Raw genomic sequence first — 124,276 nt, forward strand, 5'->3', positions numbered from 1 at the left:
ATACAGAGGAAATATTCCTTCTTGAAACTTGATCCCTTTACAGGAACACACATATATATCTCACACAAAATAACAGGTGTATGAACCAGTGTTTGTTTGCCCAATAGATAGCCAGCTGCATGGTATAGGTGTGTCTGATGACGGATTGTACAGGGCAAGAAGCGCATGGCGCTAGTGCAGATTGAGGCCCCGGCAAACCACAATCTGCTTTTGCGCCATGCGTTTGGTCACCCTGTCCAAAACGCATCGTCCGCACCCCTTACCCTGCAGCAGGTATAGGGCAACCAAAAACAGAGAATATATTCACTTTTAATAAGTGTCAAATTGGGGTGTCTCCTCAACCTCGGACAACATGGCGTGATAAAGAACATCTGAAGGGGAGGATGTTGAGGGGTAGGATGCTTCAGGTGTACTGTAAGTGGGAGGGGGGTGTGGGTTGGAATGGGGTTGGCCCCATTCTTCCAGTGTCCTGGTGGTGGGGGAAATAAAGGCGATGCCATATACCCATATTGGATGCAGAGGTGAGTACCGGCTCCTTGATCACCCTCAAAGTATTTTATAGTTGCTTCCTTTTCCCCTGCATAATGATATCATAGATAAGCCTTTCGGCATGGAGTGCCTGATCTTCATCCATGACACAAAGATTGCTCGCCACATGTGATCCCAGGCTATCATATTGATCAGGTGGTTTGGCTAGGGCTTGCTTTACCTGCTGCAATAGTGGATCAGGGGTTGGCAGGTTACGACATGCCATTCTTCATACATGGCGCGGTGGCTCCACCACTTCTGGCTTGCTTTCAGCAGTCTAGGTTAAGTGCGGGCTTTCACTTGGGTCAAACTCGGGCGTAGCAGACTGTAGGAAGAGAGATAGAAAAATTTCAAGTTAATGTGTTTAAAATAATTTAATTTTTTTGTTTGTTTTTTAGTTTCCAACATCGATGGAGGACTGGAAGACCAATGGTGATGATTTTGAAAGCCGTTGGAATTTCCCAAATTGTAGAGAAGCCATTGATGGGAAACACATTCGCATTACCCTGCCTCCCATTACAAGAGCTTTCACAGTATGGTGATGATGGCGGTGGTAAATGCCAACTATCAATTTATTTAGGTTGATGAGGGGAAAAATGGCCATGCTTCCGATGGTGGTTCCTTCAAGCAAACAGAATTTTATGACAGACTCACCACCAACCATCTAAAATTGCCTACAACAGCAGTTACGAAGCACGGCCTGAACTATGTGTTTGTGGCAGACAAGGCATTTGCTCTACATGAGCATTAAATGAAGCCGTATGGACAAAGGGGACTGACCAAAGAGAAAGGCATTTTCAATTATCTCCTATCCAGGCCCAGCGCATAATTGAAAATGCTTTTGGAATTATGTGTAGTCGGTTCCGTATATTCCATACGGCTATAAAACTTTGTTTGGACAAAATTGATTCTGTGGTCATGGCCTGTTGTGTTCTACACAAGTTTTTGCGGGCCAAAAACTCAAACCAACTCGGACCAATGGGTTTGACCATGGACAGCCAGGAACAACCACACGAGGGTGTCCAAATGGCCTCTGTCGAAACACCCACAGTAAGGGAGACACTACCAAGTGCACGGGCAAAACAGGTCAGGGAGCAATACCTGGCCTACTTTAATGGAGTGGGGGCAGTATCATGGCAAGAGGACAGTATACATTAAAATACCTTTATAAAGACAATTATAAACTTAATAGATCCTGAGAGGATGCTGGCTTACACTTTGGGTTCTCAGAAGACTCCTCCTCGGGGACCGTGTCCACTAAAACACTTCTAGATGGACGCTGGGGCTCCACTTCATGGTGGAACTCCAGAAGATTATAATACCATAAGGTACTACTGTAGATGTCATCTGCCCCCAGTCCAGATGCCCGTGACTCACTTTCCTTCTTCCTCTCCTTCACGTAAATGGTTCGCAAATTCTGGATCCGTTGTTTGACCCACTTGGGGGTTGCCTCATCATGGTACCTGAGGCTAAAGGTCACCATGTCGTCGATCACAGCAGCCTTTTTCTGCTTTTTGCTGTAATCCTTGGTTTTGATATGCCAAAGGCACTCATGGGACCTATACATTTATTATCGCATCGGTGATAATTTATCGCCGATTTTTCATGTAAAAATGGAGAAATCTTTTCTCCGTTTTATAAAATGGGGGAAAATGTGCAAAATCCCTATTTTTGTGTAAAAATGTGGGGATTTCTTACAGAACCCTTTGGACAGCCCCGCTAATGATACTTTAGCAAAAAAAAATTAGTAAATTGCGTACTTTGGCGAAAAACTACGGCTGAAATTTAGGTAACATTTTTTTTTTTTTTTAATTTGAAAAATGCTTTTAATGTATCAGGGCTGGTATTTTGGAGGGACATAAAGATGCTCCAAGTGTTTTAAACATTGCATGTGGCAGGCGCAGGTGTTTTTTTTACTGGTTTTAAAAAACCACCTGCGCCAGCCACGTGTGTTGTTTAAAACACTAGGCGCATCCTTATGGCCCTCCGGCAATACCAGCCCGAAAATCATTAATCAGCTTTTTCACGGAAAAAAACATAATTTTTGACCGAAATTTAAGCGGCTGTTTTTTGCAATTTACGAATTTGTTTTCACTAAAGTATCATTAAGGGGCTGTCCAAAGGGTTCTGTAAGAAAATCCCACATTTTTACCCAAAAATAGGGATTTTGCTAATTTTATTCACCTGCCCTAGGCTAGAGAAAAGTTTTCTCCAGTTTTTAGGCGAAAAACTGCCATTTTTCGTAGTCGTTGGCAAAATCGGCCGCAAATTGGCTGATCGCGGCCGATATATCGGATGGCCGATTCGCAAACTACGGCGAAAACAGCCGATTTTGCCTCTAATTGATTACGGCCCTAAGGCAGTAAAGTTTATCTACTATACTGCATTGGTGCAGATAGTGCTATATTTCTGCTGAGAAGAGTTTATCATTCATTTGAAACCCTCTCTTATACTGTAGTTTAGCTACTGTTTTGTTAATCCAACATTACATTACACAGTGTTGCAAGGAGTATTTGTTTCATCATAATAAAGGAATAAGGAACTGGTGTCATCTACTTTTCTTACACAAATGTTACATTAACAGACAGCAAGGGAAAGCAAAGGAGAACACAGGAGAAAAAGGACAGCAGATCATTAACAGGTAGCAAGTGCTGAAGTATTGATACTGAGCACTACATGTTGCACATTGCTCTGCAACTGTCTATCTATCTATCTATCTCTTTATCTAAGGGGTCTATTTACTAAACAGTGTTAGGAGATGGAGTGAAAAGTGACAAGAAAGTGATAAGGTGCCAGCCAATCAGCTCCCAACTGTCATTTTTCAAACACAGCCTGTGAGATGACAGTTGGGAGCTGATTGGCTGGCACCTTATCACTTTTCACTCTGTCTCCTAACACTGCTTAGAAAATAGACTCCAGAGTGAAAAGTGATAAGGTGCCAGCCAAACAGCTTCTAACTGCCATCTCACAGGCTGTGTTTGAAAAATGACAGTTGGGAGCTGATTGGCTGGCACCTTATCACATTTCACTCTGTCTCCTAACTCTACTTAGTAAATAGACCCCTAGGTCTCATATATATGTATTTATTAATCTATCTATCAATCAATATATGTCATATATATTTCATATATAGATCTATCTATATGTCATCTATGTCACAGAAATCTATATATCTCTACATCAATGTATCTATTTACATAAAATCAATCAAATTACCTTTCAATCTATGTCACATATATACTTACTATCTATGTCATTTCTATTTCATATATAGATCTATCTATCATCTATTGTATCTAATTTATAGATCTAGCTCATGTATACAGTAGATCTGTCATATCTATCACATATCTTTCTATCTATATCATATCAATCTATATATCAATCTATAAATTGTCCTGTATCGAGCTATCTGTGCACCTACATAACTATCTGTGTATATACATGAGAATCTATTTATAACCTAACTACCTATCAAGCTATCTTTGCCACAAATATATTTTATTATTATTATTAACCTTTATTTATATGGCGCCACAGGTGTTCCGCAGTGCCTTACAAAGTACATAAACAAATAAGTGAACAAGAAACGAGTAACTTACAGTACAATACAGAGCAGGACGGGACCTATCTATCTTTCTATCTATATACTGTAGTTATCTATATGAGTTCAATCTATCTGTCATGGGCCGCTCTGCTGCAGCACGGTGGGTTCGGGACTTACCTGTCTGAGTGCTCTGGCGGGGTTCATCTGGTGGGGGTGCAGGCTTCTGCCGGTTAGGGCAGGGTGCGGGCAGGTCCTTGAGAGGCACTGCTGGGTCTCTGGCATCTTGGTGCTGCTGTGGCTGGGAGTCTGCACAAACATTGCTGAGTGCTGGGCGTCACCATCTTGGATCTGGTCACATATTAGGAAAGAGTCAATCCAGTCCGCATGTGTCACAATGGGCTCTGACAGCCAATCCTGCACAAGCCTCAGGTACTTAAGGGCTTCCTGGGAGTCCTTAGGTTGCCAGTGCAACGCCTTAAACTGGCCACACACTAGACCAACTTTCATCCAACTAGTTGATTGGTTGGAATGAAAATTTGGTAACGTTTGGGAGTAAATGATGATCAGCAATTTGCTCCTAAATGCCAGAAAACAGATGAAAATGGTCGTTCAGACAAGTTTGTTAAATGTTTGATCTAAACAGTTTGTTCAAATAACAGTTTTTGTAAATTTTACGGCGTTTGGGAGCAAATTTCTGATTGTCACATGCTTTCATACCTTACCAGATTTTCATTCCAACCAATCAACTGGTTGGTTGGATGTAAGTTGGTCTAGTGTGTGGCCAGCTTAACACAGCTAGTCTGTGCGCTAGTTCTCTGTGCTCCCTTGTCTTGTTTGTATCCAGTGTGCAATATCCAGTTGCAGAAATCATTGTTACCTGCTCCGATTCATTGTGCCTCTGACAGCTGGTAAGCCATTTCAGCTCTGGTATCCTAACCACTACTGCACTACATTACAGAGTCTCCCCTCACAAGGGACCTTAGTCAGCACCGATACTTGGTTCCTGTACCCCAGCATCTCTAGGAGTCGTGCTCAGAATACCCGACGGGGGTCTGGTTTCACCCTTACCCTGGATCTCAGCCCTCCGCATCATCCTGAGATTGCTGTAACATTCATGAACAAATACCCCTTATGTCCAGCTTCATTCCAATATCAGGAAACTGGTCTCAAGAACTTCCCTGCACCCAGTCCGGGTCCCACTTCCCATTCTGGATGGGACACTATCTACTTATTGATTTAAATATGTCACATATCAATATACAATTGTATATCTATATTACAATTGTAATTGTAATTTCTAGTATTATAACTTAATTAGTAGGAGAGGGGGCAGTGTAGCATATCAATATACACAGGCCCACTTCGGCCCCTGTATAACTATCTTATATCATTTATCTACTGCAGGGGTTCTCAAACTCAGTCCTCAGGACCCCCCACAGTTCACTTTTTGCAGTTCACCCAGCAGGAGCACAGGTGTAGTCATTACTCACTGACACATTTTAAAAGATCCACAGGTGGAGCTAATTATCTCACTTGTGATTCTGTGAGAGACCTGGAAAACATGCACTGTTTGGGGTCCTGAGGACCGAGTTTGAGAACCTGTGATCTACTGTATCTATCTATTCTATCTTGCTATCTATCCATCCATCGGAAGTTAGGGGATCAGGCAGGGAGCATGGCCACATCAAATGATAATAGTCTCTCAATATACACTATGCTAGTCAATATGCTTCATTAAATTAAGGAGTCAGTATTTTTGGAAATTGTCCAGGTGGTTATATAATATAGATGTATAGTAAAGTTGTGTGGTGCTCACCTACAAAGGGAATGTGCTTGTTCTTGTCAGGCAGTCCAGGTCAGGTAGACTGAAAGTCAGGTGAGAGCACATAGGGAGGAGGCAAAGCATGTTTAAACAGTCCAGGGTCTAAGACACTGATAGCCAGACTTGAATTGCAGGGTTAGCTAACGGGTAACAGAGCCAGGTCGGTAAATAAAGAATCCACCTGGTTTGCACAGCAGATGCCAACAGGGCTGCCATTAGAAATTGTGGGGCCCGGGACTGTCACAACAGGCAGGGCCCCCCTCAACCTTCACAAACCCCCACCACTTCCCACAACCCCTCTTTACCGCTACCTTACCTATACACAATATATATATATATATATATATATATATATATACACAGTATGTATATATATATATATACTCTGCTTGTTTTAGTTAAGTCAGGGTACACACACACTTTAACTTACCTTACCTCGCTCGCTCCATACTTTTGTCACTGTTCATGCTCCGGGCGGCTCCTCAGTCCTCACACCACTCGTCCTCTGCAGCTCCTCTGTCATTCAGCGGCGCGGCGCGGTGTGTCGTCGCGTGTCGTCGCGCGCACAGGCTTAAGGTGTATTAGAGAAACTTTATTGACAGCAGTAGGCACACTGCCATTTGGCCAATCAAGGAAGGTGGGAGGCGGAGCAGGAGGACGACTGCCGGGCCGGGCTGGGTGAGGTGGCTCACAAGTAATCTGTGTCTAATGTGCGACAGCGGCGGGGCCGGGGGTACAGTAGAGGATGCAGCCAGGCCTGTCACTTACGGCCAGGAGGTTGTAGCGGGCAGGCAGTATGTTACAGGCGCCGGGCGGGCCCCCCGAGTGTCCAGGCCCGGTATTCCAGTACCGGCAGTCCCCCCCTGATGGCGGCCCTGGATGCCAACATAACAGCCAGGTCTATACACAATAATTCACAGGTTTGTACCACAGAAGTCCAGACAATCAAACTATGTTACATATAGAATTATTATCTATTTACCTATCTACTGTATCTTTCTTTGAGGTCTATTAACTAAGCAGTGTTAGGAGAGAGTGAAAAGTGATAAGAAAGTGATAAGGTGCCAGCCAATCAGCTCCCAACTGTCATTTTTCAAACACAGCTTGTGAGATGACAGTTGTCAGCTGATTGGCTGGCACCTTATCACTCTCTTATCACTTTTCATTCTGTCTCCTAACACTGCTTAGTAAATAGACCCCTATATGTTTATCGGTTTAATATTATTTATCTCCGTAATTTAAACCTATCTTTCCTATGTATTACATATACTTTATTCTATCATTGTTTCATGGTAATACAGTATAAAAATACCTACAATGAAAAGATGAAATAACTAAAAAAGGGATACGTTCAATATCCCAACTGCGGGGATTCTGGAGGTCAGAATGCTGACATTGGAATCCCGACACTTATGGGAATGCTGGCGCAGGCATCTCGACCGCCGGTATCCCGAAGGTAAGTAGCAGGGTTGGGGGGTGGGTTAGGGTTAGGCACTAAGGGGGGAGGGTTCGGTTTAGGCAGCGGGGAAGGAGGGTTAGGGGTTAGATTAGGTATACTAACCTTGAGCTGTCAGGATGGTAACCTTGTCGGAATGCCAGCGTCAGAATTCTCACCGCCGGGATCCTGAACGCCGGCATCCTGTACTCAACCTACTAAAAACTATAGTTTAACTTTAACAACCCTTGCTATTTAGGCACCTCTCATATAGTACCACTATTATATATTTACACATTATGGGGCTTATTCCGAGCCACACGGATCTCTTAGCACAGACAAAACAGCGTCTTTGTGCATACAGCACGTGTGCGATTCCGAGTAATGTGTATAGGGAAGCAAAGCCTGTTTCTGATGGATCTCTTGCCCCTAGCATGGGTGCAGATACTAAAGATGGCGGTTACGGCAGCTGGTGTAATATTAATGAGAGGCACGGGTCGTCACTTGCACATGCACAATCTCCACATTAGTTAATCAGGAACTCACATTAGCATAAAGTACAGTAGTTAATACTACTACTACTAGTTAATACTACTACTCAGAAGAACCAGTCCCTACAGATGTCACCAAGATGGACAATCTGGAAGTCTCTAAGTAAAATAACACTTTGCAAGTATGGTAAGACAGTTACAATAGGAAACGTGTACTTTAGTAAATGATGGGTTATTTCTAATGCATCCTACAGGACAATATTATCACAGAAGACTCAGATCAGTTACAATGCCATGGCTCAAGAACATCCTCATTGGTAAGTTGTATCTAAGCATCTTTTAACATTAACTTTTAGATGACAGGAAAAATATTATTCTTTTCATACTACTACCATTGTGTTTGCTAAGACAAAGTCAGATGAAACACCCTCAATGTCACACCTTTCAACCATCCAGATTTCTGGAGTACAATCCCTATTTAAGTGCTCTGTCATGCTGCTATGATCGGGACTCAATTGCCCTAATCACTGACCAGTTGGATAAGTATGTCCATTTACTACTGCATAGCAGAGCAGCAGCGACCTGGTGCCATGCCTACATACTACTGGTACGTGCAGCATAGACAAATAGGAGGGGGACTAGAGAGGGCAATGGACAGCCCAGCACTTTTCAGCACCAGCGATGTTCCAAGGGGTGTGACCTTGCCCCTTCCATGTTGCAGACATGTTCTCTCCCTGATGTGGCCACAAACTGGTCCTGATCAAAAGAGCCGTAACTAGACTTTTTGGTGGCCTGTGCCAGGGAGAGCATTAGTGCCCCCCCCCCATTTTTTAAATAGAAACATAAGATAGTGCACCTGAAAAAGGGCCATGGCCTCATGGGGAAGGGCCAGGGAAGAGATAGGGGAGGCCAGGAGATGCTGGGGATAAAAGAAGAGGAAGATATAAGTGAGAATTATAATAAGCAGGAAAATTGACAGGCCCAAACAGCGCCACCTGCCCTGCGGTGCCCTGTGCCATAGCACTGACCGCAATACCCAAGTTACGGCCCTGCTGATCAAACTCACAATGTTGGGAATTATGCAATATAGATTAATGGAATAATGCTAAGTGGCCAAGTTATTAATCTAGTGTAAATTGGGCCTCTTAAAAGGCATTCCCTATTTATGTTACATGCTACAAGTACAGTAGAAAGCATATTACATTTTAAAATATTAAAATAAGAACTCTGTGAAAATTACAAAGCAGCGTTTTATTGTGCTGTGGGCCTGATTCAGAGCCGCTCGTAAGCGGCCGAACGTTCGCTCCGAGCGATGTTCGCACATCTGCGCATGTGCATGGGTTGTGTAATGCGCATGCGTCAACCAGTCAGTGCGGTCGGAAATCGTGCGCTCGCAAAATAGCGAGTGCCTGCTAATTTGAGTGACAGGATGAGGAGTTTGTGGGTGGTAACAGGGGAAGGTGCTTGAAAACGGGGAGTGGAGATCCGAACGCAGGCGTACCAAACGGTCAAAACGGGCATTTTAAGGGTGTGCATAATTAACAAAGCAGCGTCATCGACCACGTCACTTGGTTGTCTTTTAGCCTGAACTGCTCGCATGATTGCGGTAGGAAAATGCTACCCCAAGAATTGCGAGCAGTTCAGACGCCTTTCGATGTACTGGATTAATCTAATAAATAGCGGAGATGACGTATGATGCGAGCGGCCAAGGGGCGTCTTTACAAAATAGCGAGCGCATGTTTCGGACGCTCGCTCAGACATAGAGGCGTCAACAGACCGCAAAGAGCGAGCGCTCAATTTAATTAGCCAGCCCCTTTTTCTGAACGAGCGACCGCAAATAGCGTACGGCTCTGAATCAGGCCCTGTGTGCACAGCCATGCACCGGATGCAGTTTTCAGATCTATCACACAGTGGTTTGTAGGGTGAAAACGCAATCCATTTCAGTTTGCCTAACTGTATTTAATTAAGTTGTGTTTCAATCTTCTACAATTGTTTTTGAATTGGATAATTGTTCTCTAATTGTTGTTATATCTTTGCAGTGCTATTATTCGGAGTACACTCAGCTATGATGGACATGGGTAATGTAACATTTCTTCCAATCATTGAGAATACTGACATTGGGCCTGATTCAGAGGTGGACGCTAATCCCGTTGCGACTGTATCATTGTACGCACTGGTGCTGAGAATTCATGCTAATGCCGCAGCTGCTGTAATTTGTACAGAGAATGCCCACCAGCTGCACCTCTGTCCAAGGACACACATTGGTCGTGATGTTGAAATTCTGAGCAACCCTATTTGTGCTCAGAATGTCCTTCTAAACTACGCGGCCAGGGCCAGTGAATCAGCGTACAAAGATGCAATCAGTAGCTGCGGCACGCCCGCAAAACGACATGCCTGCACTTGACTAGCCACCTCCTGTTGTCTCCCATGAACACACACACTGACTGTCAATCACTCTGCATCCGACTACTCATTTTCGCCGCCACTATGCACAGTGGCACTCAGGCACATGTGCGGTACTGTACAAAAACATCAACCAACCGTGCAAATATCGGCATAGCATCCACTTCTGAATCGGGGTGATAAGGATATATGTGGTGATAAGTGTTGCATGACCAACAACAGTGCTGAACAAAGTAATATAAAAGTACCAAAACAAGGGATTAAGAGATGGACGGATTTGCACAGCCGCCCACAAGCAGCTGTGCAAATCCATCCATCCCCGATGCAAATGCAGAAGGAGGTGTCAGACACCTTCTTGTTGCATTTGCAATCCCAGCACTGCGACCAAGATCGCAGGACCTGTTCTGCACATGCGCAGAACAAGTCCTGCGCAGACGCAGACTCAGAAACTGCAGAGATATCCACAAGAAGCTGCTGGCTGCTTATCCTTTATGTTAGCTGTGGACATTCCTTCTGAGAGCATCACACTGTCAAAATCACTCATTAAGTGGTCTATTTACTAAGCAGTGTTAGGAGACAGAGTGAAAAGTGATACGGTGCCAGCCAATCCGCTCCTAACTGTCATCTCACAGGCTGTGTTTGAAAAATGACAGTTGGGAGCTGATTGGCTGGCACCTTATCACTTTTCACTCTGTCTCCTAACACTGCTTAGTAAATAGACCACTAAGGCCCTCATTCAGAGCCGTACGCTCTGAGCAGAGCGCACGCTCTGAATGAGGGCCGGGCTCCATTTTCATGGAGCGTCCTCCTGGACGCTCGTATAGCTGTGGGTCACCACCCACAGGCTATACGAGCGTGCATTTTGATGGCCGCGATGGTCGTGACCATCGCGACCATCGAAATTGCGAGTCGGAGCCTGCGGTTGAGGTTTTCAACCGCAAGCTCCGGAGTGATTTTGGCTCTATCAGAGCCAAATCACTCCCACTGACATCACTAGTGATGTCAGTGGGCCGGCTTCTGACGGGAGGCGTTCCCGTGGGAACGCCCCCGTCAGGGAGGCACGCCCCCGGCACGCCCACCAAAGGGGGCGTGCTGTCAATCAACATTGACAGCACGCCCCCTTTGATCGGACACAACGAGCGAAGGAAAGTTCTTCGCTCGTCGTGTCTGGCGCATGCGCACGACGGAGCTCCCTCCGTCGTGCGCATGCTCAGTGCAGACCATCGACCCACTTGCGAGCGGACAGCCGCTCGCGAGTGGGTCTGAATCAGGCCCTAAGTGTTTTAGGTGCCCACATAGGTTTGCCTAAGGGTAGCGCCGACCCTGAGGCTACCTGTTGTGGTCATCACCTACTTGATTTCTAGTGGGGACTTTATATCAGCTTAATAGTCTTGCTCTGAAAGCTTAAATGAAATGTATGTAATTCTCTGTGCATGGGCACACCTACTCTGTAACTCTTCTTAGTTACTGGTGCAAATACCTCCTCCTCTGCACACTCTGCTTTCTCGCTTCTCACACCCAGGGCCGTAGAGAGCCCCGACGGGCCCAGGTACAGAGGGGTCGTGGCCTAATCGCGGGACGTGTGGCCACACCCCCTCGAGCAAAAAAAAAAAAGTTTTGCAGTGCTGCACGCCGGGGAGGGGGGCACTGTAAGCCCCTCAGCCCGGCGCAAAGCCATGGGGGCGCGATTAGTGTGATCGCTCACCCCCCCACAGGCAAAGGAGACTGCTGTGGCTGCTGCTCAGCAGCCACGAGCAGTCTCCCACTGCAGCTCAGCACACGCTATGTGCTGGGCTGCTGAGAGAGAGAGAAGGTAGGGGGGAGCGGCGCCGAACCCAGGCCCCCGCCGGGCCCCTCAGGAAGCACGGGCCCGGGTAATCTGTACCCACTCCCCTCCCCTCTCGGCGCCCCTGCTCACACCCAGCACGTCGCCTAAGAGGATTTAGCATTATTTCTTTGCAGATTTGCTGTTTGTAAATGAGGCCAGCAAGTACCAAGACTGGTTGTTTCGTTTTGTGCAGTTCCTGTTTGTTCTTGTCCTTTAACTCCTTTTGGTTTGTTTCGCCGGACGTGTCACTTGATACGTGTGTGGTTTATAAGGATAAGTAATGCTTCAGGCTGACACATTTTAAGATCAGTAAGAGGTCTGAGTATTCTAATACGTCTTCCTCTTTTGGTTCTAAGAGGAACCAAATCTAATCTATTATGAAATGTCCTAAATGTCATGGTGAATTTGCAAAAACAAGAAAAATTAGGAGGCGCTAATAAAAAAGGTAATATAAATAAAATTATTAATGTATAGCAGTAAAACAAATAAGCCTGTCTAAGTTCAATATGACTAATAATAGTCACTACAAGTACAAGAAAAATAAAAGTTTTGTGCTAATATATAAATATACTGTATATTCCGGACCAAATATATTGGATGTGGCAGAAAAAATATCAAGACACCAAGTTTATAATAAGATGATTTATAATATATTAAAAAAGTAATATAATATCATTGATATAGCAGCAATTTATACGATCAGAAAATGTATATAAAACAATATGCTTTGGAAAAAATGCATAAAACAGCTGTAATTCAGTGACCCATAAACTCCACATCAAAACCCTTAATGGATAAATTCTCAAACTGTCTGTCCACATTAGGAATCTCACCCAGTCACAGGCAGACTGCATATATCCAATCCTCCACACGCAGGGCTCCAAAGACTGCAGCGGCTCAAAGCTAAGCTGCGGTAGCGCTGCGTGTAAGTGACACTATGGGCCTGATTCAGAGCCGGACGCTCTGACCAGAGCGCTCGCTCTGAATCAGGGCCCTCCTCCATGAAAATGGAGCGTCCTCCTGGACGCTCGTATAGCTGTGGGTGACCACCCACAGCTATAGCGAGCGTCCACGATGATGGTCGCGATGGTCAAGACCATCGCGACCATCGGGCTCGCGACGGAGACCCTGCAGTAGGGTCTCGCTGCCGCAAGCCCTGGAGTGATTTTGGCTCTATCAGAGCCAAAATCACTCCCACTGACATCACTAGTGATGTCAGTGGGGCCGGCTTCAGACGGTAGGCGTTCCCATGGGAACGCCTCCATCTGGCCGGCACGCCCACCAAAGGGGGCGTGCTGTCAATCAACATCGACAGCACGCCCCCTTTGGTGCGAGACCCGGAGCGACAGCTTGGCTGTTGCAGTCCGGGTCTCGCGCATGTGCACGACGGAGCTCCCTTCATCGTGCGCATGCGCAGTGGGGCAACATCGACCCGTTTGCAAGCGTCCTTTGCGAGCGAACGGGTCTGAATGACCCCCTATGTGTCTATTTGTTCTGGCAGCTTTGCGGGCAGTACTTTAGTCAGCTCATGACAGCCCTGTAGGCTACTGCTTGTATAGGCAGTCCCGTACAAGGGGTAACTCTGGTAAGGTACGTATGTCCAATAGCACCAGGAGCTGATGGTAAAAGTCATTTGCAGTGCTGAACAAACCTCCCGCAAAGTACTGCCCACAAAGCTGGCAGAACAAATAGACACATAGGGGTAAATTTATCAACATAGTTGGTCCCGATTTGCATTTGGCGATAATATAACTTTTTTGCAAATCAGGAATTTACTATCATTAAAGTTGGATGATTTCTTAATTTTTTCAGCTTGAAATCGGGTGGTTTAATGCTGAAAATTAGACCGTTTTGAATAATAGAAATGATATCTCCATTGGCTCAATTCGGAAGTACTTTTCACTTATTTCATACAAATCGGGAATTTACCATTATTCGTTTGTTAAAGTCGCCAGTTTTACACTCAAATTGGGGACTCAATAGAAGTTTTCAATGCACCACCTCCTGAGCTGTGAGTTGTCATTCAACATACACAAATCAGTATGATTTGTGTATGTTTCTGAATGGAACGTGTGTTGTAAGGGTTAATTAAAAACAAATGATGTGAGGTCTTGCCAGCCTGTCCTGATACCTAAAATTATGGGGAACAAAACGTGTAGGGTTCCACCGTAAATTAGGTACCAGCACCAGGCTGCAGGGCCAGCCCTGGTTTTAATTATAGGGGGAAAAAAATGCGTAAGGGTCCCCCTATAATTAAACCAGCGGGGGCTGATGCCACAGCCAGGGGAGCCCTTTCACCAGGCCCCCCAGCCACAGCATCAGTCCTAACCGCTAGTTAGCCCAGGCCAGGGATCCTGGGGAGTTGGGGACCCCCCAATAAAGGGGTCCCCCTCTCCAGGGCACCCCCGGCCTAGGCAGCACAATTATGAGGTTCACTGGAAAGTCTGAGTATGAGGGGGAAGGATCCCAGAGGCCTGAGGGCAGTACAGGGAAATGGAGGTGGTGTATATAGAGGGATGCAGGAGAAAAGAATGATCGATTGATTAATTAATTAAAAAATGTAAATCGATGCATGTATTTTGTTGTTCATATTAACAAATAATACTAAATATGTTCCATAATTCTGTTAATTTTTTTATATTTTGTGTTAGAGCAATAACCAATAAAAATTTATGTTTTTGCATAAAAGACCATCACCAATGCCCCCAAACAGCCAGTAAATCAAAAGAAAAGTGTCCCAATTTGGTCCCTTCCGCCCACTCTTATGTTGTATGATAAAAAGGACATGCACAGTTTAATAAACAAAGCAGTTCAATGACAGGGACTGCCACTTTTTTGGTTGAAATGTTTGGTTTGTTTGGGCCCTCAAAAAAAACTACCAATGGGCTTAAGATGGCTAACAGTTTTGTTAATCATTTCTACACAGGGAAGATATCATTATCATCATTGTTTTCCTCACACTCATCAGTGTTAATATCATCATACAATATTAGCTCATCCCCACTGAAATCCACCATTACAGAAGTCTCTGTACTTTGTTGCAATTGGCAGAAAAGGTCTTCCTCATATAATTTGTAATTTATTTTTATGAACATGAAATTTTCCACATTTTAAGGAAGTAGCCTCCTACACCGATCACTCACAAGGTTCCCAGATGTGCTAAACACTCTTTCCAAGTACACATAGGTGGGTGGGCCGCTTAAGTACATCAAAGTTAGTTTGTACAAGTGGCTCCGAATTGCCCTCTCTGCTTTCGGGAAGTAGTCAGGAAGCCGATGGACGGAATCCCGACTGTCGCCTTCCCGACTGACTAATCCTGGTAAGGGGTTAAATGACAGGTGTCGAAATCCCGACGCCTGTCATTTTACCTACGCCAGGAGCCCGACACCCAGCTTACTGATTGAAGGTAAGCTGGGCTCCGGGCGGGGACAGCCAAGGGGGGGAGGGTTAGGTTTAGGGTTCCCGGGGGGACTTAGGGTTAGGCACCCCCCTAGGAGTTTAGGGTAAGGCTAGTGGAAGGGAGGGTTAGGGTTAGGTACCCACGGGGGGAGGTAAGGGTTAGGCACCCCCCTGGGGGACTTAGGTTAAGGCGGCGGGGAAGGGGGTGTTAGGTTTAGGTACTTAGAGGGTGGATTAGGGTTCGGCACTTCTAAGAGAGGGTTAGGGGGTAGAATAGGGTAAGAAATACTTACCTTGGGACGATCAGGATTTTCACTGCTGCCGGGATGCCGCTGTCGGGATTTGAACCGCCGGCCATGCGGTCGATCATACTGAATCCCTTCTTCCTCCCAGCAATCAAAGGAACTGTGTGACATGCTAAGTTGTACATGTGTCATTAAAATAATCCTCTCCCATCCTATTGATGCTTAGTGTATCAGATTGAATCATGTTAGATGTGTCAATAATTGTAGGCAACTCTTTTAAGCCTGGCCAGATATCAAAATAGCGTTTTCCATTGGTGCGCTGAGTTGACTCATCATCACACCTCCAGTGGTTCTATTGAAAAAGGTCAGATTTTTCCTAGCATTAGCATTTGCAGAATAAACAAAAGCAGGAGACATTGTTGTGGCATTTGCCATTTGAGCTGACAACTTACTAGCTCTCTTTTAAGATCTGTGTCAGTTAGAAAGAAAGATGTTGTGTACAACTTAAAAGCATGGTAGCTAAAATGTAGTGATCCAATTGCAAGATCTTAATGACCCTTTGGTCCTGGCAAAGTGAATAAAGAAGTTGATCTAGAAGTCCAACATACTTAGCGGAATCATTTTGTTTCATCTACTCCTTCAGTTTCTCTAGCAGCTTTTCCAGTACTGTAGTTTTATTAAGGGAATCACTTGACTCAAACTGGTAGTGTCTGATCTCACCTTATTAGTTACTACTTCAAATGGTTTCATTAGCTTGCTTTAAACAGAGACTATTCTCCAGTATGCTGGACTAAGGTAAATTCCCCCTCCTCTCCCTATGTTTTGACTTGCTGTGTAGGTTTGGATTGCTTTTTTCTGACAATCTATTTGCTGAAGCATATACAGGGTGGAATTCCACATGGTCACTACCTCTTGCTTCAAGTGGTGACATGGCAAATTGAACTGTTCTTGCAGCTGCTGCAATTTTCTACATGTGGTTGCTGTGTGTCCAGATTTTTTTCTGGCCATAGAAGGCATCTATTACATGCCTTTTTAATTTTTTTTTTTAATTTTGAACCACCAACTTTGTGTTAAATTCACCCAGTTGTAATGCTCTCACAATGTTACATGCATTTTTCTAACAGTTTGACAGCGGTATGCCTCTTAGTGAAACTAGTGATACAGAGAGTAGCCTTTCTGTGAATGAGCTGGCATTGTGTGGTAGATGGTGATACTCTCACCCAGTGGGCTGTCACAGTCATGTAATCTTTGTTTGACCAGTACCACTTGTCCACATATCTGCGTTTAAGTGGATAATGGCATTTTCTAGGCCAAGAAGTAGGTTTTTTTAATGTCCCGGTACAGGCGAGGAATTACTGTCCTTTTAAAATCAAAATGGAATTTGGTAGCGAGGACACAGGACCTCAATTAACTGTCTAAAACCATATGTATTGATGGTGGATATTGATCCGAAGTCCAACTGGATGGCTGCTTTCATACTTGCTTCCACTTGCAAAGGATTGTTTCACAGTCATTTGTTGTTTGAAACTACTAGTCTTCTTGGTCCCCTTCTGGGATGAAGATTCACCCCCAGCAGCAGCAGCCTTAGTCTGCAAGGATTCTTCTGGGGAATCTTGGATAGGGGAGGGATCAGTAAGCTTTCGCTAAATTGATGCAGGAGAGCTACCTCAGATCATTAATGAGGAGATTGTTGCTGAAGGTTTTGGAGGTAGAGATTGCATCTAGCTGATGCTGGACTGTTGGCTATTACTTTACCAGATTTTTCAGCTTTTTCCAAAAACTTTGCCTGAAATCACTGCAAATGACATAACAGGGAGGTTTCTAGATGGTTAATGTCTATCCCTACTGTACATCTACTTACTTAGGCTTCACAAATCTTACAGATGGATTGAGAAATGTTGTCAGGATTTAGGCAAAAATAATTCCACACAAAAGAGGTAGCTCTCTTGGTCTATTGGCCAGGTGTGATAATGGCTTTCTTTTTATCATGGGCAAGAACTGCTGTCACTGGTGGCTGACTTACTTTGACACAAACACACAAACAACAACCTCATCATCAACATCCTCATCAGTGTCAGGTACACAATTATCCCCCTCATCCTGTTGCACTTCCACAGCAGCATCCTCAATCTCTAAGTTACTATCTTTACTTGTGTTTCTCATCCCCAATTTTGCAGAGGGTGCTAAAATGGTGAAAGGAGGTTTTTCTAAGAGTACAGTCTCAGAAATATCAGACTCACAGAATGCACTTGTGGACACACTAAGATTTTTCTCAGTAATTGTGAACACACAGGGGTATATTTACTAAAGTGAGAGTTTCAGAAGTGGAGATGTTGCCCCAAGCAACCAATCAGATTCTAACTATTATCTTCTAGAAGGTTCTAGATAAATGTTAAGTAGAATCTGATTGGTTGCTATGGGCAACATCTCTACTTCTAAAAAGTTTCTATTTAGTAAATATACCCCACAGTTTTTTCAGCCTTAGTTTTGTTTTGGTGAACTGATTTGCCTGATTAAAGTGACATATGTAGACTTAGGGTATATATACTAAAGTGTGGGTTTTTAGAAATGGAAATCTTGCTCAAAGCTCCCTTATTATAAGCTGGGTGGCACCCTAATATTGACATTATATTTTTTAACGCATAAATGTTATATTAACATTTTTTAACAGTGCCTGAAGGCCCTGAACACACAACAAACTGTCTCACAGCTCCCCTAGTATAAGTTGAGTGGCCAGGGCCAGCGCGATGTGCTTAGCAGGCTCTGCAATGCAAGGAAGCGCCGGGCTGGAGAGGCACCAGCACTGTCTTCTCCATTTGCCGGGTGCCTGCAGAGATTTTGTTACCAGCTGCAGCTTCTATCCCTGCAATGTAATCTGATATCTCTCTGTCTGCGTGAGCTCACACTGAGAGCAAGTGACCATCTGCAAACAATTTGCCACTGTTGAATACACTTGTATAGTGGCAAGTAGCTTGCAGACCGTCCCTTTCTCTCAGCATGAAAGAGACCTTACAGACAGGTAGCATGCAGCCAGTGTGGTAAGTGTTATGGGTGTAATGGGGGAGGTACCTGGACTTTGTGACATGGGGAAGCTGGAGTTATACATGGGACGGGGGGCTGTAGTGATATTGGGAAACCAGAGTGGCACAGGGTGGAGCTGGAGTGACTTATGTGCAGGGGTGTATCTAGAGATCCGAGCACCCCTGGCAAGGTAATGGACTGGCACCCCCCCCACATAATTTCAGGAAGTGCCCCCAGTAGTAGTCCCCCTATGCAGTGCCCACAGTAGTAGTCCCCCCTATACAGTGCCCCCAGTAGTGGCCATCCCCCCATAACATGCACCCAGTAGCAGCCCACCTATACAGTACCATCAGTAGCAGCCATCCCCCCCATAACGTGTCCCAAGTAGTGGCCATCCCCCCCATAATGTGCCCCAGTAGCGGCCCCACGTATACAGTGCCCCCAGTAGCATCCACTCCCCCATAAAGTGCCCTGAGTAGCAGCCACCCACTATTCTGTGCCCCCCTAGTAGCCACACTCCCCCCCCCTGTGCTGTGCCAGAAAAAAAACACACACATACAGCCGGCTCCCTCCGTGGACGCAGCAGCCAATGACAGTGACTCTCATTGTGGCTGGCTGCTATAACAAACACACAGCCGCCGCTGGCGACTGTCTGTTTGTTACTGTGTAGAGCAGATCGCTCTCACTGTGGTCTGCCCTAGACTTGTGGGGCCCAGGGGACTAGTGGGGCTAGTTCAAGCCCTTGGAGTATTCCACCCATTGGCTGCTGGTGGCACTGCCGGACAGCACCCCCATTTGGCCGGCATCCGTGGCGAGTGCCATCCTGGCCAATGGGTAAATACGCGCCTGCTTATGTCTGTAAAGGGCATTACTTAGGTGATCAGGTGTATAAGGGGCATTATGTTTGGCAGTATGTGTATAAGGGACATTACTTTGGACATCAGGTGTAAGGGGCACTGCTACCATGGGCATAATGTGTATAAAGAGCAATACTTTGGACATTAAGTGTAAGGGACACTACTACTGTGGACATTATGTGTATAAGGGGCATTACTTTGGGCATTATGTGTATAAGGGGCATTACACTGGGCATTATGTGTATAAGGGGCACTACTGTGTAGCGTAAAGGGTACTAAAATGTAATGTAATGCGAATAAGGGCACTGCTATGTGGTGTAATGTGAATCAGGGGCACTACTGTGTGGCATAAGGGGTACTAATATGTGATGTAATGCGAATAAGGGCACTACTATGTGGTGTAGTAAGAATCAGGGGGACTACATGTGGTGTAAGGTGAATAAGATAGAGCTACTGTGTGGCGTAATTTGAACGGGGGGTACTATTGTGTTGCATTGCCCCTTTCTTGTGGCAAGCGATGTCCCTTTATAGAGTATGGGAGAAAGGGCACAAATTTATAGTTTGAGGGGGGGCAGGGGCGTATCTATAATGGGTGCAGGATGTGCAGGGAACACGGGCCCCTGGGTCCAGGGGGGCCCCGCACACCCTGCACCCATAGAATTACTTACCTCTCCGGAGTCCCACGTCGGCGCTGTAAAAACGACTGGAAAATGGCAGCCGTGGCCATTTTCCCGTTGTTTGCACATGCGCAGTACAGGGAAAATGGCCGCCATGGCCATTTTCCCGGTGACCAGCGCATCCTCTATAGACTCTGGGTGCACTCTAGTGCCCAGAGTCTATAACTCTGGCGCTGGCCGTGCACAGCCTCAGTGCACGGCCAGTCGCCGGACAGAGAGGAGGGGGCCCATGTCGGAGACTTCAAATGGGCCCCCTCCTCTCTAGAAACGCCCCTGGGGGGCGCAGAACACCCTAGTACCGGCCCTGCAGGTGGCACCCTAATAATTATATTTTTTAACTCACAAGATTTATATTAAAAATTTTTAACAGAGCCTGAAGCCCCTGGACACACAACAAACTATCTCATAATGTCCCAAATATAAGTGGGGTGGCACCCTAATAATGATGTTAGACTTTTTAACATGCAAGTTTTATATAAAGAAAATTTAACAGTGCCTGAACACAACAAACTGCCTCACAGTGCTCCTAGTATAGGGGTATCATAGTTTTTTTTGTTTTATAAAAAAGTGCCACAGTAGGTTTTTTTAAGTAACACAGGACCTCATTCAGAGTTGGTCGCGAGCACCGATGCGCTCGTAACCGACTCGATGGTTTGGCCTGAGCATGCACAGCGGCCGCACTGCGCGTGCGCAAGCCCCGGAGCGACACTCTGTTGCTCCGGAGCTCGTTACCAAAGGGGCGGCTGACGATGTTGATCGACAGCTGCCCCCGTTTGGTCGGTGGGCCTGGGGGGTGGTTTCCAAAATGGAGGCGTTTCTTTACGAACGCCTACCGTTTTGTGGGCGGCCGCACTGACATCATCAGTGATGTCAGTGGGGAGCTTCCTGCTGAAACACAGCAGGAAGCTCCCTGGGGCTTAAGGTTGATGAGACCCTACCCTAGGGTCTCGTCGTAAGCCCTGATGGTCGCGATGGTCTTGACCCTCGCGACCATCTCCCTTAGCGGTTGTTAGAGCTGTGGGTGTTAACCCACAGCCTAACGACCGACATGGAGGCGGCCGTTCAGGATGCAAGCGGCCGCCCTGTTTCTGAGTGACCGCTTACATCCTACGACCGCCTCTGAATGAGGCCCACAGTGCTGCAGTCCACTCCTATTATGTTTTTGTGCCTCACAGTGCTGCAGCAGTGCACAGTGCCTTTACAGTGCCATTAACACTGTAAAGGCACTGTAAAGTACCTTTACAGTGCAGCTGCCGCTCTGAATCAGGACGGCAATTTTTTTTTGTGCCAGCCTCCTGGCCACTCGCTTTTGCGAGCGGCCAGGTGATGGTCATGATGGTCACCATCGGGCTTGCGATGAGACCCTTGTGGTAGGGTCTCATCCATCGCAAGCCCCAGTGGACTTCCTGCTCTAATAGAGCAGGAAGTCCACCTACTGACATCACTAGTGATGTCAGTAGGGCCGCCCACAAATGGAAGGCGTTCCCTCGCCCATCGCTGGCCGGGTCTCGTGCATGCACACGCCGGAGGTGGTGAATGCGCAGGGGGTAAACATCGACCCGCTTGCGAGCGCATAGCACTCGCAAGCGGGTCTGAATCAGCCCCTGTGCTCCTAATCTTTTTTTTTAGAGAGAAAAAAAGTCCCAGTAAGGTTTTTTTTTAGTAACAAACAACACATTGCAGTGGTACACTCCTATGGCTTTTTTTGTGACTCACACTCTGCAGCCAGCCCACAGTGTCATGACCATAGCGTCCTTACCTGCTGGCTCGCGGACTCTGCCTATGCAAGCGCTCTGGCGTGGTCTTAACAGTGGGGGTGCTGGTTCCTGGAGGTTGGTGTGAGGTGCGCGAGGAGGTCCCGGGGAAACAGGCCATGCTGGTACAGGTAAGACTGGCAGGTTTTCCGTGCTGTAGGCTGCTGGGCGCTGCCATCTTGGTTTTGGGCATGTGACCTGAATGGGCCTACCAGGTTGGAGCTTCTGCATGTGACTCTCAGACTCTCAGCAGCCTATCCAGGGCCGGATTTACCGCTTGACAAACTAGTCGCCCGCCTAGGTCCCTGCGGGTCCCATGGGGCCCACGGACGGGCCCCCGAAATCCGGCCATGATCATCTGGCAAGCTCAGTTGCCGTGCCCGCTGTAATAAAGGTGGCCACACAGCAGCATTAACAGCGGCTGGCCATAACAAAGAAGTAGAGGGCGGTCCAGCACGCCTCTACTCCTCCCCTATAGTCTTCTCTCCTCCCCTCCTCCTACCTCATACTCTCTGTGGTGGGACGGCCGGTGATATCTGAGGGGCGGGGGCTTTACAGGCCGGGAGCTGCGTGGTCTGAGCAGGCTTAGCTGGTTCCGAGCGGCGTGCTTCGTCTCCGGTGCAGGCTGCTGCTCTTGCAGGTTTGTGCTGCTGGTGCCAGTCAGCCTGCGATTCGAGTCCATGTATGCCCCCTGGCTGTGACCTTGCCACCCACGGCCCCTCACCCTCTTTCTTTCATCTATTCTCAGTCACCCTTACTCTCTCTGTCACTCACTGCTTCATCACACTCTCCCTGTCTCCCTGTACCCATCTCTCCATCACCCTCTGCTTCTCTGTTACCCTCTCCCCATCACCCTCTCCTTGTCACCCTATGCCTCCCTCAGCACCCTCTACCTCCCCTTGTCACCCACCGCTGTGGGGCATATATATATATATATATAATCCTTGATTTCCACAAGGTTTCCACAGAGCCTAACAAAGGGTGGGCCCCAAACCGGTTTCTTGCCTAGGGCCCCATGATGTCTAAATCTGGCTCTGAGCCTATCTTGCACCTTCCCATGGTACTTAAAGGTGCTCAGCACACCCTTTAGTTGCCAGTACAACGTGTTCTCAGCCTTGCTCTGTGAGAGTTCTCTGCGTTCCATAGCCTTGGTATATTGCAGTCTCATCAGAGTCTTGCTTGCTTCCTGTCAGCATTTCAGGAAGTTCCCAGGATTCCTGCACCTATCAGCTATACCCCACATCTCACCCTCCGCTTGTAACTGACCAGCCGCACGCACTCAGAACCCACCGCAGTTTACAGACCTCTGATCCTCAGCATACCTCTATTGGACTTTGTTTTTCTGTCAGTTCATTAGCAGGCACCTGTTTCTCTACCTCACATCAATTGGATTTGTTTCATTACCAGACACCTGTTTCTTTTTTTTTGATCAATTGGACTTGTTTTATTATCAGACACTTGTTTCTCAGTGTTCCACAGCAATTGGACTTTATTTCTCTGCCAGCCATTTATCCTCAGTTCACCCTTGGACTTTTGTTACAGTATTTATATATTTGTTTGTCCCATGAACCCAAATACTCCCATTAAACCAGCTGTCTTTCAGTTTAACAAGTCCATTCCTGCCTCGACTCCTGATTCCATCCTGGTTCCAAAAATCTCCCAGGTCCTGACACACAGTACACAGTGCCCCTTCCTTAAAAGTGCACCAATACCGACACCCTCACCTTCTGGTCTCCAGTGTGAAATGGCACTCGAACATGAGGAAGGGACTTTAATATGCAATCCAATACACGCAAGATACGATGCCCGGAAGATGACATTTTGCCTCATTTTGATATCCAAACATGGCGTGAAGACCTGAGCCCTGTCTCGGTTTGTCTCAGAACCACTAAATTCAGGTGTGGGAAGGAAGGAGGGAAGGAGGGAAGGAGGGAAGGGGAAGGGGAAGGGGAAGGGGAAGGAAAGGAAAGGAATTTTTTACTTAGTGCATTTCCATCTCAGATCAAATGTTCCCAAAATGTCAAACCCTACAGTTCCAAGAGTTCTTCTGCACTTGTCATGAGTAGAAGATGTGGCTCTGCCCAATCAATACGTGTCACAAATTGGTGCACAGGTGGCTCTGAGTTTCCAGGATCCATTGTTTTTTAAACCAAATTTAGTTGACATTGGGCCTAAGTTGCGCAGAAGTTGTATAAAAATGATGCAAATGTTGCAGCCACTGAAGGCTTCGCAAATCCAAGCAATTGTGTACAAAGATACAGTATCAGTCGTTATCGAAGGTCTGAGTAACCCTATGTTTACTCAGAATGGATCTCGGAACTGAGATGCCAGAGTCATATTATCTGCATTCGGGATCACAATCTCAGTCTGCGACACACTTGCGTTTGAGCTGCCTCTCCCCCATTACCTCCCACAAACAGTCCCTGACTGTCAATAACACTGTGGCCAAATCCTTGCTGTAGCCACCGGTAATGAAGCTTGGCACATGTGCAGTGCAACTCAGATGCATGTGCAGACCACTGACAATCACTCAACTGAGTAAACATTGGTATTGCGACTATCTCTGAATCTGGTCCATTATCATTTAAGTGGTATACCTATCTTTTCATTGAATATCAATACTGCCACACTGCCTATGCCCTGTACTCTGGTAAGTGACAGCCAGCTATTGCAGTGGAGCGCCCCTTGCACAAAACACCCATTGCTGGATGGAGTTAACTACGCTGACTCACACCTCCCAACTATCCCGAATTAAGCACAACTGTCCCGATTTAAGCAAAACAGGTCCGATTTGAGAGCTGTCCTGCCTTTCCAATCAGGACTGTGCTGTACTGGTCAGCCAGGAAATTGTCCCTTTCACAGCTGAAAAGTCCCATTCACAGCTGCACTGCATAGTTAATCAGCGGTGAACAGGGCCCCCTACACCTGACATGATATGGACATCATTCAATAGCCAACAACAGAATGGAGGGTGGTCCAGCATATTAGAAGGTCAAGCTCCCCATAATGCATGGCCATTCCCTCATGAGCCATGGCTGGCCCTCTATTGCGTCTGGCTTCTGTACACATACTTAGCTGTAAAAGAACACCTACTTGCTTCTATGAACCCCTAAACCAGTCAACAGTTCTGCAGACTCACCAGTCCAGTTTTGCACCATTTCTCCACAAAGTTTAAACACAAGGGGAGTTAACGGGTTAACAATCCAAGAGCGGCACAGCACAGAAAAGTCCAGGAAAAGACCAAGGTCAGATTTGGAGAGGTTAGAATCGTAAGATAGCAGTCTGAGTCAAAAGCAAAAATGTATGCAATGGCAGCAGGTCAAGGCACAAGAACAAACAATATAACCAGCACTGAGTGAGCTGACTTTCTGTCTTAAATACCCACAGCCTGCAGGGGATTGGCTGTGACCAGGAAGTGGGCGGAGAGCTTGTGCCATGCAGAGGTTCAAGAATAGTAACCACAACACTTTATTCTAAAGCAACTGAGGTGGCTCAACTGGTAGGAATGCTAGACTGCAGTTTCAAAGGGACCAGGATCAAATCCTCCAGAGAACCTCATTGTTTTTAAAACAAAAAATCATGAAAAACATGACACTGCGAATGTGAACACTTGATGACATTAATAAAGATAGATTAAGTCACCGAAGACTATGTGACCATATAATGCACAAGTCCAGTGGAAAATAATATGATGAATTTTGCCTGTACTGCAGTGAAAATTTTACAAACTCACTGTTTCTTTTCAGAACCTCATTCGAGACCGACTCTTCGACTTGAACCCGAGCAGACTGTGTACATTGCGGATGAAGCTCTAACACTGAGATGTGTTGGTGAGAACCTAGTGACGATCACTGAGTATATGTTTTACAAAGATGGAAAAGTCACCTCTGACAGTTCCAGCTCCATTAATAGACTGATCATACCTTCTCTTACCAAAAGTGACTCTGGAAATTATAACTGTATCATCAGCAGGCAAGGTGTGAATATATCCTCTCAAAGCAATGAAATTAATCTCAATGTAATTGGTAAGTGAGACACTTCTAATACTCTTACCCCATAGATCTAATTTAATTACTGTGATCTTACTTTCTCTGTGCAATTTACGAATTAAGTAGTGGAGCATTTTTCCTAATTATAGCATCGTTTGCAATGTTTGGCTGCTTTCTATTGGCTTTGGTATAAAAGTTAGACATTCATAATGTCGACATTCTGCATGTCGGCATGAGAATGTCAACATGTCAACATAGACGGGTGTAATAGTCAACATTTTCCATGTCAACATTCACTACAATAACATAATGTCGACATGTTCATCATGTGTGTGGCAATGTTGACTATACTATCTAACACTAACCACAGCCTAACCCTAACCACAGCCTAATACTAAAGCTAACTGCAGCCTAACTCTAAACACAGCCTAATACAGCCTAATAATATTAAACGCAGCCTAACTCTAACCATAACCACAGCCTAATACTAAAGCTAACTGCAGCCTAACTCTAACCACAGCCTAATACAGCCTAATAATATTAAACGCAGCCTAACTCTAACCATAACCACAGCCTAATACTAAAACTAACCCTAACCACAGCCTAATACTAATCGCAAAAAGAGGGATTTAAACAAATGCGATCCAAATTAAATGGTGCAGCACTGGAACTATGGTGATTATCGCAGATCACCCCAACTATGGCAAAACAACAAGAAATGTTCCTATGAGCTCCAAATGGGAGTAACCCTTATAGAATATTAACAATGTCCATGACAATGAAGTCCATAAAGATGAAACACTGGTAATGTCACTGTTCGAAAAGATCCACTGATAAATATAGGTGGCTAAAATATCCAACTGTAAAAATATGTAGATCCAAAATCCTCAAAAAATATAAGTCACCATATGTCTTTTACTCCAGTAATTTTCGTATATATTCCTTAGAGGTGGCTTCTCTTTAACGTGGTTGCATGTACGATAAGAAAGAGAATTGCCACCATAGCATAAAATCTTTTAAATTTTATTAGAATATATAAAATAGACAAATGGAAGCGTACCTTTTATGACCTTTAGAGAAAGGTACACGTTTATTTAATACTAATCGCAGCCTAACTCTAACCCTAACCACAGCAAAATACCAATACTAATCACAGCCTAACTCTAACCCTAACCACAGTCTAATACTAATGCTAATTAGGCATGTGCGCCGGACCATTTTTGCCAGATTTGGATTTGGTTCTAATTCGTCGTCCGGCTTTGGATCTGGATTTGCCAAACTGCGGTGACTGGATTTGGATTTGGATTTTTTACAAAAATTGACAAAAAAAAAGCTAAAATCACATTAATTGGGCTTTTTTTCTTCCTAGTGTGCTATTAACCTCAATAACATTATTTCCAGTCATTTACAGACAATTTAGACCATCTCACAGCTTAAATTATAGTTTTCACCATTATTGGCCAAAGGTTGCAGTGAGCTGACTGGTAACCAAGTGTCAGAGCAGCGGCGCAGTGGCACAGACACCACAGTTTAAAGCACATCTATGAAACATTGCCACACAGCAATGGCAGAAATGAAGGTAGTGCAAGATGGAATTGTCCTTGGGCCTTCCCGCCCACCCTTTTGTTGGATATTAAAAAGGACATGCACACTTTAACAAACCAAGCATTTCAGCGACAGGGACTGCCACTTTGTGGCTGAAGTGCTTGGTTTGTTTGGGCCCCCACAAAAAAAGCTACCAATTGGCTAAAGGCAACAGGTCTACAGTGGCAAGATGTCACCATCATTGCCATCCTCATCCTCATCAGTGTGTACATCATCCGATTCCTCACACAATATTAATTCATCCCGCTGGAATCCACCATTACAGAAGTATCTGTACTGTGATGTGATTGGCGGGAAAGGTTTTCCTCGTGAAATTTCCAGTTAATTTTAATGAAAATAATATTTTCTACATTTTCTGGAAGTAGCCACCAACATTGTTCGCTCACAAGGTTCCCAGCTGTACTGAAAACTCTCTCCGAGTACACACTGGAGGGTGGGCAGCTTAAGTAATGCAAAGCCAGTTTATACAAGGGTCTCCAAATTGCCTTATTTTTCTTCATGTATTCGAAGGGACTCTGTGACATGTCTACTTGTATGGTGTCCTGAAAATAATCCTCCACCATTCTTTGGATGGTAATCATATTAGATGGAGTTACGGTAGAGATGTCACTGGTGTTGGGCAATTCTATTAGATGCGACCAGATATCAAAATGTTGACTTGACTTATCTGCATCACCACTGGGTCTTTTGGAAAAGGTGAATTTTTTTCTGGCTGCTGCTGGAGAAACTGATGGAGGAGACGTCATCGTAGTGCCATGTGTCACTTCAGCTGCCAACTTGCTCACCAGGAGCGCTTTGGATCTTTTAAGATCTGGGTCAGTTGTAAGAAAGACACAGCATATGACTTAAACCTATGATGAAGCATGGTTGCTAAAATATAATGATCAGATATCAAGATCTTGGCCACCTGGCAAAGCGAACAAAGTATTTGATCTATCAGTCCGGCATACTTTGCGGAATCACTTTGTTTAATCTCATCCTTCAATTTCTCCAGCTGCTTTTCCAAAAGCCTAATCAGGGGAATCACCTTACTCAAGCTCTCAGTGTCAGCACTCACTTCACATGTGGCAACTTTAAATGGTTTGAGCACCTTGTACAAGACAGAAAGTACTCTTCCACTGTGCTGGGCTAAGGTACATTCCTCCTCCTCTCACAATGTCATGGCTTGTCGTATAGCTATGGATGGCTTTTTGCTGCTCCTCTATCCGCTGAAGCATATAAAGGGTGGAGTTCAACCTCGTTACCACTACTTGCTTCAGTTGATGGCAGGGCAAATGAAACTGCTCTTGCAGGTGCTACAATCTCCTGCATGCTGTTGCTGAATGCCGAAAATGTCCTGAAATTTTTCGCACCACAGACAGCATCTCCTGCACTCTCCTGTCGTTTTTTAAAAAACCCTGCACCACTAAGTTGATTGCGTGAGCAAAAACAGGGGATGTGTTGGAAGTCATCCAGCTGTAATGCTTTCATAATATTTGTAGCGTTGTCAGAAATCACAAATCCTGAGGAGAGTCCAAGTGGGGTAAGCCATAATTCTATGACATCTCTTTTTCTAAGAGGTTGTCAGCGGTATGCCTCTTATTGAATCCGGTGATGCACAGAGTTGTCTGCCTCTGAATGAGCTGGTGTTGTTTGTTAGATACTGTTTCTGTTGCTGCAGAAGGCGAATCACCCACCCAGTGGGCCATCACAGTCATGTAATCTTTAGTTTGTCCACTACCGCTTGTCCACATATCTGTATTTAAGTGGACAGTGGGTACAATAGCATTTTGCAGGCCAATAATTAGGTTCTGTTTAACGTCCTGGTACAGCCGAGGAATGGCTTTTTGGGTAAAATGAAACCGAGATGGAATTTGGTACACGGGACACAGGACCTCAATTAACTGTGTAAATCCCACTGCATTAATTGCGGATATTGGACGCAGATCTAACACTAGCATAGCTGTCATGGTGTCAGTGATCCGCTGTGCGACAGGGTGGTAGCTGTCATACTTGCTTTCCCTTGCAAGAGATTCTTTTTTTGGTAAACTACTACTAGTAGTCTTCTTGGTCCACTTCTGGGATGAAGATCCACCCCCAGCAGCAGGCATAGCGCTCAAAGTTCAGTTTCTTCTGAGGTGTCCTAGAAAGTGGAGGAGTCTCCGTGACTTAGCATTAACAAATTGGATGCTGGACTACCACTGATCATTCCTGAGGATATTGAGGATGAAGATGTTGTCGGCGGAGATTGCAGGTGCTGGGATTTAGTAGAGAGAAGGCATCTAGCTAATGCTGGACTGCTTGTTGTTATTATTTTAGCAGTAGTTTCTGTTATCAAACACCTGTCATTCGCTCGCTGCAGATGACGTAATAGCGTGGAGGTTCCTAGATGCTTAACGTCCCTACCTCTACTAACTGTGGTCCCACAACGGCTACAAATGACTTGATAAACGTTGTTAGGGTTTGGGTAAAAATAATTCCACACAAAAGATGTGGATTTGTTGGTTCTATGCCCAGGCATGGCAATGGCCTTCTTATCTTGGCCAAGAGCTGCTTCCACTGGTGCCTGACTTATAAAAACAATATCCTCATCCTCAACATCCTCATTAGTGCCAGCATCAGCTGCACATATATTGCCCTCATCTTCTTGCAATTCCATGGTGGCATCCTCAATTTCTATGTCCTCGGCAATACTGCTCATCCCCACAACTACAGATGGAACAGAAACTGTGGAGGGTGGCTTCCCTGAAAGGTCAAGCTTACACATTGCAATACCACTCGTGGACCCGCTTAGACTCTCCTCAGGGATTTCTGACATTTGTATTTCTGAAAACACATTTTGATCTATTGCCTTATTGGTTTTAAATTTTTTTACACTTCTTCTACAGTCAGACTGAGAAGGTCTTTTATTATCATGAGAGGCAAAAGATGCCTCACTGACAGTTGCAGAAACACCACTCAGAAATAAAGGGCAATACCTGAGTCTTTCCTTGACACTACGTGTGGTGAATGGTATGTTGCCAATTTTCTGCTTTTCTGCACTAGTAGTAGTCTTTAGAGATTTTTTTTGTCTTTATCCTTGTGAAATCTAGATTTTTTTAAATTCAGGTTCAATAATTTTTTAAAGCCTCTACGCCCTTAAGCATCAGCTTTAGATGATAGTGATGGACTTCCAGAAGCTGCAGTGCTAGCATTTGCTTGCTGCTTCTGTTCTCCTCTCGGTTAATTTTCGTGATCCATATTAATTTATCACTGTGAACTGGAGACACAGAGCTTGTATACACACAGTGTGCTTATGCCCAGTAAAGTAACGGAGCTTGTATACACACAGTGGGCTTATGCTCAGTCACGGAGCTTGTATACACACAGTGGGCTTATGCCCAGTCACGGAGCTTGCATATACACAGTGGGCTAATACCCAGTCATGGAGCTTGTATACACACAGTGGGCTATGCCCAGTAAGGTCACGGAGCTTGTATACACAAAGTGGGCTTATGCTCAGTCACGGAGTTTGTATACACACAGTGGGCTTATGCCCAGTCACGGAGCTTGTATACACACAGTGGGTTTATATCCAGTCACGGAGCTTGTATACAAACAGTGGGCTATGCCCAGTAAGGTCACGGAGCTTGTATACATGCAGTGGGCTTATGCCCTGTCATGGAGCTTGGATACACACAGTGGGCTAATACCCAGTCATGGAGCTTGTATACACACAGTAAGCTATGCCCAGTAAGGTCACGGACCTTGCATACCCACAGTGGGCTTATGCCCAGTCACAAAGCTTGTATACACACAGTGTGCTTAAGCCCAGTCACTGAGCTTGTATACACACAGTGGGCTATGCCCAGTAAGGTCACGGAGCTTTTATAGCCACAGTGGGTTTATGCCCAGTCACAAAGCTTGTATACACACAGTGGGCTTATGCCCAGTAACGGAGCTTGGATACAAACAGTGAGCTATGCCCAGTAAGGTCACGGAGCTTGTATACATGCAGTGGGCTTATGCCCTGTCATGGAGCTTGTATACACACAGTGGGCTATGCCCAGTAATGTCACGGAGGTTGTATACCCACGGTGGGCTTATGCCCAGTCACAAAGCTTGTATACACAAAGTGGGCTTATGCCCTGTCACGGAGCTTGTACACACACAGTGGGCTTATGCCCTGTCACGAGGCTTGTATACACACAGTGGGCTATGCGCAGTTAGGTCACGGAGCTTGTATACACACAGTGGGCTTATGCCCAATGACGGAGCTTGTATACACACAGTGGGCTCTGCCCAGTAAGGTCACGGAGCTTGTATACACAAAGTGGGCTTATGCCCTGTCTCGAGTCTTGTATACAGACAGTGGACTATGCCCAGTAAGGTCATGTAGCTTGTATACACAGAAGTGGGCTTATACCCATTGACGGAGTTTGTATACACACAGTGGGCTTTTCCCCTGTCACGGAGCTTGTATACACAAAGTGGCCTTATGCCCAGTCACGGAGCTTGCGTGCACACAGTGGGCTTATGCCCTGTCACGGAGCTTGTATACACACAGTGGGCTAATGCCCAGTCACGGAGCTTGTATACATACAGTGGGCTATGCGCAGTGAGGTCACAGAGATTGTATATACACAGTGGGCTTATGCCCAGTCACTGAGCTTGTATACATACAGTGGGCTTATGCCCAGTCACGGAGCTTGGATACAAACAGTGGGCTATGCCCAGTAAGGTCACAGAGCTTGTATACCCACAGTGGGCTTATGCCCAGTCACAAAGCTTGTATACACAAAGTGGGCTTATGCCCTGTCAAGGAGCTTGTACACACACAGTGGGCTTATGCCCTGTCACGAGGCTTGTATACACACAGTGTGCTTATGCCCAGTAAAGTAACGGAGCTTGTATACACACAGTGGGCTTATGCCCTGTCACGGAGCTTGCATATACACAGTGGGCTAATACCCAGTCATGGAGCTTGTATACACACAGTGGGCTATGCCCAGTAAGGTCACGGAGCTTGTATACACAAAGTGGGCTTATGTTCAGTCACAGAGCTTGTATACACACAGTGGGCTTATGCCCAGTCACGGAGCTTGTATACACACAGTGGGTTTATATCCAGTCACGGAGCTTGAATACAAACAGTGGGCTATGCCCAGTAAGGTCACGGAGCTTGTATACATGCAGTGGGCTTATGCCCTGTCATGGAGCTTGGATACACACAGTGGGCTAATACCCAGTCATGGAGCTTGTATACACACATTAAGCTATGCCCAGTAAGGTCACGGACCTTGCATACCCACAGTGGGCTTATGCCCAGTCACAAAGCTTGTATACACACAGTGGGCTTATGCCCTGTCACGGAGCTTGTATACACACAGTGGGCTATGCCCAGTAAGGTTACAGAGCTTGTATACACACAGTGGGCTTAAGCCCAATCACTGAGCTTGTATACACACAGTGGGCTATGCCCAGTAAGGTCACGGAGGTTGTATACACACAGTGGGCTTATTCCCTGTCACGGAGCTTGTATACACACAGTGGGCTATGCCCAGTTAGGTCACGGAGCTTTTATAGCCACAGTGGGTTTATGCTCAGTCACGGAGCTTGTATACACACAGTGGGCTTATGCCCAGTAACGGAGCTTGGATACAAACAGTGAGCTATGCCCAGTAAGGTCACGGAGCTTGTATACATGCAGTGGGCTTATGCCCTGTCATGGAGCTTGTATACACACAGTGGGTTATGCCCAGTAATGTCACGGAGCTTGTATACCCACGGTGGGCTTATGCCCAGTCACAAAGCTTGTATACACAAAGTGGGCTTATGCCCTGTCACGGAGCTTGTGCACACACAGTGGGCTTATGCCCTGTCACGAGGCTTGTATACACACAGTGGGCTATGCGCAGTTAGGTCACGGAGCTTGTATACACACAGTGGGCTTATGCCCAATGACGGAGCTTGTATACACACAGTGGGCTCTGCCCAGTAAGGTCACGGAGCTTGTATACACAAAGTGGGCTTATGCCCTGTCACGAGTCTTGTATACAGACAGTGGACTATGCCCAGTAAGGTCATGTAGCTTGTATACACAGAAGTGGGCTTATACCCATTGACGGAGTTTGTATACACACAGTGGGCTTTTCCCCTGTCACGGAGCTTGTATACACAAAGTGGCCTTATGCCCAGTCACGGAGCTTGCGTGCACACAGTGGGCTTATGCCCTGTCACGGAGCTTGTATACACACAGTGGGCTAATGCCCAGTCACGGAGCTTGTATACATACAGTGGGCTATGCGCAGTGAGGTCACAGAGATTGTATATACACAGTGGGCTTATGCCCAGTCACTGAGCTTGTATACATACAGTGGGCTTATGCCCAGTCATGGAGCTTGGATACAAACAGTGGGCTATGCCCAGTAAGGTCACAGAGCTTGTATACCCACAGTGGGCTTAAGCCCAGTCACAAAGCTTGTATACACAAAGTGGGCTTATGCCCTGTCACGGAGCTTGTACACACACAGTGGGCTTATGCCCTGTCACGAGGCTTGTATACACACAGTGTGCTTATGCCCAGTAAAGTAACGGAGCTTGTATACACACAGTGGGCTTATGCCCTGTCACGGAGCTTGCATATACACAGTGGGCTAATACCCAGTCATGGAGCTTGTATACACACAGTGGGCTATGCCCAGTAAGGTCACGGAGCTTGTATACACAAAGTGGGCTTATGCTCAGTCACGGAGCTTGTATACATACAGTGGGCTATGCGCAGTGAGGTCACAGAGATTGTATATACACAGTGGGCTTATGCCCAGTCACTGAGCTTGTATACATACAGTGGGCTTATGCCCAGTCACGGAGCTTGGATACAAACAGTGGGCTATGCCCAGTAAGGTCACAGAGCTTGTATACCCACAGTGGGCTTATGCCCAGTCACAAAGCTTGTATACACAAAGTGGGCTTATGCCCTGTCACGGAGCTTGTACACACACAGTGGGCTTATGCCCTGTCACGAGGCTTGTATACACACAGTGGGCTCTGCCCAGTTAGGTCACGGAGCTTGTATACACACAGTGGGCTTATGCCCAGTGACGGAGCTTGTATACACACAGTGGGCTCTGCCCAGTAAGGTTACGGAGCTTGTATACACAAAGTGGGCTTATGCCCTGTCACGAGGCTTGTATACACAGAGTTGACTATGCCCAGTAAGGTCATGGAGCTTGTATACACAGAAGTGGGCTCATACCCATTGATGGAGTTTGTATACACACAGTGGGCTTATGCCCTGTCACGGAGCTTGTATACACAAAGTTTGCTTATGCCCAGTCACGGAGCTTGTGTGCACACAGTGGGCTTATGCCCTGTCACGGAGCTTGTATACACACAGTGGGCTAATGCCCAGTCATGGAGCTTGTATACATACAGTGGGCTATGCACAGTAAGGTCACAGAGCTTGTATATACACAGTGGGCTTTTGCCCAGTCACGGAGCTTATATACATATAGTGGGCTATTCCCAGTAAGGTCACAGAGCTTGTATACACACAGTGGACTTATGCCCAGTCACAGAGCTTGTATACACACAGTGGGCTTATGCCCAGTAACGGAGCTTGGATACAAACAGTGAGCTATGCCCAGTAAGGTCACGGAGCTTGTATACATGCAGTGGGCTTATGCCCTGTCATGGAGCTTGTATACACACAGTGGGTTATGCCCAGTAATGTCACGGAGCTTGTATACCCACGGTGGGCTTATGCCCAGTCACAAAGCTTGTATACACAAAGTGGGCTTATGCCCTGTCACGGAGCTTGTGCACACACAGTGGGCTTATGCCCTGTCACGAGGCTTGTATACACACAGTGGGCTATGCGCAGTTAGGTCACGGAGCTTGTATACACACAGTGGGCTTATGCCCAATGACGGAGCTTGTATACACACAGTGGGCTCTGCCCAGTAAGGTCACGGAGCTTGTATACACAAAGTGGGCTTATGCCCTGTCACGAGTCTTGTATACAGACAGTGGACTATGCCCAGTAAGGTCATGTAGCTTGTATACACAGAAGTGGGTTATACCCATTGACGGAGTTTGTATACACACAGTGGGCTTTTCCCCTGTCACGGAGCTTGTATACACAAAGTGGCCTTATGCCCAGTCACGGAGCTTGCGTGCACACAGTGGGCTTATGCCCTGTCACGGAGCTTGTATACACACAGTGGGCTAATGCCCAGTCACGGAGCTTGTATACATACAGTGGGCTATGCGCAGTGAGGTCACAGAGATTGTATATACACAGTGGGCTTATGCCCAGTCACTGAGCTTGTATACATACAGTGGGCTTATGCCCAGTCATGGAGCTTGGATACAAACAGTGGGCTATGCCCAGTAAGGTCACAGAGCTTGTATACCCACAGTGGGCTTAAGCCCAGTCACAAAGCTTGTATACACAAAGTGGGCTTATGCCCTGTCACGGAGCTTGTACACACACAGTGGGCTTATGCCCTGTCACGAGGCTTGTATACACACAGTGTGCTTATGCCCAGTAAAGTAACGGAGCTTGTATACACACAGTGGGCTTATGCCCTGTCACGGAGCTTGCATATACACAGTGGGCTAATACCCAGTCATGGAGCTTGTATACACACAGTGGGCTATGCCCAGTAAGGTCACGGAGCTTGTATACACAAAGTGGGCTTATGCTCAGTCACGGAGCTTGTATACATACAGTGGGCTATGCGCAGTGAGGTCACAGAGATTGTATATACACAGTGGGCTTATGCCCAGTCACTGAGCTTGTATACATACAGTGGGCTTATGCCCAGTCACGGAGCTTGGATACAAACAGTGGGCTATGCCCAGTAAGGTCACAGAGCTTGTATACCCACAGTGGGCTTATGCCCAGTCACAAAGCTTGTATACACAAAGTGGGCTTATGCCCTGTCACGGAGCTTGTACACACACAGTGGGCTTATGCCCTGTCACGAGGCTTGTATACACACAGTGGGCTCTGCCCAGTTAGGTCACGGAGCTTGTATACACACAGTGGGCTTATGCCCAGTGACGGAGCTTGTATACACACAGTGGGCTCTGCCCAGTAAGGTTACGGAGCTTGTATACACAAAGTGGGCTTATGCCCTGTCACGAGGCTTGTATACACAGAGTTGACTATGCCCAGTAAGGTCATGGAGCTTGTATACACAGAAGTGGGCTCATACCCATTGATGGAGTTTGTATACACACAGTGGGCTTATGCCCTGTCACGGAGCTTGTATACACAAAGTTTGCTTATGCCCAGTCACGGAGCTTGTGTGCACACAGTGGGCTTATGCCCTGTCACGGAGCTTGTATACACACAGTGGGCTAATGCCCAGTCATGGAGCTTGTATACATACAGTGGGCTATGCACAGTAAGGTCACAGAGCTTGTATATACACAGTGGGCTTTTGCCCAGTCACGGAGCTTATATACATATAGTGGGCTATTCCCAGTAAGGTCACAGAGCTTGTATACACACAGTGGACTTATGCCCAGTCACAGAGCTTGTATACACACAGTAGGCTTATGCCCTGTCACGGAGCTTGTATACACACAGTGGGCTATGCCCAGTAAGGTCACAGAGCTTGTATACACACAGTGGACTTATGCCCAGTCACAGAGCTTGTATACACACAATAGGCTTATGCCCTGTCACGGAGCTTGTATACACACAGTGGGCTTATGCCCTGTCACGGAGCTTGTATACACAAAGTTTGCTTATGCCCAGTCACGGAGCTTGTGTGCACACAGTGGGCTTATGCCCTGTCACGGAGCTTGTATACACACAGTGGGCTAATGCCCAGTCATGGAGCTTGTATACATACAGTGGGCTATGCACAGTAAGGTCACAGAGCTTGTATATACACAGTGGGCTTTTGCCCAGTCATGGAGCTTGGATACAAACAGTGGGCTATGCCCAGTAAGGTCACAGAGCTTGTATACCCACAGTGGGCTTAAGCCCAGTCACAAAGCTTGTATACACAAAGTGGGCTTATGCCCTGTCACGGAGCTTGTACACACACAGTGGGCTTATGCCCTGTCACGAGGCTTGTATACACACAGTGTGCTTATGCCCAGTAAAGTAACGGAGCTTGTATACACACAGTGGGCTTATGCCCTGTCACGGAGCTTGCATATACACAGTGGGCTAATACCCAGTCATGGAGCTTGTATACACACAGTGGGCTATGCCCAGTAAGGTCACGGAGCTTGTATACACAAAGTGGGCTTATGCTCAGTCACGGAGCTTGTATACATACAGTGGGCTATGCGCAGTGAGGTCACAGAGATTGTATATACACAGTGGGCTTATGCCCAGTCACTGAGCTTGTATACATACAGTGGGCTTATGCCCAGTCACGGAGCTTGGATACAAACAGTGGGCTATGCCCAGTAAGGTCACAGAGCTTGTATACCCACAGTGGGCTTATGCCCAGTCACAAAGCTTGTATACACAAAGTGGGCTTATGCCCTGTCACGGAGCTTGTACACACACAGTGGGCTTATGCCCTGTCACGAGGCTTGTATACACACAGTGGGCTCTGCCCAGTTAGGTCACGGAGCTTGTATACACACAGTGGGCTTATGCCCAGTGACGGAGCTTGTATACACACAGTGGGCTCTGCCCAGTAAGGTTACGGAGCTTGTATACACAAAGTGGGCTTATGCCCTGTCACGAGGCTTGTATACACAGAGTTGACTATGCCCAGTAAGGTCATGGAGCTCGTATACACAGAAGTGGGCTCATACCCATTGATGGAGTTTGTATACACACAGTGGGCTTATGCCCTGTCACGGAGCTTGTATACACAAAGTTTGCTTATGCCCAGTCACGGAGCTTGTGTGCACACAGTGGGCTTATGCCCTGTCACGGAGCTTGTATACACACAGTGGGCTAATGCCCAGTCATGGAGCTTGTATACATACAGTGGGCTATGCACAGTAAGGTCACAGAGCTTGTATATACACAGTGGGCTTTTGCCCAGTCACGGAGCTTATATACATATAGTGGGCTATTCCCAGTAAGGTCACAGAGCTTGTATACACACAGTGGACTTATGCCCAGTCACAGAGCTTGTATACACACAGTAGGCTTATGCCCTGTCACGGAGCTTGTATACACACAGTGGGCTATGCCCAGTAAGGTCACAGAGCTTGTATACACACAGTGGACTTATGCCCAGTCACAGAGCTTGTATACACACAATAGGCTTATGCCCTGTCACGGAGCTTGTATACACACAGTGGGCTAATGCCCTGTCATGAGGCTTCTATACACACAGTGGGCTTATGCCCAATCACGGGGCTTGTATACACACAGTGGGCTAATGCCCAGTCACGGAGCTTGTATACACACAGTGGGCTAAAACCCAGACACGGAGCTTATATACACACAGTGGGCTATGCCCAGTAAGGTCACAGAGCTTGTATACACACAGTGGGCTTATGCCTAGTCACGAAGCTTGTATACACACAGTGGGCTATGCCCAGTAAGGTCACGGAGCTTGTATACACACAGTGGGCTTATGCTCTGTGCCGAGGGCTTGTATGCACACAGTGAGCTTATGCCATGTCACGGAGCTTGTTTACACACAGTGGGCCTATGCCCTGTCACAGAGCTTGTATACAAACAGTGGGCTATGCCCAGTAAGGTCACGGAGCTTTTATACACACAGTGGGCTTATGCCCTGTCACGGAGCTTGCATACACACAGTGGGCTTATGCCCTGTCACGGAGCTTGTATACACACAGTGGGCTTATGCCCTTTCACAAAGCTTGTATACACACAGTGGGCTAATGCCCAGTCATGGAGCTTGTATACACACAGTGGGCTTATGCCCTTTCACAAAGCTTGTATACACACAGTGGGCTAATGCCAAGTCATGGAGCTTGTATACACACAGTGGGCTTATGCCCTTTCTCAAAGCTTGTATACACACAGTGGGCTAATGCCCAGTCATGGAGCTTGTATACACACAGGACCTCATTCAGAGGGGCTCGCTCTGAATGAGGGCGGCCGCATCAAAAAAAATGATCCGGCCAGGGGCGTGGCCTGGCAGCCATCAGGGACAGAAGTGTGGCTCAAGAGTTCCTGATAGCCCTTCTCTAAAACTGCCTACTGCTCAGTTTAAAGGCATCTTACTGCCAAATATTTCTTTTCCCCCGCGTCTCTCACCCTGAGAGTGGCCAGCAGAGGTGTCTGGGTGACCTTCCCTGCCTCCCTGAGTGCTGCGGCCTACCTTCCACCCTGCAGCCGGGACCTAGATTTGAGAGGCCCTCCGACTTCCAGAGCTGCGCTGCAGCGAGTGTCCGCCCGCGGCCTTCTAGCTCAAGTGCAACAGACACATATCTGGAGACTTACCTAAGTTGTTGGGAGATCCCCATATCAAGACCACAGTGTGGGGGACGCTGAGCTCCAGGACGACGCCATCTTGTTTTATTTCTTCTGCTATATTCTCCATAGAAACAGAGCTTGTATGAGGTGTGAGCTCCCTCTGGTGGCCGAAACGTATATTACATGGCACACTGATTATTATTATTATTATTATTATTATTATTATTATTATTATTATTATTATTATTATCATTTATTTATATGGCACCACAAGTGTTCCGCAGCGCCTTACAAAGTACAAAAACAAATTGTATACAAGTGACTTACAGAACAATACAATACAGGACATGGATAATATATATTGCTACATTAGCGACCATATCACCCAGATAACTAACAGAGCATAAGCAACCAAGTGTTAGGTGCCCTAGTGGTGAGTAAGAAGTAAATTACACTATAGTAAGGAGAAGCACAAGAGGGTAGCTGGCCCTGCTCGTGAGAGCTTACAATCTAAATTATTATTATTACCAGTTATTTATATAGCGCACACATATTCCGCAGCGCTTTATCTGGCCATTCACATCAGTCCCTGCCCCAATGGAGCTTACAATCTATATTTCCTACCACATGCTCACACACATACACACTACGGTTAATTTTGTGGGAAGCCAATTAACCTACCAGTATATTTTTGGAGTGTGGGAGGAAACCGGAGCACCCGGAGGACACCCACACAAGCACAGGGAGAATATACAAACTCCACACAGCTAGGGACATGGTGGGAATTGAACCCACAACCTCAGTGCTGTGAGGCAGTAACGCTAACCATTACACCGTCTGTGCTGCCCTGATGCAGTTCTCTATGCCTGATGATTAAATTCTCTGTCCTGTCACCCTGATATCTCAATGGCCTAACACTTTTCTGAGTTAAGTGGAACATACATTCATGTGATACCCATTTTTATTCACTTTATTTTTATTTTTTTATCGTGAGAGATTACGCTGGATTTTACTATGGGCCTGAAAAAAGTTAAAGTCTCTAAATCTGTCTCAAAAATAGCTTTTTTTCAAACCCTCTCCTCAAACTGTTAAAGCTATCGGGATGGAGACGTTGGCTTCCCAGAAAACTAAATTGACTACTCCATCTAATGCAAGTTCCTCCCCCACTCATACCGATTCTGCACCGAGTTCCCCTAAAGATTGTGACTCTCTCACGGTCGGCACCATGAAACTACTCCTCTCACAATTTAAAGTAGAGGTTGCGGCGGAATTTCGTGCCACTCTTCAAGCTTGTCAACAGTCAATTGACGACCTCGGTGATCGAACAAATAACCTTGAAAATAAAATGGAGGAGGTGGTCGGGTCACACAATGACCTCATAGTTCAGCATGAGTCTCTCCAAACTGAAATTGCTGCTCTTCGGGAGAAAGTCGGAGATTTGGAGGACAGATCAAGATGCAACAATATTAAACTCTGAGGAGTTCCTGAAACTGTTTCCCATAGTGGTCTCCACGAATTTACGTTGAATTTATTTCAGAAGCTCCTGCCTGAAGCACGATCAGATGACCTTTTTATTGATCGCATTCATCGACTCCCAAAAGCCAGAAGTGCTCCGGAGGGTGCATCCAGGGATGTATTAATGCGGATGCATTTCTTTCATATGAAGGAGGCATTATTGAAGGCAGCTAGACCTTCAGAGGAATCAGCAGCGGCTTTGAAAGGCCTTCAATTATTTGGTGATCTTTCTCAAGCAACATTGGTAAAGAGACGCTCCTTCTATCCAATTACTAGTGCCCTCAGGAGAGCTAATATACTTTATCGATGGGGTTTTGCTACCAAACTCCTAGTGTCACGTGATGGTTCCACTGTCATAATTACCTAACCTGGATGAAGGGTGGAAAACCCTATCTTGGTGGAACATTGCTGGAAATTCTTTTTATTCTTCATCCAATCAAAACCTGCAGAAAGACTGATCTATGGCGGGATTTCAAGCATAAGTACACGTTATAATTTCCTTTCTGCTGTATGCTACTATATATATTCTGAGAAAGTTTTGTGAGTATTTTGAATGTCTCAGTTTATTCAGAGTAGCAATAATGCATCTTCACTGTATTATTTTACTCGATTTCTAATATATGTTTCATTTACAAGTAGGCCAGTTACTTATTTAAATTTTTGTATGTATCTCTGGATGTTTTTTTATATGTTACCAAGTTTTGTATGGCCATGTTCTCCTAGGGGGTTACACCTGGGTACTGTTCATTTAGGGGTAATGTTTCCTGCCCCTTCCCCGTAAATTCGGGGGGGAGGCTGAAACTACGTGCTATCTTTTTCACATAATTGCATTACCTGAGTAATCTCGTTTGTACGTAGAGATATGGTTATATGCTTGGTTTATTTATTGTGTTAATTAACTGTTTAGTTTATGGGTGACGGGGATAGGTTACTACCCCCCAATCACAAATTCCTAAGAGTCGTAGTTTTTTACACGACTCCTGTTGGCTCCAAGTGGGGTCGTTTATGTTCTCTTATACCCCTTCTAATGTCTGCTGTTTGTCTTTTCCCCAGCCAGATTTGCAATCCCAGGATTGCTATTTTGATGTTGGTCACTGCACAGTATTTTACACCCTGTTTGTATAAATATGGTTGATTTATTATCAATCAATGCGAAAGGATTGAACTCTCCTCAAAAAAGAAATTTAGCACTGCGGTATTTTTCAAATGTTAAAACCCACATTGTTGCGATTCAGGAGACCAATTTTCAGCAGTCTGCCCCTCCAAGATTTAATAACGTTAGATTCCCTCATTGCTACACAGCTAATGGGCCTCAAAAGAAAGCAGGAGTAGCCGTCCTTATTTCCCAACATTGCGCATTTACACTAACCTCAAAATATGCAGACCTACAGGGAAGGTATCTAATTCTAGTGGGACTACTAGATAATGTTGAAGTTACTATTGTCTCATGTTATGTTCCAAATACAGGGCAATTGGCCTTCTGTAGAAAATTCTGTTTGACTTTACAAAAACAAATTAAGGGAGCATTATTACTCCTCGGAGACTTTAATATGGTCCTGGATCCAACCATGGATAGATCCCATTCAACAACTTCCCGTTCAAATAGACCACAGGAGTTTTCTAAGGGTTTTCAGCAGCTTTTAGTAGAGCACGGGTTGTTCCATACCTGGAGAGCAAAACACCCTACAGTAAGAGATTATTCCTTTTATTCGAATGTCCATAGGACGTATTCCTGGATAGACTTGGCCCTATGTGATAGATGGACCTTGTCCTCTATTAGTAGTATCAATATTCTTCCCATGACTTGGTCAGACCACTCCTCCCTTTTTGTTAAATGGGATATAGGGAATAGGAGAGTAGTACCGGGCCTGTGGAGACTAGGTAATCACCTGTTGACTCAGCCGGAGGCTCATAAAGCAGTTCAGGAGGCTCTTTCCATTTTTCTTAGTACCAATAAGCCAGAAGAAACTTCCAATTTTAACTTTTGATGCTCATTGAAGGCAGTTATTAGAGGTTCAGCAATTCAAGTCGCGGCTCGGCTTAAGAGAGAATATAAACAGCAGTATGAGAAAGTGGAAGTTGAGGCAGCGCAAATTGAAGAAGCTCATAAAGCAGACCCTCTACTAAAATACTATATAAACAACTCCTCAATGCTCGAGGAATGGTGAATGTCTTCTCACTTAGAGAAGTACAGCTTAATATTGCCAGATTAAATCAAATATTCTATGTATTTGGTAATCGAGCAAATCGACTGCTGGCTAGTAAATTACGTGGACGAAGGACTAGGGGTCAGATACAGAGAATTTACAATCACCACGGGGCTAAAGTATCGGACCCTGTCGAGATAGCTAATGCTTTTGCAACCTATTATGCGCAACTTTATAACCTCAAGATGACCCTAATACTGCCCAACCAACAGCAGCCCTTGTTGAGCAATTCTTGAGTGGACTTTCTCTTCCGAAATTGTCTTCTGAGGCTTGTCTGTCCCTCAGCACTCCTTGGACTCTGGAGGAAATAGATGTAGCCATTAGTAAAATGCAATCAAATAAGGCTCCGGGTCCGGATGACTATTCTGCCAATTTTTACAAAACATTTAAAGCTGAGCTGGCTCCGGTTTTGTTGTCTGTGTTCAGTGAAGCAACGGAATCTAAGCAATTCCCTGAAGAAATGCTGGAGGCATGTATAATTGCCATACCAAAACCCAACAGAGACCCTAACGCTGTAGCTAATTACCGACCTATTGCTTTGCTGAACACAGATGTCAAGTTGTTTGCCAAATTGATTGCTAGTCACCTATCTCAACTGTTGCCAGTTCTCATTAAACCGGATCAGGTCGGATTTGTGATGCATAGGCAAGCCCCAGAAAATACACGTAGAGTTATCAACATTATAGAATATTATGACTACTGTAGGGAGCCTTTGTTGATCCTATCAATTGATGCCGAAAAGGCGTTTGAACGCCTGCACTGGGGTTATTTGATGAAGGTTTTGCACAGTTTCGGTTTCCAGGGGGGTATTTTAGATTCCATTTCGGCCCTATATACTTGCCCTTCTGCGAAGGTATTTGTAAATGGTTGTCTATCTGACAAATTTGACATAACCAACGGCACACGTCAGGGGTGCCCACTTTTGCCACTCATCTTTGCATTTGCCATTGAGCCTCTGGCAGAGACGATCAGAACCCTCAAATCCATACATGGTCCCTTGCTTGGAGGCTTCTCCCATAAAATAAACTTATTCGCAGATTATATTTTACTGTGTTTACTCCACCCAGATGAATCTCTTCCAGCCTTGCATGCCATCTTGGATCAATATGCAGCAGTGTCCTTTTACAAACTCAACACAGCAAAGACAGAAGCCCTCCCTCTTAACATCCCAACTGTAATTATGGAGAAACTACAGGAGTCGTATAGATAGACATGGAAATCTAGGTCCCTCAAATATCTGGGGGTGCATTTAGCTAGAGACCATGATCTTATTGAATGTAATTTTGGGCCCCTCTTGAAAGCTTATGAAACTTTAACAAAAGAATGGATGCTACATGAGGTGTCCTGGCTAGGAAGGATTGCGGCTGCAAAAATGGTGCTGCTCCTGAAACTAATGTATTTATTTCGGACCATTACTAGACCCCTATCCAAATCCATATGTAACAAATTTACCAAATACTCACTAAATATATTTGGAAGAGGAATCGACCTAGAATAGCGAGAAATACTCTCTCCCTCTCTAGGGAGACAGGAGGAGTGGCCTTCCCGGAGTTGGAGAGATACCATTCAGCGTGTATACTTAGACAGGCAAGGGACTGGTTCATAATAGACTCTCCCAAACCCTGGGTAATTATTGAAAGGGAACTTATGCGCCCCTTTCCCCTTCCTGACCTACTCTGGCTGCCCTCTTCTGAAATCTCCTTCAGACCGGGATTCTGTAAAGCAGTCCAGACTACATAGTATGTTGGCATGCCTGTGTTTCCTTAGATGAAGAGATTTCCCTGCCTTCTCCTAATCTATCTCTCTGATCAAAAGCCAATTTGATCCCTGATATGCACCTAGGTTCCTGGGCGAAAGCGGGCCTCTCTTCTTTGGGGGATGTATTCGTGCAGGAGGATTTGGCTTCTTTTGTGTCCCTTCAAACGCAATTTGGTTTAACGAGGCAGGACTTTCATAAATATTTACAGCTGAGACATTGGTTGCACAGTCACCTCCCTTCTCCACTTAAAAAACCCGCCTTCCCATTGCTGCTGCTGACTCGCCTACGATCCTCTAATCACAAAGGTGGTAAATCTTGGTGGTATCAGTATCAGATAATGTTAAAAAAAAAAGGGAAACTTCCGTATCAACTTAAATGGGAGAGGGATCTGGCTGTGAACCTTTCTGATGAGGACTGGAATATTATTTTTCGTTCCAGTTTTACTATATCCAAATGTATCAACCATTCAGAAATGTATTACAAATTACTTCAGAGAGCATATTTTACTCCTGAAAGGCAGCATAAGATCTGGCCCTCTGTCTCGCAATATTGCTGGAGAGGTTGTGGTTTGTTGGGAGACATCTTTCATATCTTTTGGTCCTGTCCTCTACTTCGCCCCTTGTGGAATGCAGTATTTTTTATGATAAGTAAAATAGTTGGTGTAACTATTCAAGCAGAGCCTCTAGTTGCCATATTCCACTTTTATCCTGGGGAATTATCACATGGCGAGAGATATATTATGGGTCATGTGCCGATTGCTACAAAAGCTACAATTGCTCAGGGGTGGAAGACAGCCTCTCTCCCCAACATCACAATCATAGAAAACAAGATCCATAAGCATTTTGTTTTTGAAACAACAGATGCCAAATACTCCTCCTCCGTCAAATCCATCCATATGAAATAGTTTAAATGGGGAGATTATAGGGAAAAACAAGGCCATTCCACCATTGATAGTGTTCCGGTTGATCTCGGTGTTCTTTGTTCACGTCACGTAGATCCGGGGTAGTTCCATTAACTGATTATTTAGTATTTTGTCTATATTTGTTGTGAAGTATTTTATAAAACATTTTTCTAGTCCTAAAAAGTTTAAGTATTAATTATATGTAAATGGACCAAGATCGATTGATTTATATTGTGATATGCAATATGTCTGGCTTACCCCTTTTCCCCTCTTTTTCCTTCTGTATCCCCATTTCTTTGTATTAAACTTTCAATAAAAACTATTATTAAAAAAAATAAAAAATGATCCGGCCTCCTGGCCGCTCGCTAGGCTGTGGGTTACCACCCACAGCTTTAAAGAGTGGCCAGGATGATGGTCGCGATGGTCAAGACCATCGCGATCATCGGGGCTTGTGACAAGACCCTTGTGGTAGGGTCTCATCTGCTGCAAGCCCCAGTGAGCTTTCGGCTCTATTAGAGCCAGAAGCTCACCATTGACATCACGAGTGATGTCAGTGGGGCCGCCCCCAAACAGCAGGCATTCCGTCGGGAACGCCTCCGTTTGTGTAACCACCCCCCTGCCCCGCCTACAAACTGGGGCGAGCTGTCGAACACCATCGACAGCCGCCCTTTTGTAGTGAGTCCCGGAGCGAGAGAATTTCTCTCTCGCTCCGGGGCTTGCACACACGCAGTATGACCATCGCGTCCATCGGGTTTGCGACGGAGACCCTGCGGTAGGGTCTCGCTGCCGCAAGCCCTGGAGTGAATTTGGCTCTAACAGAGCCAAAATCACTCTCACTGATATCACTAGTGATGTCAGTGGGGCCGGCTTCAGATGGTAGGCGTTTCCATGGGAACGCCTCCGTCTGGCAGGCACGCCCCCGGCACGCCCACCAAAGGGGGCGTGCTGTCAATCAACATCGACAGCACGCCCCCTTTGGTGCGAGACCCAGAGCGATGGAGAGCCCGTCGCTTGCCGGGTCTCGCGCATGCGCACGATGGAGCTCCCTCCATCGTGCGCATGCGCAGTGGGGAACATCGACCCGCTTGCGAGCATACTGCCGCTCACGAGCGGGTCTGAATGACCCCCTATGCCCAGTAGGTCACGGAGCTTGTTTACACACAGTGGGCTATGCCCTGTCACGGAGCTTGTATACACACAGTGGGCTAATACCCAGTCACGGAGCTTGTATACACACAGTGGGCTTATGCCCTGTCACAAAGATTGTATACACATAATGGGCTTATGCCCTTTCACAGAGCTAAAATACACACAGTGGGCCTGACAGTGGGCCTGATTCAAATTGGAGCAGCATCCTGGCCGCTCGCATAGCTGTGGGTGACCACCCACAGCTTATGCGAGCGGCCAAAAAGATGGTCGCGATAGTCAAGACCATTGCGACCATCGAGCTTGCGACGAGACCCTTGCGGTCTCGTTGGACGCAAGTCCGGAGTGCTTTTGGCTCTATCAGAGCCAAAAACACTCCCACTGACATCACTATGGGAACGCCTCCGTCTGGGCAGCCACGCCCCCGGCACGCCCACCAAAGGGGGAGTGCTGTCAATCACCATCGACAGCACGCCCCCTTTGGTGCGAGACCCGGAGCGACGGCTTCCCCATCGCAAACCGGGTCTCAGGCATGCGCACGATGGAGCAGCCTCCGTCGTGCGCATGCGGACTGGGGCAACATCGACCCGCTTGCGAGCGCTCAGCGCTCGCGAGCGGGTCTGAATCAGGCCCAGTGGGCTAATGCCCAGTCATGGAGCTTGTAAACACACAGGACCTCATTCAGAGGGGTTCGCAAAATGCGAGCGCTCACTCTGAATGAGGGTGGCTGCATCTAAAAATGATCTGGCCTCCTGGCCACTCGCTAGGCTGTGGGTTACCACCCAGAGCTTTAAAGAGTGGCCAGGATGATGGTCACGATGGTCAAGACCATCGCGACCATCGGGGATTGCGACGAGACCCTTGTGGTAGGGTCTCATCTACCGCAAGCCCCAGTGAGCTTTCGACTCCATTAGAGCCAGAAGCTCACCATTGACATCACCAGTGATGTCAGTGGGGCCACCCCCAAATGGCAGGCTTTCCGTCGGGAATGCCTCCGTTGTGTAGCCACCCCCTCCCGCCTCGCCTACAAAACGGGGCGAGCTGTCGATCACCATCGACAGCCACCCCTTTTGTAGTGAGTCCCGGAGCGAGAGAATTCTCTCTCGCTCCGGGGCTTGCACACTAGCAGTGCGGCAGCTGCGCGTGCGCAGAGCCCAACATCGACCCACTTGTGAGCGCTCAAGTGCTTCCGAGCGGGTCTGAATGCGACCCACAGTGGGCTATACCCAGTAAGGTAACGGAGCTTGTATACACACAGTGGGCTTATGCCCAGTCATGGAGCTTGTATACACACAGTGGGCTTATGCCCTGTCACGAGGCTTGTATACACATAGTAGGCTATGCCCAGTAGGTCACGGAGCTTGTATACACACAGTGGGCTATGCCCTGTCATGGAGCTTGTATACACACAGTGGGCTAAAACCCAGTCACGGAGCTTGTATACACACAGTGGGCTTATGCCGTCACAAAGCTTGTATACACATAATGGGCTTATGCCCTTTCACAGAGCTTGTATACACACAGTGGGCCTGATTCAGAGCCGGACGCTCTGACAAGAGCGCTCGCTCTGAATCAGGGCCATCCTAGCTAAAATTGGAGCGGACTCCTGGCCGCTCGCATAGCTGTGGGTGACCACCCACAGCTTATGCTAGCGGCCAAAAAGATAGTCGCGATATTCAAGACCATCGCGACCATCGGGCTTGCGACGAGACCCTTGCGGTAGGGTCTCGTTGGCCGCAACTACGGAGTGCTTTTGGCTCTATCAGAGCCCAAAACACTCCCACTGACATTACTAGTGATGTCAGTGGGGCCGGACCCAGACGGTAGGCGTTCCCATGGGAACGCCTCCATCTGGGCAGCCATGCCCCCGGAACGCCCACCAAAGGGGGCGTGCTGTCAATCACCATCGACAGCACGGCTTCCCTGTCGCAAACCGGGTCTCACGCATACTCCGTCATGCGCATGCAGACTTGGGCAACATCGACCCGCTTGCGAGCGCCCAGCGCTCGCGAGCGGGTCTGAATCAGGCCCAGTGGGCTAATGCCCAGTCATGGAGCTTGTAAACACACAGGACCTCATTCAGAGGGGTTCGCAAAATGTGAGCGCTCGCTCTGAATGAGGGTGGCCGCATCTAAAAAATGATCTGGGCTCCTGGCCACTCGCTAGGCTGTGGGTTACCACCCAGAGCTTTAAAGAGCGGCCAGGATGATGGTCAAGACCATCGCGACCATCGGGGCTTGCGACGAGACCCTTGTGGTAGGGTCTCGTCTGCCGCAAGCCCCAGTGAGCTTTCGACTCTATTAGAGCCAGAAGCTCACTATTGACATCACGAGTGATGTCAGTGGGGCCACCCCCAAACGGCAGGCGTTCCGTCGGGAACGCCTCCATTGTGTAGCCACCCCCCCCGCCCCGCCTACAAAACAGGGCGAGCTGTCGATCACCATCGACAGCCGCCCCTTTTGTAGTGAGAATTTCTCTCTCGCTCTGGGGCTTGCGCACGCGCAGTGCAGCCGCTGCATGTGCGCAGGGCCCTACATCGACCCACTTGCGAGCGTTCAAGTGCTTGCAAGTGGGTCTGAATGAAACCCACAGTGGGCTATGCCCAGTAAGGTAACGGAGCTTGTATACACACAGTGGGCTTATGCCCAGTCATGGAGCTTGTATGCACACAGTGGGCTTATGCCCTGTCATGAGGCTTGTATACGCACAGTGGGCTATGCCCAGTAAGGTAACGGAGCTTGTATACACACAGTGGGCTTATGCCCAGTCATGGAGCTTGTATACACACAGTGGGCTTATGCCCTGTCATGAGGCTTGTATACACACAGTGGGCTACGCCCAGTAGGTGACGGAGCTTTTATACGCACAGTGGGTTATGCCCTGTCATGGAGCTTGTATACACACAATGGGCTAATACCCAGTCACGGAGCTTGTATACACACAGTGGGCAATGCCCTGTAAGGTCACGGAGCTTGTATATCTAACACCCCCAATTTGGTGGGATGTCAGTGAGTGGATCGTACCTGCTTTTCTTTTGGAACCTTCTTGGGCGTAGATCAGTGCAGTTCCTCTTTCAGGCTCCTCCTATCGCAACAGAGAGACAGGAGACCCCCAAGAACCCAGCAGAGTAAACACACTTTGGGGAAAGTGACATTAATTTTATTATGCTAAGACACTTAGTCACGCTTGTACTGTTCGGAGTAAAGTTAAAGTATGCAAGGATACGACAATACCAAAAAAATATATACAATTACTTGAATTAACTTATGATCATTTTCCAAAGCTCACTATAACTTGCTCAACATACATTTATAATACCTGTTTCACTTTTGCTATTACTAACTGGCAATGAATAATTGTAGTTTAACTTATCAGTAACACTAAGCGCATTACAATACAATGTCTCTGAGTATAATTACACCCAACTGCTCTGGTGTAAGGTCTTACTGCAAATTGCCAATAAGAAGCACAATGTCCCTCTCTGTGTGTCCTTGAGGTATTGTCACTTAATCTTCCCTGTACAGGCTCTCGTCGGTGCACATAAATACAAACGAGGTGCAGGTAATCGCTGTATACTGAGATGCAGGGGTGCTGTCCCTGTAACTGTGGTCACTTAGAATAAATACTGTGGTACAGTGGTGTTAGCAGTATGATTAGGTCTCCCTCACTGCAATGGGTACAATATAGCTTGCTGCTGTACCTGGATAGCTGTCACTGATGCAGAAGGTACACTGACACACTGCAATAGTTCTGTCCTGCACTTGTGTGCACTGGGATTGTCCTTGTTGCAGAAACAATCAGCTCTTGAGCTCTCTTCTATACGTGGTCACTCCAGGTCAGTTCTTGCATCGGTTATTCACTGTGTCCCTGCAGCAATAGCAGGCTCTCTGGTGCTGACAGTTACAATTGTCAGACTCTGTAGGAGGCTCTTTCCTCTGTCTGCTCTCAGCATGGGCAGTCTGTCTCTGGGGATCCTCACAGGCAGTGCAGCTCCTATCACTACTGCAGCTTTCCTCAGGCACCACATGTGCCCAGAAACTCAGACTCTGCTCAGTGTGCTGCTCCTCTCCCAGTCTTGTGCAGGACTCACTGGGCTTCTCTAGCTCCACCCCCAACAGCCTCTCTCTAGTTTCTCTCCTTAAGGCTGGCAGAACAATCTCCAGGGGATCAGCAGGGTCCTAACTCCTGGCCATTAACCCCTTCCATGCTGGAGAAAACACTGCTGGTTTGGGGGTATCACATATACACACAGTGGGCTATGCCCAGTAAGGTCACAGAGTTTGTATACACACAGTGGGCTTATGCCTAGTCATGGAGCTTGTATACACACAGTGGGCTTATGCCCAGTCATGGAGCTTGCATACACACAGTGGGCTTATGCCCAGGCACGGAGCACATACAGTGGGCTTATGTCCAGTAAAGTCACAAAGGTTATTTATTTTTATGATTGATATCACAGTCAGAGCAGCAAGAAGTTGGAAGAACTAGTCTATTACTACTCTAACTACATCCGTCCTCTGTCTCACTGTCTGCGTAATGGCGCCGAGTCCTGGGCGCACGCCTTTTATAGAGGCCGATCGTCACCTGGGTCTCACGAGAATCCGTCTCGCAAGATTCCGACGTTGGCCAGGTGACGTTCGACCTCGAGGTGGAATCCGAGTCAGGCGGGGACACCTGAACTTGCGTTCGGGTGGGCTCGGATTCCACCTGTTCTGAGTGGTTCGGATTCCTCAGTATCCGAACCGCTCATCTCTAATACTAATCACAGAATAACTCTAACACTAGCCACAGCCTAATACTAATACTAATCACAGCTTAACTCTAACCCTAACCACAGCCTAATATTAATACCAATCACAGCCTAATTCTAACCCTAACCACAGCCTAATACTAATCGCAGCCTAACTCTAACCCTAACCACAGACTATTACTAATACTAACTGCAGCCTAACTCTAACCCTAACCACAGTCTAATTATAAAACTAACCGCAGCCTAACTCTAACCCTAACCACAGTCTAATACAGCCTAACTCTAACCACAGCCTAATACTAATACTAATCACAGCCTAACTCTAACCCTAACCACAGCCTAATACTAAATGCAGCCTAACTCTAACCCTAACCACAGCCTAATACTAATCGCAGCCTAACTCTAACCCTAACCACAGCCTAACACAGCCTAACCGTAACCACAGCCTAATACTAATCGCAGCCTAACTATAACCATAGTCTAATACTAATCGCAGCCTAACTCTAACCACAGCCTAATACTAATATTAACCGCAGCCTAACTCTAACCCTAACCACAGTCTAATACAGCCTAACCCTAACAACAGCCTAATACTAATACTAATCACAGCCTAACTCTAACCCTAACCAGAGCCTAATACTAAACACAGCCTAACTCTAACCCTAACCACAGCCTAATACTAATCGCAGCCTAACTCTAACCCTAACCACAGCCTAACACAGCCTAACCCTAACCACAGCCTAATACTAATTGCAGCCTAACCATAACCATAATACTAATCGCAGCCTAACTCTAACCACAGCCTAATACTAATACTAACTGCAGCCTAACTCTAACCCTAACCACAGCCTAACCACAGCCTAATACTAATCGCAGCCTAACTCTAACCACAGCCTAATACTAATACTAACTGCAGCCTAACTCTAACTCTAACCACAGCCTAACCACAGCCTAATACTAATCGCAGCCTAACTCTAACCACAGCCTAACCCTAACCACAGCCTAACCCCAACCACAGCCTAATACTAATCGCAGCCTAACTCTAACCACAGCCTAATAATAATCACAGCTTAACTCTAACCACAGCCTAATACTAACTGCAGCCTAACTCTAACACTTACATGTTCATAATGTAGACATGCATAATGTCAACATTTTGAGCATGTCGACATTTTGTCAATGTCGACTTGTTGCATGTGGATATTATGAACAAAGTTGTCGACATTCAGAATGTGGACATTCAGAACCATTCAAGTGTTGAATTTTTGAAACATGATGAATTTCAACAAAATGACTGCGTAGTCTTTATATCATTATGTTGACATTATGGCTTGATATCAAATGTATTTGCAGATTATTTAAAAATGTATGATGCTGTCACTGGTCAAGTTCTTGAAGATTCCAATTACATAAGAGTTGAATAATACAGTGGGGGTGATTTAGAGGTGGATGTAGTTGTAGTCACAGATGCTACTGTGTCTTTATGCCAATGCCACTGTCAATTGGTGTCCTATTGAGATACCTACTGACTGCGGCTCAGATCCGCTCATGTACATACAAGGACACACTATCAGCACCATTGGCCGAGCCATCAGCTGCACCATTGGACACTGGAATGTCAGAGTGACCATGTCCGCCAGTGAAGGTGCAACTGACACCGACACGCCCATGCGGAATGCATCAGGCCGCATGCGCAGTGCGTCTTGTATATCCGATGCTTTATCTGCATCCGTCTCTGAATCACCCCCCAGTATGTGGTGAAATCAATGAAACTTTATTCAATGCAATACTGTTCTATTGGTATTATGACATATTTGATTAACTCATTTACATTGGAGTCATTGGTATTGAGTTAAGACAGCATTATGTTGTCTTATTTCACATAGGTGAATATACATATTTTCTGCACTCCAGGTACATCCATTCATATGTACTGTCTATTGTTCATATACCAAATATGACTTGTGACACTCAGATGTGGGAACAAAACTCATTTTCTGAAACCAGTTCTCAATCTAATTACATGATCTATTCAGCATCTAAATCTTTCTTTCAAGATCGTCCACCTTCCGCAATATTGTCTGTGGACCCTCCGAGAAATGTCTTTATAATTAAACAGTCAGTAGTATTACGCTGTATTTTACAACAAGCCTCAAATCCAGCAGAAGTCCATCTGTATCAAAATGGAAGGGAAATATATGAAGGAGCTGATGATTTTGGAGTCCTATCATACTTGAACATTGAAAAAAAGAATTCAGGAAACTACTCCTGTGGATATAAGATTCGTATATCAGGACGTTTAGTGGATTCCTATTTCAGCAATCAACAGACTTTGGTTGTGATAGGTATGGTTTTATTGGAAACATTTGTATACCACTTTCATGGACACTTGGTTGTAGGATAGATGCATCTGAACATATAATATTCTGTGTGCACAGATTATAGACTGTCTAAGCATCAGTTTAGACTGTGTTTTGAAAACTGACGATGCCCATCGGTTTGTAAACTCTTATCCAGGTGCAAACACACCACCGTTTGCAAGCACTGCACAGATCCCTAGGACCTGTGATGACTTATATACCAAAATTGTGAACATTTGTAAAAATACCAAAAACAAAAAAGAAATGGTCCCCCTCCAGAATTAATAACCAACACCTAGGATGGTAGAGGACAAATCAAGTGAACAAAAATCTTAGGGTCTTTTTGATTTTCCACTAACCAGCAATAGTTTTTACCTGGGTACCCCACCATCATTCCACCAGCCCTATGTCAATTGGCACCAAGTCTAGGTTCCCTAGGGGGGTGCAGCCTTCAGAAATTTGTGAGGGCCACCATTCTAAGCAAACCCAGCTCTAGTGCCACTTGCCCTAGGGCTTTACTCCACACACCTGTAGTAGTGGGTTAAATATAAATGTATTACATTTTGAATTCTATTACATTATTACTCACTTTTCATTATTACAGATTTAGAAAGGCACTGTGAGAATATATTAAACCTAGAAGCTAGTATAGTGTATGTAGGTAGTAATTACAATGGGATTTAAACTAAACAAACTTTTTGTTATTGAAACAACAGGTGCCAAATACTCCTCCTCCGTCAAATCCATCCATATGAAATAGTTTAAATGGGGAGATTATAGGGAAAAACAAGGCCATTCCACCATTTATAGGTTTTCTGTTCACCTCACGCAGATCCGGGGTAGTTCCATTAACTGATTATTTAGTATTTTGTCTATATTTGCTGTGAAGTGTTTTATAAAACATTTTTCTTGTCCTAAAATGTTTAAGTATTAATTATATGTAAATGGACCAAGCTCAATTGATTTATATTGTGATATGCAATATGTCTGGCTTACCCCTTTTCCCTTCTTTTTCCTTCTGTATCCCCATTTCTTTGTATTAAACTTTCAATAAAAACTATTATTAAAAAAAATAAAAAATGATCCGGCCTCCTGGCCGCTCGCTAGGCAGTGGGTTACCACCCAAAGCTTTAAAGAGCGGCCAGGATGATGGTCGCGATGGTCAAGACCATCGCGACCATCGGGGCTTGTGACAAGACCCATGTGGTAGGGTCTCATCTGCTGCAAGCCCCAGTGAGCTTTCAGCACTATTAGAGCCGGAAGCTCACCATTGACGTCACGAGTGATGTCAGTGGGGCCGCCCCCAAACAGCAGGCATTCCGTCGGGAACGCCTCCATTTGTTTAGCCACCCCCCACCCCGCCTACAAAACGGGCGAGCTGTCGATCACCATCGACAGCCGCCCCTATTGTAGTGAGTCCCGGAGCGAGAGAATTTCTCTCTCGCTCCGGGGCTTGCACATGCGCAGTGCGGCCACTGCGCGTGCGCAGTGCCCAACATCGACCCGCTTGCGAGCGCTCAAGTGCTTCCGAGCGGGTCTGAATGAGACCCACAGTAGGCTATACCCAGTAAGGTAACGGAGCTTGTATACACACGGTGGGCTTATGCCCAGTCATGGAACTTGTATACACACAGTGGGCTTATGCTCTGTCACGAGGCTTGTATATACACAGTGGGCTATGCCCTGTCACGGAGCTTGTATACACACAGTGGGCTAATACCCAGTCACGGAGCTTGTATACACACAGTGGGCCTGATTCAGAGCTGGACGCTCTGACAAGAGCGCTCGCTCTGAATCAGGGCTGTCCTAACTAAAATTGGAGCGGCCTCCTGGCCGCTCGCATAGCTGTGGGTGGCCACCCACAGCTTATGCGAGCAGCCAAAAAGATGGTCGCGTTGGTCAAGACCATCGTGACCAACGGGCTTGCGACGAGACCCTTGCGGTAGGGTCTCGTTGGTCGCAAGTCCGGAGTGCTTTTGACTCTGTCAGAGCCAAAAACACTCCCACTGACATCACTAGTGATGTCAGTGGGGCCGGACCCAGATGGTAGGCGTTCCCATGGGAACGCCTCCGTCTGGGCAGCCACGCCCCCGGCACGCCCACCAAAGGGGGCGTGCTGTCAATCACCATCGACAGCACGCCCCCTTTGATGCGAGACCCGGAGTGACGGCTTCCCCATCGCAAACCGGGTCTCGCGCATGCGCACGACAGAGAAGCCTCCGTCGTACGCATGTGGACTTGGGCAACATCGACCCGCTTGCGAGCGCTCAGCACTCGCGAGCGTGTCTTAATCAAGCCCAGTAAGCTAATGCCCAGTCATGGAGCTTGTAAACACACAGGACCTCATTCAGAGGGGTTCGCAAAATGCGAGCGCTTGCTCTGAGTGAGGGTGGCCGCATCTAAAAAATGATCTGGCCTCCTGGCCACTCGCTAGGCTATGGGTTACCACCCAGAGCTTTAAAGAGCGGCCAGGATGATGGTCGCAATAGTCAAGACCATCGCGACCATCAGGGCTTGCGACGAGACCCTTGTGGTAGGGTCTCGTCTGCCGCAAGCCCCAGTGAGCTTTTGACTCCATTAGAGCCAGAAGCTCACCATTGACATCACGAGTGATGTCAGTGGGGCCGCCCCCAAACGGCAGGCATTCCATCGGGAACGCCTCCGTTGTGTAGCCACCCCCCCGCCCCGCCTACAAAACGGGGCGAGCTGTCGATCACCATCGACAGCCGCCCCTTTGGTAGTGAGTCCCGGAGTGAGAGAGTTTCTCTCTCGCTCCGGGGCTTGCGCATGCGCAGTGCGGCAGCTGCATGTGCACAGGGCCCGACATCAACACACTTGCGAGCACTCAAGTGCTTGCGAGCGGGTCTGAATGAGACCCACAGTGGGTTTATGCCCAGTAAGGTAACGGAGCTTGTATACACACAGTGGGCTTATGCCCAGTCATGGAGCTTGTATACACACAGTGGGCTATGCCCAGTAAGGTCACGGAGCTTGTATACACACAGTGGGCTATACCCAGTAAGGTCACAGAATTTGCATACACACAGTGGGCTTATGCCCAGTCATGGAGGTTGTATACACACAGTGGGCTAATGCCCATTCATGGGGCTTGCATATACACAGTGGTCTTATGTCCAGTAAAGTCACGAAGGTTATTTATTTTTATGATTGATATCACAGTCAGAGCAGCAAGAAGTTGGAAGAACTAGTCTAGTACTACTACTCTAACTACGTCCGTCCTCTGTCTCACGTGCGCAGGGCCCAACATCGACCCACTTGCGAGCGCTCAAGTGCTTGCGAGCGAGTCTGAATGAGACCCACAGTGGGCTATGCTCAGTAAGGTAACGGAGCTTGAATACACACAGTGGGCTTATGCCCAGTCATGGAGCTTGTATACACACAGTGGGCTTATGCCCTGTCACGAGGCTTGTATACACACAGTGGGCCATGCCCAGTAGGTCACGGAGCTTGTATACACACAGTGGGTTATGCCCTGTCATGGAGCTTGTATACACACAGTGGGCTATGCCCAGTAAGGTCACGGAGCTTGTATACACACAGTGGGCTATGCCCAGTAAGGTCACAGAGTTTGCATATACACAGTGGGCTTATGCCCAGTCATGGAGCTTGTATACACACAGTGGGCTTATGCCCAGTCATGGAGCTTGCATACACACAGTGGGCCAGAGCAGCAAGAAGTTGGAAGAACTAGTCTAGTACTACTACTCTAACTACGTCCGTCCTCTGTCTCACTGTCTGCGTAATGGCGCCGAGTCCTGGGCGCGCCTTTTATAGAGGCCGAACGTCACCTGGGTCTCTCGAGAATCCGAGTCTCGCAAGATTCCGACGGCCAGGTGACGTTCAACATCGAGGTGGAATCCGAGTCAGGCGGGAACACCTGAACTTGCATTAGGGTGGACTCGGATTCCACCTGTTCGGAGCGGTTCGGATTCCTCAGAATCCGAACTGCTCATCTCTAATACTAATCACAGCATAACTCTAACACTAGCCACAGCCTAATACTAATACTAATCACAGCTTAACTCTAACCCTAACCACAGCCTAATATTAATACCAATCACAGCCTAACTCTAACCCTGACCACAGCCTAATACTAATCGCAGCCTAACTCTAACCCTAACCACAGACTATTACTAATACTAACTGCAGCCTAACTCTAACCCTAACCACAGTCTAATTCTAAAACTAACCGCAGCCTAACTCTAACCCTAACCACAGTCTAATACAACCTAACTCTAACCACAGCCTAATACTAATACTAATCACAGCCTAACTCTAACCCTAACCACAGCCTAATACTAAACGCAGCCTAACTCTAACCCTAACCACAGCCTAATACTAATCACAGCCTAACTCTAACCCTAACCACAGCCTAACACAGCCTAACCCTAACCACAGCCTAATACTAATCGCAGCCTAACCATAACCATAGTCTAATACTAATCGCAGCCTAACTCTAACCACAGCCTAATAATAATCGCAGCCTAACTCTAACCACAGCCTAATACTAACTGCAGCCTAACTCTAACACTTTCATGTTCATAATGTAGACATGCATAATGTCAACATTTTGAGCATGTCGACATTTTGTCAATGTCGACTTGTTGCATGTGGATATTATGAACAAAGTTGTCGACATTCAGAATGTGGACATTCAGAACCATTCAAGTGTTGAATTTTTGAAACGTGATGAATTTCAACAAAATGACTGCGTAGTCTTTATATCATTATGTTGACATTATGGCTTGATATCAAATGTATTTGCAGATTATTTAAAAATGTATGATGCTGTCACTGGTCAAGTTCTTGAAGATTCCAATTACATAAGAGTTGAATAATACAGTGGGGGTGATTTAGAGGTGGATGTAGTTGTAGTCACAGATGCTACTGTGTCTTTATGCCAATGCCACTGTCAATTGGTGTCCTATTGAGATACCTACTGACTGCGGCTCAGATCCGCTCATGTACATACAAGGACACACTATCAGCACCATTGGCCGAGCCATCAGCTGCACCATTGGACACTGGAATGTCAGAGTGACCATGTCCGCCAGTGAAGGTGCAACTGACACCGACACGCCCATGCGGAATGCATCAGGATGCATGCGCAGTGCGTCTCGGATATCCGATGCTTTATCTGCATCCGTCTCTGAATCACCCCCCAGTATGTGGTGAAATCAATGAAACTTTATTCAATGCAATACTGTTTTATTGGTATTACGACATATTAAATTAACTCATTTACATTGGAGTCTTTGGTATTGAGTTAAGACAGCATTATGTTGTCTTATTTCACATAGGTGAATATACATATTTTATGCACTCCAGGTACATCCATTCATATGTACTGTCTATTGTTCATATACCAAATATGACTTGTGACACTCAGATGTGGGAACAAAACTCATTTTCTGAAACCAGTTCTCAATCTAATTACATGATCTATTCAACATCTAAATCTTTCTTTCCAGATCGTCCACCTTCCGCAATATTGTCTGTGGACCCTCCGAGAAATGTCTTTATAATTAATCAGCCAGTATTATTACGCTGTATTTTACAACAAGCCTCAAATCCAGCAGAAGTCCATCTGTATCAAAATGGAAGGGAAATATATGAAGGAGCTGATGATTTTGGAGTCCTATCATACTTGAACATTGAAAAAAAGAATTCAGGAAACTACTCCTGTGGATATAAGATTCGTATATCAGGAAGTTTAGTGGATTCCTATTTCAGCAATCAACAGACTTTGGTTGTGATAGGTATGGTTTTATTGGAAACATTTGTATACCACTTTCATGGACACTTGGTTGTAGGATAGATGCATCTGAACATATAATATTCTGTGTGCACAGATTATAGACTGTCTAAGCATCAGTTTAGACTGTGTTTTGAAAACTGGTGATGCCCATCGGTTTGTAAAGCACTGCACAGATCCCTAGGACCTGTGATGACTTCTATACCAAAATTGTGAACATTTGTAAAAATACCAAAAACAAATAGAAATGGAACCCCTCCAGAATTAATAACCAACCCCTAGGATGGTAGAGGACAAATCAAGTGAACACAAATCTTAGGGAAAAAGATTTTCCACTAACCAGCAATAGTTTTTACCTGGGTACCCCACCATCATTCCACCAGCCCTATGTCAATTGGCACCAAGTCTAGGTTCCCTAGGGATGTGCAGCCCTCAGAAATTTGTGAGGGCCACCATTCTAAGCAAACCCAGCTCTTGTTCCACTTGCCCTAGGGCTTTACTCCACACCCCTGTAGCAGTGGGTTAAATATAAATGTATTACATTTTAAATTCTATTATATTATTACTCACTTTTCATTATTACTGATTTAGAAAGGCACTGTGAGAATATATTAAACCTAGAAGCTAGTATAGTGTATGTAGGTAGTAATTACAATGGGATTTAAACCAAATAAACTTACATTTTAGAAATACATATTACCACATGACTCTCCTACAGTATGTGGCTAAAAGTAGGATTGTTTCAGTAGCATACAATACTTTCCTTCAATTTTCAGATCAGCCTTCCACTCCAATCTTAAGGAATGCATACAGCCCTCAGAGAACAGGTGGACTGGTAGAGCTGGTATGTGAGGTACAGAATCCTTCTTTTCCTCCTGTAAACGGATATCGGTTTTACCGAAATGGAAGGCAGCTTGTAACAAACCAGCAGCTTAATTATGTTATCCTGAATTACACTTTGGACTTTGATGGCTGCTATTTCTGTCAGACTTTTGTACAAATACTGGGAGAAGAGATCCTATCACCTAAAAGTTCTGAGCACTTCCTGGAGCTACAAGGTGAGAGACATACTGTACAGGCCGCATTTACCCAGAGAATGAAAGAAAGTGTAAACATTGGCGACATTAACCAAACAAAACGTAATATGCCTAATCTCTGCATTTCTAACCTTTTATCTTATATCTCTGGCAAAATAATTGCCACTCGCCTATACACATTTCATGTACAGAATTTTTCCAGCTACTAAGATTGTATGACAAAGGAGCAACTTAGCTAAACAAAAAGCTGCTCACTTATGGCTTAAGGTAGATATGGCTTTATTTGCTGGTGGTAGCTTTGGTGTCAATTCTAATAGTCATGAAGGGGGGTGAGCTGCTATTGCAAAAGGGTATAAAACCCGGCAATGGCTCCACTCATCTCCATCCTGTTCCTCTTCCAAATTCAATTACAGAGAACATTTGTTCTTGTCTAATATTATACATTGAATATAACGGGACATCCTTCTATCTCTCCTGAGTCTTCATGAAGATGGTGTAAACTACTGGGGACAAACTCCGAAAACATTTGCTTTTCAGAGTTTCATAAATCGGGGTAAGATCGTATTCCCCAATGATAATAATGGGGACTTCGATCAACAGTACTAATTTGCCGGAGATTTCTGTGAAGTCTTCTTCATTGTGTCATTAGTACATAACTACAATATATAACTACAATATATAACTACAATACATAACTACAATACATAACATTATGCAGAAACTACAGTTGCTACCAAATTTTATGTAAAAAACAGCTTGATACTTAGGCCCGTAGTATTAAGCTTATTTTTTACAAAATTATGTAGAAATTGTAGTTTCTGCATACATTTTTTAATTGTTCCTATGTACTAATTGCACAATGCAGGAGATTATTATTATCGATGAGGACTACGATCTCAGCCCTATGCACTAAACTCCAAAATGCAAAGCTGTTCAGAGTTTGGCCCCCGTAGTTTACACCATCTTCAGAGCAAGAGAGATCTTCTGATCTCTCGCCATGGAATCTGACACTGTACACATGAATAGTGTCAGCCTCCACAGGAGAAGTCTTTCACAATTTGCTGGGGTATAATTTACAGGGACAACGGTTACCGCAATCTGTCCTTGCGAGTTCCCTTTGGTACATAGCAGGGATATTATAACTAAAATTCAAAATATCACCAATGATAAGGAACCTTAATAATCGCTGCAGTTCTGCAATTATTAATACATAGGCCCCTAAGTGACTATGACTACGTTAGCAAGTGCTTGTATTCTGAGGATTAGTAAGAGAAGTCTCTTAATAGAAAATTCTTTGTATTTTCCTAATGTATGTAATCTGTGCCTGTGATTTCATAAGTTATATCTATCATTTTATACTATAATGGGTTCATATTGTTATTTATGATGTTCTTGATTTGCATTCTTAAACAAAGTGACTAGTTTTGTATGAAATACAGTGCCGATTACAATATTATTACAAACGAGGAATCAATTATTGTTTCACCAGCAGGTTATCGTTTCAGTGCAGGGAATTACCTGGTGTCTGAATTAATGATAAATATATTAATAAGCAATAAGACTTGTTAATTGTCAATCTTATCTCTTATTTTTAGAAAATTACTTTAGAGACAACAGAGCCTGTCTGGCACAGGATACACCAAATAGTTATGGACTATCAAAACAAGGTATGAACAGTTTCACAGACAATTTTGACAGAGGAAATGTGAGCAGATCTTTAGTTATGGTCAGTTCACATCTCAGGAACGCAATGTATATTGGTAGCTGCTCAATCACCCTAGTAATATCACTCAGGTGCATGAAAGGGAGGGGTTAGTTTAGACAAGAAACAGCAAAAGTATCCCCCAGCACCAGGGGAGTAGCGAGGGTGGTTCCAGTGGAGCATGAGCTCTGGGCGCCAAAATGGACAGAGGGCGCCAGTCAGGCTTCCGGAATTCATGGGGTGCTGCACAGTATGACGGCTGCCTGTTAGTTTTATCTCGGTTTGTTTGCTCTATATTCTAAATAAGTTATGGATCAGAGATCTGTTTCTACATTTCATGCCCCCTCAAGCTGCCCAGATTGCCTCCCCTCCAGCCCTCTCTCCTCTGTGATCATCTGCTGTCATCTCCCCTTTCTTATCAGATTGATTACATTCACTTCTCACCTATTTAATTCCATCCCCTCTCTACCCTGTGATCGGCTCTTTGCCCCTGTCCAAACCTTTCTTATTGGCTTCTGTCACTACCCCTCTCTGATCGACTCTGTGCTCCTCCTCTCTCCTTTCTTATTGGCTTCTGTCAACACCCGTCTCCGCTCCTTTTTTTATTGGCTTCTGTCACTGGCACTCTCTGATTTGATTTGCTCTTCCCCTCTCCTTTCTTATTGGCTTCTGTCACCACCCCTCTCTGATCGGCACGTTCCTTTCTGATCCCTTCACTCCTTCTCTCCTCATTCATTCATTGTACTTCAATGGACTTAAAAGTGACACATCTGAGGTACAATCTTAAACTTAAATTTTAAGGTATGAGCTTGAGGGTGATACTGCCACTGTTTGCTGTTTTACTCTTTACTTCAATATTCCCCCACACGCTGGCCATACCCCACTTTCACGGTTCAGTACAGGGAAGGTGGGGGGCGCTATGACATGCACTTTCTCCTGGCACCATGGTTCCATGCTACTCCTCTGCCCAGCACTCAGAACGATATCAGCAATAAGATTTGAAAAACTACATGTGGTAGATAATTCAGAGATCTCAGTTGCATATATTTGCAAACATATGGCTAAGCCTACAGGCCATGTCATGGCTTCTCTGATTACTGGAGGTTCCCCTGGTGCTGAAGGATACCCTTTGCCACCTCTCAGGAACCCAACAATTGCATGATAGCTAACTATGGGGGAAATTCAATTCAGTGCAATGTTGAATAGTGATGGGAGGAAGCTCCCGAAGCTATGCAATACACCACGCTGTTTGGGCGGGCTAAGGATTTCTTCTCACACCCCCCTGGGGATGCGAGGAGAAATCCGACCAAACTGCCGGGTACACAGCTGTTTTTCTGCATAGTGCGGCAATAACAGCCGTGCTCACAGCACCTTGTTAAGGTGCGAGAACCGGCATTCTTCGACCACACAGTGCACTGAGGTAGCTCCAAGCACTATTCAATTTGCGTTGAATTGAATCGCCCCCTATGGAGCCTATGTATCAAGGCTTCATGAGAGAGAAAATTGTGAGAGAAAAAGTATTAACCAATCAGCTCCTAACTGTCATTTTTCAAACACAGCCTATAAAATGTAAGTTAGAAGCTGATTGGTTGGTGATTTATATCTCACAATTTTATCTCTCATCAAGCTTTGATACATAGGCCCCTATATGTCAGTTTAGTGCTGCGGACTCGTAGTTAGCCATGATTACTCATGGTGCTATAACTGATAGTTAAATTACAGTGCCAAGACATGCTGATCCCCCTAGGTTTATCCAGCAGTACTAAACAATTTTATATGTATCAAAAAAGGCACCTTGAAAAGTGCTTGATTGTTTTTGATTAGACACTGTGGGGTGCTACCACTAATAACTGGAAAAATAGTTTACATAACAAAGCGAAAAGAAAACTATGCCTGGTGTGGTGCTTCTAGAAAACAAATTAAAATATAACTTTTATTGATTTCAAATAAAAACTTTAAACTGCAAATATAACATAATAAAATAAAGTTAGTGAAAATAAAAAAGGAAAAGTGATTAAAATCTAAAAAAAAAGATGGGCTGTGTATCTGACACTAAATAATCTTCCTTAGACAACTTAATTCAATATGCATTCTTGTTGTAGTAATGAGGTGTACACTGTCTATAATAATAATAATAATAATGAGTATAACTTTAAATCCTTTCAGTAAGAAATCTCCTCTGTATATCCAAAGTAGAGGTTCTTAGATGAATAGATGAATGAGTCAGTGACAGGATAAGTGTATCCACTTGCATAAGAATGTAACCAGATTTCATTAATAAACTGTAATGCTGGGCATACACTATACAATTATCGGGGCGAACCGCCCAATATGCGCAGATCGCCCCAGTAATTGGGGAAAATATCAATCGGTCATTCATGCCGGATCGTGCAGTATGCCTGTCCAATGTGATGTTTTGTAAATTATATGTCGGCCGCATTGGGAAGTGTATGCCCAGCAGCGGCCGACAGACAGACATTTCCCCTATTCCTTCCCAGGGAAATAACGGGGAACTGTCTCCTCCCCAGGGACGGAGCACAGACATTGGGGCCAATACGCTTTGAGATATCTCACAGTGTATGCCCGCGATATCTGCAGGGTGGCGGACTGCCAGATAAAAAGTCTGTTGGTCTGACAGGCATTTTATCTGGCATTGTATGCCCTGTATTAGTTGTCACCTCTCTGTAGGTCTTTTATGGCAGTTGTATGTTACACTTTAATCATATGAGGACCAGGTCTTATAAGGCAGTGCCATTACTGTCCACACGGACCTGGAGCTGGCATTTCTATGGTGTGCCACAGCAGGGGATGTGACAAGCACTGTATCAATGTGGTTATTGATGTGGGAGCTTGACCAGTGTGGTGTATGTGTGTGGTCTGCATACGGGCTGTGTCCTGTGCTGTGGGTATCTCCATGGAGGGCATAACTAAAGCCTACCTTCAACCCCAGTGTTGTACACAATGCTGATATTTTCGCAGCTTAATGATTGTCGGTAAACTACGTATGCATCTAAAGGTGCATACACACTAGACGATATGCTCCCTGAGCGCTATCGTCTAGTGTGTCCCCGACAGGGTGTGCTCAATGTCGTTCATGACATTGAGCACAGCCGCTGAACGATATCATTAACGATATCGTTCAGCGCCGGGCTCTCTCCCCCATTCCCTGACATGCAGCAACCTGACGACATCGTCAGGTTGGCCTGCATGTCAGCCCGATGAACGATGATGACGAACGACCCGCGGGAACGCGCGTCGTCGTTATCGTTCATCTTTTTGGGCTTAAAAATGGACAATAAAGTGGACGACTGAACGATAACGATATCATTATCGTTCAGTCGTCCACTTTATCGCCCAGTGTGTACGCACCTTAAGTCTCACTGCGCATGCATCAAGGAACATTACATTAGTCGCTTGCAGGGGCTCTTTATTCACACTGTGATTGACAGTCAGGGACCGTTTGGGGAGGAAGTGAGGAGTGGACTCAGGTGACCGTTTTGGGGGGGTGTCACATTGTGCATCTGCGATCCTGTATGCAAGAAAAATGTCTCCGGCATCACATTTTCCACTGCCATTCTATGTAGCCAAACATGTATTATGCGCATTTGTAACATTTGTCATAGGCAGTGGTGCTAGTAAGGAGGTACAAGCCAGTACGGCTTACTATTAAGAAACTAGCAGCAGATACACGGTACTACTTACCGGAGGCTTCAGATAACCTGTGGGGCGGAGCTTTGGGTGACCGGGGAACACAGCTTTGGGTGGCCTGGGGTGCTGAGCTTAGCACAACTGGGGGTGGAGCCTTGGACTGCATGGAGGTAGAACTTGGACAGCATGAAGGGGCAATATTAAGTAATTATTAATTAGTGTTGGTATGATGGAAAAGCATTTATTATTTTATGGTCTCTAAAAATATCTGTCACAAGTAAGCCATCGGAGCCTTTACCACTGAATATGAATTTGCATTCACAGTCTGAGATACGCCCACAAAACTATCTCAATTTCATAAACTGCTGAAACATTCTTGTATTTGAAGTTATACTCCATATTATTAATATTAGTTACAGTGCACACCTCATTACTTCAACAAGCATGCTTATTAAGTCAAGTTACCTAAGGAAGATTATTTATTGCCATTCCTTTTCTATTTTCACTTATTTTATTTTAATATATTTGCTTTTTGAAGTTTTTATATGAAATCAATAAAAAGTTATATTTTAATACATTTTCTCAGTGCACCACACAAGAAATATTTATTTTATCTTTCTTTGTCCAGTAGCAAACCAACTTCAGATCCGTAGAGCCTGGTGCTTTGAACACAAACATGGCAGTCATTATTGAGTAGCAATAATAACCAAGTTGAACTTTTTAGGCCCAATAGCAACATGTTGAAGGGGCTCCCAATAATTCACTTAAGGAAATATCAGCAAAATATAGTGCGCCTCACTCAGTTAAACCGGAGTGGCAGCTCTGAAGGGATAATTACCAATTCCCTCCATGCAAAAATGCAACCAACAATTTTAAAGATGCAGAGTGCCTGTACTCCAGCAAGTCAGTTAAAACTAAAGACATAGTTATCACTCACAATTCCATCACAATCATTGACAATAGTTTATTATCCTCAAATGCAAGAAACACAATAGCAATAAAGTTATAAAGGTTATATTTTAGGTAATAAAAACCCTATTTTACCAATAGTAACATAATGTATTGATAGTATCTATTGGCATTAGCGCTTGTAACTAAAATATACAATAAACAATATAATTGTTACAGTTTAAAACTTTTATGTATAATGTGTCCAAGTTCCAGATTCAAACATAGATCAAAGATAAGGGTAATATTTACCAACCGTTGGGGGCTGTTGCTCACTATGGTCCTGTGAGCTTATGTGGACTAATGTCTGTAAGGGGCATATGTATCAAAGCTTGATGTGAGATAAAATTGTGAAATATATATCACCAACCAATCAGCTCCAAACTATTATTTCTTAAACACAGCCTGCAAAATGTAAGTTAGAAGCTGATTGGTTGGTGATATATATCTCACAATTTTATCTCACATCAAGCTTTGATACATATGTCCCTAAGTCTGCTATTTAGCAATTATTAAGGCAGGAATACCCTGCTCCCCTGATGCATTTCTCTTTCTCAGAAAGTTTCCTCAGAAGGATGAGTAGGGGTTTCCTGTGTCCTATTTTTAAAAAAGCTTGTGGCTAATTACTTTGTTATATTAATTAGTCCACATATGTGGTACCTCAGTTGACATTTTAGGTGTTAGTGGTCCACAAGTATATATTCTCAATCACTTATGTCAAGTTTCCATATTATTCATTACATTACACATATTAAAACATATGTTATATATTTGTTTAGAACTAAAAATAAAAATAGTTGCAGTACCTGATATTTGCAACATTCCAATATTTGAATGGTTTATGCATCAATCTCACTTGTGTAGCATAGATGCAGAATAAACACTAAAATTCAGAGAGATTTTTTAGTATATATATATATGGAGACATTCAATCCGTTTTATTTACTGGTATATTATTTCTGCAATACAACTAACATATGCAGAAATCAACAGTAAAATTCAGAAAAAATTAGGTTATATTTTTAATTAACAGCTGAAAACCATAATCAAGTAACAGATAGATTTAAAAAAAAACTCTAGATCCACTAGTTCATTTAAGCCATTTAGAGAAAGAGTTCCCATAGTCCTTAAATCCTATGCGCCTCTCACATGCAGAGTCTTCTAAACCTATCGCCTCCACTAAATGTATTTTTAATATGTTCCAATCCCCATAATTTTAACCCTGAGGGGTCCCCATTGTGTTATATAGCTTGCTACAACACTTTTATTCCCCAGTCAGTGTCAGATCACTGTGCAGCACATGGTGCCGGTCATCCCTTTTAAGCATTGCAGTGACAGACATATAACACAGAGAGCATTACAGTGAGTGCCATATAATATGGAGAATACAGCAGTGACAGCCATATATTACAGAGCACATGAGCTTCACCGTGACCACCATATAATGCAGGGAACATCACAGTGACCACCATATAATACAGAGAGAATCACAGTGACCACTAAATAATGCAGAGAGAGTTGCAGTTACCACTATATAATACAGAGAGCATTGCAGTGACCAGCAAATAATACAGAGAGAGTCACAGTGACCACCATATAATAAAGAGAGAGTCGCAGTGAATGCTAGATAATGCAGAGACCATCATTGACCCACATATAACAGATAATATGTATAAACCCTCCATCACACACACTCATACACATATGTACACACAATACTCCCCCCCACACACAAGCACAATAATACACCCCCATACACACACTCACACAAAATAATATTACCCCTCCACACATATACACATTAATACCCCACCCCCAGAACAAACAGTATTGAAACACCCCCCTCTCCAAAGAAATAAACAAATGCACCCCTCCCTCCCCATTGCATAAGTATACCAACCTCCAGATAACATTAAAACATTTTCTCACCACCACTGGCGCTTACCTGTCCAGTGGGAGGATCTGTCTGGTCCCTGCCTGCAGAACACTAGGGCACAGGAAAAGCATACAGAAACAGAATAGACAAGAGAAGGGGCAGATACTCAAGTGAGGGATTGGAGTTTTATGCAGGAACAAGAGGGAGTCAATTAGAATAGTCAGACAGGGAAGAAGAGGAGACAGGGACTCAGGTGAGGGTGCGAGGTCTTGGCCAGTGAGAGGAGGGAGCATATTAGAATAGTCAGACAGGGAAAAGGAAGGGGGAGTCGGGCAAGGGAGCAGGGTCTTGGCGAGCGACATGAGGGAGTAGTTTATAATAGACAGGGTAGAGGAGGGGGCGGGACACAGGATGAGGGGATGGGGTCGGCCAGGGACAGAAGTGAGTAGACAGAAAGTGTTATTTACTAAGCCTTTAATGGAGATAAAGTGAACAGAGATAAAGTTCCCACCAATTAGCTCCTAACTGTCATTTTTCAAACACAGCCCATGACATGGCAGTTAGGAGCTGATTGGTTGGGACTTTATCTCCATTCACTTTATCTCCATCCAAGGCTTAGTAAATTGACCCAAGAGAGGGTAGAGGATAGGAGGGGGTGGAGACTCTGTGTCACAAGCGTGGAATTTAGGAGCTGTGTTCCCGGACTGGGCCTTGGATCTGTATTACTTGGCGCAGACGCTCGCTGGAGGAGACTTGGCTTAATGAAGTTTCTCCGCATGAGAGGGTGCAGCGAACTGACAGGAGTTTGAGGAATGCGACAGTAACGAGGTAGCTAGGAAGCTACGTGGAGCGGCTGGATAGCCGAGGGTAGACGTTGGTAGCTGAGTGGCTACGTGGAGCGGCTGGATAGCCGTGGGTAGACGTTGGTAGCTGAGTGGCTACGTGGAGCGGCTGGATAGCCGTGGGTAGATGTTGGTAGCTGAGTGGCTACGTGGAGCGGCTGGATAGCCGTGGGTAGACGTTGGAAGCTGAGTGGCTACGTGGAGCGGCTGGATAGCCGTGGGTAGATGTTGGTAGCTGAGTGGCTACGTGGAGCGGCTGGATAGCCGTGGGTAGATGTTGGTAGCTGAGTGGCTACGTGGAGCGGCTGGATAGCCGTGGGTAGACGTTGGTAGCTGAGTGGCTACGTGGAGCGGCTGGTTAGCCGTGGGTAGACGGTAGCTGAGCGGCTACGTGGAGCGGCTGGTTAGCTGTGGGTAGACGTTGGTAGCTGAGTGGCTACGTGGAGCGGCTGGATAGCCGTGGGTAGACGTTGGTAGCTGAGTGGCTACGTGGAGTGGCTGGATAGCCGTGGGTAGACGTTGGTAGCTGAGTGGCTACGTGGAGCGGCTGGTTAGCCGTGGGTAGACGTTGGTAGCTGAGTGGCTACGTGGAGTGGCTGGATAGCCGTGGGTAGACATTGGTAGCTGAGTGGCTACGTGGAGTGGCTGGATAGCCGTGGGTAGACGTTGGTAGCTGAGCGGCTACGTGGAGCGGCTGGAGCGCAGTGGGAAGGCTTGCTTAGCTAAACTAAGAAACTAGTTGCACTGGCAACTTGTGTGAGCATTGGGGATCCTTTTATAGTGGACACTGGGAGCAGGCTGAGAGAGAAGGAGAAGGCTCCTCATTGGTGGTAGTGGGGTCACATGGGCAATCCAAGATGGCCGCGCCCATGGACCGGAGGACAGCGCTTCCTGGAGGTAGTCAGCGGGGACCAGCGGTCAGCAGGAGCTGGCGTGGGAGCAGCACAGCAGCGGGACCCTCCAGAGGACAACAGCGGAGACTGCCTTGGGAGAAGAGGAAGGAGCGTACAGCGCGGGAGCCGGAAGACAGCGCGGGTCAGCGCCCGAACAGGTAAGCGATGGGGTCTGATTCTGTGGTCTCCAGGCCGGCGTGTGACAGTACCCCCTTCTTCAAGAGTGGCCACCGGACACTTCCTTGGTTTATGAGGAAATTTCACATGGAACGCTTTGACCAGACGGGGTGCATGGACATCGGAGGCATTTATCCAGATTCGTTCCTCCGGACCATAATTCTTCCAGTCGATGAGGTATTGAAGACGGTTGTATCGACAACGGGAATCTAAGATTCTGTCAACTTCGAACTCCTCTCCCTGCTGTGTTTGAACACTAGAAGCTTTAGGCAGGACCTTCTGAAATCGGTTTAAGACTAGTGGTTTTAAAAGAGAAATATGGAAAGAACTTGGAATGCGAAGAAATGGTGGAAGCTTTAACTTGTAAGCCACAGCATTCAAGACTTTGATGATTGGGAATGGACCAATGAATCGCGGAGCAAATTTCATCGAGGGTACTCGGAGTCTTAGGTTTCGGGTAGAGAGCCAGACCATATCCCCAGGTCGGAAATTTGGAACCGCTCGTCTTTGGCGGTCAGCAAATCTCTTGTACCGGGCTGACGTTTTAGTCAGAGAGGAACGAACCTTTTCCCAGATGTTGGAGAACCGTTAAAGGGACATTTCGGCCGCAGGCACATCTAATGTGGGAAGAAGAGGGAAATCTGGCACTCGAGGATGTTGACCAAAAACTGTAAAAAAAGGAGTTGAGCTGGTGGACGTGTGATAATGATTATTGTGGGCAAATTCGGCCCAAGGAAGAAGTTCAATACAGTCATCTTGGGGGGAGGGGGAGACAAAAGTGTGCAGGAACTGTTCCAGGTCTTGATTAACCCTTTCGGTCTGACCGTTGGTCTGGGGATGATAAGCGGTAGAAAATTTGAGTTTTACCTGAAGGGCTGAGCAGAGTGACCTCCAGAACTTCGCTACGAACTGTACTCCCCTGTCGGAGATGATCTCTTGAGGAAGGCCGTGGAGCTTGAAGATCTCTTTTATAAAGCTCTGGGCGAGTAGAGGTGGAAGCCCAGTAAGTGGTACGAAATGAGCCATTTTAGAAAAACGATCCACGATAACCCAAATTGTGTTGTGGCCCCGAGATGGAGGAAGATCAGAGATGAAATCCATAGATAGGTGAGTCCATGGCTTAGATGGAATTGCAAGAGGTTGGAGTTGACCGTGTGGAACCCGCCGAGGTATCTTGTGTTGGGCACATTTGATGCATGAAGACACATAAGACCTGACGTCCTTTTTCATCGAAGACCACCAATAGGACCGCTGGATAAATTCTAGGGTTTTATCCATACCCAGGTGACCAGAGAACCGGGAAGCATGAGCCCAATGCAGTAACCTCTTGCGGAGTTCCGGAGCGATGAAAGTCTTCCCAACCGGGGGTATAGAAGATAATTGGGTAGAGGCGAAGAAAGCTGAATTCAAGATTGGTTGGGGCTGTTCCATGGGTAGATCAGGGTTGCTCGTCATGGAACGGGAGAGTGCGTCGGCTTTGAGGTTTTGTGAACCGGGGCGATAGGAGACTTTGAAGTTAAATCTGGAGAAAAACATTGCCCACCGGGCTTGACGAGGGTTCAAGCAATTTGCAGATTTAAGATAAATGAGGTTCTTATGGTCAGTAAAAATGGTAATGGGGTAATGAGCTCCTTCTAGAAGATATCGCCATTCTTCGAGGGCTAGTTTCATGGCGAGTAACTCTTGATCTCCAATGGTGTAGTTCTTCTCTGCAGGCAAAAACTTCCGGGAAAAGAAACCACAGGGATGAAGTTTTTCATCTTTAAATCGCTGGGAGAGCACTGCACCGACACCTTCAGAGGATGCGTCCACCTCCAGGATAAAGGGCCTGGTGAAGTCTGGTTGCTTTAAGATGGGAGCGGAGATGAAGGCTTGCTTAAGAAGTTGAAATGCAGAGGTAGCTTCGACGGGCCATATAGTTGGATCTGCTCCCTTGCGGGTGAGGGCTGTAATCGGAGCTACCAGAGTCGAGAAACCTTTTACAAACTTGCGATAGTAGTTGGCAAATCCTAGGAATCTTTGTATGGATTTTAAGGAAGAAGGAAGAGACCAATCAAGAATGGCTTGTAGTTTTGACAAATCCATTTGAAGGCCTGTTCCGGAGATAATGTATCCCAGGAATGGTACACTTGAGACCTCAAACAGACACTTCTCTAATTTGCAAAACAGTTGATTGGACCGCAACCTCAGAAGGACTTGTTTGACCTGGTCTCGATGAGTTTGGAGGTCTTGAGAAAAAATCAAAATGTCATCTAAGTAAACGACCACACACTTGTACAAGAAGTCCCGGAAGATTTCATTGACGAAAAACTGGAAGACGGCCGGAGCATTACAGAGGCCGAAGGGCATAACGAGATACTCGTAGTGCCCATCCCTGGTGTTGAAGGCCGTTTTCCATTCATCGCCTGGACGGATACGAATTAAATTATAGGCTCCTCTTAGGTCGAGTTTGGAAAAAACTGTGGCTCCCTTGACTCTATCAAATAACTCTGTAATGAGAGGAAGAGGGTAGCGATTCTTAATAGTTATTTCATTAAGACCCCGGGAGTCAATACACGGGCGCAAGCCACCATCTTTCTTTTTACGAAGAAAAATCCAGCCCGTGCTGGAGACGTGGAAGGTCGAATGAAGCCTTTATTTAAGTTTTCCGTAATGTACTCCGACATGGCCTGAGTCTCAGGGAGAGATAGAGGGTAGGTTCGGCCTCTAGGAGGATTCTTCCCGGGAATCAGATCTATGGGACAGTCCCAATCACGATGGGGAGGTAACAGGTCTGCGCTCTGTTTGCTAAAGACGTCCTGAAACCCATCGTAGGCTTTGGGCAGGTCTGTAGAATCCCGTACAATGGAAGATCTGATAGGTATTACCCGCTGAAGGCAGCCTTTGAAGCAATTGGAACCCCAGGAGATTATTTGCATGGTGGTCCAATCGATTTGAGGTGAATGTCTCTGTAGCCAGGGTAATCCGAGGACTAAAGAATGAGAGGCTTTGGGAATCACTAGGAAGGATAGTTGTTCGGAATGGAGCACCCCAATGGTAAGTTTAGGTGGTGTTGTACGATGGGTGATGGTTCCACTAGAAATGCGACTACCATCGATGGTGGTTAAAGTGATGACTCGAGGCAACGCTTCCATGGGGATTTGATGCTTCTGGACAAATTCAGTAGTGACAAAGTTCTCTGCCGCTCCGGAATCCAGGAGAGCTAATACAGCTTTGGAACCTCGAGGACACTTTAAATGAGCCTGGATGGTGGAATCAGACTTCCTTTGTGATTCAATGGCAACTCCTAACTTAACCTCTCTTTCATAAGTTAGGAGGAGGCGTTTCCCGGACGAATGGGACAAGTTTTAACTAAATGTTGAGGAGATCCGCAGTACATACAGAGGTTCTGCCTCTGCCTTTTCTGCCGCTCCTCAGCCGATAAATGAGAGCGGTTGACCTGCATGGGTTCTTCGCCCAGAGGAGGAAAGGGTAAGCGGGAAACTGGACGTGGCCTTCCACGATCAAATCTGCCTCTTTCCAAGGCACGCTCCCTGTGATGGAGATCCACCTTGTTGCAGAGAGAGATTAACCCATCCAAACTGGTTGGAAGGTCACGGGAAGCTAGGTCGTCTTTGAGCCTTTCAGAAAGGCCACTCCAGAAGGCAGCGATGAGGGCATCCTCGTTCCAATTGAGTTCTGAAGCCAGAGTCTGGAACTGGACTACGTATTGGCCGACGGTCCTGCTGCCCTGACGGAGGCGTAGAATATCAGCTGATGCGGAAGTGGTTCTTCCGGGTTCATCAAAGATTTCGCGAAATGTAGCAACAAATTCGGGGTAGTTGGAGAGCAGGGGATCCGACTTCTCCCAAAGGGTCGAGACCCAATCGAGTGCTTGGCCAGAGAGTAGAGAGATGATATATGCCACCCTGGTTCTGGCCGTCGGAAAGTTGGCGGATTGTAGCTCGAATTGGATTTTGCATTGGTTTAAAAAACCCCTGCATAATTTGGGGTTGCCATCAAACTTGCTCGGAGGGGAAAGCTGAAGACGAGCAGGAGGTAGAACCGGAGGAGCAGGTGACACCACAGGAGGAGAGGCGGCTTGGGAGCCAGTGGGAGCGGGATGAGCCAGTAAGGACTGAATGTTGTCCAGGCGTGACGACATATCTTGGATAAATTGGATCAGCTGAGCCTGAGAGGTCTCCTTTCTTTCCAGACGGGATAGTACATCCTGCGAGGCTTCTATCCCAGATCCTTGACCACTTGCTGAGTCCATCTGGCCAGTGCAAACTGTCACAAGCGTGGAATTTAGGAGCTGTGTTCCCGGACTGGGCCTTGGATCTGTATTACTTGGCGCAGACGCTGGCTGGAGGAGACTTGGCTTAATGAAGTTTCTCCGCATGAGAGGGTGCAGCAAACTGACAGGAGTTTGAGGAATGCGGCAGTAACGAGGTAGCTAGGAAGCTACGTGGAGCGGCTGGATAGCCGTGGGTAGACGTTGGTAGCTGAGTGGCAACGTGGAGCGGCTGGATAGCCGTGGGTAGATGTTGGTAGCTGAGTGGCTACGTGGAGCGGCTGGATAGCCGTGGGTAGATGTTGGTAGCTGAGTGGCTACGTGGAGCGGCTGGATAGCCGTGGGTAGACGTTGGTAGCTGAGTGGCTACGTGGAGCGGCTGGATAGCCGTGGGTAGACGTTGGTAGCTGAGTGGCTACGTGGAGTGGCTGGATAGCCGTGGGTAGATGTTGGTAGCTGAGTGGCTACGTGGAGCGGCTGGATAACCGTGGGTAGACGTTGGTAGCTGAGTGGCAACGTGGAGCGGCTGGTTAGCCGTGGGTAGACGTTGGTAGCTGAGCGGCTACGTGGAGCGGCAGGTTAGCCGTGGGTAGACGTTGGTAGCTGAGTGGCTACGTGGAGCGGCTGGATAGCCGTGGGTAGACGTTGGTAGCTGAGTGGCTACGTGGAGCGGCTGGATAGCCATGGGTAGACGTTGGTAGCTGAGTGGCTACGTGGAGCGGCTGGTTAGCCGTGGGTAGACGTTGGTAGCTGAGTGGCTACGTGGAGTGACTGGATAGCCGTGGGTAGACGTTGGTAGCTGAGCGGCTACGTGGAGCTGCTGGAGCGCAGTGGGAAGGCTTGCTTAGCTAAACTAAGAAACTAGTTGCACTGGCAACTTGTGTGAGCATTGGGGATCCTTTTATAGTGGACACTGGGAGCTGACAGGCTGAGAGAGAAGGAGAAGGCTCCTCATTGGTTGTAGTGGGGTCACATGTGCAATCCAAGATGGCCGCGCCCATGGACCGGAGGACAGCGCTTCCTCCACCAGCGGTCAGCAGGAGCCAGCGTGGGAGCAGCACAGCAGCGGGACCCTCCAGAGGACAACAGCGGAGACTGCCTTGGGAGAAGAGGAAGGAGCGTACAGCGCGGGAGCCGGAAGACAGCGCGGGTCAGCGCCCGCACAGGTAAACGACGGGGTCTGATTCTGGGGTCCCCAGGCCGGAGTGTGACACTCTGGGTCTCAATCAGGGAGAGAAGAGATCAACTTCATTGTCAGACTCCAGAAGGAATCTGTGCATTCTGTCTCTGATTGGTGCCTCTCTCAAATGCTAGGGGGGGAGTCCAGCTGGCCCCATGCCCCCCCCACCTCCTTCCCGTTCCAGCACCTATGGTCCTGATCATACATGAAAAAGTCAGTTTTAGCATTTACTAAGACTACACACAATTAGCTGGTACAAGCTTAAATCATAGCCTGGAAGGATCGCCTTGGTTTCATATGACCAGAATTTGAAATTGGGAATATTGGGAGCTATGCAATAGCCACAAATTTGTCTTTTAGCAAGAGAAACAGTATAATACTCTAACTAATTTCTGCAGAACAAAAAAGAAAAAAAAACATGCATAGAATTCCTGCAGGATATTTTTTTTAAGATGAATGGATATTGCAGTAACCCCACCTACTCATGTGCCACTACAATGGCAAACGCAGGATTTCTAGAGGGGGGTTTCCAAATGCTTGATTTTATAGCGAGTGTAGCCAGTCCATGAAGAGGGCATAATTAGCACTTTACCAGCTTTAATATGCATCATACAAAGTGTAGTGTGTGTCATAATTCCAGCATATACAGGACCAGTGATCACAGTAAGCCATTAGATTTGGCAGTAGGGCCATCCTGCCTGAGATGAATGTTTTTATTGTAGATGTGGGCACCATTCCAGAGTATTGGAGCAAGTCCAGGAGTCTGGGGGAGCAGCAAAATAACCTAGCACTGCCCAATATACATATTGGGCTCTATAGCAGTGCATCCCTAACAGTGAATGTTTTCCAGATCTCCTAGTTGGTGCACGTGTTATTTATTACTGGCTGATACATGTTAAAAGGTGGTGCTAATTATTTCATTTGTGATACTGAGAAGAACATGCATCACTAGTAAAATATATTACATTACTATTTCTATTGTCATGGTGTGGATTGGGGAGGGTGGTTTCCAGGCAGACGGAAACTCCCCCTGCGTTTGCCTATGCACTACCAGGAGTTACAGCCTTCATCTTTCTATGAAAAAAGAGACAGTACTCCCATAAAGTTATACATTTATATAAGATATTTAGTAGCTTACACATTTTGTAGATACCTGGAGATTTATGCATTTCAGAAAATCTTTTACAAATTTCTCATTGTTTCAGGAACTAGTTCTAAAAATTACAAATCAGACAAACAAAATGTTGCTGGTACTGCGTACCCGTGAGGGGTTGGGTACGGGATGCCGGCACTCGGGATCCCGGTGGTCAGAATCCCAATGCAGGCATCCCGACAGGGTTAGGATACCGACACATGTAGATCAGTATCCTAACCCTAAACCTACCTCCCCGCAGCCTAAACCTAACCTTCCCCCCTATAGCCTAAACCTAATCCTCCCACCCACAGCTTAAACCTACCCCCCCTGCACTTTACCCCTAACCCTCCCACTAGTACCTAACCCTAACCAATAACCCTAACCTTCCCCCTAACCCAAATACCTACCGTCGGGCATTGGGATGCTGGCCCCGGGATTTTAACAGGTGTGGGGATTCTGGCACTGGCATTCTAAGCGCCACCATCCCGACTGCATCCCCCCATGAGTACCATCACATAAAAGCACTGCATTTCACACGTTATATTTTGTTCTTATTATTTTAGATAACAAAGCTGTAATACTTCTCCCTTTGATCTCTTGCACAGGTATAAAGTTATATGGGAGTATACTTGCTGGTAAACTCCTAGTCTTGATCTGTCTGTTGCTTATTTTTGGGATCCACCACCTTGTGATACAGCAAAGGTACATTTACTATATATTCCAGTTACATTAATTCCCTTTTACATTGCAATAATAAATTGTTATAATTAATGTCTTTTATGTCAAGTGAGATGTTTGATCGCAACAAGATATGATACCAATTCAAAACTTAAGCTTCAGAAGGGTACTAATTTAGTTACTGAACCCTCTATTATGGGCAATCCTTTCAATATGGCTCATTAATTAATTAAATGGGTGACTGAACATAAAACATTTCCAATCAAAAGGGAAATGAAATTGGAAAACAGATGTATTATGAATGAATATGCACAGGGGTCTATTCATAAATATAGTAAAGTGGATCAATGTAAATTTCAAGACAGATTGCATCATATTGATGTGATATATCTTGAAGTTACCAACTGATTCAATAATACTTACACAACTTGCGGTGTTCCACAATATCAGCCTCTTCAGCAAAGCAGCGGATCAGAACCATACCAAATCTGTGTCCTGGTCCCTGGATACTGCACACTTTGGTTTAGTATAGAGCGGTGTAGTCTGGTGAAGGCCAGAGTGAGTCAGAGGGGGTTACCCGGCAGTTTGGGGTGAGTGGACTGTTTGTATGTGTGTGTATGTCCAGGAGTGATGGGCGGAGGAGAAGTATTGAGAGTAAATGTATGTATGAGGTCTACCTGTTGAGTATATTTTTTTCTGACACTTTTCCTGAGGCATCTTTGATTGGCTGATGTCTGTGAAGGGAGCGGATAAGATGTGGAGGAGGCAGAAAGACAGCAGTCTTTGCTGCTTTTTTCCCATCAGGACCCTGAGATAACAAATTTATTTTGAGAAGCGAAATGGAACTGTATGGGGGAAGCGATCCTCACACAGACATAGGACACCACTGGAGAAATCTACTCCACGTATACCTCCTTCTGAATACAACAAAGCAGAGAAAAGCCTTATTTTCAGAAGTGCTTAATGAAACAGGGCCTTCCACTGCTGCTTGAATAGACCTCATAGGGGGAATTCAATTAAAAGCCGCGTTTACCCCATGACTAATTACCCATGCCAGGCAAAGAAATTAGCAGGTTTTACCCAATGTGTTAAACAACAGAGGTGCACTTTTCCTCACTGTAGCGGAAAAGCTCATATCACATCAGCATGGGCATAACTGCACATGATATTTTGTTGGTAAAACATGTAATTTTCCCTTGTCCATTTATGTAGTGTCCTTTTGCATGTGGAAAGATGACAAGCCATTTGAAGCTGGGCAAGAGAGGTTATAGGAAGGTCTGTCTTCCTGAGTCAGCCATAAACTCGCTGTATAGGGCATAAAATAAATATGTCTGTGGAAATTATAGGACAGCTGGCCAGATCCCTGATAAAACAGTCATTAAGAGCCCTGTGTTCGGTTTGGGAACATTGATCAAAAATAGTTGTTTACACAGAGATACACTCGGTCTCAGCAGGTGTGAATTTCCTCACCTAGTCGCCGAGCACATTTATGGACCTCAGCCTGCTTCCCAACTTCAAAGAGAGCTGAGTGTGTAGTTAAAAAACCCTGCTCATGTGGCCAGGAAACCCTGAGCTACAGTGGGCTGGACAATCCACTCTGAGCTGAAAAGGGTTCAAATCACCCCAGGGAGGTGGGGGGGGGATGGGCTGAGGGAAGGGATGCCTGGAAAAGCAGGCATAAATATGTGACTCAATCCTGGCCCATTGTTCATTCTGCAGGAGGCTATTGAACGATACAGATGATCTCTAATTCATCACTGGGAAGGCCTCATCCCAGAATCTTTTAATCAAACATGATTTGAGTGGTTTGTTATTTTCTTTTATTTTCTGGAAATTGCAAGTAACAGTGTGATTTTCTTTCACATTATTATATTCTTTGTAACTTTTTTTTACATAAGCTTTGAAGATATTCTTGAATTAAACATTAATTCTAATTCTGGATCTGTGTTTTTATGACCCAAGGCCCCCTATGGCTCATGTTACCTATTTGTCTATGTATTGCTAATTGTGTATGCAGGTGAGAGCAGAAGCCCACCTTATGTTTTAGCATGATATTCTTCTTCTGCTGGTGGCAGTTACCAGGTTTAGTTAACCACACGTGCTGAGGTAACCTGTAAAAGAGACGGGCGGTGATTCTCAGATTGGCGTATCTTGAGGGTCGGCCCGCAGGACCGTGACACTCACAGTTTCAAGAGCTGCAAGGAAAAGACAGTGAGAAAATGGGGTTTAATGCGTGGATAAAACCCATTCATTCTGGTCTTTACGTGGTGTCAATTGGTTAAAGCACATTAACCCCTGGTTTACCATGTGGGAGAATGCTATTTAATTGAATAGCAGTTACCCTCGCTGCATGATCAATTAGTTGCAGGGCACATCCTAGTCTTAATGATAGAAAGAGAGGCTTATGGCTTATGACTTAGAGAGATTGTCAGGATTATCTAGTAGATAAGGGTAAATGTTCACTGCTGTTTGCTTAACAAAACCTGTATGACTAGTCAGCTAAATGTGGAAGCTCTCTCACATACCTGACAGGCAGTAGTTCCATCTAACTTAGATGAAAATAGAATGCTCCGCTATTTATTGCCTGTTTAAGTCAGGGCTTTTCATTATCGTCATATTTATGGGACAGATGACCTGCCCCATTCTATCTTAGAGGCTTTACTTTGTTATGTTCTTCCATAACAAGGTAAAGACCTGCTAAATCTGCTATATCCATATTCCTATAACCCTTTTTCTTTATTAACCACAGATATAATAATGTTGGCTAAAGTCCTGGTTATTAAATTAAATAAAGTTATTTTAGAAATTATACACCTAGATTACACTGGGTTTATACCTGGAAATAAACTAAGGCCTTCAAATGGAGTTAGTTGTGATATGTGTTGTAGAGATTTGGTATAGGAAATGTGGGTCTGATTCAGAGCCGGACGCTATTTGCTCTCGCTCGTTCAGAAAAAGGGGCTGGCTATTTAAATTGACCGTTCGCTCTTTGCGGTCTGTTGACGCCTCTATGTCTGAACGAGCGATCAAAACATGCGGACTTTTTTTGTATAAAACGCCCCCTGGCCGCTCGCATCAAACGTCATCTCCGCTATTTATTAGATTAATCGAGTACATCGAAAGGCGAATGAACTGCTCGCTATTCTTGTGGTTGCATTTTCCTACCGCAATCATGCGAGCAGTTCTGGCTAAATGACAACCAAGTGACATGGTCGATGACGCTGCTTTGTTAATTATGCACACCCTTAAAACGCCCGTTTTAACTGTTTGGCACGCCTGCGTTCGGATCTCCACTCCCCGTTTTCAAGCACCTTCCCCTGTTACCACCCACAAACGCCTCATTCTGTCACTCAAATTAGCAGGCACTTGCTATATTGCGAGCACACGATTTCTGACCGCAATGACTGGTTCGCGCATGCGTACTAAAACCCATACACATGCGCAGATGTGCGAACATCGCTCGGAGCGAACGAGCGGCCGCTTACGAGCGGCTCTGAATCAGCCCTGTGTTCTTCACATATGGCCAGGATTTGAGCCACTGGCAGGGGTGTCCTCTTTCCCCAGCGCTGTTTCCTGGCATGCATTATTAGAAATTCTTCGGATGTCTGAACATCCTACTGTATAGAGAAGATAAAATAGCTTGATATGAAGACAATATACTGCTCTTCATTTCAGATGCCTGGGGTCCATGGAGACACTTTTTCAACTAATAAACAAGGTTGAGATCTTTTCAAGATTAAAAGTTAATTTGGATAAATCAACTTTTTCCCTAATAATGACAATCTACCTAATATCCCTCCTACACATCTTCCCTTGCAATAAACATAAAAATTTCAATGCCTGGACATGTGGATATCAGATTCTCCCACTGATTATGCACATTTAAATGTAGGACCCGAAATGTAAAACATAAAATTAACACTTGGTTGAAACTCCCTTTATCTTTGAGAGAGGTTCATTTAATCAAAAAGATTATAAAACATAAATTTCTTTACGTGCTCCAGCAAGCCCCAGTCTACAGTATAAACATAGAATAGATGACAAGGATTACCTACATTGTGAATTGGTAAGAAGTTTTATGTCATTCTCCACTAGAGTAACTCTTATGCAGCAAACTTCCCAGACAGGCTGCTCCTCTAACTGGGTGTACAAAATTGTACATAAAATAACTGATGCAGTAGCAGTAGATCCAAGTACTCCCCTTCAAAATAATGCTACCTGGCAAGATTAATGATTTTGAACTTGGATATCTTATGGAGGTTATGTAGTCAGCATGTCGATGCTTACTATGTCGACAGTTAGAATGTTGACAGTTTGACATGGATAAAATGTTGACATGTAACATGTCGACATAGTGAAAATTTTGACACTACTATTAGGGTTAGGCTTAACTGAGAAATGCATTGTCGACATTTTCCTATACTTTGTGCTAAGTGGGAACAAGCAGGCCTGACATCTGATTAAGATTGGTTATACATGTTGTGTACTCCACGCAACGCTACCATGTCTACCATATCAACTTGTTTTCATCTAATCAAACTGTATAGCAAGGGTGGATATAGACTCTTGCTTTAGGGGGGGCAGTGTATATATATATATATATATATATAAATATATTCACATAATGCAGCACTCCAGTCTAATAAATAAAGCTCAGAAGGCAGTATGGTAAACGGCAACATTTCAGTGCCTATATATTCGTGGCACTTTTCGTCGAAAAGTGCCACGAATATATAGGCACTGCAACGTTGCCGTTTACCATAGCTTTATTTATTAGACTGGAGTGCTGCATCCTGTGGATATTTTTATGTGATGTACTGTGCGGGCACCCAACGATATGAGCGGATACAGGGAGAGCCGGACACTTTGCTACTATATATATATATATATATATATATATATATATTTACACACACATGTAAACATATACACTGTATATATCTTATATGCACACTTGGGCCATCAAAATCTATCTCGGCCCCTCCACCCACACATACACCGGCAACTTATTTGTTCCTGATACCAGGGCTGTGGAAAGCAGGCTCGGGGCAAGGAAAAGGGGGTGTGGCCTAATCGTAGGAGGTGTGGCCCCGTCCCTTTAGAAATTAAAAAAAAACTATTTGCAGCGTGATGCAGCATGTCCCCGGGCTCCAATCTGCGTGCATTTAGGTAACCTGTTCTGAGCAGATCACTCATTCCATATCTGTAGGAGGCTGCCAATAGCGTGTTACGGGGGGCGATCTCCTGATCGCCCCCCGTGGAGCCGCCACTGCTGTATAGTATATCCTACATAGAACATAGAACTCCTTCTAGATTGGTCAAATTTGGTGGAAACTATTGGCCTGATTCAGAGATGGATGCAGTACCGATATATTTATGCATCTGAGTGATGTTTTGCTACTGCGGATGCACGAAAAGTCTCGAAAACCCTAACTTTACTAGGCACGTGCAAACCAATGTGAGAGATGCCGTTTGCAATAGCCCAAACTCTACATTCAAATAAAATGAATTTGCTTATCATTTAAGGAACAATTTTCCAGTTGTACTAGGATGCTGAATAGAACATGTTTCATCCAAAGCTAATAGAAAAATGTCTGACTCATTACAGAGCCAAATCTTTTAACAACTTTTTTTGGCTATTTAAAGTGTTCATGCATATTACATTATTACATATTTATTTGTTTTTATGTTTTTTTTCTTACAGAAGACAGAAATCTGACACAGAGATTCAGACATTTGATGATACATAGCAAACAACCACCCATGAACATTATCCATAATGAATTCTTACCAAACAATTTACTTTGTATTTTATTCAATATTTATATACTATATAAACAGGAATAAAAATATATTTCTCTTTAAAGAGGGTATTTGCTTTTCTTATATTTGAATATGAATTATTAGAGTGTGGCTAATATAACCACTCTTCGACCTTTATTATTTCTCTAAATTTTTGACCTCCATATGTCAGTACATGCTGTCACTCTAAAATGCCCATTTATCAAAATTAATTTGAGGCAAAATCCCCCAAAACACTCATTTACGGGGGATTTCCTCAAATACTAAGTATCCCCCGGATGTGTAAAGGAGGAACCACATCAGGTATCTCCGATACCTGCTGTGATCCCTCCATTACCGCTGGCAGCCGCATCCTCCATAGGTTTCTATGAGGGAAGTGATGCTTTCTAATTTACCAATATCCGGAATGCGATGCATTGCAGATATTGGCCCCTGCAGCTAAAGCCATCTGAAGATGACATTAGCCGCTGTAGCCTATGGTCTACACTGCACACTATTAGCTGGTGGAGGAATCTGCCAGAACCCTCCCTGGCTATGGCAGATGTGCATGTGCAGTCCAGGGGAATGCTCATGCACACCACCCCCTGTAGTGGTTGGCAGCTCTCCGAAGACATCGCAGAAATGCGCTCCTTTCAGAGCCAGTGTCCCTGCATATCCCGGATGATACATCCGGCCAAAGAATAGCTATTTGCAATGCGATCAGGGGCGTTACTGGCATGCCCTGATTGCATAGCAATAGTGATCCTGGATAAATGGGCCCTTAAATGACAGTCCTAGCACTATTATAGATAATGCTTACATTCTACATATTTGATATATACAGTATATAATCTATATAAAGACAGAGAATTGGTACAAGAAATAAACTGAAGAGAAAAAAAACTAAAAATAGATATTAGTAAAATTAATAAAATAACCTAAAAGTGGAGTATGATTTCTCAGCTTAAGAAATAGTTTGGACCAAGTTGCTGCAGTTTTAAGAGCACATGCCTGCAGAAACAAATGCTGAGGGTTCTGTCTTTCCTCCCAAATGGCACAAAACCAAACAAACCCAAGTATAAGTTCTTCAAATGTCACAAAGTGGGAAATAAAACCTCAGAGTGCAGAGCAAGTGTGTCAGGATGCGGCCTGGGATCGGCTGCTACTCACCTCTGCACTGGTGTCCTTGGGCTTAGGTGTCCAGATGCTGGGAGTGGAGGTGAGTGGTGACTGAGTATTCTCCCTGGGGTCCGCTAGGGCTTCCATGCATGTGTCCTGGTTTCCGGGGTGCCGGGCATGGGCGCAGCCATGGTGGCTCATATCACCTGACTAGTCTCTCCCAATGATAGTCCTGTAGTCACTCAGCTGATCCTCTGATCAGCCACCCAGGGGTATTTAAGTCTGACTCCAGGAACAAGTAACTGCTGTTCAACTTCTTTGTTCCGGTGCCTGTGATACTATGTTGCTCTGTGCTATTCCTGCAGAGAGTTGTTTCAGCCTGCTCACAGTTCTCTAAAGTCTCCAGCTTTAGTTTCCATGCTATTGTCAGTCTGAGAGTTATTGCTCTCTCATAGTACCATGTTTTTCTATGTCTGTGTGTCTTTGTATATGTGCTACTGAGGTGTCAGGTTACCTGCTAGTACTAATTAGCTCCCAGCTGCCTGTTTAAGCATTCCCAGCCAGTCTACAGCCCTGTGTTTCTCTGTGTAAATCTGCACCAGCATTCCTAGCTTTCCCAGTATATGCCTGTCTTTCTCTCTGTGTCTCACTGTGCTAATCAGCTCCAGAATCTGTTACTCTCCCAGTATTTGCCTTTGTCCACTCTGCTCTGTGTCTTGTCTGTGCAAAGCAGTACCAGCATTTCCAGCACTCCCAGTATTTGCCTTTGTCCACTCTGCTCTGTATCTTGTCTGTGCAAATCAGCACCAATATATTTAACTACGGTATTTCCAGTCCATGCCTGTGTTCTAGCATCCAGATTCTTTCCCTGTTTTATAAGTATTCAGATCCAGCTCCAGAGTTCAAGCATTCGGTTCACCACCAGTATTATAGTGTTCATTATAGTTTCTGGTCTTCTGCCATTCCCAGGTACCTGTCCAGAGGGGCGCGACCTGCTCACTTGGTGCAGCAGAAAACCAAATCCCAATTGGAGGGGTCACTGGAGAAAACCACCAAGTGAGTTAGACTCTGCGCCTCTGGGCAGGTCTAGCCAAACCCAGGACAGTAATTGTTCATTTGAAATTCAAAGACAAGACAGTAGTTACTGACATTGGGGAAATATGTGTCAAATCTAGGAACCAATCTTATAGACATAATCATTATGGAGAGAAGAAAAGGTTTCAAGGTCTACTTCACAAAGGGAAAAACGGTGTGTTGTGCAAAATAAAGACTCTGTGGACTGTTGTGCAATGGCAGCCACTGACCAGTTTATGTAGCCATGGCAAAGGAGACTGCATTACCTAGGGTATGACAACTTTCTATAGGTGATGGGGATCTCTATAAATAACCCTGAAAGTTGTGTGATGGAAAAAAAGCTTTTCCAGTTTCCCCCAAGTTAGTGCCCAGAGCTGAAGTACCATTGGCATTTGTGCACACAGACATGTGTGGGCCTATGGTTGTGGAGTTGATTCGTGGCTACAGATACTTTATGATACTTATTAACAACTAAGAAATTGATTTCAGACATTTACTGAGGAATCAAAATGTATAATTTTTTTAAATGGGGCCCGTAAATCCCAAGAAGGGAATAAAAAGATTTATTAAAAGAAAATGAATGTATTAAACCAAGCAGTTCTAAATATGAGTGGATTCTTATAACACCGTATGGGGCATATCACAAAAATTTAGAAAACGTCATCAAACAAAATTGGAGACTTCTTCAGGAAGTCAACATATTGAATGAATATTAATAAACTTTAAAGGAATGCAATAGAAAAAAAAAAGATGTGTGCTAAGTGTATATCCACAGTGTCTTAATAAATTTACAGAGTTTACAGTGACGTATAAAATATATGTGAAAATTTTTTTATTGCATGCCATTCAAGGAATGTTAGTTATTTATTAGAATGGAACTGATGTTATTTGTATATAGAGATGTGCGCCGACCCTCGGGTTTTGGTTTTGGATCTGGAACTCCCCTGGTCTTGGATCTGAATCTGGTTTGGGATTTTTTTCCTTGGTGTTCGTTTTGGATCTGGATTTTTTTCTTAAAATATAAAAACAGCTAAAATCACATTAAATGGGCCTGTTTTTGTTCCTACAGTATTATTAACCTCCATAACATTTATTTCCAGTCATTTCCAATCCATTTTGACCACCTCAAAATATTATTTTTTTCATCTAGTTAAGGCCAAAAGGTTGCATTCAGCTAGCTGGCTGACTAAGCTAAGCGCCACAGTGGGCGGCACTAAAATGTGGCAGTTCAGCTTCCAAGTTCCAACACAGATATAGTGTGTTATACAGTGTGGGTTGGATACACCAATAGTGCACTTACTGTGACAGCAGTGTCGGCAGTGCAGGGTGCTGGCAGTGTCCTCTATGCAAGAGTGCCAGTGGTGTCCTCAATGCGGAAGTGGTGGCAGTGTTGGCAGTGTTGGCAGAGTGGGGGACTTGGCAGCATCCTGAGTGCATAGTGCTGGCAGTGTCGACAAAGTGGAGGTGCCAGCGGTGTCCTCAGTGCAGGAGTGCTGACAGTGTCGGCTGTGCAGGGATGCCCTTGGTGTGGGAGAACCGGCAGTGCGGGGTTGCAGACAGTGTCATTATGTGGGGCAGCAATGGGGGGGTGCTGGCAGTGTCCTTAGTGCAGGGTTCCGATGGTGTCGGCAAAGCAGGGGTACCAGTGGTGTCCTCAGTGCATGTGTGCTGACAGTGTCGGCAGTGCAGGGGTACCAGTGGTGTCCTCAGCGTGGGAGTGTCAGCAGTGTGGGGGATGCTGATGATGTCCTCAGTACATGGGATGGTAGTGCTGTGGTGCTGGCAGTGTCCTCAGTGAAGGGTACCGACGATGTCGGCAGGGCAGGGGTGCTAGCGGTGTCTTCAGGATATGGAGAAATTACTGACTACTGCCCCAGCTCACAAGCCTATATTCGGTACAGGTTTCAGAGACAACAAAGGCACAGATAACGGATGCTCATTGGTTCTTGCTTCAGGTCACTCCGTTCAATGGTTAGTTCATATGCTGTCATCAGAGGTATGGATCAGCTTTCCAACAGCTTCTTTGTGTAGGTTTCCCTCCGAAGAACTGGTTTAAAATAGCCAAAAAACACTACATACAGAGGCACATTCTAACCACTAATTCCCTATAAATCATAACATGCGGGTGTATGATGCGGTCTCCTTGCCGATAGAACCGGAGATCTGCAAATAAACAGGGATTTAGAATTGTACCAAACTTGACTTGTCTACTATGTTCTATACTTTAAATACCATATACATACATTTCACAACGTAATTATATGCTACTAAAACCTCTAATATTACGTTTAATGTGAAGGAACCTTTTTATAAGTTATTGTATGTGTAAGTGTGAGAATATTGTGTAGATTTGCTAGTTTGCATTGCGTGTATGTGTGGGTGCGTGTGCACTCAAAGATGCATGTGTATGTGTATGCATGTAGTTACACATACCAATGTTTTAGTGTAGGCATGTAAGACTATGTGTGTGATATGTAATTCAGTGTATTTGTGATGGATTTATATATATATATATATATATATATATATATATATATATTAGGGGTGAGCGGGTTCGGATTTCTGAAATCTGAACCCCCCCGAGCCCCCCCGATCTGAGGCAGATCCGAGTCAGGCTCGACTTTTCCCGCCTGACTCGGATCTGAAATCGAGGCAAAACGTCATCATCCCGCCTTCCGAGTCTCGCGGGTTTTGGAACCTATATAAGGTACCCGCGTCAGCGCCATTTTCTCACTCGGCTGTGGACAGTGAAGAGGGAGGGTGGGAGTTAGGGCTGGCTGGGCTGTGTAGTGTAGTGTAGTGCAGAGTAGTGTTGTGCTGTGCTGTGCTGCGCTGTGCTGCTGTTGTCCACTACTTCAAAGTCCATAGGGGCTGGCTGTGTTGTGCTGTGCTGCTGTTGTTAATAGGGGCTGTGTCCACTACTTCAAAGTCCATAGGGGCTGGCTGGACTGTGTTGTGCAGTCAGTTCTCCATAGGGGCTGTGTCCACTCCAAAGTCCTGTGCAGTGTCCCAGTCCTAAAGGGGTGCTGTAGTGTTGTCCAGGGGGTGCTCTGTCCATCAGGGGTGCTCCCCCCAAGTGCTAAAAAAATAATACTTTTTGTGTGTTTGTGAATTGTGTGCGCAGTAGCCGCACGTGTATCAACAAAGTAGTGCCAAGCGTGCGCCTGTGTCATAAGTAAAGGGCCGGCTGGCTTGACCGTTAAAGGGTGCTGTAACCCCCAAAGTACACTCCAGTCTAAACCAAAAAAATAATTATTTTCTGTGTTTGTGAATTGTGTGCGCAGTAGCTGCACGTGCATCAACAAAGTAGTGCCAAGAGTGCGCCTGTGTCATATGTAAAGGGCCAGCTGGCTTGACCATTAAAGGGTGCTGTAACCCCCAAAGTACACTCCAGTCGAAACCAAAAAAAAAATTATTTTCTGTGTTTGTGAATTGTGTGCGCAGTAGCCGCACGTGCATCAACAATGTAGTGCCAAGCATGCGCCTGTGTCATAAGTAAAGGGCCAGCTGGCTTGACCGTTAAAGGGTGCTGTAACCCCCAAAGTACACTCCAAACCAAAAAAATATATATTTTCTGTGTTTGTGAATTGTGTGCGCAGTAGCCGCACGTGCATCAACAAAGTAATGCCAAGCGTGCGCCTGTGTCATAAGTAAAGGGCCGGCTGGCTTGACCGTTAAAGGGTGCTGTAACCCCCAAAGTACACTCCAGTCCAAACCAAAAAAATATATATTTTCTGTGTTTGTGAATTGGGTTGCGCAGTCGCCGCACGTGCATCAACAAAGTAGTGCCAAGTGTGCACCTGTGTCATAAGTAAAGGGCCGGCTGGCTTGACCGTTAAAGGGTGCTGTAACCCCCAAAGTACACTCCAAACCAAATTAAAAAATATTTTCTGTGTTTGTGAATTGTGTGCGCAGTCGCCGCACGTGCATCAACAAAGTAGTGCCAAGCGTGCGCCTGTGTCATAAATAAAGGGCCAGCTGGCTTGACCGTTAAAGGGTGCTGTAACCCCCAAAGTACACTCCAAACCAAATAAAAAAATATTTTCTGTGTTTGTGAATTGTGTGCGCAGTAGCAGCACGTGCATCAACAAAGTAGTGCCAAGCGTGCGCCTGTGTCATAAGTAAAGGGCCGGCTGGCTTGACCGTTAAAGGGTGCTGTAACCCCCAAAGTACACTCCAAACCAAATAAAAAAATGTTTTCTGTGTTTGTGAATTGTGTGCACAGTAGCCACACGTGCATCAACAAAGGAGCAGCGCCAAGCGTGCGCCTGTGTCCCATAAGTAAAGAGCCGGCTGGCTCATTTCTTAAAGGGTGGTGTAACCCACAAAGTGCACTACTCTCCAGCAAAAATAAAAAAATATTTTCTGTGTTTGTGTGCGCCTTAGCCGCACGTATATATCAAATCGATATAACATAAATGGAGGACCAAACTTTCTCCGATAAAAATAAAATAGAGAAAGATCAAGAACCACTTCCTCCTAGTGCTGAAGCTGCTGCCACTAGTCATAACATAGACGATCACATGCCATCAACGTCGTCTGCCAAGGCCGATGCCTAATGTCATAGTAGAGGGCACATACAATCCCAAATGGCAAAGTTCAGGAAAATGACCTTGAAAAAAACATTTAAATCATCTGAAGAGAAACGTAAACTTGCCAATATGCCATTTACGACACGGAGTGGTAAGGAATGGCTAAGGTCTTTCCCTATGTTCATGACTAGTGGTTCAGCTTCACATGACGATGGAAGCACTCCTCCCACTAAAAAAATCAAAAGAGTTAAGCTGGCAAAAGCACAGCGAAGAACTGTGCGTTCTGAGAAGATATCACAAATCCCCAAGGAGAGTCCAAGTATGGTGGTGGTTGCGATGCCTGACTTTCCCAGCACTGGACGGGAAGAGGTGGCTCTTTCCACCATATGCACGCCCCCTGCAAGTGCTGAAAGGAGCACCCACAGTCCACTTGCTGATATGCAAATTGAAGATGTCACTGTTGAAGTACAACAGGATGAGGATACTGGTGTAGCTGGCGCTGAGGAGGAAGTTGGCGAGGAGGATTCTGATGGTGATGTGGCTTGTTTAAATCAGGCTCCGGGGGAGACGTGGGATGAAAAAGCCCATCACGGTCATGCCTGGGCAGAAGACCAAACATTCCACCTCTTTGGTCTGGCAATATTTCTATCCAAATCCGGACAACAACTGTCTTGCCATATGTACCATATGTAAAGGTGAAATAAGTAGGGGTAGGGACGTTAACCACCTAGGAACATCCTCCTTTATACAGCACCTGCAGCGCGTTCATAAAATGTTACTGTCAAGTTCAGAAACTTTGGCTAAGACCGTAAGCAGTCCAGGGACACCTAAATCCCGTTGTCCTGTTGTATCCAAGCACCCTCCTCGTCAATTTCCTCCTTAGTCAGGATCGGAAGTAGTCCTGCAGGCCATATCACTGGCATGACTGACTCTCCTATCTGGGATTCCTCCGGGGGAACCTGCATTGCTACGCCTCCTGCTTCCGCTGCTGCTGTTGCTGCTGCTGGGAGTCGTTCATCATCCCAGAGAGGAAGTAGGAACACCACTACTTTTACTAAACAATTGACCCTCCAACAGTCCTTAGCGAGGAGGATGAAGTACGACAGCAGTCATCCTGAAGCATAACGTATAACTGAGGCCTTGACTGCTATGTTGGTGTTAGACGTGCATCCAGTATCCGCCATTAGTGCAGTGGGATTTAGACAATTGATGGAGGTAGTGTGTCCCAGGTTCCAAATCCCGTCTAGATTCCACTTCACTAGGCAGGCGATACCGAGACTGTACAGAAACGTCAGAAAAAGTGTCCTCAGTGTCCTGAAAAATGCCGTTGTACCCAATGTCCACTTAACCACGGACATGTGGACAAGTGGAACAGGGCAGACTAAGGACTGGTGACTGTGACAGCCCACTGGGTAGATGTATCACCTTATGCAGCATCAGCAGCAGCATCACCAGTAGCAGCATCTCAGAAACGCCAGCTCGTTCCAAGGCAGGCTACGCTGTGTATCACCGGTTTCAGTAAGAGGCACACCGCCGACAACCTCTTAAAGAAACTGAGGGAAATCATCGGCCAGTGGCTTACCCCACTTGGGGATTTGTGATATCTGACAACGCCGCCAATATTGTGCGGGCATTACATCTGGGCAAATTCCAGCACGTCCCATGTTTTGCTCACACAATAAACTTGGTGGTGCAGAATTTTCTGAAAAGCGACAGGGGCGTGCAGGAGACGCTTTGGGTGGCCCGAAAAATTTCTGGCCACTTTCGCCATTCAGTGACTGCGTGCCGAAGACTGGAGCACCAGCAGACACTCTTGAACCTGCCCCGCCATCACCTGAAGCAAGAGGTTGTGACGCGGTGGAACTCAACCCTCTATATGCTTCAGAGGATGGAGGAGCAGCAAAAGGCCATTCAAGCCTATACATCCACCTATGACATAGGCAAAGGAGGGGGTATGCACCTGACTCAAGCGCAGTGGAGAATGATTTCTGTGTTGTGCAAGGTTCTCCAGCCCTTCAAACTTGCCACACGTGAAGTCAGTTCAGACACTGCCAGCTTTAGTCAGGTCATTCCCCTCATCAGGCTTTTGCAGAAGCAGCTGGAGAAAGTGAAGGAGGAGCTAAGATGGAGCGATTCCGCTCGGCATGTGGGACTTGTGGATGAAGCCCTTCATTCGCTTTGCCAGGATTCCAGGGTGGTCAATCTGTTGAAATCAGACCACTACATTTTGGCCACCGTGCTCGATCCTAGGTTTAAAGCCTATGTGGTGTCTCTCTTTCTGGCCGACACAAGCCTGCAGAGGTGCAAAGACCTGCTGGTGAACACACTGTCAGCTGAAGCGGAACGTGACACGTCAACAGCTCCTTCTTCATTTTCTCCCGCAACTGGGGCTGCCAGGAAAAAACTTAGGTATCCTAAGCAACCCGCTGGCGGTGATGCAGGGCAGGCAGGACCAAGTTTGGACATCTGGTCCGGACTGAAGGACCTGGCAACAATTTCTGACATGTCTACTGTCACTGCATATGATACTGTCGCCATTGACAGAATGGTGGAGGATTACATCGGTGACAGCATCCAAGTAGGCATGTCAGACAGTCCATACCTGTACTGGCAGGAAAAAGAGGCAATTTGGAGGCCCCTGTACAAACTGGCTCTATTTTACCTGAGTTGCCCCCCCTCCAGTGTGTACTCCGAAAGAGTGTTTAGTGCAGCCGGGAACCTTGTCAGCGAAAGGCGTAGGAGGTTGCTTCCACAGAATGTGGAGAAGATGATGTTCATAAAATGAATAATCAACTCTTCCAGGGAGACCAGCCTCCAGAACGTACAGAGGGACCTGTGGTGGTGGATTCAAGTGGGGACGAGTTAATACTTTGTGAGGATGAGGATGTACACACTGAAGAGGGTGAGGAATCGGTGGATGAGGAGGATGAGGGTGACATTTTGCCTCCGTAGAGCCAGTTTGTACAGGGACAGATTAATTGCCAGCTTGTTTTGTGGGGGCCCAAACGAACCAATCATTTCAGCCACAGTTGTGTGGCAGACCCTGGCGCTGAAATGATTGGTTTGTTAAAGTGTGCATGTCCTGTTTATACAACATAAGGGTGGGTGGGAGGGCCCAAGGACAATTCCATCTTGCACCTCTTTTTTTTCTTTGCATTATGTACAGTTTGGGGCCTAGTTTTTCAAACTGCCATCCTGTCTGCCACTGCAGTGTCACGCCTAGATGGGTCACGTGTTTGTGCCGCCCACTCGTGTCGCTTAGCATAGTCATCCAGCTACCTCGGTGCAACCTTTTGGACATAAAAACATTATTGTGAGGTGTGAGGTGTTCAGAATAGACTGGAAATGAGTGGAAATTAAGGTTATTGAGGTTAATAATAGCATAGGAGCAGAAAAACCTACAAATTCTGTAATTTTAGCTGTTTTTATGCTTTTTTTAAAAAAAATACAGATCCAAAACACAAAACCCAGAACCCAAAACACGGAAGGGTGGTTTTGGCAAAACCAATCCAGATCCAAAACACGAAGAAAGATCCAGATCCAAAACCAAAACACGAAAAGTGGCCGGTGCACACCCCTAATATATATATATATTAACCATTTCTGACATATTTTAATATTTAGACATTGCCTGAACCAAATTCTAAGGTGTAAATAAAGGTTTATTTCTAAGCAGGGGAGATCAACAGCTGTTTTGCTGAAGTCACATCATCTGGTAGCTAATTCAAAGGTTTTCCTCTGCCTATTCAAAGTCTAAATGCCAGTTCCTTTGAACAGCAGTAGTATCAAACAAAAGGTATACAATTGTTAATGATAAACAGGTTCCTGTCAGTGAGCTTTAACTTTACATTTAGAACCCTTCCCTGATCATATCACTACCTGTGTTACATTTTAATTATTTGTTACAGACATATTGTATCTGTATGCAGAGTTTCTCAAAACACTCACAGACATGCACATCAAAACCTGTTTTCCACACTCTGAATAGAATAAACCTTGTAGTAATATATATATATATATATATATATATATACACATTTGTGCATATCGGATCCCGCCAACGCAAAGCATGCATCTAATTTACTCTTTATCAGCCCATTGATGACTAGATCGTCAGATAATAATTGCAAGTGATCATATCCAATGATCTGACTTCGACAGCCCACCCTTTGATAGTAAACATAAAACTATCATATTCTGATCTTAACCTTTCCAGTCATGCATAATAATTTATTATTCAATGTTCTAAATGGTGGGACACAAGTCGGTCATTGAACCGTTAATAATGCATTGCAAGAGGGTAGAGCAACCCTTATACACACTCAGCGGATCTATACGGGACCATGGGTAGGATGTGGGATCTCATCAAACCTAAAAAGGAAGTCTGGGGAATTGAGACTACATTATCTAGGATGTTTAAAGGAACATTTACAATAATTATTATTATACATGACTTTGCCTGTTCACATATTATTATCTGTAGGCATATTCAATGTCAGGGTTATAATGCTATCCTTCACTATATTAGCATATGTGTTAATGTAGGTTGATCACACAGGTGGTAAAAGAGAGAGAATTCAATTTGGAGAGAATCATAACAATATTTTCATAGTTCTAAAAATCAAAAAAACTTATGATTGTTCTTATTATGTTATCTTTGCCCAATGGGGTGAGGGCACGTTTCTGGATGATCTGGATCCCAATTATTTCAATCTGTGTCTCGTCTGGTTATCTTCGTCATTTACCAGGAATATCATCTGTCCGCATCTGGGCCTTGTCAGCATCTAGAATAGGAAATTTGAGATATCAGTCCTCTAGAATGTCTCCATCTTTCCTACCCAATCTGACGTCTTACACCTGATCCGTCTGCAGTCTTCAGATATCCTGCTGTTGACTTGATTTGCCTGCATGGATGAAAACCAGTTTCTTTGAGTGTTAATAGTTCCTCCCCCCCCTCCCACTGTGACAATTTAGCATTTTGTTTGCTCCATATTGGAGTTTCCAAAACACACAACTTATTGACGTTGACGAGTGTTTACAAACTCAAATTTACCTTGTTTTCCCCACTAGGTGGCAGTCAAGATCCTACAATGCTTTTTCCTTTCTCACTTTTTATGAAAATCCCCAGATAATCATCCCTAATCTAGGAAATTCTAAATACACTTTTACCTGTATTCCGATGTTCTGGGGAACTAGAAAGAAATGTTAGTATATATCATACGTGTATGTCAATATGTAACTAATTCTTATCTCCCTTAGGAGTGCCTAACCCTAACCACCCCCCAAGTGCCTAACCCTAATCCTCCCTCTAAGTGCCTTAACCTAACCCCCCCCTTCCCCGCTGCCTAAACCTAAGTCCCCTGGGGGGTGCCTAACCCTAACCCCCCCCGGGGGTGCCTAACCATAACCCTCCCCTTCCCCTAGCCTAACCCTAACCCTCCCGGGGAGGTGCCTAACACCTGTCATTTAACCCTAGCTGGGATTGAGGAGTCGAGAAGCCGGCGGTCGGTATTGCGGCCGCTGGCATCCTAAACGTATACCCAAAATCAAAACAGGTGTTTTTGAGAGAGGCTTACATTCCAGTGAGTTATTGTCACTGCAACAATTTCAAAACAGTATGATCATATGCATATTTTTATGATCTATGACAATCCTCCTGTTCTGATGGATGAAACCTCCACCCTTTGGTTATCCATAATATTTACATCACAATTTAAATAGGTTTTATATGGATATACATACACAAAGATATCACGTTTTTATCTGCTACCAACAATCACTGGAACTCTCCAAAACCATTCCACATGAATTGTTGACACTTATAACAGCTTCGATGTCATTTAACACATACATTACTTCATGAGATATACACCTTATGTTTAGTTATTAATCTTTCCAATATCCTACAAACCAAACCTTGTACATCCATCTTCCTATTCCTATGAATTTGGTCAGGGGTTGCAATACTTACTTATCACCACTATGCAATTTTAGAATCCCCTTCTCTCCGATATACATTATTATACTTTTACCTATACACAGTCTTGAGAACAATGGCATATACTGTAAACATTGTTATAAACATAAGTTAAATCTATTATCACCTGTAATCAGAAAACATAAAGACGTCTCCTTATGTACTGCAGAAATGACAAACCTAGTTTTCCTTACCTCTGCTTTTCATATAATATCTCTACTTCTAAGGAATATCTCATGTCCAACATTATGCATATCACATTGTTTCCCACTACCTATAATATTACGTATATTGCTATTTACAAATCATATTTCCTGCAGTCATCTATACTTACCACATGACCTGTTTACCTACAGGAAAACAATTATTTAAACATCCTAACATCTGTGGCATCTTATGAAATGATCCATTTTACCTTTTTTCCACAGACTTCGTCGACCTGCGGTTCAGTCTTTTTTTTCAACCATATTCTGCTTATTAGTATACAGTATATAGAACGACTATTACAGGACTTCTTGCAAACCTGCCATATGATCCAATTAATCACACCCTGCTTAGCAATACATCACCTGATTCTAAGCTTCACGTCGGTGTTACCTATATAACTGTTACAGGATTGAATAAATTGGCTAAACACAAATACCTCCCTTGACGAGTTCCTTATTCTATTTACAGAAATCCATATGTATCTGAGTTATGACTAGTATACAGGGTCAGACTGGGCATAGGGGTACAAAAAACCTCCAGTGGTCCCCCAATGCTCCATTCTTACCACGTCGCTAAATGCATTACCCGTTGAGTCAACTATCAAAGGCATGTCTCTGTAGGAAATAAGGGTTAGGGTTAAAAAAGCAGAATATCTTACGTAACAACAACAATCGCTTCCCCACTACATCTCAGATATTCTTAAGCATCTTATATCTCTTAACATTGCTAACTTTTCTCTACAGCTTTCTTTTATCCTGTACCACTTACAGACCCCCGACACCGGGTCGTACTCGCTGCACTATATGTGTATAGCAATCAAAGTTTCCTATGAGTTAAACCTGTCAGCTTCCACAGAGCTCATAACCGCCCTTATTTCCTTGACAAGACACATCCAGTAACCTGATCATCTTAAACAATGGACTATGCATATTTCAGCATTCAAATCATACTCATTTATAACTGCAAGGTAATGTGTGGTTTACATGCGATCTAATACACAGATAATACAATATAACACATCATATGTCATAACTTACTTAGAACTTAATTTCTTAACCTAACATAAATCTATAAACTACCATACTTACAAGGAAGTTTTCAGAAGTACATACACAAAATAAACCTCAATACTTCTGTATTGCATGTGTGTGTGTCCAGTAATGCTCTGTATTACACAGATCCCTATTTTCCAAGATTGTGTTTAAACCCACCCCCCTTCTGTTCACAATCAGACATTGAGAACAGAAAGTCCTAACTACAAATAAATCATAACAAACATCTTAAAATTAGCCAAATATGATGTTTGAAACATTCTCAGAACACACCACATTGGTACAATCCATCAAAAAAAAAAAAAAAATATATATATATATATATATATATATATATATATATATCACTTTCTAATATGTAAAAATAATTTTGTCTTCACTAAAAAAAAGAAATTTCCAGCTACATTCATTTGCTTCAAATATATAAAAATTAGTCATATCTGCGTTGGCTGCCATTACTTATGAATTCCCCTAGTACTTTAAAACAAGCATTGTACATGTTTGACTTTAATGCCCAATTTTCACTGCAGATATGCTGCCGGGTGGCCTACATGATATAGGCAGCACAGGCTGGGTTAATACAAGATACCTTTGATTACCATTTCTTCAAAACTAGAGAAAAATGAACATAAGTAAGTTTATAATTAGTACTATGAGAATTCAACACTGGAGTGATATTCTTATTGAGACGACCACCTTATAACTTAAGTTAACATTCTGTCTATTGTAATTTTGAATCACAGTTTTTGTTAATACTACATCACAGTAAATCTCTTATAAACACAACAAAAGAATCTACTGTCTAGACTTCTAAGAAGTTTCAAGGGGAAAAAAACTGTTCTTATTAGCATATAGTAACTAATCTGAATTGAGGGCCTGATTCAGACCCGAAGCGGCTCCATCGTGCGCATGTGCGAGACCCGAATAACGATGGCCAAGCCGTCGTTATGGGTCTCGCACCAAAGGGGGCGTGCTGTCGATGGTGATTGACAGCACGCCCCCTTTGGTGGGCGTGCCTGGGGCGTGGCTGTCCAGACGGAGGCGTTCCCATGGGAACGCCTACCGTCTGGGGCCGGCCCCACTGACATCACTAGTGATGTCAGTGGGAGTGCTTTTGGCTCTGACAGAGCCAAAAGCACTCCAGGGCTTGCGACAGTGAGACCCTACCACAAAGGTCTCGTCGCAAGCCCGATGGTCGCGATGGTCTCTGTCAGAGCGTCCAGCTCTGAATCAGGGCCTGAATCCCAATCCCAATATTTACTGTAAACAAAAACACCTTTCTTTCCTGAAATGCTCACTGATTAATACAGTACATTACAAAATCATGAATAACCACCTAAGTATCTAAAATGTTAATAATTGCTCTTTTATAGCAATGATAAATTATTTTGCTTAACACACATTTTTCCTTTAAACCATTACTTTTATTTACATTAATCTCACCAATTTCAGTCATGGCTGATTTTACAGTGGGTTAATTTTTCTTCTTCAGTAACCTTACCTTAAAGTGCCTTAACACAGGTGAAAAAAAATATTACTTGTTACATTTTTATTATTATTTTTATCGGCTGTACCTTCAACTTCCATCTCATAAGGCGATATAAGTATGCCTGCGCTATCTTGTGTCACGTGCACGCTACCTTAAACACGTGTTCCCCTTGTGCTGCCACAACTTTAAACAGTCAATGTACTTTACACGTGTCTTCAGGGATTTGACTACACATAATCTATCTCTTAAATTATTTAGCACCTCAAAATCGAAACTGACAATTTTAGGGAAAGGCTTCACACATACCTCGGTCATCTTAACCCATACATCACAGTACACAATTGCATGCATACCATACTTTGTATACATTATATGTCCTGCCAATCCTGTTGGTCCGTTCATGAGCAGCCTATCATCGACCATGACTAGCAATTGCTTAGCACCCAATTTGGGAAAACGCTTGGCAACTTCACTAAAAAATGTCGACCAGTACATGATTTCACGAGCTACATGTACGCACTCCTTCCCATTATACCCGCCGACCCGTTAGTCGTTTCGGTCAGCTTGCACAACGAGGAGCAAAATACCTGCCTATTGCAATCTACCCTGCTTGAGGGGAATTTATCCAAACTTCAGCGCTCGCTTGTATACGATTCTGAGCTGCATGTACGCACTCCTCCCCTTTTTGAGTTACTTTCCCCTGGTAGCATGTAATTGTTCCAATAACGCTTACCCTTTCCAGTGAATTGACTCCACACACCCCCATCATAATCATAGTCTACCCAACTGTGCGGTCCTATCGCAATGCCCAGAGAACCTAACTGATCAATGGATGTTGCGATTACTCTGAGGGGCCAATCAACAGCTAACCTCTGTATTCCCGATGCATGGAAAACTTACAGTTAGCTCCTGAATACCACAATGTATCTGCTCTATACACTGGCCCAGTAGTTTTCCTGCCTCATCAGACACCTACCAAGTTACACCAGGTTCTGCCAGCAACCTATTCATCACGAGCATACATTCCCTTTTGTTTTCTGCACAGAAAAACTTTTACTTAAATTTGGCAGTTGCAATTTAATGGGGTTATCCAATTAACCACGCTATGCATATAACAAGACTATTTATCAAAATGACTGTTTAAACCCACGGCAGTATTACCGGATACACGTGTATGCTATTATGCAACCAGTCGCATACACAATAATGCGACTGATACACAAAGCAAAAAGACAAATAAAAGAAACAGATTTTTCTCTTTTGTCCTCAGGTTCCTGATCAGGGTCCCTTAAAATCACACAATAAAGGACATCGATTCCACAACACTGAATGGTAGCAGGGTTTTGAACACAGTGCGTTCTTACCTGCGTATGGCGCCAATCCACCCTTTGATGTGGAATCGAGATCCGTGCGCTATCGTGCAACTACCGGTGACATGATATCCATTAGCTGCGAGCCCCCATCTATTGATACCTCTAAATCTATATACCCAACATGTCGCTATTTAGCGCTACAAGTTGCATAAGAAATAATTGCTTTCCAGACTTATATTGTGGTTCCAAAGCACAAAATTTCTTATTGCAATAAAAGGAAAGTTAAACGCTTTGATCTAACACAATTAGTGCAAAAGACAATTAAATACAAAAGGTACAAACTGATATATACGCGTGCGCACTGGTCCAGTATGCAGTATTTCAATCCTGAATCTGCAGTCACCGTCACAAAAGGATATGGAGAAGAGACTGACTACTGCCCCAGCTCACAAGCCTATATTTGGTACAGGTTTCAGAGACAACAAAGGCACAGAATAACAGATGCTCATTGGTTCTTGCTTCAGGTCACTCTGTTCATTGGTTAGTTCATATGGTGTCATCAGAGGTATGGATCAGCTTTCCAACAGCTTCTTTGTGTAGGTTTCCCTCTGAAGAACTGTTTTAAAATAGCCAAAAAACACTACATACAAGGGCACATTCTAACCACTAATTCCCTGTAAATCATAACGTGTGGGCATATGATGCGGTCTCCTTGCCGATAGAACCAGAGATCTGCAAATAAACAGGGATTTAGAATTGTACCAAACATGACTTGTCTACTATTTTCTATACTTTAAATACCATATACATACATTTCACAACATAATTATATGCTACTAAAACCTCTAATAATACGTTTAATGTGAAAGAACCTTTTTATAAGTTATTGTATGTGTAAGTGTGAGAATATTGTGTAGTTTCGCTAGTTTGCGTTACGCGTATGTGTGGGTGCATGCGCACTCAAAGGTGCGTGCGTATGTATATGCATGTAGTTACACATACCAGCGTTTATGTGTAAGCATGTAAGTCTATGTGTGTGTTATGTAATTCAGTGTATTTGTGATGGATTAATATATATATATATATATATATATATATTAATTTCTGACATATTTTAATATTTAGACATTGCCTGAACCAAATTCTAAGGTGTAAATAAAGGTTTATTTTTAACCAGGGGAGATCAACAGCTGTTTGCTGAAGTCACATCCTCTGGTAGCTAATTCCTCTGCCTATTCAAAGTCTAAATGCCAGTTCCTTTGAACAGCAGTAGTATCGAACAAAAGGTATACAATTAATAATAAACAGGTTCCTGTCAGTGAGCATTTAGAACCCTTCTCTGATCATATCACTATCTGTGTTACATTTTAATTATTTGTCACAGGCATATTGTATCAGTATGCAGTGTTTCTCAAAACACTCACAGAAATACACATTAAAACCTGTTTTCCACACTCTGATTAAACCTTGTAGTAATATATATATATATATATATATATATATATATACGCATTTGTGTGCATCGGATCGCAAAGCATGCATCCGATCTACTCTTTATCAGCCCATAGACGACTAGATCGTCAGATAATAATTGCAAGCGATCATATACAATTATCTGACTTCGACAGCAGATCGAGTGATTGTTAGCAATTGTGCATGCATATAAATCACACTGCCCGTGCACGGCAATCACTCTGCAATTATGGACACACATAGGAACCCATTGCAGAGTGAGTGACAGGCTGTGAGCGCTTGTGGGTGGTGACTGGGGAGTGGTCGGAGAAGCGCAGGTATGCCTGTACATTTGAATGCCGTTGCATTATGTGAATAAATTAGACACTGCTATTGCATACGCAGCTTCAGTGCTCACTGCATGCGATGAGACTTGCAATTTCTGCAATGGGCTAGAGCAGCTGTGTGTGATGGGCCGATGTGCTTCTATGTTACCAATGTATATGCCGGACTGTGAGGTATAATGGATGTGAGAAAGCAATAGTGGGTGTCTCTATGCTGGTTGAGCTGTGGCAGGCATTAGCATATTTTTGCAGCTTTTCTGTGTGTGATTACGCAGCTGCAATTGCAATCCATGCTGAATCAGGCCCTAAATGCACTGGTGTGGAGGAGTGTACTGTACCAACTGACCCTTTTTGGATAAATAATTCTTCTTTCTGATGATCGAGGATATGCTTGAATTACATCTGGATCGAGTATGTGGGCTGTTTTCAGGGGCAGTGCTGCAAAAATATTACTTTTATTATTTTTCCCCCTAAGGGGGCGTGGTCACTCCTCCCGTGATTATGCCATGCCTCCTTCACCAAGGCCCGGTGTTGCTCTTGGTGCACCTGGCTGTATTGTGCAATTTTATTATGATTTAATTATTTGACTGTGATTAAATATTTTGAAAGCAGATTACTTGCACTGTAGTTTTTCTTTTTTTTACATTGAGCATGGTTTATGGGTTCTTCAATACAAGTTAATCTACTTGTATTACACACAAGGAGAACCCTTGGGAAGAGAAAGTATATTAATATATGTCTACTTTTCTCCGAGATTTTGCAAGTTTATATCCAAAGGGGGGTGCATTTGGCGATAGTGCACTGATTTTGGAGTCTTCTAATTTGTAAAGAGTTTTTGGATTTATCACACAGGGAACAGCTTCAAACTATTTACATATAATGACTTATTGATAATGCCACACGGATGACGCATGTCTATTTCATTATAGCCAAGATTGGAGTGGTTACTAACATTAAAAATTCTTATGGCAGAGAGTGTGACAACAAAAGTCTAGATGTCTTTCTCAAGAAGCATGGTATTCAACACTAGTCAACTATAGTATACACTACTGAGCAAAATGACCTAAATGAGAGAGCATATAGAACAATCATTGAAAAAGCACAGACTATGCAAAGTGATGCAGGTTTGGAGAAAATGTTCTGGGCAGAGGCATTCTTGACTGCATTGTATCTAAAGAATTGTGCACCAATGATGGCCATGAAATGTAAAACACCACTGAAGGTGTGGTCCAAGAAAAAACCTAGTGTCAGTCATCTTGTTTTCTGGTGCAAAGCATATGTACATAAAGTATACCCAAGAATAAAAGACACAAGCTGAACCCAAAGTTGATCTCCTGCATCATGCTATCATACAGTGTTTTACTGAGAGCAAAGGATACAGATTGTGGAACATTAATAACAAATGGCTCATCAAGTCAAGAGATGTAGTGTTTCACAAAACAGCACTAGATACAAATGATCAGGATATCTTACCACCACAAAAGTTTGTGATGCTAGACAGGCCAGCAAGTGGAATTGTGAATGAGAGTGAAATGGCAACTACAGTCAGAGATGAAAATGCTGAAATACAATTAAGAACTTCCAGTTGAAACTTCTGGCACATCAATTGCTACATCTGAGAATAATACTAGATCTTCAAGGATATATTGCATCAGAAATAGAGAAAATTAGAAGAAGTAATTATCAGAGTGCCATACTCAAGCGCGTAGGGCCGGGCAAGCCAGTTTGCAGTCAACCCAGGAAGAGACCATTGGATGGCTGTTAAAGGTGTCCAGAGATACTTGAAGGGAACCAGCTCCTTAAAATGAAAGTTTTTAAAGATGGAAAATTCAGTGTTGGAATCCTTCTCTGATGCCGATTGGGGATCCGATGACAATGACGGTAGTTCACAATAGCAAGTGCAGCTTCACCTGGGCAAGCTGGAAACATCCCACTGTTGCCTTGTTTATATCCACAACAGGGATTTTGTGTGAACTGAGGGCCTGATTCAGCAAGGATTGCAACTGCTAATACACATGCAATCGTCCGATTGTTGTATACTGCGCATGCATATGCATCGCAGTGTGCATGAGCGAATCAGCCACTGCGATCAGGACTTCAATCGCTGTGGCTATGCAGACCCATCACAGAGTGAGTGATAGGAAGTACCGTTTGGGGGTGGTGATGAGGAGGTGGTAGGAGAAATTCAGGCTTGCCAGTGCATTTGAATGCTGTTGCAGGGGCATGCATAAATTATCCACTGCAATGCCATACACATAAGTACGTGTCTGTGCCCTCTTGCAAGTTATAGAAACCTCCTTTACTTCATATATATATAATAATAATCACAAATATTAGTCCATATGAATGTTTATAAAATTCCTCAAAATAGATGAATGGTCAGAAAATAGTCTCTTTAGGACCGCCACAGACTTCTTTTACTCACAACAACTTCGTCAGGTCACATAAAAAGAGAAGAAAAGATGCTCCATATAGCGTAATATAGTTTTTAATTCCAAAATGTTTCACATCTATACAATAAAATAATCCACATCAATATAACAAAATTCTGTCACCAAAAAAAGATATAAATAGCCTCATACCAAGTGGGTGGGGTGTAGTTTCCTAGACACCCAGAAATAGCATGTGCAGTAAACCTCCAAAATTCTCCCGGGATAAACAAATGGGTCTGCTGGTGCTCCTAGGTTGCTGTTAAACAGACACTCCTTCCACTTTCTGGTACTGGCTTCTTTACATAAACTACCAACGCGTTTTGACTCTAAGCAATGAGTCTTCCTCAAGGTGTGTGTAGATGGTGACACTTGCTGGCTTATATCCCCCCAACTGATCCCTCATTGGTGATTGGGTCTTTGGGCATTAATTTCAGACATAACACATAAATCCACAATATTCATAATAATATGTGTACATAATTATCCTCTCATCCTATCCGTACATTTACTTTAGAATACTACTTTGTATAATCTTTATAAATTTATAAAATTCATCCACTATGAAATATCAATAAAAAAGATACATCTTTATTAATCACAAATAATAATATGAATTAAGTTACGTGACCTTGCCAACAGGCCCTATCTGCCAGGAAAAGCTAGAACTTGTGATTCTCCAAGTGCCAATGTGTCCTAGCAGTCATTTTGTTTGGCTATGGGAGAGCTAACTGGGATCCGTAATGTACCAGTGGGAAATATTTCAACTACCAGCCTAGGCTTTCAAGCAGTTGCGGCTCCAGAGGTGGAGCTGCAGTGCAGTCCACAATTCAAATAGGGGAGCTACATAAACTGCCCTTTCAAAAGCTGTCAAACATCTCCAACTGGAATTCACTGGCAGTTGGTGTGGCTCCCCTATTTGAATTGTGGACTGCGGTGCAGCCCCACTTCTGGAGCCGCCACTGCTTCCAAGCATAGTGCTGTCTCTAATTTGGGGAAGATTCCACTCATAAATCTTTTTTACATTTTTGCAAAAAAAAACCTTGTTTAAACCGTTGTTTGCGCAGCATTTTTGGCAGCAATATAAAGCGGTTTACAAAACAGCATTATCAATTCCGATATTCAGTAAATACTGTATTTTTGCCTCCAAACCGCCATTGATGCCCATTGATTTATATACGCCGGCCAATCAGTCTTTTAATAAATTTAGCCCATACAATAAAAGTAAATCAAAGTTATACAATCAGATTGTTTCAATTCAAATCACATGAATCACAATTGTTTCATTTTAAAGCCATGAATTAAATGTGCTGTAATTCTAACATTTCTCAATACATTGTGCATGTTTTACCTCAATAAACAAAAATATCTGAATGTTGGAAAATCTTTACACTTTAGCTAACATAATAAGGTAAGTTTTACAATCTAAAACAAAAAAATTGGTTTGTAAGCTATTGTGATGTGTGTGGATATATTTACTCCTTTCTACTGTATAAATAAAACAAATAAATACATTTGTATTCATATAATTTAGTTATTAATGGACCTAAAAATGTTGTATACTCAATAATGTATTATTATTATTATTATTATTATTATTATTATTATTATTATTATCCTTTATTTCTATGGCTCCACAAGGGGTCAGTGGTACATTACAACCTACATAAACAGGAACAGTATGAACACACACAAAAAAAGAAAAAACGTGACTTACAGTACATACTGTAACATTTCAGAACATGGACAAGGTTTATAAACATTGTTGCATCAGCAGTCATAATGCCAAAATCAACAAGAGGGGAGAGGGACCTGCTCATGAGATCTTACAATCTAAAGGGGAGTGAGAGACAGCCAGGGGTGACGCAGAGGGGAGAGACAGGAGCATGGAGCAAACACATTTATACATATGTATGTTATTGGCTCATGCCTAGCACAAATTAATGTACAGTATATACAAGATACTGTAGTTATTACTTTTGAGTAGGCTATGAACAAATTAAGTGTGTGTCTCTGACATTTTTACCATCTTTAAAATAGAGGTGAGTGTTTTGATGTTTCTGAAAACCGAACACACCCAAACTTAGGGGTGTCCCGACTCGGGTCTTCTTGCCAATTTCAGATCTCCAACAAATCATAATGTAATTATAATTTTCCTGGAAATGTCGGATATCGGGTGTTTTGGATTGCATATAATAGTCACTCGCTCGTGTACAGGCGCCATTTCCCATATGAGAGCGGAGATAGAGGGTGTGGGACTGTGAGCTGTGCAAAAGCAGACATCATTAGGGGAGAGAGAGTTACTAGCTAGATGGAAAGTGTGAGAAGGATGACTGCAGGCATCTTTGTCACTATGTATGTGTGTTTATTTATCAGACACAAACTGCAAACAGGCTACTGTGTGTGGTGCTGCAAAAAAGGGTCTTGAATGTTTGTTAAATAAGTGAAATTGCACTTTTTTCACAGGGTTATCTATCTAGTATCTATCTACACTGCAGCATATAATATATACATATTGTTTGTCACTTGTGTATGAGGGCAGAGGCAGTGTTTACTTCAAGATTTTTTGTCCAAAAACTATTGTGCTGAGTCTGAGCTGCACCCCATGAAAAGGCCTCTTTTCCTGTAATAAAAAAACAATAATAAAAATGACAAAAAAAACAAACAAATTTTTTTCCCCTGTTATCTACAAAAACCCTGCAGTCTTTTCTAATTCAGTTTAAATTGTATTTTTCAAGAACTCTGTGTTTTTGAGACAATGTATATTACTGTTCTGTGTGCAGTGGTATCCCCATCATCTGCACCAAAAAAATATTCTTGCAATGCAGACCTTTTCTGTTCCTTGTGTGTAAAAACTGTTCCTTGTGTGTAACAACAATAGCCAGTCTTTTACAATCACATTTAAACATTTGCATAGTGTTTTTCAGTGGCAGCTTTAAAAATTGACATAGTGTGTTTTTCAGTGGCAGCTACTGTGTAGGGTGGTATCCCCAACATCTGCACCACAAAACAATTACAGGTCGAGGTCCCATATCCAAAATGCTTGGGACCAGGGTATTTTGGATAATGGAATATTCCATATTTTGAAATAATTTTATACCATGATGAGACATCTTGGGAATAGGACCCAAATATACACACACAATGCATTTATGTGTTATATACACCTTATACACACAGCCTGCAGGTAGTTTTATACAATATTTTCAATAATTTTGTGGCTCAAACAAAGTTTGTGTACATACATGAAATTTATTTATGTTTCATATACACCTTATACACACAGTCTGAAGGTAATTGTATACAATATTTTTAATAGTTTGTGCCTTAGACAAAGTTTGTGTACATTGAACCATCAAAAATCAAAGGTTTCATTATCTGAGTCATGCCAAAAAAATTCCGTATTTCGGAATATTCCGTATTTCGGAATATTTGGATATGGGAGACTCAACCTGTATTGCAAAGAAGACCTTTTCTGTTCCTGGTGTGTACATAGTCTCTCCTTTCCCTGTCTCATTTTACATTCACTTGGTGTGGTGGCAAGTAACTTCAACTAGAGTAGCATTTCTCCTGTCCTAGCATTAAAAATAAAACCAATCATGGATCAGTCGATAGAAGTACTAATGCTGCCAGTCATAGTACTTCTTCAACATCTACTAAAGGAAGTCAAGGAAAAGGTGTAAAGGGCATCTCAAATCTAAACAGCATTTCACAATCATAAAGAAAACATTACCTCTAACTATGAAGAGAAAAGATTTCCTGAAGAACTTAAAATTGACAACATGCCATATACCACACACAGTGAAAGGAAAGACTCAGATCATTGCTTTCTTTGCATGTGGTGGTCCTGTTAATGCTGTTTCATGCACTAGAATGCCTATTGCGAAAGCCTATTGCAGAAGCTGGGTCTAAACACAGTCAGGTATCTTCTGTAACCTCACATGCAACACTTTCTCACTCTGGGTGGGATGCCTGATTGGGATGTGGGATGTGATGCATCCCGCCACCCTTGTCATGCATGCCAGCATTAAATATACAGGTATGCATAAGAGCTGTCCTTTGCAAATGAGGGACTTCCGGGTCTATGATCCAGAAGTCCCTCTTTCATCCTTCTGCGCAGGGGGTGCTGGGAGGGATCCAATTGTATCTCTTCCAGGGGGCAGGCCATGAAGAAAAGCCCATAGGCTTTTACAAGGCTCCAGAATATATCGCATTCCGAGGCTTGATGCATATGAGAAATGCAGTCAAACACCCAAAAACTGCATTTTTGGGGATTTGACCACTTTACTGACTTTGCTGCCTCACACCCTCTGTGTCTAGATGTGTCACAATTAAAACACACATATCAGTGCACAAAAAGAATACTAAAGCTCTGAGAAGAGTCTAAGATTGTTCACGAGTGCTATGTGTGAGTTTCACATTTCTGACACTGTAATTGTAGCAAAGCCTCCTTCCACCAATTATGAGTTGCAGTAAAAGTAAGGATTATGACATAGAAATTGAGGATGCTACTGTTGAAGTGCAACAGGATGAGGGGGACATTTCTGTATCTGATGCTAATGAGGAAGTTGATGATGAATGTGTTGAACAAGAACAAGGTGATAAAATTTAGGAGGAGGATGTTTGTGTCAAAGTAAGACAGTCACCAGTAGAAGCAGTTTGTGCCAATAATAAGAAGAAGGTCAATAGCATGCATGGGCATAAGGTAAAAAAAAACCCACCTCTTTTGTGTGGAATTATTTTTTTCCCAAATCCTAGCAAGTAGAGATAGGAATGTTAACCATCTAGGCACCTCCTCCTTGTTACATCACTTGCAGCAAGTTCATGCAAATTATTTAGCAAAATCTGAAAAATCCTGTAAAATAACAAGCAGTTCAGCTTCAGCTACCACCAGCATGAATAGATTCCAGCACATGCAATCTAGACTGCCAAAACACCTTTATCATCAACCTCCTCATTAATGATCAGAATTAGTCCTCCTGCATTCAATTTGCAATGTCTGACTGACTCCTCCCCTATCCAAAATGCCCAAGAAGAATCCTCGCATGCTAGGGCTGCAGTTGCTGCTGGGGATGAATCACAGAAAGGGACTAAGAAGCCTAATAGTTTCAAACAAAAATTGACTGTGAAACAATCATTTGCAAAGAAACCAATATGACAGCCACCATTCTGTTGCACAGCAGATCACTGAAGCCATTACAGCAGGGGTCTTCAACCTTTGGCCCTCCAGCTGCTGTGGAACTACAGATCCCAGGATGCCCTACCACAGTTTTAGCATGCTGTTATATCAACACGGTTGCAGGGCATGCTGGGATGTGTACTTCTACAGCAGCTGGAGGGCCAAAGGTTGAAGACCTTTGCATTACAGCTATGTTAGCATTAAATGTGTGTCCAATATTTGCCATCAATGCATCTGGTTTTAAACAATTAGTTGAGGTCATGTGTCCACACTACCAAATGAAATTGTAACCAATGAAGTTCAGACTTTGTCAGTCTGAGTCAGGTCATACCCTTAATTAAACTACTGGAAAAGCAGCTAGAAAATCTGGTCGATGAAATTAAACTAAACGATTCTGCTAAGTATGTTGGAATTGTATATCAAGTTCTTTATGCACTTCACCAGGACCAAAGGGTTTGCAACATCTTGCAATTTTTATCACTATATTTAGCAATCATGCTTGATCCTAGTTTTAGGTCATACATAATGACTTTCTTTCCATCTGATACAGATCTTAAGGGATGCAAAGAGCTCCTGGCGAGCAAGTAGTCAGCTCAAGTGACACATCACACGATGACCTCTCCTGCTTCAATTTCTCCTGCAAATGCCACTGCCAGGAAAAAAACTGACCATTTCCAAGAGACCCACTGGTGATGATCATGAGACAACTCAGCATACCAGCATGAAACATTATGGCAGACTTAAAAGCATTGCCCACAATTATTGACACCTCTACTGTGATTCAATATTATACAGTAAATATAAATCTTATACAGTAAATACAGTAAATAGAGTGTTGGAGGATTATATTAATGATAATATACAAATAAGTATATCACATAGTCCCTTTGAATACTGAGAGGAAAAAAAGGCAATTTGGAGCCCCTTGTACAAACTAGCTTTGGTTTAGTTAAGCTTCCCATCCCCAAAAAAGTGTTTAGCACATTTGGGAACCTTGTGAGCGATCAACGTAGAAGGCTACTTCCAAAAATGTGGAAAAACTGATGTTCATAAAAATTAACTACAAAAAGGCTGAAGAAGACCTTTGCCTCCAATTAAAACAAAGTATAGATACTTCAGTAACTGTGGATTCCAGTTGGGATGAGCTAATATTGTATGAATATGATATTAACATCAGTGATGAGGGTGATAATGAGGATGATAATGACATTTTCCAAATGTGATGATGATGAACAACACTGTTAGCCACATTAAACCCATTGGTAGCTTGATTTGTTGGGGCCAAAAAAAAACATGCATGTCAGCCACAAAAGTGGCAGGCCCTGTCACTGAAGTGCTTGGTTTGTTAAACTCTGCATGTCATTTTTAATATACAACATAATTCGTGGTTGAGAAGGCCCAAAGACAATTCCATAGTGAACCACTTTTCATTATGGGCTTTGCCAAGATTATGTGTGTTTGATAGGTATTATATATTACTGTACTTTACTGGGGTGTTCATTTAATCTTGTAACTTGCAAGGCATCTCTCTTGCTTCTCTTGTATTGTCCTGAGGTCTGTGATTTGCTGTTTGCTGTTTGGATTCAGTTTCCACTTTAAAAGTCTCATTGGGATTTTGGAAGCTTATTTTTCATAGATTTTCCATGTCTCCAATAGTTTTTTAAAAAAAGTTATAAGTAGTGTTAGTAATCAGTGAATTAATGAATGAATTAATGATTCGATCAATCAATTATTTGGGTTGGGTACAGGATGCCAGCATTCGTGGTCCCGGTGGTCAGAATCCCGACAGGGATAGGATACAGACACCTGCCAGTTGGTAGCCTAACCCTCCCCCTCTCCCTACCCCTAACATTAACCCTCCTTCCCTGGGGCCTAAACATAATATCCCCCTAGTGCCTAAACCTAACCTCCCCCTCCCAGCACCTTAAACCTAACTCCTAAATCCACTACTTGCCTTTGGGTTGCCAGTGGTCAGGATGCCACCGCAGGGATTCTGACAGGTGTTGGGATTTGTGTGTCAGCATTCTGAGTGCCGGAATCTCTGCAGTCAGTTTTATGACAGCATCCAAATGCTTTACCTGGCTTCCACTAAATAATCCACATCCATTTACCTGAGCTGGCCATTGGCCTCTGATCTACAGTAGTTCTTAAATAATGAAAACATTCTATAGGATCATACAGTTTATAAAACTGCCATCCTGTCTGCCACTACAGAGCCACTATGTTTAATAGATGTGCTATAATCTTTGAAACTGCTCTGTTTATACCACTGCTCGGTCACTCATTTTAGCCAGCCAGCTCGCTGCAGCCTTTGGCCAATATTGTTGAAAACAATATTGTGAGCTGTGAAGTGGTCAAAATTTACTGAAAATGACTAGAAATGAAAGTTATGGATGTTAATAATAATGTAGGAAAAGTCAGGTCCAAATTATGTGATTTAAGCTGTTTTTACAAATTTCGAAAGAAATCCAAACCCAAACACTTGAGGGTGGTTTTTCCGAAGAGAAAACACGACAAAGTTATAGAACCCAAACTGTGCACATCTCTAGTTTAGGCACATTATGATGACTTACGCTCCCTTACAAGATAAATGCTGGACATGCTCTATTTTTACTCCATTCAAAGCGTCTCTAGTATGAATAATTTACTATTACTTTTCATGTTGTCTAATGTGTTTATAAAGGTTATACACCATATTTTATTATTAGTATGTAACACTGCTTACTTAGTAAATGAATGGGTCATGACAGCTGGTTGCCTATTCTTCCTTTTTCCAAATATAATCAGTACCTCCACCCTAGCTATTACAAATGTATATCATCCACCAGCTTAGGACAACCATTAACACCTGATACTAATAGTGAGTATTACAAAGTATACTACTTCCCTGTTTAATACAAATAATGACACAGTGAACCTGATTCAGAGCTGCACGTAATGCTGATGTTCACATAGTTGAGCAATTTCTTGCTACTATGTGCACACAAACATCTCTAAAAACTCCTACAGCGCATGTGTTACACAGAGTTTAAGCATAAAGCTGCTGCTGCGACCAAGACGCATGGTATCAGTGATGGATGTTACAGGGTGGGTATTGAAAGGTGGCTGAGGGCACGCACACAGGCCTAACAGTGAAAATGGTTGCATACACTGACACTCAACTGCTGACATAAGAGGCCATACTTAGATGGAGAAACTGCACCTGCCATAGGGCTGTACATTCAATGGTGCAACTGATAATGCATCTAAACATGCACCAATCAGTATTTCAGCATCTACAGACATTTGCATAAAGTCACAGACGGACAACCACCAATAAGAGACAGTCACGGGCGCTTCTGTGTCCACCTCTGAATCAGTACCTTGGTATAAAGTAAAATAATAATGTTTTATATTTTTAGGAACACATTTCCAGAGGGGTCCTCAGATGATTATAACAAACTTTAAACACTATGGAATTTCAATTGAACTTACCTACAATAGAAACTCCTTCTATATATAGCTTTCAATAAAAATAAGTTATATCACATTCAAACTCGACTTAATGTGAAGATAATAAAATTACCTATTTTACAGCTTTGGTTATGTTTTAAGTCTGTGCATGCCTATGAGTCACACGATGCATATGCCGCAGTTGTCTGCACACAGAGATACAGCATAGAATGTTCTCAGAATTACTGTGTGTGTTCCCAGGAGGTACAGTAACAGGGGGTAGTGAAACTCAGTGATGTGCAGTAAGGTCAATAGCTGGGGGGTTTTATATCAAAACTCTGGAGCGTGACATGGAGTATGATAGGGGAGGAAGCATAACTGGGAGGCTCTGCCTCCCCTGCCGGCACTTCCATGGTGAAACTGATGCAGGTGTGTTGCAGCTGTGTCACTGAAAATGTCCTCTCAGACATGAGCTCATACTCCCATGGAGCACCTCTACCTGCCATAAAGCTGGTGCAAATTTCCATTGTGCGACTGATGGTGTGTCTAAACATGCACATTGACGAGAATGCACTGGCTGATGTCGCTTCACGTGGGTGTCTCAGATGTTTAAAAATCAACATTAGCATTAAGGCACAGATGCGACTGCGGCATCTTTGAATCAGGCCCTATATCTCCTGAAATGCAGGCTGAGAGATGAATAGTTAATTTACTGACTGGTCCCATTGACCTCTAAAATGTCTTTCCCACACTGGCTGTACAGAGGCAACTATGACCTGCTTTTCCTATAAGGTGGGCTATACAGAATGAGGATATCTTAAATGTTCTTAGCCAAACTCAAGGGCCTAATCCAACTCCAAAAGCTGTTCCTCCTAATGATCCAGCTCTAGCTGTATCTCTCACGGGCTGACTAGGGAGTCTCTGGTCCTCGGCTAACTCCACCTCCACAAAACAGCCCAAAAACTTCCTCTAATTGCCACACACTCCCAGGTCCTCTGCACAATACCACTGCCTCCATCAGTCAGTCAGTGACGCCATTCTAACCAGTCCCTCAGGTACTTCTTCAGCTCATTCTTAAATAATTATTCTCGCGTTCTGCTTCTGGTACGGGCAGGCTAACTCTCGTTCTCTGGGCTGCTAGTATCTTATATAGCCTTCTTTTCTGTGAGCCATTGAGGTGGCCAAAGCAATGCAGCACAGAAACATCATAACCCCAAATCATAAATACCACTCCCCTGCACACTAAATGAACCTATTAATAAATTAAATATTGGTAGTAATAAATATAACTAGATATAATATATATTTATAAAGAAACTACTGTAGCTAGAATATCACCTAATTGGGGTTTACAAATATTTTTGTTTTCTTTTATTTATATGGTGCCACAAGGGGGTAAAACATACAACAAAAGCACATTATCAGTTAAAGGCACAGGAGCAAACGTTTGCATAGACTATTGGGAGGAGTAAGGCAGATCTGGGATGCTCCATTCTAAATGCAGATTACTTTTGTACTAATGTTAAAAAAAAATAGATTTCCAATTGTAGGATTATTTAAAAGAGGTAACCAGAGCACTTACAGGGGAGTTTCCAGCTTTACACAGAACCACAGCATTATTCTCACTACAAAACACCTCTGAGGTCTCAGTGATTGGGTCTCATCCATATATTATAAGGGGACATATTTTGCAGCTTCCATTGGCCCTTCTGCAGGATAGCACATTTCTAGACACATATCAACCAATCTACACAAAAGTGACACATGTAATAAAGACAACCCAGATGTCCACTAACTTTTATGATTGACTTAAATGAAGCATTAGTTTAGCAGATAAATAATAAAGTAAAAATGAATAGGTAGGTTGGTCTTTGTTGTAAAACCTTTATCTGTGTGCACCATGCTAAGGAGCATCTGTCATTAAGAAAACTAGATGCAGACTGATTTCACAGATATGTTTCCAAAGATAAGGAAGTGGGCATTTAATGCACTTTCTGGACACGTTGGATGACCTGCACACATAAAGGGGCATTGCAGGTCCTTATATTCTGCTGTATTATGACATCATTATTGTATCTTTAGCTTGCACAAAATCCACATGTCAAAAAGCGCCTGCAGTACTAACCTTATTTAATAGCACTGACTAATAACTGGTAAAAAGTATACTTTTATAAAAGAACAAGAACATATCCTGACCACATAGCGAGGTATCTGTGAATCGCCTTTCTGTATGCACTGTATCACCTCTGAGTTTCCTGTAACATGATGTCACTTGGCCTCAAACCTTTCTTACTAACCTAACTCTATGTATAGTCCTTTTCTTACTGATGCTTACACTTCTTTCTAATTAATGACTCGTCCTCACTTGTTCCCTTTTCATTTTCCTTCTCTTGTGTTTTATTCATTCTTTTATACAGTACACTGAGAAAAATGAAGACAACAAATAAATATATCATAATGTTTGGTAAGTTAGTACTATTATTATTAGTATTACATTCTGTACTCCGTCATTTTTCAGTACGTGAACTGTTATTAATCTGTTTTACAATGTACTGCTACCTGCAATATACAGTGACTGCATTCTATGTCTCCCCATACTACCGCATTAAGCTCACCAATTCTAATGTCTTTTCCTACTTTAAACTACCACCTTAATGCACCCTCCTGCAACTTTGTCTGCTTAGCCTCCTCTGCTTCCCATATAGATCTCTACGCCTAATTGCCCCTTTTCCTATATTGTTTCTCAATTCCTCCTTCATCAGAAGGCAGGGCCCTCTACTTTATGGGTTTGACTCAGAGATGCATGCAATGTCAATGTTGAACGTAGTGGAGCAATTTTTTGCCACTGCGCACGCGTCAAAGCCGCACTGTGAACGTACAGCGACGGACTAGCGATGGCGGATGCAGAGAGGATTAATTTGCAAAGTGTGTGACAGGTAGTCAGCATTTGGGGGAGGTGGTTAGAAAAACGCAGGCATATCAGGACCATTTTTTGGATGTGCTCTAGTGAGCCTCTGAAAATTTGTTCACAGTTATGAAGGCCCCTGACGTCATAGGTGAGAGCCTCATTCTGAGAGCTTAGGCTTGCTAGGAGGTTCGATGTGAGACTGTTGTTTCAGATGTTTTCTCAGTTGTACATAAGAAGCATATGTGAGACGTCAGAAGTAGGCGTCTCAGTGCGCAACATGGTTGCTAAGTCATTAGCATATTTTCACAAATCGCGACTGATGTTTCAGATGTTTTCACAGTTGTACATAAGAAACGTACGTGAGACGTTGGAGGTAGGCGTCAGTGCACAAGATGGTGGCTAAGTTATTAGCATATTTTCACAAATCCACTATGTATGGGATCACAGCAGTGATGATCCGTGCGTGCATCTCTGAATTAGGTCCTATGTATAATGCATTGTGTCCTGTTAATTGCAACCATGTATTAATATTCTGCTCAACTGTACTCAGGACTGGTTACTTGTTGTGTATTGCACTTATGCTCTGTTATTCTGTTATTTTGCATTTTTAACCCCCACCAACACCCCCCACACCCCTATTCTGTTATTTTGCATTTTTAACCCCCACCAACACCCCCCCACACCCCACTGGTACCATAAAAACAAATAATAATATAGAATGTATAACTTCTATTAAGTATAAACATACTTGACACCTTAAAAAGTAATGTTAAAGGATTACTATTACAAATGCTTTGGATGGAGCAAAAATAGAGAATTCCGGGTCATGTAAGTTTACATTTGCTGACAAAAGTTTCAATATAATGCATCAATTAAGCTCAAGGTCCAGGTTTTAAGGCAATCCAGGGTTGAGTACAGATGGTTAAATCAAAAGACTGAGATACTAATTAAGTCACCTGTGTCCAAGCATGGATATCCTTAAAACCTGGACCGTTAGTGTGCCTTGAGGACCGAGTTTGTTAACGTATTAGGTGTTTTCTCCAGAAAATCATTATTTATACATACTGTAGTTTTGCTGTTGCTGTTTAACTCTATTCGTTTCATATAAAAAATGGTAAAGGATTACCATGGTATTTTCCCACTCGACTGTACAGTACCTCCAAATGTTTTTGTGCCTTAGTGGTTTATGTATCAAGCAGTGAAAAGCGTGGAGTAGTGGACCAGTGTAGAAGTTGCCCCTATCAACCAATCAGCTTTGAAGTAGCATTTACAGTCTATAAAATAATAGGCAGGAACTGATTGGTTGCTATGGATTACTTCAGCACTGGTCTACTTCTCCTTTTCACTGCTTGATACATAAACCCCTTAGTGAAGTATCCATTATCTCCATTACCATTGTTTTCATTATTATGATGCACTCAGCAGGGGCGTTGTAAAGGCTTAGGCAGGGTACACACCTAAACAACCGGCAATCGTGCCGATGTTCAGGGCGATTTGCCTTCACCCTGGACATCACATGATTGCCGGTACACACTTGAAAGATTTAATGAAAGATGGAACAATCACTGTTCTGTCCTTCATTAACTTGTACATGCTCACATGCGATATCGTTTGATTGACTGTGCAGCACAGCCAATCGCACGATATCGCATGCGACCGTGGGTACGCGCAAATTGGGTATACACACTGCACGATATGCCCGACTTGTCGTTCCGATTTGGCTAAAACGGCCAAATCGGGCCGATATCGTGCAAGTGTGTATGCAGTTATGCACCCTTATACACACTGACAGATATATCTGTCCAATCTGTCTGGTGGAAAGGAAAATCTGTTCTGTCTTCCAGGGTTTTGGAGCAAATTTCTATTGGTATTCGCTCCCATTCATTACCAGATTTTCCTTCCGACCAGACAGATTGGACAGATATATCTGTCAGTGTGTACCCAGCTTAAGAGAGGAGGCGGCCTGTGTGAAATCTCCATGTGGGTCACCCCTCTCTTCCTAGCGCATTCACTGAGTAGACAATGATGCTGGGCCAGAGCCTACTACACATGCGCAGATCTCTGGTAAAATGCGCCAGTGCCACAAAAATCACGCAGAAAATGGGGCTGGTGGTAAGTATAATCTGTAGGTACAAGATGTGCGGTATGGGCCACCCTGCACCCATTATAGATATGCCCTTTGCACACTGCAAATCTCTATTCTTGTTCTTTGCACCATTTCATGATAATTTTGACTTTACTTATGAGCTTAAATATTTTTATTATTATTAAATTATCTTTTTTTTCTCCTTTCTTCTTTTGTAACTTATGGTTTTTGTAACTTTTATGTCTTGAATTTTTGGGGATTTTTCAATGTATGAATGTATATAAAATTACGTCATCGCTACGTTATGCCTTTTTATTTACTATTTTCATGTACTACTACTATGAAGACTATTAAATTACAAAATATCCAGGCACTATAGTCTCATTGGAGAGGAATTGAATATTAATAGAAGAGTGTAATTTTCTTTTGTTTGTTTTTTGCATAGTGAGTTTGTTTTAGGTTTCTGTTACTTTACTTTGTATGTGACATAAATATATGCACAATTTCAGTTACTGTACATACTATGCATTCTGCTGTGTGGTTTTATTCTTTATTTTAATATTTTTCACTTTCATTATGAACAACAGGTTTTTTCCTTCCACTCACCAGTTTGTTGAATCAAACCACAATATACAATATAATATATTGTATATAATTTTATATCTTGGCTAGGCCACTGACATCAAATACAATAGAATCATGATTAAAAAATCATTATTTACTGTATATCAATGATTACACAACAACAACAAGGAATTGAATCTGCGCTAGAAAAAATATATTCAAGTAAAGTCTTGGTCTATACAGATGAGCCTATAATTGGCACATAAATACATGTTACACAAGCACCAACTCAAAGCATTCCATATACAGAAAACCTGTATTAAATCACAAATGTTGGTGGTGCTCCCCCTGAGTCAGAATACACAAGATTCGTACAAAAAGGAGAGAAAGCAGACTCTTTTTTTTATGAGGCACTCTTATTGATTTGTATGATTCAGCTAAAATATAACCTTTATTAATGTATTAGTTAAAATGAATGAGTCCAAAAATTATTTAAACAAACTATGTTACTAATTATGCTCGGGGTATACACTGTAACATTTTTTGTTCACAAAACATCAGATCCGCAAGCATCACTTGACGTGAGTTTAGTTTCTCTCATAAATAATGTGGTTACCCAATTCTGCCACTCCTAGTAGTCATCAAGTATATAGGTAGGACATGCAAGCAACAGCGAATTTGAGTTCCACATAAGTGCACCCACATGTAGTAAATTGCGTATTAAATTCAAAAGAAAAAATCTTTAGTATATGCTTTAATACAATACCCTTCAGTCCAGCAATAAATTGTATAGGCCGATGGAGCAAGCCTGATTTATATCATATCACAAAGCCATGTAATGGACACATAGTTCCAACCTGATTTATTACATTCATTAAATATACATTGTAACTTTTTATACTTGTGACATGTATCACTTTTGCTGGTAAAGAAATAACAAGTGTTCCCAGTATATTATCATGGGATTTAATCCTGTTTATAGAAACACAATTACCACATCCATATGTCATTTATATACATGAACTGTGGTATTAGATCTCTGAGCACCGGTGTCATATGTATCAATGTATTCAGAGAAAGCATGTGTTTGTGCGTCAGTGTTACATCCTCCGACTACTGTCCGTATATCAATTGTCACAATATTATCAGTAAGTGAACAAAGGGAAAGTGAAATAACAACCTCCGCTCTCATGGCATCTGATCCGATCTCAGCATGCCCGTAGATATAAACATAACGTCAGAATATAAAACATCAAACCATACATGCTAATGAGTGCTCTGAGTGAGATAAGACTCGCAGAGTTCTTGGTTCCTGTATCACATGAGATCAATGCTCATTTAGTGGGTGTAGGTATTGGAATAAATGCATATCACCATCTAATGAGTCGCAGTGTCTGCAGGGCTGGTCCTCGTATCGGCTGGTCCCGGCTCTGGTAAATGGAAGAAGCCGATTATTTTGCCTGAGCGGCTTGCTCCCTTCCTAACCAGTGAGTAGCCAAAGCAGAGGACCTCCCTTATATGAGGGAATCTATCCAATAGGACTCTAATTAGTAATTAGCATCAATTTAGGCACTTAGGTGTGGCTATTCTTAATAATTAAAGGGTCACTGTAACTTGATCATATCGTCCCATTGACTGTAAATATCCAAAAATAGCCCAGCATCAGACCCATAATAGGGTGCATATTGCTGAACATTAACCATATAAAAACAAAAGAAATTAGCTACAAAATCTAATAGCAGTCAATTGCAGAATCAATCAATTACTCAGTACATCAGATAACATGGCCTTGCAAGGTCTAATTAAATGTGTGGGAGAGGAATACATATATCAAAAATGGGCAGTAATACAGCAGTGTATTTTCGTTAGAGCACCTATAGGTCATGACTAAACTAAAATATATATATTATAAATTTCAGATTATATTACCTGGAGATTTAGTACACTTATAGGAGATCACATATTAATACAAATACCATATCCTAAAACACAAAATCACAAGATCAACATACTATAGATGTTAAAGAAATTACAATGTCACTAATATGATGTGATTCGTGATTACAGCGAGCACTGACCAGGTCTCCGCCATGCTTCCCCATCTGGGTGCATTGGCATGCCTGTGGTCAGGGTTAATCATGGGACAGTATAGCATGTAACATGGGTTGTGTGATGACACAAAATCTGCTAACAGACACTGAATGGTGCAGATTCTATAGAAGTCATATGGGTTATCCGGATAAATAGCTAGACATCAAATGCATATTCCATATGTAATCAGTCATTATAAATCCATAGTGAAAATTAGCCACTTTACATTCATTTGTTATAGAGCTTCTTGGTTTGTTATTGAAAGGGAGAAGAAAGATAGGGGTATTGATTACCCAATTAATAGCTACTTTTAAGGAAACAGGGATATAAAATGTTAATATCCAAAATAATAGGGTGCATATTTCTGAACATTAACCATATAACAACAAAAGAAGTTAGCTGCAAAATCTAATAGCAGTCAATTGCAGAATCAATCAATTACTCAGTACATCAGATAACATGGCCATGCATGTTCTGAGTAAATGTGTGGGAGAGAAATACATATAATAAAAATTGCCAGTAATACAGCAGTGTATTTTCATTAGAGCGCCTATGGGTCATGACTAGACAAAAACATTTATATTATAAATTACAGATTATATTACCTGGACATTTAATACACAATTAGGAGATCATATATAAATACAAATACCATATCCTAAAACACTAAATCACAAGAACAACATACTATAGATGTTAAAGAAATTACAATGTCACTAATATGATGTGTCAATAATATTACAGCGAAAACTGAACTCCGCCATGCTTCCTCATCTGGGTGCATTGGCATGCCAGTGAAAAACTGATGCATAGATTAAGAGAACGAGGCTATAGTCACAATTTGATTAAGAAAGCAAAAACAGCTGTGATGAGGACTCAAAGAGAATCACTTGTATTCCAGGATACAAAGAAAAAAATGGAGATAGATACAGGAACATACAAAATAGATATTGAAGCGCTGTCTATATAATTAGTCAATGTGCATATTTAATCATATAATATATATAAAACACATTGAGATGAATACAGATAAATGGTGTCCAGAATGTATCCTTATTGGTACAAATCAGATAGTGGAAAGACCTGTTTGCAGGAAATACAACCAACCTCCGTCCCGGAATTGAGGACACACCATCCCTTCCCCAAGTCTGTGTTCCATCTGGGTACTATCTGTGTCTTGTGGTATGGTTTAGATCTATACTTCATCATGGTGGGGGTACGTTGGGGCGCACATCGCGGATCCCTGAGTATAAATATATCTCAGGACCTGGGGTGTTACTCCCCCTCCGTCCGCCAGTTACACATCTGGGGTCACAGTCATGTAGATACATATTCTGTATAAGTCCTATAAAGTGGTAATAGTCCTCTTCACCATGTTATTTTTGATGGTGACAGTTCTGTATAGGACTATATATAGTAGGAAGCATGTATATGTATGTTTATATATATATATATATGTTGATTTGTGTTTTCGAAGCGATAGATTGATGTATTTCTTGTTTATATATCACATTGAGATTATTAATGTACTAACAATATTGTGATTTGATTTATTGAAAATTATATATTAATGTACAGTATGTGATATGTATGAATATATTATTTTATCTGTTCATTTGAGTGTAATTAATTATGTTTCATGGTATGTATATCTATATTCATGTTTATATTCAGGTATTATACTCTTAGTACTAGAGCAATTTCCTGGAGCTGATTAGTGTTGTGTTTGTACATTGCACTTTTTCTATTCCAATTAGTATGAGTGCCCTACCGATTATATAGATTTTTTATGATTGGTTCAACTAAGTGGAGGATTTATATATTTTTTATATGTAATCATATGCATTATTATTAGGTTTATATATGTATTTTGTTTTGTTATTTTAACAATTATTATATGTTTATTATTAATGGTTGTTCTTTTGGTATATGGATTAAGTTCTGTGGCAATATAAGTTAATTTTCTTAAGATTGCACATTTCAAGTTATCCTCACACTCTGGCTATATACGGAATGGAGCTCACAGGCTTCTCTCTATGACGAGGCACAGCCTGTGTCTGTGATGAGCTACAGCTGGGGATATTCAGATCCGGTAACCATTTATAAGGGAGAAACACAGGGGTAGTACACTGCTTATTCTCCTGAAGAACCTGCTGAACTACAGTAATTGGAGGTGGAGAAACACTTAGAAGAAGCTGTGACGGCAGGCCGCCCTCAGTGTGATCACACTATCTACATCAGACACCCCTGTCAGATGTCCATAATTAGCGGCATCGCACTGGTGATTCCTGGTCACGTCTCCCATAGAAGCGCTGAGGCTAAAGGATTTTACAACAACTATGAGTGCACCACATTGTTGTCCTACTGACTATCAGCATTCAAATATTTTTCCTCCATATACCACACTTGTGGAGGATTACAAGTGCTTATTACATTTAAGAAAGGAATACAAAGGTATCGCTTAACATCTTTAAATACCGGACTGCAGTAGTGTTTGGAATCCCCT

At 43.9% G+C, this 124,276-nt stretch overlaps 1 protein-coding gene across 1 annotated transcript; it reads left to right on the top strand.

Annotated features, from left to right (window-relative positions):
- Nucleotides 1-3,105: 3,105 nt before the first annotated feature.
- Nucleotides 3,106-84,607, top strand: LOC148526547 (immunoglobulin superfamily member 1-like). Its single transcript, XM_088470218.1, has 10 exons — nt 3,106-3,169; nt 8,078-8,140; nt 9,863-9,901; nt 25,754-26,032; nt 54,274-54,561; nt 60,069-60,356; nt 61,129-61,410; nt 62,985-63,056; nt 78,669-78,765; nt 84,446-84,607. Exons 2-10 carry the CDS (start codon nt 8,113-8,115, stop codon nt 84,489-84,491), a joined length of 1,419 nt encoding a protein of 472 aa, XP_088326344.1. The 5' UTR covers nt 3,106-3,169; nt 8,078-8,112; the 3' UTR covers nt 84,492-84,607.
- The last annotated feature ends 39,669 nt before the right edge of the window (nt 84,608-124,276 follow it).

The sequence above is a fragment of the Taudactylus pleione genome, unplaced genomic scaffold, assembly GCF_031769625.1.
Source record: "Taudactylus pleione unplaced genomic scaffold, aTauple2 ptg000095l, whole genome shotgun sequence".
NCBI lineage: Eukaryota > Metazoa > Chordata > Amphibia > Anura > Myobatrachidae > Taudactylus > Taudactylus pleione.

Excerpts from the sequence above, each read along its gene's own strand:
- LOC148526547 (XM_088470218.1), top strand. The coding sequence starts at position 8,113 with ATGCCATGGCTCAAGAACATCCTCATTG. Across the intron at positions 60,357-61,128 it reads ACAGACTTTGGTTGTGATAG|ATCAGCCTTCCACTCCAATC; the intron begins GTATGGTTTTAT and ends TTCAATTTTCAG. Across the intron at positions 78,766-84,445 it reads CACCTTGTGATACAGCAAAG|AAGACAGAAATCTGACACAG; the intron begins GTACATTTACTA and ends TTTTTCTTACAG.